Source organism: Petromyzon marinus, chromosome 34, assembly GCF_048934315.1.
Source record: "Petromyzon marinus isolate PM22_M1 ecotype Great Lakes invasive population chromosome 34, UKy_Petmar_22M1.pri1.0, whole genome shotgun sequence".
Classification (NCBI taxonomy): Eukaryota; Metazoa; Chordata; class Hyperoartia; order Petromyzontiformes; family Petromyzontidae; genus Petromyzon; species Petromyzon marinus.
This window is the reverse complement of record NC_133700.1, coordinates 10471966-10589956: the sequence shown is the minus strand read 5'-3', so window position 1 is coordinate 10589956 and position 117991 is coordinate 10471966. Positions and strand designations below refer to the sequence as shown.

At 47.0% G+C, this 117991-nt stretch overlaps 1 protein-coding gene and 1 long non-coding RNA gene across 4 annotated transcripts; one reads left to right on the top strand and one right to left on the bottom strand.

The window, feature by feature from the left end:
• Positions 1-40465: 40465 nt before the first annotated feature.
• On the bottom strand, positions 40466-84973 carry LOC116948702 (speckle-type POZ protein-like). Of its 2 annotated transcripts, none has more exons than XM_032965672.2 (10): positions 84556-84973; positions 80860-80973; positions 69890-70011; positions 68297-68448; positions 60811-60938; positions 54631-54808; positions 53431-53486; positions 52662-52784; positions 51286-51428; positions 40466-47275 (listed from the first exon to the last, which is right to left on the bottom strand). In XM_032965672.2, exons 2-10 carry the CDS (start codon positions 80935-80937, stop codon positions 47131-47133), a joined length of 1125 nt encoding a protein of 374 aa, XP_032821563.1. In that variant the 5' UTR covers positions 80938-80973; positions 84556-84973; the 3' UTR covers positions 40466-47130. The 2 variants fall into 2 exon arrangements, with proteins under 2 accessions (XP_032821563.1, XP_032821564.1); XM_032965673.2 differs by having other exon boundaries at positions 84756-84973.
• A 16678-nt stretch (positions 84974-101651) lies between these two features.
• On the top strand, positions 101652-106899 carry LOC142929780 (uncharacterized). 2 transcript variants are annotated; one of them, XR_012945938.1, is made up of 3 exons: positions 101652-102778; positions 103108-103144; positions 106550-106899. It is a non-coding gene; the product is annotated as an uncharacterized LOC142929780 (long non-coding RNA). The 2 variants fall into 2 exon arrangements; XR_012945939.1 differs by having other exon boundaries at positions 103077-103144.
• The last annotated feature ends 11092 nt before the right edge of the window (positions 106900-117991 follow it).

Below are 117991 nucleotides of genomic sequence, written 5' to 3'. Positions count from 1 at the left end.
TCTGGACAAACAATATCTGCGTACCCCGAACACCACATCCACCGTGCGTGTGGCTGTGGGCTACTGGCTACTCGCCACATGCGGCAGCCACTCCAGTCTACCAGCAGCACTGGAGGATATTCGTTGACAAATGAAGCCCTGGCTCAGGGATTACGTATGGCGAGTTCTACCAACTGTGCGAGTGCTGTGTGTAGAGTGGCGTAGCTATCGCGTGCGCTGGCTGTGCCCCTGCATCGGGGCCCACGGACTGCGGTGGGGCAGGGGGAAGAAGGGGGCAGTCTAAGAAGCGGAGGGGGCTGGGGGTGGAATTGAACATGGGGGGGGGGGGGGTGGCAATTGAATGTCTTGCGCCAGTGCCCGCGCCTGCCACCACGCTAGGCCGCTGCGCGAGCGGTGGCGATCATAACAATTATAGTAACAATTATAGTTATAATTATAGTGTATTATTCAATTCATTAGTATTATAGTTCGCTCTTTGACCGTGCGAGTTGGTGGCGCTATTCATAGCCGCCGTGAAAGTCGCGGGGCTAAATGTAACCGTGCAAGTTGTTCGACAAACCATGAATAGAAATCTGGTGAGTTGAATCAGAGGCAGGTGTGTATATACACACACACATTGCATGGGAGGCCCTGCGGAAGCAATGTGGGAAGTGTACTGGGTATTCGGGCTACGCGCGCGTGGAGAGATTTTCTCAAGGATTTGTTGGCTGTCCTCGCAGACGAAGCGAAACAGAGCCGAGCCCCCAGTCGACATCAAGGACCGCGTCTCGCAGGAGCGGCAGCCAGGCAGACATCCAGCCGGCAGCGCCGTGTGAATCAAGAGAGGGAGAGAGAGAGAGAGTCGCTCAATCAATTTCCTCAAGGCGCTCCAAACGCATGGAGAAAAGCGTAGCACACAGCTTACCGGGCAAGACGCGGTACAACCCAGGTTTGGAAGAATAATTTTCATCCACAATGTGATCTGTATGGCATAGCAAAGTATCGATACAGCCTCAGAACAGTATCATTAACGCTCGCACAGCCAGCCTATGAACTATGCAGAGCTGAGTTTGATCGGGATCTGTCCGGGTCAGAGAACCGGAAAATATTTCCACACCCGGCACACCATATCAAGTATACACATCACTTACATATACCTACTCCAGTCTAAACTAAAAAAACTAAACCATTTGTAGTAATAGGTTTTTACCATTTTATCTGGCACAAAAATTGCAAACATGATCCCTTGTATAAAGGTGTCAGTTTTTGTGCCATATAAAAGGGTAAAAACCTATTATTATATCTTGCTACTGGCAAAGGAGGTCTCATAGTGTAAATGCTTACCCCGAGCTCTCAATACTCTGAGAGTGCGCTGTTTTTGAGTTGTACGCCTTTTGGCGTCTTCTGGTCCAACACCAGTGGAGACTAGGCTCTAAGAAAAGCTGTCACGGGTGTGGACCAATCAATTTCAAGGACAGTGCATATTATTATCAGAGTTGTCTCTTTTTGTTTGCATTTTGACTGCTTGTATTGTGGTTATTGCAAACATGATCCCTTGTATAAAGGTGTCAGTTTTTGTGCCAGATAAAAGGGTAAAACCCTATTACGATATCTTGCTACTGGCAAAGGAGGTCTCATAGTGTAAACCATTTGTATTTTACCAGGTAAGGCAAATTGTACTATATAGCTATTTTTCAGAAGCGACCTGGCCACAAATGTTAGCTCAACGAAGTGGCTTATCACGTGGACATTTCTCGCAGCCAAATACTCGAAACGCATTTTTTCCTAAACGCGTCGGGGAAATTTAAAAAAAAAAACCACCAGAGGAGCCGGAGAAAAATCGACGCGACCACAGGAGGAACATGCAGACTCCAAACATACAGACGTCGGGGTCAGAATCGAACCCACCGCCTTCCCGTATACAAGGCGAGGTAGTTCACATCTTGCTAAAGCGGCCTCGACTGACGACCCGGTATAAATCGAGCCCCGCGCGATACGCATGCGGCGACGACACCGTGCACCCGGCAAGAAGATGACGGCCATTCGTCTCGTAAAGTCGAGGAAAGACTGCACAGTTGGAGACTTCGCGGGAGTCGCCACGGCGCCTGCCGCATAAAGGGGCCGTCCATAAATGACGTCACGCGATTTGGGACGATTTTTGACCCCCCCCCCCCTTCGTCACACAGCGTGACAAAAGTCAGACCCCCCCCCTCAAATATGACGTCACAAAGCTCTGCCCTCCCCCCCCGAACACATGCTTCAAATCGCTTTAAACTATTGTCATTGTAGTGCGTATTTAATGTGGCGCTGCACTATGATGTTGTAAGAGAAAACATTTATTAAAAATTATATTTAATTAAGTAGAACGTGTTGTCTATATTTAAAGTTGCGCATTTTTACGTGACGTCACATTTCTCAACCCCCCCCCTCCTCCTCGTCACGCATCGTCACAAATGTCTGACCCCCCCCCTATGTGCGTGACGTCATTTATGGACGGCCCCTAACCCCGTGCAGCACGGGCGAACAACCTCGCTGCATCCATGCGGGTCCACCACGTGTCCAGCATGAACGACACTGTGCCTATGCTGAATTTCTCTCGAAACCGTACGTAGCCAACCGTGCTAATCGGAGGTGCAGCGTGGTTGACACAGGATCGTCCTCTCCTTGAGATAGCTGCTGTCCTGGGAACTCTGTAAGTCTTCCTGAGACGTTTAAAAGCGCTATTCTTTGTCAGTGAGATAACAACAACAACAACAGTAACACAAATGCCCCACTGAAGACGATGCATGTCCACGTAGTACTCCCCTCTTCTTCCAATATCGTGAGAAATTCTTCTTCCCATATACCTCGGGAGGTTGCAACCCATGCAGCCGTGCAATCACGTGGACCACCCAGAGCTCAAGGCGTATATAATTTCGCGCTGTGGAGACTGCTGCGCGTGTCGGGGGAGGGTGGGGGGGGCACTAACCCCATCGCCTCCCCACGGTGACTCCCCGTGGCCCGTCTGCGATCGTGGACGCGCATTCATTAAACGGGGCCCTCGCTCGGATGCGCGTCTATTGCTTTCATAAGCGCCGGCATTAATGGAATGACGACGATCCCGCATCACCGGCGCAGGTACAACGCCGTTATACGCGTGGAGGGACGCGTGAGACGGTGGCTCCAATGATTGCTCCGGGGAAGAGGGGGGGGGGGTGGGGGTTTAAGGGCTTTTGTTTGTTGATTTCGGGAGCGAAATGACAATATCAAATATTATAAAAAGACGCCACCGTCCGTCGCTGAAAGTGTGGGACGTCGTCGTGGACGGTGTGCACGCGCGACATCACTCGTCAGCAGCAAAAGCAATCGCCGTGCGCCCAGTGCTGCTGAGACCAGATTTGGAAATGTGTCCGCAATTACGGTGATATGGCAGTGGCCCTGACGTGTATGTATCAGTGGCGTAACTAGCATCGTGGGGCAGGCAGGGGGTGCCTTGCCCCCCCCCCCCCCGGTAGTCAAAGCTACAAGTTGGGGCCCCGCCTTGCCAACCACCATGCTACGGAGCTGCAGTGGCATCTTTCGCGAAGACGAAGCCCCCCTACAGCATGAAATGTTCGAGATCGTGAGCGTAACGATTATATTATGCAAGAGAACAAATCAAATACTGGGGCACCCCACCTGACTGATTGCCGCAGCCCCTGAGCTGGTAATGTAGTTACGCCACTGGTAGCTGTGTATGTTGAACTTCTTTCGCACCGCACGTAGCCAACCCTGCTAACCGGAGGTGCGGGGAAAGACAACAAACGAAACACAAAAGGCAATTCGAATTAAATGAGTTTTCAGTACATATTTAAAAGTGCATTGCTCCAGTGGCTTACTAAAATATCGGAAGGAAGAGCGTTCCAGACGGCCGGAGAAGCGCATATGAAAGTGCGCAAAAAAATGAAACGGGTAAGTGATGTGATGTTGATGGAATATCACAAAGATCAAACCTTTGCGGGGTGCTGCGGTGGCCCAGCGAGTTGGAGCTATCGCTTGGTCACGCCGGAGCGATATCTGAACCGGTTTGGGTCCCCTCCTTCCCCCGTTCACCAACCTGCACTGACCGGTGGTGAAATATGGTCAAACTTACCCCCATGACTGAAATCTCATGGTGAGGCCGTCATCCAGCGGTGGATTGATAACGGCTCTAAATTGATATGATTTTACATGTTAATCTGGGGGCACGGATTACATCCATCGAACTAACAAGTGAATATTCTTACCTGTCTGCACATGAGAGAGAAGCACCTCGGATTGCACCTCCGGTTAGCACCCACAGTGCTCCCGATGTTGGCGTAATCTGGGAGGACATTGAGAGTGTCCGGAAAACACCCATCACGCATACAAGAGGGTGACACGCAAAGCGCCGCACAGATGGATTTAAGAATACATTGCCACACTGAAATCCGCTGGTAGACGTCGCAGCTCGGACCGAAAGCGTACAGTAGTCTCATGTGCTCACCAGGCTTCACGCTGATTGGCTTCTCAGAGTTCAGTGGAGGGTCGCTCATTCTCATCTGCTGCACCCACTGTCTGGAAACCCCATCCCCTCCCACTACAATCCGTGCTGCCGACTCCCTGGGCCGTTCTAAAAAAGTATGGATATTCGATATGTACACAAAAGTTAGGAGTGGTTTCCTGGTCAACTGAGCATTAACATGGCACTCATCGCCTGTCTGCAATCCTAAACCAGCGGTTGAAATTCCGCATTCTCATGGCAGGACCGAGTCTTTCCATACGACAGGCATCAATCACTTCCCCACTCGATCACGACACACAGGGGGTGAAGGGCTGAGCCAAATCACGAGCGGGACTTGAACTCAACCTTCCTTGAGCAAGCTACACACTCGAATGACGTGCCACACTCTCCGATTCCGTAAATGAAGAATTCGCATGATTTATATGTTTTAATACACACGCGGTGAGATCCAGTGCTTATGACCAAGTGACACGGAATACGCCCAATCTCTCGGGATCTCGGGAGCTCTGAGCTTCGCTGAGCCTGGATAGCGCTTGCACGGGTGGCTGCACTGGATAACAGGTGCTATAGGCGGCTTCGCACCAAACGTGGCGGGCAGCAGAGGCCCGGTGCAGCAAAATCCACGGCACGTGCTCACACGTCCACGCTCTCCCGCCGTCCGTCAGGAAGGGCTCTGGGCACACTCGCCCTTCCAGCAACCCGCACCACTGACCGGCGTGGTGAAGTATGCTCCAATAACACACCCCATCATGACCTGGTTTGACAAAGGGTGCCGTACCAGAACGTGTACTTAAGGGCGAGATCACTCGTTGTTAGGTCGTGAACAGGGCGATCGCGCTGAGTATAAGATGGCAATGCCATTTGAATTTAAACAAAGCAGATAACCAATGCATTAGACGGTGTGTATCTGATATATGCTCGCTATTTACATGTATCGCAGAATATTCAGGGATGTTCTGCGCTCATGAATCAGTGTCACTTTGTCCTCCTATTTTCATTCATATTTATTGGGCAGCATTACATATACAGTACATGCGACCCCGTCCCGTATCCGTGATGCATTGTCTTGGCTAGTTTGTGTATAAAGTATGAATCTGGAATTGCAAAATAGCAACGAATTTTTGGGGGGGTTTGACAATGAAAAGCAGTGCAGTAGAAGGGTAGAAGGGGAAACTCAGGGACTAAATATTTTAATTGGTTTCAAATCGCAACTAAAATCCTACCACGATTCCTGTCAATAACAATTATAATTATCATCAGACATTGTTTATCCACCGCTGGATGAAGACCTCCCCATGTCATCGCCATCCGTCATGGTCTTGCGATGCCGAAATCCATCTGTCTCATGACCACGAGCTCGTCTCGCTGCTACATTTCCGCAGCAGTCGACCTCTCTGGAGCAGAAGTCAGGACCTCCTTCAGCTGCCATTCTGCTATCAGTCTCGTCCACGCAAACACATAAGTTCAAAATGTCCAAATGACAATTCTCAACTTTCTTTAAAAATATATAATAATGCAAACCCTTTCGCAGGTGCTGGGTGATATTATTACATCACAGGATCGCGAGAGGTGCTGGCGTCTTACGGAGGCCCTTATCCAGCAGTAGATTGACCATGGCTGACGATAATGATGAAAGCCTTTAGATGTTTAGATGCCACCGCCTAATTTTACACGTTTCCAATTGGTCCAAACATGTCGCACGTGTGGGTTTAACCAACCAACGACGACCTTATCGCGTGCAGCCCGCGTATCAACCAGTGGCGTAGTTGTAGAATGTGCAGGCGGTGCAACTGCACTGGGGTCCACGGGCTGGAGGTTCCCAGTCTCCGGCCTTCAGGGGGTCCCCTGTTCAATCCACGGCGCCAGGGAACAATGCCAACCACCCGCGCGACTTCGCGGGCACCGTTCCCACCGATGCCCGTCAACGCTGCGAGGTTCAAAATTGTTACCCGCGCAGAAATATTGAGAAGCCTTTATGGAGATTAAAGGGCCTTTAGGCACAGACTGACGGAACGTTATTTGATGAGCTATGTAGGCAACAGACCTGACGACAGGTCTTTTACCGGGGGTCTTTAGTTTATGTTGCTTAAAACAAATGCTGCTGCTGCTGCATGGACTGAAATATTATTTTATTTTTGCCTGGCGAAAGAGGTTCAATGCCCGTTTATTATTTTTTTTACGACGGTAATAATCCTTTCAAAACATATTTACAGCCGTTTGTCGATCCACTATTGTTGGATGAAGCACTCCCCTTCATGATTAGTGTGGGCAGGACTGATTTAGATGTCAGTCACATGGCTGGGAATCAAACCTAAGTTGTCATATACATGGTGGAGCACGCACTCATCATTGCACCACTGTTCCAACTCGTTATGTATTTTATCTCTCTGATAAAACACACGCATCGGGGATGCGCTATGGGATGGACAGAGACGGGGAATGTCAAGACATCATTCAACTGTTGTTGTTGTTGTTGATGTTTCAACTTCCGCTCTGGGAAAACGACCTGAACGGAGGACGTGCTCCAGATTTTTTCCGAATTAAAAAATCAATGTTTTTCAAAAATCCTGAAATCAGCCATAGGTACGAAATTCCGGACGATCGCAAAAAAAAATGTGGTTTCGGGGTGAACGGAATCCCGTCTTGGAAGTGACCTCCACGCACGATGTCACTTCCGTGCTGTTCTCGTCACTTATGTTTGCACGCAGACACGTAAATATACATCTCTAAAACCACAAATACGCAAACCGAAAATATGTAAGCAAGACCAAACATCGGCTTTGGAAATCCGAAACTTTTAAATACGAAACTCACCCCTATCAAATACGAAGATCCCCCAATGTAGCCTTAAACAGACTGCTGGGGTAAGTGCTGCTAGCGAGCAGCGACGAGAGCCGGTACGGAACCCGATGGGTTGGGGGGTGGTGTGGTCAGCAACACACCACGCCCGGCCGCCTTTGTCTCTCCCAATGCACCACGTGGTCCATACAAGGCGCACGTATAGACATTAGTACGTACGCGCGCCCACACCTATGGCATCTGTATAAACTAAATTATATTTGTTTTCATGTTACCAGGTAAAGCCCAGCTCTATTTAAGAAGCGACCTGGTGACAAATGATCGCTCAACGAAGTGGCTCATCGCCTGGAAATGCACAGCAGCCAATTACTTTCATCGCGTGATGTTGATTCTAAATGTGGAGGGGAAAAACCGGAGGACCCGGAGAAAAACCACGCGACCACGGGGAGAAAAAGACACACAGACTGCGAATATACAGCAGCAGGCGTCAGGATCGGGATCGACCCCACGACCTCCTGCATACCAGGCGAGGAAAATAACATTTCATAGCCACCGTGATGATGATGAGAGAGAGACACGCAAACTCCAAATAGCCAGCAGGCGTCAGGGTCGGGATCGAACCCACGACCTCCTGTAAACCAGGCGAGGTAGTTAACATCTCATAGCCACCGTGCTTATGATGAGAGAGAGACACGCAAACTCCAAATATCCAGCAGGCGTCAGGGTCGGGATCGAACCCACGACCTCCTGTACACCAGGCGAGGTAGTTAACATCTCATAGCCACCGTGCTTATGATGAGAGAGAGACACGCAAACTCCAAATATCCAGCAGGCGTCAGGGTCGGGATCGAACCCACGACCTCCTGTACACCAGGCGAGGTAGTTACACATCTCATAGCCACCGTGGCGTCCCGCCGGAGCGGGAATGGGTTGGGGGTTGGGTGACAAGCGGAGGAAATGGTTTATCGGTCCGGTTTAAACCAAGAAGCAGTAGTCAAGCGGAGGAGACAATTGGGCAATTTTCGCGTGAGAATTGTCGCAAGGCGATTGGCGCCTTTTGTCGTCGAGACGCGCGGGCGGTGCGGGCGGCACCGGGGGGGGGGGGGCGGTGAGGGGGGGGCGGTGGGGGGGTGGTGGGGGGAGCCCAAATTGAAAACATCGCGGCGAGCCCATTACAGCCCACGCGGTGTGACAATGCACACGGGAATTATGAATTCCATGTAAGGGGAATCTAGAGTTGATGATATGTGTGTGTATATATAGTGGGGAGTGGTGGAGGAGTTGTTAGCGCACTGTGCTAAAAACTCGAGTTCGATTCCCGCTCACGGCTGCCAACACCCAGTGACGATTATTATCTGAACCGGTCGTTGTCGACTCGGGAGACAAAAGCGGGCGGGCGTGGTGCTGGCCATCCAACCTCGCACTTGCCCCAACGGTATATTGAGGCTATACGGGGGATCTTTGTCTTTACCTTTTCATATAACGAAGGACGGTACGCGTGCCTGCTGCATACATCAGAGCCAATCCTTGCAGTGCAGTTCACCCCCCCCCCACCTCCGTACACCACTCAAACGAGCGTTTCGCAAAAAAAAAGTGTCACTTCGCCTGCGGCGCAAATTCCGCGTCTCCATCACAGGGACAGCCACCCCGATGTCAATTGTCCAGCCGCGTAATGGAACACGGGATGGAGCGAGCGGTGGCGCAAGTGGTTAGCGCAACCCCCCCCATCCCCCCAATCATTGCACTTATGAACCCGGGTTTCTATTCATCGCCACAGCAAACATCTGCGGCGGGTGATGATGTCCGAACGGGTCATGAATGAAAACAAACCCGCGCTGACCAGCGTGACGTCCGGTAAATACACAGACGGTCACCTCCATCGCTTCTGCGGCCGTCTGGAACGCTCTTCCTTCCTTCCGATTATTTGGAAGCCACTGGAGCTACGCACTTTTGAATCGTCTAGATTGAAAACTCATTTATTTCGAAGTGCTTGGCGTGTTTAGTTTGTCGTCTTCCATCCACACCGCCGATTAGCACGGTTGTCTATGTACGGTGCAAAAAAAGGTTCAACATGCACACATACCACGCTGGTCAGTGTTTGTTGGCGAAGGTGCTGACCATGAGACGTGGGTGCATAGAAAGTCCTGTAGAGTGCAACTGTGGGGTTTGCTGCCAATGTCATCTGCTTAGGGAATTGGAAAGACAATTGCCCCGCCGTGTGATACTCATTCACGACATGAACCGGTGAGCGGTAGTCCCAAAAAAATGAAGCAAAGGTAGGTGGCCTTCTTTTAATTTGTCTTTGCGAATCCGTTTAGCACCCCCCCCCCCCAAACACCGCATTGTCTTCCACACATCTATTGCTTTGCCCTGCTTACGGGTTGTGCGGACAACGTAGCTTCGACTCAACGACGATGTTGGAGGTAAAGGGGGCAGCCCTGCAAGTGCTCACTCACGCCACTGCTAGCGGAAGGGCCTCCACAAAAAGGGAGCTCCAGGGAGCCTCTAGAGGGTATTTGGCCTACTCTTCCACGCTGACCAGACTTCTTGGATGAGGTGGGAGCACCCCACGATGCGCGACAAACCAATCCACGTGTGTATGTTGAACTTCTTTCGTGCCGTACGTGGCCAACCGTGCTCATTGGAGGTGCTTGGGAATGACAGCAAATCGTGGTGTACTACTTATATATAATAATAATAAAAAAGTGTTGTACCCCCTGACACTGCTGGGTGGACAGAAGCGGCGAGGGGGGATTCAATAAATTCTCAGGATTCAATAAATTTTCCCCATCGAAAACCGATCCACCTCTGGGTGGCCAGAAGTCCAGTTGCGCTGACCATCCCCACATCCCCATCGCCGAGGCAGCGTCCTCCTCCCCCGCACGCGGTTCACATCGCGACGAGAACACCGCCCCGCAAAACGTGGCCGTGCGTCTCACGCCGCCGTCTCGCCGTGCCGGGGTCAAAAAGCTCCCACACGGGCCGTTGAGGCATTACGAGCGCGTGGCGCTTGCCTCCAAAGCCGCGGCTCTGAATGAATTCAAACCCCCAAAAAAAGCGAACGAACGAGACGGCGATCATTACGGTGGAGTTCGCCTGGGCTGTATCGCAGATCGCTCCACGAGCATGTCGAGGAAAAAAAAAGTTTGAGTAGGTGACATAAAATTACCAGCGTCTCATTATGCGGTAATGTATTTTCGTCTCCCCGCGCCGGGCAAGGGAAGAGGGAGAAAAGAGCGAGAGTGAGAATGGAGAGAGAGAGAGAGAGAAGGGAGAGGGGAAGGAAGGGGTCAGACGGTAACCGCTCCTGGAAGAGGCGTTTAGTGGCCATGAGCTCGCGTGGCGCCTTAACGGGAATTCAACTCCGCGCGGTGCCAACGCGCCAGCCTCAACCTGCTCACCATTTGTTGCGTTTCTCCCCGGTGCCACGCCACCATGAGGTGGTTGCAATGCGGCCGGACGTAAATGCCTCGCCCATGTTGAAACTTCTGAGAATAAAAGGTTATCGTTGTCGGTTGTAGCGCAATTTTTTTGGTTAAGTGACGGTCACAAAATTAATATAGAGCGGCGTAAATATCGAATGATATTTTAGTTCATCATCCTCTTGCAGGTCACCTGGCCTTCTGAGCCAATAAGTTTTTTTTTTAATCAGAATTTTGTTTACATTTTTTGTTGGACTTCTTTCGCACCGTATGTAGCCAACTGTGCTGAATCGGAGGTGCGACAGCAGTTGGAACTCTGGGCAGGCTTCCACTGTCCGAGTCTCATCATCATCAGCAGCAGCAGCAGCGTCGCTCATTAAATTTAAACGGGACACAGCAAATCGGGTGTTTATAGTGATTTACTGCAACGGAGAAACAACTTTGTTGGTACATTGATGAAGACCCTATCAAGTTAATGTGGTTTGTTAAACAAAGCCAAGGGACTAATGGTTAAGATTAGCAATGCTTAAGATTAGCATGGTTAACTACGTACTGTGCGGAAGAAGTTCAACATACTTATCAGAGTGCTCATAATACAGGTTTTTGGGTTAGATCGCGTTATTTATAAATGTGTCGTAACCCTCCACCACAGGACACGGCCAATCAGCAATAAAGTGTCACGTTGACAAAAGACAAATAGTTCACTACTTTAACCCACCGGTGTGTTGAAGAGTGAATTCACAACATTTACAGTTTGAGTACGACGTTTCGCTAGTAATTACATCCAGCATCATCGGGCAATTCGCCAGAATGGTAAAGCCCTCACTTGCTCCCGGTCTTAAATAGAGCAGCACGGTGATGTCATCAATTAACGCATTCAGGTGCAGTGATTTGAGGCGGAGGGGGGTATTGTAATTATATAATCGATTGGTAATCAGTCAATGGTTATGATTAGTAATGAGTTGTAGATTAGTAATTAGTTGTTATGTGTGTTATTGTGATTATATGCTACGTTAGTAATCCGTTAATTAGGACCTGCACACTTAAAATTCCATATATCTCAGGAGTAACTGACAAATTAGCCCGTGTTTTGCAAAAGCAAAACATTACAGTAAGATTTGGTACAGTACACAAAATTCAAAAACTAGTATCTTGCACTAAAGACGAATTACATAAATTATCAACAGAAGGTGTATATCGGATTAATTATTTATGTGGCAGATGCTATATTGGACAGACGGGACGTAACATCAGCATAAGACTAAAAGGACACCAAAGAAATATTAAATTATCTCAAACACAACTGTCGGCAGTGGCAGAACATGCTTGTCAACAAGGACACTCAATTGATTTTGATAACGTTGAAGTGTTGTGTAAACTAATTATTACTGGCAAAGACTAATTAGAGAATCCATTGAAATTGAGAGAAATAGAAATAATTTTCATCGCTCTGACAGCTACAGGCTTAGTGCGGCTTGGAAGCGTATTATTAACTAATACATATTACAATTCCCTATAGGGGAAACACATACTAATTAACGGATTACTAACGTAGCATATAATCACAATAACACACATTACAACTAATTACTAATCTACAACTCATTACTAATCATAACCATTGACTGATTACCAATCGATTATATAATTACAATACCCCCCCTCCGCCTCAAATCACTGCACCTGAATGAGTTAAATGATGACGTCACCGTGCTGCTCTATTTAAGACTGGGAGCGAATGAGTGCCCGATGTTGCTGGATGTAATTACCAGCGAAACGTCGTACTCAAACTGTAAATGTTGTGGATTCACTCTTCAACACACCGGTGGGCTAAAGTAGTGAACCATTTGTCTTTTGTCAACGTGACACTTTTTTGCTGATTGGCCGTGTCGGGTGGTGGAGGGTTACGACACATTTATAAATAACGCGATCTAACTCAAAACCTTTTATGAATAATATTGGTCGCGAAAGCCTACGTGTTAAACTTATCAGAGTGCTATTATATTTTCAGACCAGTGATTGTTTATGATGTAAAAAAAATCATTGTTACATGAGAGTGTCTCCATCATTAACAATAAATATCAATTTTAATCTCTCCGTTTGTTTACCTAGAAAATCCTCACGGAGTCTTGCGACTCTTTCTTACGAGGGTGCCGGGAGGCTTTCACACAAGGGGAATGGATTGCTATGTAGGTTCCAATTAAGTAATTTGCGGTGTAATTTCTTTTCTCATTTAGTAAATTCGGAACCATGGCGCCGGCACGCAATGGGCCTGCGAATGACGCCACGTGATCTCTCACATCTTCTGTGAAGCAGACCTGCGCGTAGCGGTAGGTGTGGGGGGTTTTTTTGCAGTCATTACACACCGGCAGCATTAATCGGGGCGGCCGCTGGAAATCGAATCGCGAACTTCTGCAACAACGACGCGGCAAACGCAGCGCGACCATCCGCTGGGCCTGCGTCACAGCCCAGAATATGTTGAGGACGTCACGGTGGCTACGAGATGTTAACTACCTCGCCTGGTATACAGGAGGTTCGTGGGTTCGATCCCGACCCTGACGCCTGGTGCGTATTTGGAGTGTGTGTGTGTTTCTCTCCCCGTGGTCGCGTGGATTTATCTCCGGGTCCTCCGGGTTTCCCCTCCACATTTAGAATGAGCATGCCTTTAGAGTATTTGGCTGCTGTAAATGTCCACTTAATATTCCACTTCGTTGAGCTATCATTTGTGGCCAGGTTGCTTCTGTAAAAGAGCTATATGGCTCAGTGGTCCTTACCTGGTAAAATAAATACAAATCTTGCGTATAATTTTACTGATACTGCGTTGGATGTGGTGGTGCACAACACACAAACAACAACAACAACCCGACACAATCGCCAATAGCGCTGCGATTGGCCCTTTCATCGTGGGTGTGTGATCTGTGGACGACAAGTGAGGAGCGGTAGTGTAACGGTCAGCTCGCTGCACTTCAAACCTAGCAAGACCTGTGACGAGTATCTGAACCGGTCATGGGCCTTCTCCAAGGTCGACTCAGCCTCAAAAGCGTACCTGGTGCGGTGTGTGAACATCAACATTCGGGAGACAAAGGCAGCCGAGCGTGGCGCTGGCCACCCACCCCCTCGTGTACCGTGCCGGCCTTCATTAGGTGCTCGCTAACAGCACTTTTCCTGACAGTCTGTTGAAGGCTATAAGGGAGTTCTTTGTTGATCTTCGTCTGTTGACAGGCACGGTCAACACCGTGACGCGACGCGAGTCGGCAATATAAAACAAAACAACACAGGCGCTTGAAATTATTGTTTTTTTATCTCGTCAAGATGGATGGCGTTCAGGAGTCAAAATCATCATTAGTCAAGGATTCAGCCCTGACAGGCCCCTAATCACTTGTGGGCTAATTGAAATTCATAGAGATTACACACACAACAACAACAACAACCCATCGGGCTAAATGCGATAATCGTAACAGCTGAGCGTGGTTTTATAGTTCATATCTCTTTTGTTTAAATTCATCGTTGTGGGGGCCGCTTCACGTTGGGTTTTTTTGTTTTTTCAAATAAGAGAAAATGCCATGCGTTTAAAGAAAATGCAAGATCTTTCATTCCCTGCTGCTGGAAACGCACCCTGTAATTTGTTGTGCGTCTCTTCTCTGCGTAATCTCTCCCCTCTCTCTTCCCCCCCCCCCCCTCTCTCTTTCTCCCCCCTCTCTCTCGTGTGGTGATGAAGGGCGACGTTGAAATTGCACAACGCTCATCATATCCCACCGCAAATCACTCTTGTTCCGTGTGTTACCGAGCCTCAGCTACCGGAAGGTGATCACAATGTAGATTTATTTTGTTCTCTATATAATACGTATATTTTAAATTAGAAAAAAAACTCCATTATCGTGCAATGTTTAAAACAGAAGGTGCAAAGCGTTCTTGTGCATTGAAATAAAAAAAAATAACGGATAGGCTCCGTGAAGAAGCGCTGGGGTTGTTTTTTGGTTGCGATATTATATTATTATTATCTCTTGACTTTGTGTCCCGTTGCATTGAGGGAACAATGCATGACAGAAAAATGTGAATCTTGTTGTACACAGCGTACACACACGCGCGCAACGACAAAGGTCCCCCGTATAGCCTTAAGAGACTGTTGGGGCAAGTGTTGTTAGCGAGCACCTTTGAAGACCGGCACGGTACGCGAGCGGGTGGGTGGCCAACACCAGGCCCGACCGCCTTTGTCTCCCCAGTGGCGATATTTGTACACACCGTACCAGGTACTCATATGAGGCCGAGTCGACCTAGGGGAGGTCCAGGACCGGTTCAGTTAATCGTCACTGGGGTTAGTGGCTGTGAGCGGGAATCCAACTCGTGTTGCCGAGTTCGTAGCGCAGCGCGCTAACCGCTGCTCCCCCTACACACATATAACACACACACACAATCGTGATTATTATAATATAAATGTCCTTTTTCACCCCGTAAAGCCTCACTGAGGCTCAAGAATAATTTTCAGGAGGGCCCTGCTACATAATGAGTGGTTGGCTTCGAGAGGGAGCAACTGGTGACACCTACAACGGGGGTGGAGTAACATTCACAGCTCCACAAAGATGTATTCACGAATCCAATACTCTATTATTATTTCCAGGCTACCTGGCAGCAGCAACGCCTACAACACCCACCTGGTATTCTAAAGTCGTCACCCGTACAAGTACTAACCAGGCTCTACTCTACCGAGCTTCTGAGACATCAGTGCAAGATGCAGATTCTCCTTTGCTGCTCCCACTGTCTGAAACTGCATTACCGCAGTCATCCGTGCCGCCGACCCCCCGCCCCTGTTGAAGGTCAGGCTTAAAGAACCGTCTTTTTTTTTTTTGCTCCCTGCCGATACATTCACACGAAAAACGAATAACAATTCTTATTTATTTTCACAGTACACTTTGTTAGGAGAGTTCTGCATTGAGTTTTTTTTTTCATTTTAAGATGTTTTTCAGCCAATTAAATGACGAGTGTTTATTGTATACCGTGTGAGGAAACCAGATCAACCGGGAGAAAACACACACACGCGCACGTGCGCGCGTGCGCGTGACACTCCGTCCCAGTACAGATGGAAACAGATGTCGACGAGTCCACTCGCCGAACCGTCTTCTCCTGGCGAGCCAGGGAATGGCGACCTCTTCGACGCCCACGGGGGAAGTGATTCTCGCAGCCCGTCTGCGTGTGATCCACCGACCCTCGCTGCTGCCTCCACACAGTGGTCGCTCGCAGGCAGGCCACGTGCAGCAGCGTAGCCACCACCGCCCTGCCGATGACCGACTCCTCGGTCTATAAATTAAATATGCCCACTGCTTCTGTACAGTGTCTTGAGAATGCGGTCACATATATACACCATATATACGGTGTTAGATATACATGCACGTTGTATCAATAGCATGGCAATTGTATTGCATTGACATTATCGTGTTTATTCCTTTGTAGTGTCGTTTAAGGTGCAGCAGGGTAGTGTTTGGCAATGGTCCATTGCATCATAATAACAACAATAAAGGTGCTCATGGAAGGTCTGTGGAAGAATTAACCTGTGACCTCTGACCCTTTGCGTGGGCATCATGAATTACTGGGCAATGCTGCCATGGAGGAATGGTTAGTGCCCTACCGGACTTTCAATCCTGAGTTGCACCGGCTCCATGCGATTTTCCAGTGCGGCAGTTGAAACAAGGGGGGGGTGGGTGGGAGCTAAATTATTCATATGCCAATTTAAAAACCGTTCATCGGGAAACATTTTTTAAACGCAATTCTTACCAGGCCACCACGGTGTCAAGAGCAGTCTCCGACTACGATCATCTACTCCGTCGATCTCTGCACCTTTTAATTGATGTGCTATTAAGAAGGATCATTGCCCGAAACGTCGCCAATTGCATACAACATTTTGTTTCATTTTAAGGCCACGCACAGAGTGTTATTGACGACCGTGGTGAGTTTGTCGTTGACAAAACAAAATGGGCGAGTTTCTTAAATCTTCAACCCAGCCACCTCTGTCCAGTTAGCAGTATAAATTGATTTCTCGCCAGTAGATCTAGCGGGTCGCGTATGGTGGAGTAAAGTGTGGGTACGCCCGCCTCTCCCAAGACGTCTAGCCAGCATGTGAAGGTATAGGCCAAGGGTCGGCAAACCTGCGGCTCTTTAAGGCCACTTCGCAACGTTATTCACGAGGGACCACCGTCTCGTATTCGCACTGCATTGCGCGACTCTTGAAATAGAGTTATTTCTATATACCGAATTCGAAACAAAACATCTTATTCTTGTGGTTGCCGACCACTGCCATGGGCCCAAGATAGCCTCGAGTGGACGCTCTTCCACCAGCGGTGGCGTGGAAGCGAGCGATCTGTCCTGGAGATGTCAGCCAGGCTCGCCGGACCACAGTGACGGACATGGCCGGCAGGCGGGCCCTGCGCGATGCCTCATGGCGTGGCTCCTGTCCCCTTCCCCGCTCGGTGACAGAGCGTTGCGCCTATGGGGGGCTCTCAGGATAATCTGTTTCTGTATCGTAGCCTGGGGGGGGGGGGGCGGAGGGGGGGGGGCGTCCGAGCCCAGTCTCCCGGACGAGACAAACCACCTCGCGCCCTCTCCTCCGTTGCCCTCCCGCCCGCTCATCCATCCATCCACGGGGGCTTCTGCTCGAGCAATTTGTCACTGCACCCCCACCTCTCCTCCACGCCGCCCACACCGACCTCTCCTGTCTGTCTACCTCCAACCCACAATGCAACTACCACCGCAGCTGCTAACACCATCGCAACCACCACCACTCATGCCCACCCCTCCTGCAACCCACAGCAATACCATTACCAACAAAGATTCCCCGTATAGCCTTCGACAGACTGTTCGGGCAAGTGCTGTTGGCGAGTTGCACCTATGAAGGTGTCGGAGCGGCTTCCGAGAGGGTGGGTGGCCAGCACCACGCCCGGCCGTCTTCGTCTCCCCAGTGCCGGTGTTTACACACCGTACCAGGTACTCATTTGAGGTTGAGTCTACTTAGGGGAAGCCGCGGACCGGGTAAGATAATAGTCACTAGGGGATTCGTGACTGTGAACGGGAATCGAACTCGGGTCGCCGGGTTCTAGGCAAAGCGGTACTAACCACTGCATACATCTCACCACCATCACCAACTACCACCACTGCTCATGCCAACACTTCCAACTCACAACACCACCATCAACAACACAACGTAACCACCTCCACACCACCGCCATCAATATGCATCTGTAAGAAGACGGGGGGGAGGAGGCGGACAACGGAGCCCGCCCTCTCCCCTATATCAGATTCTCGGCTTTAAGCCGCGCGTTCCGAGATTATTCCAAACTCGGCGAGAGTACGAACAGAGCACGCCTCTGTTGAGAATATGAATCAGATCAATTGCTCCGTGGCAATGCGTTAAGCTATACGGGCGCGTGGCAATTTCAGATATCCTTTAAAAAAAAAACTATCTTACACATTATAGCCCTGGGTGCTGGCGGAGCGTGCATGCCGATGAGAATTCTAAGCGAGGTGACGCTCACTTGGCTCGATTATATATATTTTTTCCGCGGCCCGACTTTGCGTGGCAACGTCGTCTCCACCGCGGAAGCGCTGGTGTCGGGAATGATTGAAGTTTCACTTTGTCCGCCACGGCGGCATCTCGCCCGGCACAACAGCATTCACAGCCTCGGGAACTTTAATTTATTTGCAAGAACGCTCGCAACAATGCGGTGTTATTAACGCCGGAGAGTGTGTCTGTCTGTGTGTGTGTATCTGAGCGTGTCGGCTCAGCTTCAAGTGAGTACCTGGTGCGATGTGTGAACATCGCAACGAGGGAGACAAAGGCGGCTGGGCGTGGTGGTGGCCACCCACCCCCTCGTGTGCTCTGCCGGTCTTCATTGGTGCTCGCTAACAGCACTCGCCCCAAATGTCTGTTGCAGGCTATACGGGGGATCTTTGTCTTTGTTTGTGTGTGTGTGTGGGGAGCGGTAGTGTAGCGGTTAGCGCGCTGGGCTGCGAACCCGGTGACCCGAGTTCGATTTCTGCTCATGGCTACCAACACCAGTAACGATTATCTGAACCGGTGCCGGACCTCCCCTAGGTCGACTCAGCCTCAATGAGCACCTTTTGAAATATATAAACAGCGTCGCGAGTGAGACAAAGATGGACGGGCGTGGTGTTGGCCACCCACCCCCTGGTGAGCCGTGGCGGCCTTCATAGGTGCTGCTCGGAAACAGCACTTGCCCCTCCAGTCTGTTACAGGCTACACGGGGGATCGTTGTCTTTGTTTCGTCAGATAGCACATCAGCTGGCACGCCAAATCTTTGGTTGCCATCGTTGCTAGCTCGAGGGCCCTAGCCCAGTGGGCTCCGATCTTCATGGAACCCGCGCACTGTCATTGCCAACCATCAACATCTTGTCAGAGACAAATTAGAACGCACTAAGAATAACAAATTACAAATGAAGACCCACTTTAAATCGCTGTGTCTGGACCAGTTCTGGTGACCACGTTCACAAGGCCACTTGTGCCAGTGACACTCATCCTGGTCTCTTTGAGTTCTCGCCTGCAGGTTGATCGGCATCAACCGGAAAAAAATTCCCAGGGCCTTGCGGAACAACCGGGGTCCGTAGACCTCAGGATAGAAAACGACGCTGTTGAGAGAATGCCCAGGCCAGGGAATCGAACCCAGGTTACCAGGAGAGATGCAAGCACAGTGTACGACGCATCACCGTTTTACATATATGTAGAATCTACAAGGTGCCAGATAATGTTTTTTTTTCCAATTCGTGTGTTCCCACAAATGAGGCGACGTTGCTGAATAATGGTTCCCCTTCAAGATATTTTCATCCCACTTTGTTTCTTTGTTTAAATATTTCCCCTGGCGGTGCAAATAATCAGAAAAAAACAAATGTTTGGTTACACCTCTTGTGTATATTTTATAATTTCGTCCAATTATCGTGTTCAATTGTTCATTTTTCACCTCTGTTAATTATTTTGATTAGCTTTAAACTTGAGGGATTTGTTTTCTAAGATTTTGCACGCTCACCCTTTTCCTGTTTTGTAATTGCCTCATTACTTGCATTTTACCGTTGTCAGCCAGGTCTCCCACCCCCCACCCCCCTTGGCAGGGAGACATGTAGCTTCAATGGGCCCTCGGGTAGTGGAAAAAAACATTGCCTCGTCACCTCAATCAGCATCGTCAACGCCGTTCTCATCACGACGATGTGTATAGGGTGTTATTTTGAAGACGAGTTTGCATATACATGAGAGGTTTTTGGAATTAGATCGCGTACATAGAAATGTGTCGTTAAAACCGCCACCACCCGACACAGCCAATTACCAAAAGTTTGTCACGTAAAGAAAACGTGACAATTCGTTACTAGTTCAGCACACCGGTTTGTTGGAGAGTAAACCCACAACGTTTACAATTCGAGTACTCTCTCTCTCTCTCTCTAATCCACCGGTGTGCCGAACGAGGAACCATTGTGTCACGTTTTGTTCACGTGACAAACCTTACTAATTGGTGGTGTCGGGTGGTGGCGGGTTTAACGACACATTTGCGCGATCGAACCCACAAACCTCGATCATGAATAATATTGGCTGCGAACGCCTCCGTGTTATACTGCTACTGCACAGTTGAACAAAACGTGTGGCCGAGGGAATAAGTGAACGGTTTGATACGGTACCCACACGTGGGTTGAATCCACGTGGTCCCGGCGTGGATGATAAACTCAGTTCGTCCAGAGGTCTATCGACACCATGGCGGTGATTAAAGAGAATGTCTCCAAATTGTCGGCAAAAGGTCGATGTTTATTTGCTTGATTTGAAGCTTTCGTGACGGCAGGAATCCATATTCTTTGGTTCTTTCGGTAAAGTCACGTCGATATTTTGTTTTATTTTATACTTACGTGACTTTACCGAAAGAACCAAAGAGTATTTATTTTTCTTTCTTTGAATCGCATCCCTAGGTTGGTTGACAAACTCCACCAAAAGTAAAAAAGCCACTTCATGATTATCCATAATAAAGGTTTTTGGGATAGATCGCGTTATTATAAATGTGTCGCAACCCTCCACCACCCAAAAATGTGTCACGTTAACAAAACGCCAATTAGTTACTTCTTCAGCCCACCGGTGCGTTTGAAGAGTGAATCCACAACATTTAGAATTTGAGTACGACGTTTCGCTGGTTATTACATCCAGAATAGCGAAGCCATCCCCCTGCTTCCGGTCTAAAACAGTGCAGGATGACGTCATCATTGTTGAACCCCATCGGGATTCGATATCAGAGGCGGAGGTGGAGGGTGTATTGTATTTATATGTAGTGGAATAAATAGGCGCATGGGGGAGAGCAGAGACGAAGCAGTTAGCAGTAGAGAGAGCACGGTGATAGCAGAGACGAAGCAGCCAGCAGTGGAGAGAGCACAGAGACATCGGAGCTGACGGGGAAGCGGAGATTGGAGAGACAAAGACGGCGAGCGAGCCGTGACAACAAGGGAACTGTGGAGCATTGAGGACATGTGGAGAACTGTAAATAAAGTGGTGTTGGAAGAAAGACAAAGTTGTCCGAGTTAAATCAACCACTACATATACAATAGATTAGTAATCGGTTAATTAGCATGTGATTCCTCTTTAAGGAATTGTAATATAGTATTGTGTGTTACGTAATAATACGCTTCCAGGCTGCGCTAAGTCTATAGCTATCAGAGCGGTTAAAATTATTTGTATTTTTCTCAATTTCGATGGTTTCTCGAATTCGTCTCGGCCAGCAATAATTAGCTTTGCATAACACGTCAACATTATCAAAATCAATTGAGTGTCCTTGTAGGCAAGCATGTTCTGCCACTGCTGACAGTTGTTTGAGATAATTTAATGTTCCTTTGGTGTTCTTTTAGTCTTACGCTAATGTTACGTCCCGTCTGTCCAATATAGCATTTACATCTTTAAATTGTCTGAATATATTCAACAGAAATCATGCAACTGTCCATAAATATTATAGATCGCCGCCTCTCCCCATATAGCCTTAACAGACTGTAGGGGCAAGTGCTGTTAAGCGAGCACCGATGAAGGCCGGAACAGTACACGAGGGGGTGGGTGGCCAGCACCACGCCCGACCGCCTTTGTCTCCCCAGTGGCGATGTTAACACACCGCAGCAGGTACTAATTTGAGGCTGAGTCGACCTAGGGGAGGCCTAGGACCGGTTCAGATAATCGTCACTGGTGTTGGCCGTGAGCGGGAATCGAACCCGGGTCGCCAGGTTCGTAGCGCAGCGTGCTAAGCGCTCCCCTACATATGTACACACACACAGACACGTTCATACACAGTGGTAGCAATCACTACAAGCAGCAGCGCGTGCACATCAGCTGCACGTCGTGGTGTACAGGGTGGCCCAGATGTCTTGTGACCCCCCCAATTAATTGAGCCCTAATATATTGTTTTTCCTGTGCATATTCATTTCCGTTTCAAATAAACCTTGCTTTAACAATATATATTTTTTAACGTTTTAGAGAATAATATTCGCGAGTCTGTTGGCAGCGATGGGATCTCCCCCTTCCCGGTCTGTGCTTCACCTCTCAGCCGTCGCCTCGCTCACGAGGTGCTCGCTATCCGCTACGAATCTTTAAAAAAAGGTGCATTGGACGAAGCAAGTCACTTTTGCAATGCCGACTCCAAATAATTCTGATTATTATTACACAAAATTAAATCCGTTTACTAAATACATTATCAAAATTGTTTTACGAAGTGGGTGTACATTAAGAAGCACCGATTCGTTCAAATTGTGTATATATTTAAACGATAGCATTCAATTGACTCACATGCAACGTATATTTTCTCCGCAGTAAAAAACAAAAAAAAGCAGAATCCACGATTTTCTCAGTTACCCTAAATCCACAAAGGCAGCAAGACCCTTGTCACCTCTAACCAAACACCTCCGTGTTTAAATATCGCAGCGCCATATTGAACCTGTGCGTTTACATTTGGTCAAGCCACGAGACCCAGACGCGAATTCATCTTTCTCCGTGTGAAACCGGTGCAGCCTGCGCCGTGTACCGCGACGATGAGTGGGGGAGATAATCTGGTCACGTGCCAGAAAAATAAACAATCAAGGAACGACCACACCTTGATCACGTGACACCCGTCTCACCTGCAACGGGGGAGGATGAATCCCCCAGAGCTGTGAACAGGTGTTCATGCACTGTGAAGTTAATCACCGGGTACTCACCTGGCAGACTTCCAGACGTTTCGGTGTCACATTCTACACCTTCGCCGTGACACCGCCAAAAACTCTACACGTTGATGGGTCACACTGCTCTGAAAGGCAACGTTTCGGGCAATGCCCCTTCTCCGCAGCTGAGAGATGCTTTTGCCTATTGCAATCGCATCGCTGCCAACGCAGTGTCACAAACAAACTCTACGCGGTTCGACGCACACGGCCAATGTGTCCAAGCCGTCGCGGTGACTGTGAACCCATAGCGAGTGGGCTGGGGTAGGGCAGACGATGCGACACTTCACTGTGGGATTCGTGCTCTTGTCACGCTGTGGTCTGGGGACTCTTTGTTGCTCTTAACACGTAAGAGGCTTTCGCGACCAATATCATCCAGAATAGAGTCGTTTTTTTTTGGGTTGGATCGCGTAAATATATAAATGTGTCCTTAAAACCCGCCACCACCCGACACAGCCAACTAGTAAGGGTTGTCACGTAAAAATAACGTGCGAATTCGTCACTAGTACAGCACTAGTGTATAGTGTAGCGTATAATGTAGTGTATAGTGCAGTATACTAGTACAGCACACCGGTTGTGTTGGAGAGCCAAGCCAAACAGGTGGACTTCTCCACAAATTTGGCTGTACACTGATGAAGTTGTAATTACTGGTGAAACGTCGTACTCAGTTTGTAAATGTTGTAGCTTGGCTCTCCAACACACCGGTGTGCTGTAATAGTGATGAATTGGCCACGTTCTGTTTACGTGACAACCCTTACTAGTTGGCTGTGTCGGGTGGTGGCGGGTTTTAATGACACATTTATATATTTACGCGATCTAACCAAAAAACACAAATCTATTGTGGCTTCATATTCTTGGTTCTTTCGGTAGAGTTACGTAGAAGGGAAACAATAAAATAATATTTAAAATAATGTTATTAAATAATATTATTAAATAATATTATTTTTTATTGTTATTTTATTGTTTCCCTTCTACGTGACTTTACCGAAAGAACCAAGAATATGAATCCCTGCAGTCACGAAAACTTTAATCAAAATCTATTGTGGCCTGTTGTTGTTTTACTGCCTTGTCCAAGCTTAGATTTAGTGTTGGGAAATCGGCAGGAATTTATGTACATACTTACGCAATTTAATACTTTTATACTTTATTCATTTGTATTTATATATAGATATATTTTAGTGACTTGCTTACCTTTTCTCTATTTTGCACTCCTATCGTTCTGTTGTTGTACTGTTTGTTGTTGTAAGTTGCTTACTGGACATCGGTGAAGAAGCGCTTCATAAGTTCACTGGATTCCTCACCCCGGGATAACATCCGGCGTTCGAGACTCACTGCGGAGTGGCGGGCCAAAGGAGGGAATCACACTGCCGATAGGAGGCGCGTGGTGGATGCGGAGGGGCGACTTCAGCTCGTGTGCACGAGCCAGACGGAGCGTTGCGAGACCACGCGAGATGGAGTCGGCCTGCGGAGGCCTTCATCCAGCGGTGGATAAATCGTGACCGACGACGACGATGATGGTGGTGGTGGTGGTGATAGTGGTGATGAATGTGTCACGAGTTGCAATGTTCATCGAAGGAGTTCAGTCGAGAAACACTGATTTGGAGGCATCACCTCGCTGCGTCTGAAGGGTGGGTTGACTACGGGGGGCTGGGGGGGGGCTGGTGTGTGGAGATCGCGGTGGTCTCACGCCACGCACGCTCCATCTCTGCGCGACCCACCAACCCCTACCCTCACACAGTCACTGGGAGGCCCAGGACCGATTCAGATATTCGTCAGTGTTGGTCGTGAGCGGGAATCGAACCTCGGGAGGCCGGGTTTGTGGCGAGCACGGAGGACAAAGACCACCACCCAACACCACTCACCACCACTCACCCACCACCACCACCACTCACCCACCACCCACCACCACTCACCCACCACCACTCACCCACCACCACTCACCACCACCACTCACCCATCACCACTCGCTCACCACCACTCACCCACCAACCACCACTCACCCACCGCCACTCACCACCACCACTCACCCACCACCACTCGCCCACCACCACTCACCCACCAACCACCACTCACCCACCACCACTCACCCACCAACCACCACTCACCCACCACCACTCACCCACCACTCACCCACCACCACTCACCCACCACCACTACTGACCCACCAACCACCACTCACCCACCACCACTCACCCACCACTCACCCACCACCACTCACTCACCACCACCACTCACCCACCAACCACCAACCACCACTCACCCACCAACCACCACTCACCCACCACCACTCGCCCACCACCACTCACCCACCACCACTCACCCATCACCACTCACCCACCACCACTCACCCACCAACCACCACTCGCCCACCACCACTCGCCCACCACCACTCACCCACCACCACTCACCCACCACCCACCACCCACCACCACTCACCCACCACCACTCACCCACCACCACTCACCCACCACTCACCCACCACCACTCGCCCACCACCACTCACCCACCACCACTCACCCACCAACCACCACTCACCACCACCACTCACCCACCACCACTCGCCCACCACCACCCACCCACCAACCACCACTCACCCACCACCACTCACCCACCAATCACCACTCACCCACCACCACTCACCCACCACTCACCCACCAACCACCACTCACCCACCACTCACCACTCACCCACCACTCACCAACCACCACTCACCCACCACCACTCACCCACCACCACTCACCCACCACCACTCACCCACAAACCACCACTCACCCACCCACCACTCACCCACCAACCACCACTCACCCACCACCGCCACCACCGGTAACGCCTTCGTAGCGAGCAGCAGCAGCAGCGTGTAACGGGGTGGACGATGCCGCTCGCGCGCGCGCCGCGCTTCTGTGGAGGCGCGGAGGAGAAATTCGAAGGGCAGAGGAGATGCGGTCAGCAAGCAGGCGGGCAGCCCCCGGGGTCTGAACGGGCACCTCACATTAACAGCGATACAACAGACAAAGATCCACCCGTGTAACCTTAACAAACTATTGGGGCAAGTGCTGGATGTGGTCGTGTCGGGGTGAGCGCTACGAACTCGGCGGCCGAGTTCGATTCCCGCCCACGGCCACCATCATCAGTGACGATTATCAGTGTGCAAACATCGCCACTAGAGAGACAAAGGCGGCCGAGCGTGGTGCTGCCCACCCACCCCCTCGTGTGCCGTTCCGGGCCTTCATAGGTGCTGCTCGCGAACAGCGCTTGCCCCAACAGTCTGTTACAGGCTACACGGGGGATCTTTTTTGTCTTTGTAGGCCGAAGTGACTCAGTGTCCCCTCCCCCAGTGCTCGTAGCGGAGCTTCTTTCTCCTGGCCGTGTCTAATTGAGACGGACGCGCATTACGGGGCCACGGGGGGAAAGAGGTTTTGGAAGCCGCGTGGACTCCCGCGGAACATATCACGGTCTCTGCTGAAAATCCGTGGAAGGGCATTCGTTGCAGGTAACCTGGTTGAGCTGCAAAGGCGTACAGGGGCCGCGGACACGTGTGCACGAATGCAGAGATTTTGAGCTTCCGCGGATTTCTCATGGATACACGTACAGGTGCGTGCATGCAGAGTCGCGTGCGTGCGTGCGTGCAGGGCCCGTCTCTAATATCAAGGAGTCGTTCACGGGCACGCTCACTTGTCATTATTAATGGATGCCTCGCGTGCCATGAGAACATTTTATATCATTATTTCCTTCTCTACTTTATTCCTCTTTTATATTCACATTTTATTTATATCAACCTCTTTCTCTCTCTCTCTCGACTTAATCACATTTTACATCATTTGGGGCACACCGCAATGACGAGACGCGTGTGGTGGGGTAGAGTGTGGGTGCTTCCACCTCTTCCAAGACGTCTGGCCAGCCTGGAAGAGTAGGCCAAATATATACAAAACTGGACTGGTGCCCGTCCAAGCACAGGGTGTCTGTCAGTAAATCTGAAACTTGCAAGCGAAAAGCAGACCGCGACGTGATATTCACTGCATCAATTCGTGTGCAATTTGTAAGGCCGCGGTGACACAGACTTGTTTCATTTAAAGGTTGCAATCCCTTGTTCATCACGACGTCCTTTTTACTTCGATGTCTCAACAGCGCTACGAGATCACGTGATGACGTGAGGGTTCTGCCTTTGTAGTGAGGGCTGTAAGTTGACGCCGAGGAGGGGGGAGGAGGCGCCTCGCCCCCCCCCCCCCCCCATGTGGGGTGACGTCACCCGCTAATTAATATTAATGGCGGGGTGTCCATTTGGAAGACGTCACCTCTTCATGATTATTAATGTGGGGGGCTGTTCGATGGGGAGTGACGTCACCTGCTCATGATTCTAAATGAGGGGGGCTGGCCGACATGGAGTGACGTCACGCGCGGGACACAGACATTCTTGGCTCATAGTAGTAAATATATACTCTAGAGAGAGGGCGAACTCTCTAGAGAGAGGGCGGACTCTCTAGAGAGAGGGCGGACTCTCAAGAGAGAGGGCGAACTCTCTAGAGAGAGGGCGAACTCTCTAGAGAGAGGGCGGACTCTCAAGAGAGAGGGCGGACTCTCTAGAGAGAGGGCGAAATCTCTAGAGAGAGGGCGAACTCTCTAGAGAGAGGGCGAACTCTCTAGAGAGAGGGCGAACTCTCTAGAGAGAGGGCGAACTCTCTAGAGAGGGCGAACTCTCTAGAGAGAGGGCGGACTCTCTAGCGAGAGGGCGAACTCTCTAGAGAGAGGGCGGACTCTCTAGAGAGAGGGCGGACTCTCTAGAGAGAGGGCGAACTCTCTAGAGAGAGGGCGAACTCTCTAGAGAGAGGGCGGACTCTCTAGAGAGAGGGCGGACTCTCTAGAGAGAGGGCGGACTCTCTAGAGAGAGGGCGAACTCTCTAGAGAGAGGGCGGACTCTCTAGAGAGAGGGCGAACTCTCTAGAGAGAGGGCGGACTCTCAAGAGAGAGGGCGAACTCTCTAGAGAGAGGGCGGACTCTCAAGAGAGAGGGTGAACTCTCTAGAGAGAGGGCGGACTCTCAAGAGAGAGGGCGGACTCTCTAGAGAGAGGGCGGACTCTCTAGAGAGAGGGCGAACTCTCAAGAGAGAGGGCGAACTCTCAAGAGAGAGGGCGGACTCTCTAGAGAGAGAGGGCGGACTCTCTAGAGAGAGGGCGAACTGTCTAGAGAGAGGGCGAACTCTCAAGAGAGAGGGCGGACTCTCTAGAGAGAGAGGGCGGACTCTCTAGAGAGAGGGTGAACTCTCTAGTGAGAGGGCGGACTCTCAAGAGAGAGGGCGAACTCTCAAGAGAGAGGGCGAACTCTCTAGAGAGAGGGCGGACTCTCAAGAGAGAGGGCGGACTCTCTAGAGAGAGGGCGGACTCTCTAGAGAGAGGGCGAACTCTCAAGAGAGAGGGCGAACTCTCAAGAGAGAGGGCGGACTCTCTAGAGAGAGAGGGCGGACTCTCTAGAGAGAGGGCGAACTGTCTAGAGAGAGGGCGAACTCTCAAGAGAGAGGGCGGACTCTCTAGAGAGAGAGGGCGGACTCTCTAGAGAGAGGGCGAACTGTCTAGAGAGAGGGCGGACTCTCTAGAGAGAGGGCGAACTGTCTAGAGAGAGGGCGGACTCTCTAGAGAGAGGGCGGACTCTCTAGAGAGAGGAGAGGGCGGACTCTCTAGAGAGAGGGCGGACTCTCTAGAGGCCTCCCTAGAATGCTGGAAGTGGAGGCCCTTTCATCCAGCAGTGGAGTGAGTAAAATATTGCGGGGGCTGCGATTGGAAGGCTCCGGGGTTTTAACCATGGCTGGAGGTTGACTCAGCCCATCGTCCCTCCCTGCGAATCGCTTGGACTGATTGACACATTTTTAAAAGCCTCCACACGAGCACGTGGGATATAATCGTGCAAGCAAAGCGTTAAACGCACGACCGAGAATGTTGTTATTGTCTATTAACTTATATTTGTGGGGGGGGGGGGGGGGGGGTGGCGGGGGGCGGTTTGGAAAGAAAATGCCGTGACCGATGTCTCGAGTCAGAACTTGGATCAATTTTGTGGCGCAGCTTTTACAATGGCAGGTATTTATCAGGCCGGGTCCCATTGTACAACACCGAGAGCTGTGCGGGAGTTTAAGCGCGGACCAGAGGCCACTTTAGCATCGCTTAATGGCGCGCCGGGATTGATTGACTCCTTGCTCCGCTTGCAGGCAACCGGGTCTCGTCGGAGTGGAAGGCAGAAATGTATTGCCGATCTGACTTGCGAGCGTATTGTCCCGGTCATAAGACGCTTCCGGAAGGTAAGACGCACCCAAAACTTTTTTTTTGCCGGTGTCCATTAAAGCTATACAACTTTGGGCTCACACACACACACAAGCGTAAAGACAAAGACCCCCCTGTACAGATAGCCTGAACAGACTGTTGGGGCAAGTGCTGTTAGATGGTGCCTATGAATGCCGGCAGGGCACACGAGGGGGGGGGGGGGGTGGCCAGCACCACGCCCGGCCACCTTCGTCTCCCGCCTGGGAGGGCGAACTCTCTAGCGAGAGGGCGAAGGTGACCGCACCAGTTCGGTTCAGTTCAGTTATTTGGTATAGCCCTGTGAGCCATGCGGCTCTTGAATCCGGTGCAACCGCAACAAACAAAAACATGAACAAGAAAACATCTTAAAGTGATTACGCGCAACAGAAAATTCCAGGCAAAAACAGCAAAGTCTTCCAGAAAAAAGCACTGTATATCAATGCTGTGTGCAAAAATCCCAGTGGGATGCAATTCAAACAATAACAACCACAAGTCAATTTAGATTAAAGTTAACAGTCTAACTCTGTACCAGAACAAACAAATATGGCTAAACCAAAACGTTTGCGAGATTACCAAAATAAAACTAATTTGAGGCTGAGTCAACCTAAGGGAGGTCCATGACCGGTTCAGATTATATTATCGTCACTGGTGTTGACCGTGAGCCACACGACACACACGCGCGCGCACACCTTATCATTGTGCATATCGCTGTTGTCACCGTTTTATCCGGATTGTAAGATGCTCGGGAAAGTAATACGTGTGCAACCAGCGTCAATGAAGTTGTACAAACTTGATTCGAAGCTTTCGTGACTGCAAGAATTACTCTTTGTTTTTTTCGGTAAAGTCACGTATAAATAAAAAATAATAAAATAACAATATCGTACGACGTTTCGGTTGCAACACAAGCAGCCATCATCAGGTACAGAAGAGCTAAATTTACAAGAGAGAGGAAACACATAACCCCAGATGTATATACAGACACCCAAGTAGGGGGGAACTAACACAGATACAACAGGGTACAACAGAGAGAGAAGCATACCAAACAATCAGGGTTTAGCAAAATTTGTAAATTTAGCTCTTATGTACCTGATGATGGCTGCTTGTGTTGCAACCGAAACGTCGTACGCTATTGTTATTTTATTATTTTTTATTTATATGTGACTTTACCGAAAAAAACAAAGAGTAATTCTTGCAGTCACGAAAGCTTCGAATCTAGTCTGAACCACCTCTACGGGGAGGTATGAGGTCTGTGTCTTTGTGTTGTCTCTGCTTGTGCATCTGCCTTTGTGTCTTGGCTTGGATTTGTGTCTCTGTGCTGTCTCTTCCTGTGTGTGGGCCTTGGTGTTTCCGAGTGTGTGCTGCCGCGCCCCCTTTGCTCCATGCATACCTCATGCTAATTTGTCCCATTGTCTCTCAGCCTCACCTTCTCTGCCTATTTAAGGCGACTTCACTGTGTGCGTGTCTGTGTTGGTTCACTCTACTTGGATGTCTATGTGTGTGTGCGCGGTCTGTATTTTAAATTTCATACTTAACTTGCAATTTAACAATCTTTGAAATAGCGTAATAAACCAGACTATGCGTTAATTGTGTTTTGACCGACCGTCTGTGTTGCTTTATATGGTTTCCAAATTTTGCTAAACCCTGATTGTTTGGTATGCTTCTCTCTCTGTTGTACCCTGTTGTATCTGTGTTAGTTCCCCCCTACTTGGGTGTCTGTATATACATCTGAGGTTATGTGTTTCCTCTCTCTCGTAAATTTAGCTCTTCTGTACCTGATGATGGCTGCTTGTGTTGCAACCGAAACGTCGTACGCTATTGTTATTTTATTATTTTTTATTTATACGTGACTTTACCGAAAAAAACAAAGAGAAGTTGTACAAGTTTTGGTCTCGACGCGCCAACCGGATTTATAAGACGCACCGCCAATCTTTAGCTTTAAAACACCAGCGCTCGTCTCTCAACCAACCAACGCCCCTACAGTCGCCTCTCGTGAGATTATGATGACAATGAATACGCCATACCGACGACTGCTGCTGATGATGATCACCGCAGACGCTATACGACGGCTCGACGGGAGATATTTGTGTCGGTCGTGCTCGCTACAAACCCGTCCATCGGAGTTCAATTCCCGCGTGAGGTCTAGTCAGCCTACACACCGCACCCGGTGCGGTTGTGCGAACCGCAGCACTGGAGAGAGAAAGGCGACCGGGCGTGTTGTGTTGGTCACCCTTCATAGGCGCTTGCAGCAGTCGCGAGCAGCACCTGCTGAAGGGGCATCTTTGTCTTTGTATGCTCGCCGCGCCCTCTCTCTCTCTCTTTCTCTCTCCCCGCGAGAGCTCAACACTCGTCACCGAAACCAGATCCCGACGCAGATTCCGTTTGAGTGAAAAGGTCCACTCCGTGCGAGACATTGCGCCGCGTGCCAACAGCCACGCACGGAGAAGGGTCTCACACGAGCGAGAGAGAGAGAGATGGGGAAGGGAGAGTGTCAGCCGCATGTCACGAGCCCTTTAAAGGACGCCAATTAAAGTGCGAGAGAGAGAGCGAGTCTCAGATTTACTTCACCGATTGCCATGTTGCCTTCATGCTCCGCTCAATAACTCTCCGTGTGTCCGCATGCGGGTGTGTATGTCTTTGTCGGGGAGCGGTGGCGTAGCGGTTAGCGCTACGCTGCACTACGAAACTGGTGACCCGAGTTCGATGCCCGCTCACGGCCAACACAAATGACGGTTATCTGAACCGGTCCTGGGTCTCCCCAAGGTCGACTCAGCCTCAAATGAGTACCTAGGTACGATGTGTAAACATTGCCACTAGGGAGACAAAGGCGGTCGGGCGTTGGAGCTGGCCACCCAACCCCAACAGTCCCAACAGTCTGTTACATGCTAGACGGGAGATCTTTGTCTTGCTTGTCTATGCGCGTGCATAGGGTATATTTGTTAAGACTATTGAGCAAGTGCTGTTAAGTGGCACCTATGAAGGCCGGCACGGCACACAAAGGGGTGGGTGGCCAACACCACGCCCGGCCGCCTTTGTCTCCCCAGTGCTGTTATTTACACACCGCACTAAGGTACTAATTTAAGACTGAGTAGACCGAGCGGAGGCCCAGTATCGATTAAGGTATTCGTCACGAAATGTTGATCGTGAGCTGGAATCGAACTCAGGTTGCCGCATTCGTAGCGAAGTGCGATAACCACTCGGCTGCCGCTCCCCACGTAGACACACACGGGCGCACACACACACGCGTGTGCCACAGGAATATTCAAACACGCGTGCGCACGCTCACACGTGCAGTGGCACGCAGAGCCCGTGGCTCGTGCCCACCGCGCGTGCCGTTGTTGATCGTTGCGCGGCTCTCGTCAGTCCGCGTCTCGCCGGATCGGAGCCGAGAGGAGCCGATCACCGACTCGGCGTGTGATTTGGGCGGGGGGGGGGAGGTGGATTTATTGACCCATTAACATTTCCCAGCCACCACGTGAGCGCCGCGACGACCTTAAGCCAGATCCCGCAGGGCACGCGGGCGCGGCGCGGTGGGGCAACGTGAGAGGGAGATACGGCGGGCGTGTGGAGCCACCAGCCTGGGAGCCACCAACGTGGGGAATACCAGTATGGGAAATACTAGTATGGGAAATACTAGTATGGGAAATAGCAGTATGGGAAATACTAGTATGGGAAATAGCAGTATGGGAAATAGCAGTATGGGAAATAGCAGTATGGGAAATACTAGTATGGGAAATAGCAGTATGGGAAATACTAGTATGGGAAATAGCAGTATGGGAAATAGCAGTATGGGAAATACTAGTATGGGAAATAGCAGTATGGGAAATACTAGTATGGGAAATAGCAGTATGGGAAATAGCAGTATGGGAAATACTAGTATGGGAAATAGCAGTATGGGAAATAGCAGTATGGGAAAAAGCAGCATGGGAAATAGCAGTATGGGAAATCCCAGTATGGGGAATGCCAGTATGGGAAATAGCAGTATGGGAAAAAGCAGTATGGGAAATAGCAGTGCACGGCACACGAGGTACTGGGTGGCCAGCACCACGCCCAACCGCCTTTGTCTCCCCAGTGGCGATGTGTACACATGACACCAGGTAGTCATTTGAGCCTGTGCCGCCCTCGGGGTGGGCCCGGGACCGGTTCAGATAATCGTCACTGGTGTTGGGGGGCACGAGCGAGACATCACAGAATTACATTCCACTGCTCCCGAATCGGTTGTCCGGCTTGAACACTTTCATGCGAGATCACCAGGTGAGGCCCACTGAGCCATGTAGCTCTCTTTCAGAAGCGGCTTGGCCACAAACGATAGCTCGCTGCAGTGGCTCACCATGTGTACATTTATAGCAGCCAAATACTCTGAACGCGTGTTCGTTCAAAATGCGGAGGGGAAAAACCGAAGGAGCCGGAGAAAAATCCACGCGAACGCGGGGAGAGAGACACGCAAACTCGAAATATCTAGCAGGCGTCAGGATCGGGATCGAACCCACAATCTCCTGTACACCAGGCGAGGTAGTTAACATCTCCTAGCCACCGTGATGATGAGAGAGAGAGAGAGAGACGCAAACTCGAAATATACAACAGCAGGCGTCAGGATCGAACCCACGGCCTCCTGTATACCGCGTGAGGTAGTTAACATCTCCTAGCCACCGTGATGATGAGAGAGACGCAAACTCGAAATATACAACAGCAGGCGTCAGGATCGGGATCGAACCCACGATCTCCTGTACACCAGGCGAGGTAGTTAACATCTCCTAGCCACCGTGGCGAGAGCGGCACTCGAACTTGGGTGGCCGGGATTCGTATCGCAGCGCGCAAACCGCGGCGCGAACGCTCCCCGCACATCCTCATGGGCCCTCCTCCACACGCGCAATTAGGGGCTCAGGCGCTTGGCACAGATATCAATGGAGGTGGTGGGGGTGATGCGTCATTAAATGCGCTTCTCCCAGCCTGCCCCCCTCTCCCGATCAATGCGCGCTCCTCGCCAGGCGCTTCACCTGCAGGACGAGAGAGAGAGAGAGAGAGCGAGCGAGCGACGTGCATTTCCCAAGTCGCATAGAACAATAAAATAAAAAATAAAAACGACTTCTGTTCGCGGGCGCTCGACCTCGTCCCCCTCCTTCTTTTGGGGAGAGGGAGGGGGGGGGGGTTCATCGTTTCATCGATTTTGCACAATTGCAATGGGCGCGCGTTTCCCATTAAAGTCGCCGCCGCTAACGCGATGGCGTGCAATATGTATGTGCGCGAATGCAATGCATTCCCCATCGCCGCCCTCTTTAATCATCCACTCATCCTCGCCGCGCGTCGCCCCCACGCTTTGTCGCCTCGCTAAAGCTGCCCCCGTTTCGCTTTAATTAAAAGGGTTTTAGAGAAATGCCAATTCCCCCTGCGGCTGCAAAGCATATTGGGTTCTACATGCGCATTGTATTGACTCTTATAGGTGGAGGGGGGGTGCGGGGAGGTGGGGGGGAGGGGGTTGGGGGGAGGTGGGGGGAGGGGGGAGGTGGGGGGGATGGGTGGCGCAGCGGTTAGCGTGCTGCGCTCGTGTTGTGCGAATGCGGCGACCCCAAACCAGCCGAGTTCGATTCCCGGTCGCGGCACGCGCCACAAGTGCGGCGCGTACCGCGCGCTGCTCCGCACGACGTACGACGCGTCGCTCCCACGTGCCGGGAGCTTCTGCAGGAAGGAGCCGTCGGAAGGTGGAGCGAAACGTCGGACGTCGTGCCGAGCAACACGCGGTAGAAGTCAAAAAACGCATCGCTGGGCCGTACGGCACAACCGCGAATACCGAAGCAGGAGGGTCAGCGGCGAGTGGCGTCTGTACCAACCAGCGCTGGCGAGCGTGGTGGAGTGTGGTCAATCAATCCTCATTCAGCAGTCGATTGCTAACGGGTGTGTACATTAACTTGAATGCTACGTTTGCTCAGCGCAAAGTGAACATCTGGCGAGGTGGTTGGTGGTGTAATGTAGTCAGCCCCCAAAGTGAAGGTGGCTGAGCGTGCTTGGCCCTGTTCCGCATCATCTGTTCCGTCCATACGGGATCGAGTGTTGCCCCCTCGCACGCGTGGGATTTCTCCAGGCGCCCCGGTTTCCTCCCCGCACGTAAACGCGCATTCATTGTCCGATAACATCCGAACACATAGAGAGTCGCAGATCTTGGGCGACTGTTGGTAGCGGCAGATCGTATTATTATTATTGTACCATTATATATGATCAACTTCTCGTGTGCTGCCTCGGCACGCTTGAATGGGTTACTCACCAAGTGATGATTAAAACATTCGTATTACCGACATAAATCGTGTTCCATCGTTTCGAGCTTTTGTTTTTGTTTTGCCCAAGGGGTGCTCCGAGGGGAGTGCTGCACGGCGCCTCTTCATTACCGTCTCGGTCACGGGCAAACTCTCGCAGCACGACGTTCACGCGTGCTGCGTCTGTGTGCTTCGTGAGGAATGGATCTACGTTGAACTTCCATCGCACCGCACGTAGCCAAACGCGCCAATCGGAGGTGCGGGAGAATGACAAACTAAACACAAAAAGCAGTCCTAAAGAAATTCGTTTTCAATCTAGATTTAGAAGTGCATCGCTCCAGCGGCTTCTCGATATTTGAAGGGGGAGAGCGTTAGCTCCCCGAAAGCGTGCGATGCAGTGACCGGTAGTGTGTAGCGGGTAGCACCGCGCTGCGCTACGAACCCGGCCACCCGAGTTCGATTCCCGCTCACAGCCAACACCGCTGAAGCGATCCTGGGCCGTCCTTAGGTCGATTCAGCCTCAAATGAGTACCTGGTGCAGTGTGTAAACATCGCCATTTGAGAGACAAAGGCTACCGGGCGTGGTGCTAACCACCCACCCCCTCGTGTGCCGTGCCGGGCTTTAAAGGTGCTCGCTAACAACACTTGCCCCAACAGTCTGTTAAGTCTATACGAGGGATCTTTGCCTTTGTGGTGAGATGCTACTGTGAGCGAGCCTTCGCGCACTGCTTCACGTGGACTCGGAGTGCACCTGGCCTGGCACAAGCGCCGTGGTGACGCCAACACCGCCACTGAGTTGTCGTGTTGTTGTTGTTGTGACGGTGCCGTGGTGTGACGGCCAGCAGGGGATTTGCAATGCAAAAAGGTTGCCGGTGCCATCTCTCGGCACACGGCAGTTCAATCAACAGCAGCGTGAACTTGTATGGGCGTCACGGTGGCTTTGAGATGTTAACTACCTCGCCTGATGTACAGGAGGTCGTGAGTTCGATCCCGACCCTGACGCCTGCTGTATATTTGGAGTTTGCGTGTCTCTCTCTCCTCGTGGTCGCGTGGAATTTTTTTATATTCGGGCCCTCCGGTTTTCCCCTCTACATTTGTCTGCGATACATCCCACGTGGTGGTGACAAGCCACGCAGTTGAGCTACCATTTGTGGCCAGGTCGCGTCTGAAAAATATCTATACAGATCAGCGGGCCTTACCTGGTGGAAAAACTTTCGTTTCGTTTTTAGTTTAACTGTAGACAACAATTAGTCGATCGGCAGATTGCGTGTAAAGTCTGGCCAGTGTGGACGAGTAGGCCAAATGCTCTCTCTGTCGAGTGAGCTCACTACGCCCCCCCTCCCCAGTGCAGGTCCCTTCTGCCAGCAGTGGCGTAAGCAACCGCGATTTCAGGGCTGCGCCTTTACCCCATGCAATCGTCGTGCAAATCAGCGTTACGATCTGCCTCGTGACCGACGCTTTTCAATAATCCGCGCACGTGGCCCGGCGTGACACGTGGGTTGGAGACGCGAACATTGACAGCGGATGAGAGATAGTGGCAAAAGAAAATTACGAAAGGTTCGCAAATGAAGGCGGAGAGATGCACACCTGGAATTGCATTCGAGAGGCGATGGGACTTTGAACGCGTGTATCGGAGAAACAGACGCAAATTAGAGAGTTCTAGATTTAAAGCTTTCGTGACTGCAAGGATCCATACTCTTTGGTTCTATTCGGTAAAGTCCTCGAGACAGCCTGATCCCTTCACCTGATAAAGGCCGCTTGTGTTGTGGCCAAAACGTCGTGATTTTTGTTGTTTTATTTTTTACCTACGTGACTTTACCGAATAGAACCAAAGAGTATGCAAATTAGAGAGGCCACATTGACTGTCATGACACGGTAAGGGCGGGCTTGGGCAGGAACAGGAGCATAGCTAGCAGCGTGGGGCAGGCTGAGGATGGCTTGACCCCCCCCCCCACCTCCCGTGGTGGCAAAAGCTACGAGTTGGGCACCCCTTGACGACCACCGTAAGATCTGTTTTCAACAACAAGTGTCAACAACAACATATTTTTGCACAGCGTTAAATGCTCGAGACCGTGCGCGAAACGATGATGTGATTAGGCAAGAGGAGCCCCGATGTGTATATATATAATCATAGCCCCTAGGTGCGACCGTGCGCGACAAATCAAATATTGGGGGCCCCACCTGGCCGATCGCCGCATCCCCCCCCCCCCCCCCCCGAGCTGATAACGTCGTCACTACGCCAGTGGGCAGGACGCGTCGCTAGAACGAGGAGGAAGAGGCGGCATGACGGCTGATGGTCAAGAAGGAGATGAACGGAGTGGCAGGGCCAAGGATCGCGAGGAGGAGGAGGAGGAGGACGCGCACCCTCTCGCAGTGCAGCCCCGGCACCGTCCGTCGTCGCCGCGAGGATCGCAAGAAGTGGCGGCGGATTCGGGAGGCCTTCCTTCATCCAGCAGTGGATTGACCACGTCCGACTACTACGTTGATGATGATAGTGACAATATCAATATTAACTGGGCTTGGGCAGTTCTGGATATGCGATTAAACACGCACACACACACACACAAAAGTCCCCGTACAATCAAATAAATAATCATCACCATGATGATGTTGTTGATGAATCATTCCATAACCGATATCCGGCAGCGACATTCCTTGTTCTGCTTCAACGCGCGTGGAGAATGAGCTCGAGGGCCGTGAGCTCAGGGCCCGCTAATTGAATTAAGAGCGGCAGCCGGCGGCGGCGGCGGCACGGTTCCGTTACGACCCCCCACCTGCGCCACCTTCACTGCACGGAGGCGCTAGTCACCAACACCACCGCCGCCGCCACCACCAGCCCTGAGCAACTGGTGGAAATTCCACATTCTCATGGCGGGGTTATGGGGTGGGGGCGGGGGGCTAGTCCATTCATTGGACAACCACTGCAGACTGCAAACTTCACGCAGTGGTACTCATTGACAACAGAGGAATGCACGGGGTGAGTCAACGCCTCCTGCTCCACTTGTACGTATGTTGAACTTCTTTCTCACCGTACGTAGACAACCTTGCGAATCGGACACGGTGGGGGGGTGGGGACAACAAACCAAACACAAAAAAACAGTTCTGAATAAGCTAGTTTTCAATTTAGATCTAAAAGTTAATAGCTCCAGCGGCTTCCAAATATCGGAAGGAAAAGCGTTCCAGACGGCCGCAGCATCGCACCTGAAAGCGCCGTGAGATGCGGTGACCACCGCCTTTGTTCGATGGCTCTCCCAAAAGCCGCTGCTGTGTCCTCCACTCGTCTCGATCATCTGCAATTTTATTTGCGTAGTAACTGCGCGCCGCACTCCCGTACAAAATCTCGCCGCTGCTAAGTGTCTCGTAAATGTTGTTTCGGCGTCAGCCCCCCCCAATGTCCATCCGCAACACTCCCGGGCGGTGCACGAAGCGGCGAATCAATTCGGTGCACCTCGCACCGAGGAGGGCCACGCGTGTGACCTCCAGACACATCCTGTCAGCACCGGCAGCAATTCCTGCAGCTAATAATAGTGTGCGATGTCTCTCCCCCCCCCCCCCCCCCATTTACAGAGAGAACGTGCTGAACTCGCAATTCTGTTTATATGGAGAGGGAAAAAAAGTGTTCCGTATCCCAAAAATTCCGCTGCACTCTGCACCAGTTATTGAGCGCGCGTACGAATCTTACGAGTTTTGACTGAATGATAATAATGATAACGCTGCAAGAGCTATGCGTACCAAAACAGAAGTGTGTGCGTTTTAATACATGCCCTCTCAGAATGATTACGGTTGACTTGCCAATTCATGACGAAGCGAATTGGCCACTCACTGACACACCAAATATTCACGTATTTACCGTATTATAAGATTCACCCACCTCATTCCCAGTGTATTTTAAAGAAAGGTTTTGAGTTCATCTTGTAATCTTGTAGGTGTGTGTGACCTCATTTATACAACCTTACTGGCGTCAGGTATAAGTTGTGTGCAGCTTGTAACTTGGAGAATACGGTAGTCCATAAATGGACTCATACGTTCCCCAAAATCCAAAACATCAGTCGCATAATAGGGTTAATCACGCGAATAGCATGAATACAAGCAATCCGTGGCTGTACACGTCAACAGAAAATACCCGAAAACGCACACCGAGGTTAAATGTTGGTAAACCTTCGTTTGGATCACCGCGTGTCGTATTCCCATTACAGGACGTATATTTCGCCAAATTGTTTTTGGCATTGTCCTTACAAAGTGTCATTTTTGGCCTCAAATTGGGTGAAGAGGGAGGCTGTCACACGAGATGGGATTTAGACCCAGCAGTGCATCCAGAATCAGATTTGTGAGAGGCACGGCACGGGTCGGAAGAAAATCAAAATGACCAATGCTCGCAAGCTCAAGCGAGTGCGTGCACACGCAGACACAAATGTACACAAAGATCCCCCATGGGCCTATAGACTGTTGAGGCAGTGCTGCTGTTCGCGAGCACCCATTAACGGCGGCACGGTGTGTGAGCGGATGGCGTGGTCAGCACTATGATCGGCCGCCTTTGTCTACCCCCAGTGCTGATGTTTACACACAACAGGTGTTGATTGGAGGCCGAGTCGAGCTAGGGGGTGCACGGGAACAGTTCTGATACAACTAATCGCCGATGTTGGGTGCTGCCAAGAATTAAACTCGGGTGACGGGTGAGTTCCTGACGCAACGTATGCACGAGCGCATACAGATAAAGATTCCGGGTACAGCCTTGATACAGACTGTTGGGACAAGTGCGATTCGTGAGCACCTATGAAGGCCAGCATGGCACACGTGAGGGTGTTGGCCAACACCACGCCCGGCCGAGTTTGCCTCTGCATTGCCGATGTTCATTACACACTGCAACAGGTACTCATTGAAAGCTGAGTAGACCTAGGGGAGACCCAGGACCGATCGAGCTATTCGTCACTGGCTGTGAGTGGGGAATCAAAAGGTCATCGGGGTTCATAGCGCAGTGCGCCAACTACCCCACCGTTCCCCACCAAAGACACACGTTTTACACGGAGGGGGTGCAGTTTAAACATTTTAATATACAATTTTACACACATTCTATTATGTATACGCTGAAAGTTATTACAGGCACTGGCATCAGCAAGTGCACCATTGTTTAAGAAACACAGGGAAGCTTTAAAATTAGCCGAACACAATCTGAGAAGCAAACCACGTCTCGCGTCGATACAAATGAAGTTTGTATTAAAAAGAAAAATGTGGACACAAGATCGTAAAAACGTTTATCCCAACAGAGATATTTAAAGAAAAATGCATTTTCACAAGGAAAATGTTACACGCCGCACACATGCACGTTATGTATATGAATTTAGTCTGCACGCCACCCACGCACAAAGCCAATGTGCGCCGATCAGATGGAACAAGCAAATGACACCGTGCGAGCGATTTCCTTTACGTTGTTTTGTTAATGCTCCGCTAAAGTTAAAGCAAAGAAAAGGTTATACAATCGATGCCTGCTTTAAAATGTCTGTTGCTTCGTATTGATTACCATTTCATTAAATTATTATTACTTTTTACCCGCCACACGCTGCCAAAAGTTCGTTTTGTTCAGTGACACGGGTTTCAGAAGGCGCAATTTGAGTCAAAAACCCACCAGCTGGGCCCCTAACCTTTCAAGCTCTTACCGAAATACAAGGCCTTTGTTTTTTTTCTATATATATTTTTTGTTTAAAGGAGCACCGTATGAGTACAGTATAAACGCGCGGAGGAATCTCAACCGTGAACATCGGCGGTGTTGGATCCCCCCCCCCCCCCCCCCATAGGGTGAGAAAGAAAAAACCGGAGTAAATAAGAGGCATCTCTCTTTTAATCCAATATATAATAAATAACAAGTTACAGGTTATAAATAAACTCAACGAGGAAATAAACACGTGAATAAAATGCTACGCGTAATCCATAAAACGTCATGGGGTTATTGGACGTGTTAATAATAGGGGTGTGCGACAGGGCTGTTAGGCAGAAAGATTCGGGATTTTTGTTTTCAATCCGGGAGTACACTTCTTTGCTTGATCATCGTGCCGAGCAATCCGACACACGCAGGTGAGGACCCAAACTAATTCACCACCAGCACCACCACCGTCACTTACAACAGTTTCCATCGAGAGTGAAATGGGCCGATGGTACCAAGCAATTTATCACTGTGGGTTTTCATTAGAAGTGAGTTTCGGTTCCGTGATTTTTTTATTCTCCAGGCTTTACTTTGCGAGCCAAATTATATTAATTTATGCAGCCAATAACCAAAATACTGTCGGAACGCTCCCGATCCCATCAGTTCTCGGAAGCCGAGCAAGCGTTGTGCCCGGATCGTGCTTGGATGAATGACCACCACGCACGAAACAAGTGCTGTAGCCGCTGCCTGGCTACATTGTCAGCAGAGGGCTCAGCTCCAACCTTCACCAACAACCGGCAATGACCAGCGTGGCCAAGTCAAATAAGGCCCACGACCCACACGGCATTGAGGCCACCCTCATCCAGCAGCAGCGGACTGACAAAACGGGCTGTGCATGCACACACGTAAGCGCGCTTGTAGATGAGAACGTTTCCATTTGCATTCGGAACGCGATGTAAATCCAAACTGAAATCTACCGCATTGCTTGGTTTACTTTAAATTGAATAGGAAAACAAGGGGGGCCTACAGACAGACGATTGGGGTGGAGAATGGCGGAAGTGGGTGGTGGGCTTGGGGGAGGAAACAGCGCCGTCCGCTTGTCCGAGGCGAGCGCCGCCGCCCTCTTAATGGGCCTGGGAGTGCCCGTGTTTGGCGACGACCTCCGTAGGGCACACGCATCGATGCGTGAAAGGCAAGTGCCAGTCGGCGTTCGCCGCGAGCGGATCAATTGGCGGCGTTCGACCAAACTCTACGCCGACAGCTCTGTCCACCCCCCTCTCGCTTTGCCGTGCGGCTGGGCTCTTGTCCTTCTGCCTGCGTCTGAGTCGACCGGCCGGCCGGCCGGCCTGCAACTGTCCGTTCGTGTAAACAACACGAGCACTTTTGTCTGTAAGCGCGTGTCGGATCATTGAATGTTTGTACGTCTGTGCGTCTCGCTCGGCCCGTGCGAGATTCTATACTTCGACGACGGTAACGAGCCAACTTTGGCAAACGTCATTCCCATTTTTTTAAACCGAATGATCGTCGGAAGGTATTACAAGTTCAAGAAACAATACACGTTTGTAAGAACATGCATGGCGTTAACCTAATTTCAAGCTTATAACAAAGCAATCAGTGGCTTATTTCTCTTCATTAACTACTTCGCTTCTGATAGAGCTGACATTTCTTGTAAAAACTGTCAATTCAGTACGTGTATCAGTCACTCATGATGAAGCTTCTACACAGCATGGTTTTGTATAAAAGATAAAGATATTTAATTTTTTGTCGATGAAAGAGGCCGAAACTTTGACACTTCCCAGAAATTAACAAGGAAATGTTTTTTTTGTATCATGAAATTGTGTACATTCACAGAAGTGGTAGGTTCCAATATACACTGCATATATACACACACCGTACATAAGAAGAAAGTCTAAACATTGACTAGCCAAACAAAATTATGCAAGCCTAATATGCTAGGCATATTTGCATGAAATTAACATAATTTAAATAATAGCAGAGATGAGCGTTCTGGAAAAGCAAATATAAGCAGGTCTGTGCCGACATTGTATATTCAAATGAAGGCTACCGTCTCATATTGTGTTTTTCAACTAAACGTATTGTATGTATCGCAACACGTCAAATGTGCTCTTGTAAAGCCCTTTCTGTCCCCCATTTAATGACCAAGAAGAGTGGTGCTTGTTGGTGTCAGCTGAGTCCTCTGACGAATCAGGCGAGAGCCCAAAGAAATTCGTAATTTTATTTTACACGACAGACCTCGGTAAACCATCGTCGCGAAGAAGCGATTTTTTTCTCTCTCCTTTAAAATTTACTTAAGGGTCATTTTCAAATGAACGGGCTGGCCATGACAAACCCTGCATTTCATGAAGTAAAAATCGATGGCAAAAAGAGGTTTCACTTTGCTCTTCCACTTGTGTACACACTTCACGGTTCAAATTACCCCCGCATAGCGTTTCGACAGCGCCGACGCACCTCGCAAGCATGCCGCCCGAAGACCATTCAACGCGCCACACTAATCCCCTATCCTCTCGACAAGACCGACGTTCCCAGCCTCATCCACGTGCTACAAAAGCCTTCTCTCTCTTCTCCGCCCCCCCCCCCCGCAAACCGCCAACACAGCCGACGTTTTTTCGTAAATCATGACGGACGCCGCGGCCGTCTTTGCGTCTGCGCCTACTCGCCCAGCGAGAAGCCACGCCGCACCCGCGCGAGCAAGTGATCCCACCGGGCTGCTGCCGTGGTGTGACCCACTGGCAGGGCGCGCTGGAGCTGAAATCAATCTCCCGGCGAGCGGCGAAACGGCACTCGCTCCTTGCGTTGCAAGGATTCAACATCCATTGTGTGCACGCGTGTCTAGAGCAGGCAGCGCTGTATGCTTTCGCCAGGTGTCCTCTTTCAAGTAACCAAAGCATTGCTCTGTGGAACCGAGTCCAAAAAAATCACGGCACTGGAGCGAGTCTCGGCACTGATTTTAGTCCCCAATGCACTTTGCGTTCCGAGTTTGGTTTGCACAACACAAGCAAAAACAACAGAAAATTTCTATGGCACATCTGCAAGCCCATGACGATATGTTCACCGGTGAGTTTTGTTTTGCTGATGTAAAATGCGCCTAGACATGAGCAGTTCACTTTAAGAGAATGTCAGCAAAGCTTGCGTTTCGCTGTACTGCGGGCCAAGAGGCTACTTTTTGTGCTTTAAGACTTTTCATGACCAATGTAGTTGAGTCAATATTGTCATGACGAACATAAACTAAACAAACTCTATCACGGTGGAGCCCACTGCGCCAAAGTGCACGGCGCCTCCACGTCACAAAAGCCTGGCTAAAGCTCATGCCGGCACTGTTATGCTGTGGTTGGACACACCTGCATATCACCATTCATTTGAATGACCACGAAGCAGAAATAACATTAAAAAAAAATCACCTACTTCAAGTGACTCCCAAATTGGTAAGGTGTTTGCAACGTCGCCGCAATAAAACGTGTAACGTTATTAACCCAATTTTCGTTTTCGTTTTATTACGTTAAAAGCCTTCATTGCACCACCGAACGGATTCCGAAAATGTCACTGCCGGCTGACGCACCCCGCAGACAGCAAAGTCCGATTTTTCTCAACGCCCCCGCGCCGACCTACAAGTTCTCCCATCGATGAGCGACACACTGACCCCCGAAGTCGGTGGAGCAAGTGGAACACTGGTGAGCACCGCCACACCTGGCCAAGTGCATGGCTCTTATTAAAGAAAAAAAAACACTACTTTAAAAATCTAATCGCCCCCCAGCCACAACGGTGGACAAATCCAAACCGTTAAATAATGCCCTCAACTGTGCCAGGGTTGCCGAGATGAAGAGGACATTGTGCACTGGAAACAAAAAGTAAAACATTTCTTACATGATTCCTTGTGTTGACGAGGACCCTTGTGTTTGTTCCATCAAGTATACGCCACATCCACGTTTTCCCATTGCATAACAATTCAGTTAGGATGCTGCATCACTTGCTAACCCTAAGTAATCAATAAGTTAAACTTTCAAAGTCTGTTACGCCAGTTATAATTGGACGCAAAATTGATGCAACGGGTTTCCTCTTTTGTCGTAAGCTACCACCGTCACAATGACAAATACATTTTTAAATGTTGTACTTTGTGGCCTATGACCTGACCACTTCAATGGATGCCATCAACAACACGACGTGACCAACAAACATAACAAAATCTGCATACGTTTCATCTCATTTCAAACCTATTCTGCTTCTTTCTGATATAAAAGTGGAAGGCAAGGTTAAAAAAAAAAATCCACTCATCTCACATCTCATTTTTCACTTCAATATGTAATGAGATGTGCAATGTAAATAAATGAGGCTTCCTAGAATTACCAAACGGGTCAATCCAGGATAAATACAAAATAATCGTGAAACAAATGACAAGACTTGTCATTATGATGCTACAAAGGGAGATTGGGGAACCTCATCATAGCAGTGCTCTCCAAAACGGGCCACACCAAAGCCTTGTACACTCCAATCAAAACCCTGAAAGGGAACGACGCCATGCAATCGGAGCTCAGTAAGAATTGTGGAAGATATAGAAGGGGGGAGGGGGGGGGGGTTATCCATCCGGCTGGCCGGCCCAGGAGGAATATCCTAGCTTAACTCTCGCGGGCGGAACGCTGCAGGTTGTAAAAAAAACACACAAAGACGCATGCCATCGACAAGGGCGCAAAACAGGCAGGCAGCGTTCGCTTTTAAATGAAACTACGCGGACATTCGTGACAGATGTGAGCCGATAGCTTCCAATGGAGGGGGAGGGCACGGTGAATATTGAGCAGCAGCAGTGGCATTGATAGCGCTTGACCACTTTGAGTAAATGCAGGGCCCATATCTACCGAGGGGTTCACCACATTTTAAAGCCCTGTTGAGTAAAAATTTTGCACGTTTTCATTTTCGTCAATTTTTTTTTTAAATCATATCCGCCTTCACTCCACGATGGCGGCAATGGAACACATTGTAAAAGTGCAATTTTTATTAACAGCGTCCGGAGTTATAAACAGCGTCCTGTTAGCCCCTCACCTATAACGCAATTCGGATGGGCGGTTTCTCGTCTCTTTTGCCATATTCTTGACTTAATAAGACGTTTTGAACGAGGGCAAAAAAATGTTGCAGTTGCTTCTATTTGTTTTTTCCTCTCTCTGCGGCCGTTTAAACTCCATAATAACCAATGCAGCATGTGTACAAACGCACGCGCAAAGTCAAGGGTCCATTCGAAAAGCAACATCCGACACGCATGCAGAGAGAAGGCGGTGGCGAGCGGTCACGGTGTGAGCCGAGCTGCACGCGGGGCGACAGGTGCCCGTGTCCGGAGATGAAACCGCTTCCCGAGACGTGCTTTGGTGGATGTCGAGCCGGCACAGCAGGGAAGGGCAGACAAACTAAATGGATGGCCACACGTGGAAAAAAAAGGGTGTTCTTGCGATGGCCAAGAACACCTCGCTCTCTCTCGCAACACTTGCAGGATCCAAGAGTTCCCACTTGCTGCACGTTTGGACTTGGTGGTCCCGTTAGTTTTGCAGACTGCTTCGCCCCCCCCCCCCCCGCCCCACTGCTGCTCACGCATGTGTTACAATGAGGCAATCCCGGAGTCAACTTTACCTTCGTTGTGGGTTCCCCGCGTGGATTCGCATTGCTCACTTGTTCCACTGGCCGACAATGACCGCCGAATGCGAGCTCCGCTGCTCTTCCCACCGGACTCCACCATGACCGGATGACCACAACCGTGACGACAGTTCAGAGGGCTCGATGCGAACACGGCCAGGGCCATGAAGCGAAGCATTTGTCCCCAGTTCGACGCGGCTTCCTCTTTTCTCCTTGCTTATCTTCAGCAATGTTAATACATCTTTAAAAAAAAAAAACATACGCTATCGTAGTAATAACAATTTTATGACGAACGAAATTTTAATAACAAAATCCCAGTGAAGCTTTTGTGTGGAGGGGGGGGGGGGGGGGGGGGGAGACGACGGAGACGACGGAGGGAGGAGGAGGAAGGCACGGGCTGAGAGAGCGGGCTCATGCCGCCCTCTCACGACTGCTTTAAGCGCTTGCGAGGGAAGCCGAGCGGCGGGCACTGTGCCGTGGCAAGCGCCCGGAAGGCATCCGCCACCAGGTGCGGGTGGGAGCGGATCATGGCCTTCCAGCCTGGCGTCTCCATCACGTCGGCCGCGTGGCTGCGGGGGGAGGAACAGGCGAGGGAGAGGTGGGGGGGGTCAGGAAAATAAATAACAGCGACCACCTATACGGCCAACTCTTAATGCTTCCTGTGAACGAAGAGGAGCTCATCAAGAACGCAAAAGCGCGTGCAGCAATCATCCAAGTAAGCCAAACCGTAATATTGTCACTTCAACGGTGCACCCTAATCCATGGGCCATGCGATAACTGTCACCTCAAGCGTAATATTACACGCAAAATGTGATCGAGACACCGAAAGTGCAATTGTGACCACCAGATCCGTTCTCCCATAATGCTCTGCATGGCAAGTGACGTCATCGCTATGTGTGTATATAAAAAACACACAGCCTTTTCTTAGGCCACAAAAGTCAAGAGTAAAAAAAAGTTATTATTATGGCTAATACATCGAGACAGTATGGTAATGTCGTGCAACATCAAAGGTACGATGGGAGGACTTATCTTACAGTAACAACTGCTCCTGCAGCTCTCTGGAAATAACCTCTTGCATGTGTTATTATTACTCTTAAAAGGGACAGCTAACACGTGGCACAACTTGGGTAAAGGGACCATGAACCTCCTGATCGGTTCCCCAATAAGTGCTGTTATTTTTCAAGTGAATACGTAACTCACGGTTACCGCTATAATGTGCAACATTTAGTTAAGGGCATCGTGGCTTCTGATCGCGAATTCAGATTACGGACATGGTAAAATCATCGTCACCACCACCACCATCATCATCATCACGAAACCTCTGGTGGGGCAAAAAACAACGATCGCCACCTGCCGATGTTGCTCCACTGCATGGGAAACCAACAGCCGTTAATCCTCGACGCGGCAAAAACATTTTCACCCCGTAATTAATGCACAGCAGCGACGCTCACCAGGCACTAAATGAAGCCGACCGAATGGGGATTAAAGGGTTACTGGCGACGGCGAGAGGCAAATTAAATTGAGACGGCGCGACGCTGAGTGAGCTCGGCACATCGGGGGCCCCAACGACGAAAAAGGGAGGGGGGCGCAAACACTGGGAAATCGGGCTCTCTGGGGAGCGTTCCTCGCGCGACGGCCATCGATCGTGCGTGAGCTATGGACTGCATCCCCGCCGGGCCTCCGCCCGCACATCAATCGGCAGCGCAAGCTCCACAACGCGGGCGGACAAAACGCCGCCGCACTGCTCGCACGCCAAATATAGCCACCGATGCCGGGCACCCTGCGGGTGGAGCAGATGCTGCTCATGAAACAATACAATTACAATGCTGTGGGTTTGTATAGCGTCTCGATGCGACGGTATCTTCAAGATGCCGCCCAGGAACGGGCGTGCATGTTTGCATTGTGAGGTTTCATTATTTACCCAGGAAAGTTTCTCAATGTTAAGAGTTGAGCGAGGGTCTTTGCCCGACATGTTTTGCTAGAAACAGACAGAACAATTATGTTTGACCACGTGACAGCCCATTAATACCCAGGCAAGTGTCTCTGGCACAAATATAGAAATGCCACCGCACAAGGGAAAATGTAACCGAAATTTCAAGTCATAAGCAAATCATGCAATTGTAAAGAATGAAGAGGGGGAAACACGTTCAACATAACACAAATCAAATGTGATAAAAACTATGAGGCCGATTGCGATTGCGGGCATCTGCGTGTGGGAGGAATCTGGGGTGCCTGGAGAAAGCAACGTGAATGAGCGACTAACCACACGGGCACAAGGGTCAGAAACCTTGCTGCTGCTACGCTCGTCCTGGTCGACACCTTGCCAGTGTGCGTCAAATACACAGTGGCGACGGCCCAAAGATCCCCGCGCGATCCACCACCGCGCACCTCAAAGTCACTCTATTACAGGCATGTGCGCCATCGCATGCAGCAAATACATTTACATTTTTGTTATGCACGCAGAGATAATGACGTGACTAATTAGCTGTAACAATTCATTAGCGTGGCTTGCTTAGTGTGGTAACCGCTACAGCCGTTTGCCCTCAAGCATACGCAGCGCATTTATAAAATGTGACGGTATACACTTGTTTGCGGAGGTTTTTTTTGGTTCCCTTGAAACGTGCTCATAACTGCAGTCTAGCGTTTATGTTCGGAAATAAGTTTCGTGACCTATCAAACTTTCCAAGAGTTTAAACTCTTTGCCAACGGGTCAACACGTATGACTTCGAATATCTCTGCATGCCAATTTCGCTTTCATCGCGCATGGAGCGATAGGTCAGCGACATCAACTATCCGCGGCACTTCACTCCGCCCCTTCCCCGCAACCAAATAATAAAAAAGACGGGCACATTACCACACAACAACGTGCTAGACGCGAGCCTCCCACTCACTCTTCATCACCATTGTAATTCGCGATCCCTTTAGCTCAACTGTTTAACAGTTCCAGAGCTGGCACGGAGTCTCTACGCGACAGCGGAGACCGAACAAATTGGCACTGCTGCTCAATGTGCTCCCCCAGCTGGGAAAAAAGAGCGTGGTGGATTTTACAATGAAGCTAATGATATTTGACCGTGCGCTAATTTTTTTTTTTTCACCGACTGCCTTTGAACGATGGAGCTGGGGTGAGCGCGCATTTGTTTTGAGGGGCGTGCGTGAACCGTTTCACGAATGACGCGGACAAAAACTTGGGGCCAAAAAAGCACGTCAAACGAGGGAAACCCCGGCCCGGGGAAATAAAGATTCACGCGTTATTTGTTCACTCAACCGCGCGCGTGAAAGGCGGCCCAGTGGTGACACATGTGCCGGACAAACACAAAGAGTGGCTTTATTAAAACGCCCAGAGGCTACAACTTACACGCACTCTCACCCATGCCCCTCTCGAAAATGCGCACCACTCCCGAGAGTGAGCAATAAGCGCTTTTAATAGACGTCATCATGACACAAATGGCACGGCTTGTTTGCGCAGTGTCATCAAGTTCGCCGCCAATATGCCTCGTCGGCAGATTCCAGTCACTAAACAGGGCACACGTTTTGCTGGTCTTCACTGCGGCTCATTAACAAGTAACACCTTCACCACGTCGCTGCATAGAAAGGCGCCTTTTGTTAGACTCCTGTTATTTTTAAAGGATGCAACTCAAAGAACAAATAGGTCTCTTGGATATGTACTCAGGCTCTATGTCCTGGGCTGTCCATCCCAAGTGAGACAAAAAAAATACTTATAAAATCACAGAAATTAACGATCGTATGCCAGACAAGTCAACGATGTCGCTCCCATGCGTTTTAATACGACCATGCAGTGATGTTACTAGAATGCTACAATGAAGCGCACGATCGCCATTTAAAATCTTCACATTCGTATTCTATTGGGCAGCCTTTATAACAGACAGTCAAGGTAGGAATCCACCGAATAAGTGCTATTTATTTTTTGCGTTGCGACTCCCTTTGCATCATCGTACCCCCTGTACGAAAACGCTGAAAGGCAACACTTAACAGACTGTGATGGCAACAAACGCATTTCAAACCCTTACGGCAAAATAAAGCCAAGCTGCCCAAGTCCATCTTTTAGTTATAGAGCGGCAATATCCTTAATTGCCTGGAATGGGCCCGATCTTATCAGATCTTGGAAGCTAAGCAGGGCAGAGCGCGGATATGGATTGGATGGGTGACCAACACCTGCACGAAACAGGTGTTTGCAGGCCCACATTATCAGAATTCTGACAAATGTGAAGGGGCCACATTGTCAGAATTCAGCGCGTCAAAATCCATTGTTTTACTGTACTACGCTCCCAAGTCTACAATCCCCGCGACTTCGCCAATCTGCACAAACCAACGCGGTGAAGTGCGGTCAAACAAAACCTCACGACCGGCACGGCATGGGGAGGACCCCCTCCCCCACCCTATCCAGCATTGGATCGCTGCATCGTTACCCGTAAAGGCCACCACTGTCAAATTTCTGCTCCCAAAGTTGACAAAACGCCGAACAAAATGACGCGAGCGTCTCGGTTTTTTTTCCGGGGACGCCGCAGCCTCGTCACCCGTGGGGGTTTTAGCGAGCGCGTCAACGACGTCGCTGCTTCACCTGTTGATGAACTCGATGGCCTGGGCCTTGAGTTGCTCGGCGCTGTGCAGGTCGGCGAGGATCAGCGTGTCGGCCACGTTGTCCACCGACAGGTTCAAGCACAGCGCCTCCTCGCACATCACCTTCAGGCGCTCCAGCGCGTACTGCCGTCGGGAGGGTGGGGGGGGGGGGGAACATAAAAAAGGGGCGAGCGCACGCAGGCGGGCTCGGCGTCAGGGACGAGGCGGCGACGTTAAGGACGACGCAATGATTGAGCGATGTTCGTAAATTGGGCAAGGGCTTTCATCACAACACCACTCATTCTCCCCGCTTCACTTATTCCCCCTCCACCCCCCACTGACTCATCATCATCGTCACCACCATCATGAATTATTACTTTGAATGTGCTTCACATGCCATTACAATTTGAAGCGCATGCAAAAACGCTGTGTCATTATCAGATGCAAATAAGCACGATATAAACATTCAGTTTCCGTCTATTTCATCGCACCATGCTCAAAAGTCATTGTTCATAGCTTATTTAACAAGAACTGGTCTTGAGGATCTTTCAGAACATATCAGAACTGATCCATGCTGGGGTATGGTAAGGCAGACTGCCTGATAACTTCAGCATGGTCAAAGCAGAGGCCTTGTGCTTCACAGTTCTCATTCAAGCAACTGTCACCATTCGGAGTCACAATTCAACTCAAAGAGATATATATTTTTTCATCTCATAAGCATCAACTCACTCGTATCTACGTTGTTTTTGCTGTCTCGTTCGTTGCGTCGTGTGTTCTAACAAGTCACATTTGAAGAGATATTAACTACCTCGCCTGGTATACAGGAGGTCGTGGGTTCCATCCTGATCCTGACTCCTGCTGTAAATTTGGAGTTTGCACATTCTCCCTGTGGTTGCATGAATTTTTCTCCGGGTCCTCCGGTTTTTCCCCTCCACGTTTAGAAACATGCCTTTTAGAATATTTGGCTGCTGTAAATTTTCACGCGATAAGCCACTTTGCTGAGCTATCATTTGTGGCCAGGTCGCGTCTGAAAAAAAGGTAAATAGTTCAATGGACCTTACTTGGTAAAATAAAAAATAATGGTATTGTTAATAACTGCACACATCGAAAGTAACTGACGTATTCCTACAACCACGAATCGATTCACATATCGCAAGTATACGATTCGATTTTAACCATGAAAATTGTTGCATGCTATACCAAATTGTCCACGCTCCCCCCCAACCCTCCCCCTCTACCCTAATCCCCACAGCACAGCACATCATTGGACCAACACTCACGCCCCGCAAGTTGGGAGTTTGATAGCTTCGCTCGAGTTCGGGTCCATTCATTGAGCACCTATCGGAGAGAGAAGTTGGTGGGGATGAAACACCACACCTTGTCTGCTGCCGCCAAGAGGTCGTCGGCCATCTTGGTGAGGTTTGGGGCCTTGCCCGTGTAGACGAAGCGCATCATCTCAATGAACACCTCAGGTTCCACGTCGTGAATCTCCACGCGGTTCTAAATGTGAAAGCAAGCCGAGCAAAAGCAGAAAAAAATGTTTTCAATAAAATGAAGTCAAAGCAATACAAGCTTTTGGAAAACTGTTATTCAGGCTTGGGCGGCAGAGGGATTTACAGTAACGTATGATATAGTGAACATTTGTGAAATATCTACAAAGCAAACTGAATGAAGATATCAATAACAAACCCATCCGGAGATGATAATGAGGTTCCCTAGTTCCATGGAAAAACGGAAATTTGTCAACATGCGCCATGACCTAATTATTTTTTTTCATCATTCAATGACCACTACCAGTCACTATCCACTGCTGGATGAAGGCTACCTGACACCAAAGTCATTATTCTTAGTTCTGTGTACATTCCTTCGGAAATTTTTTAATGAAATATCTAGAGATAAGCGGGTGAAAAAAAATGTGAACTGGACCCCGACGAGCAAAGCTCAAGCTAGAAACGTGAAAGTGTTTAAGCAAATATAAGCAATGATTTTTGTGTACTCAACTCGTGAAATGTGAGAATCCAGAATTCCACGGTTATGGGAACAAAAGAATGACCCGCAGACTGACGAGCTTGATATCTCCGCCCAAAAAAAAGTCTCAAAAACGGCCCACGTATCGTTGTGTTGGTGCATGAGAGTGGCTTCTTACCAGCTTGCTTTCCTCCATTTCGTGTTCAAACATGGCATTGAAGACCGGAGATCGGGCTGTAAAACAGCATTCAGAAAAATGTATAATTGCGTGTGGGTGGGTTATCCATATCTGGATGGAGGTCAATTTTGTCAAAAGAAACCACCACCCCCCCTTCCCACACCCCCACCCCCACCACGCCAACACCTTGCTGGGTACAGAATTGAATCTCGCAAGCACACGAGCCCTGAAAGCTTTAAGTTTGTAGAACTGATCTGCATTGCATGCAGTCAAATTGCAAAATGGATATTTTGATTAATATTAATGAAAGCCATAATTCATGTCACTGCATCTTTGGAGTATATTTCATACTTTTCACCTATGAAACACTTTAGGTGCGACCAACTTTGCAAAGGGAACCGAACCCAGATTAGGCCATGCAGTTTCGCCGCATGGCAGAGAGCAAGAAAACTGGAGATGATTCGAACTGGGAAGAGTGTCTTGCTTGCAGAAACCGCTGCGAGGTCCTTCCCCACGTACAGCCATACAGACCAATGGGGCAAGCGCTGTTAGTGAGCTCCTATGAAGGCCACCAAGGCACACCAGGTAGTGGCGTTGCAACCATGAATGCCCGGCTGTCTTTGAAACCCTCGTGTCGAGGTTAACACACCTCACCAAGCGCCCATTTAAAGCTGCGCACCTGTACGACGCCCTATTTCTATCCAGTTCATTGCATGAAACACCTTAACATGTAATTTTCCAACAATCTGGCAAGCCTGTACTGATATAATGGTGCTTGACTCACACTTGGTTACAGGTTCAAATCTCAGTCAGAGTACATCTCAATTTAGCTTTATTCCAGGGGTCAGTAAAACGAGTACAGCTCATTGTGAGAGCTGAACGATGCTCGAGACTGGCCACTGCTTGAGGAATCTGGACTTTCCACTACTGGTTGAGGCACGTGAATAGATGCGAGCTCTAACCTATGCTATCTTGAGCAAACAGTGAGCATTGTTCGTCAGTCAGTCGTCAGTTTATTTCGTAACTCACCGAGCTGAGAAATTAGGATTCATCATCCAAAAATAAACCACTTTCAAAATATCATTGAGAAAATAGTGCCTCTGATATGGCTGCAGGAGGCACATAAATCAATTACGTGCGACATTTCGTAACGGGCCTCTCCGATGACCATCAAAGCTCAGCCCAACAGCCGAAACTCACCTGCAAGGATGGCCTTGTGACCCTTGAACTCTCGCCCGCTCACGCAGAGCGAGCAGTCGGTGAAACGGGACGCCTCCCACAGCAGGCCGATGTCCTCGCCCAGCTGGCACTCGGGCACCTTGAGCATGGTGCTGCTTGCGTGGCCCGAGATGTTCACCGAGTCCTGCACCACGCTCACCTGCGGCGGCGGGCGGACACGCGCACCCATGGCTTTGTCACAGCAGGCCAAGAGGCCCCGGGGGTGGCTTCTCCCGTCAGCCTTTAAAAGATAACTCTTGCCCTTTTCTGGCCACCGAGTTTATTGCTCATTGACAAAGGCTATCCAATACTTTCTGTCATATATCAGAATCAGGATCTTTTATTTATCCTGGTGAAATCCGATGAGCTATGAAGCTCTTTTTCACGGATGTCTGGTGTATGTGCTGCAGCTGACCTATTGTCTACCATGCGCCTCTTATTTCCATTGCCTGCTACTGAAGCCTTTGATCCGTCTTTCTCTAGGCCTTTCCTGCAATCGATTTCCCTATATCATAGTAGCCATAAGTGCTGGAAGTCTTTGATGGTGCGTGCATTCATCGTACGATGGACAAGTTGGGAAAAATCACGCATATACATGGATTATGCAATGCTTTTCCATCAAGCGTTTTACAGAAAACAAATAAGTGCCTGCATGAAAAATAGTCTCCTTGGATCTGGTTTTGGGAATTCAGATTATGGCCAACCTTTTGGATCAATCTGGCCAGTTTTCAATTCGGCAAATCTGTAAAAGCAACACAATTTTATGCAGCGTAGTGAATCATCTCTACGTGAGTCAGTGCCCTGCAAACCCCTCCATTGCGGACGAACAGACAGAGCTTATGCATGAAGGCTTTCAACCTGAGTTGGCAAACATTGGAGAGTCAGGAGGCGGAATTACCACTCTGTTGATCAAGGTCCACTGTGGGCTAAATTTTGGAAAAACTTTGCTGATGTGTTCATTACCAATAGTGGAGTAAAATGCTGAGTCCATGTATTTTGGCTTTTTCATCGAGTAGTCAATCAATCCTGAGGCGTTACCTCGCTCATATGAGCTTGGGATGGTGCTCATTAATAGCCCCGAGCCAGTGGTGCCAATTCCACATTCCTATGGGAGATGGATAGATAACCACTGTTTAACTTCCTACAACACGATTCCCATTTTATCACCCTCAAAAATGATGCAATGTCATGACAACGACAATGCTGCTTCAATTATGTGAGTACATGCATCTTTTAAATATAATAAAACGGCCAGATATATTCTGCTCAACTCTGGGATGACAGACCTTTAAAGAAGGTCATCAGGCAGCACTGGGAGAAACATACGAGTTTTGTATTCATAAGATATCATCTGCATGCCAACCCCATCTGTAGACAACATTAGTTCCCCTGATTCCCCAAAACCAGACAATACTGTTACATTATACTTATCATTCATCCCTAATGACCAGCATTATCATTTTTGATCTAAAGTTTTCGTGACTGCAGGGATTCATATTCTTGGTTCTTTCGGTAAAGTCACGTAGAAGGGAAACAAATAATAAAAATATTAAACAATAAAATTCTCATCTATGTTCGAACATTGATGGACTCGTCCATCTGAACAAACTGTCAAATCTGTCTCCGTGGTGCTAACGTTAAAAATAACCGCCATTTTTTCCAAATTTTCTTGTTGTGGTTTTCACACCTGATGATAATTGCTCGTGTTGCAGTCGAAACGTCGTGAGAATGTTATTGTTTTATATATTTTATTATTTTATTGTTTCCCTTCTACGTGACTTTACCGAAAGAACCAAGAATATATAGCATTATCATTATTAGCCACTGTCAATCCACTGCTGGATGAAGGCCTACCCACCCCACTTCCAACGCTCATGGTTCTCTGGTGCCACAATTCATCTCACTGCTGCACAGGAATTTATAGCGTCGCTATAGCTAAACGGAACTATTTTTTGTTTATTTGACCAGGTAAGGCCCACCGAGCTATAGAGCTCTTTTTCAGAAGCAACCTGGCCACACATGATAGCTCAACGAAGTGGCTTATCATGTGGAACGTTACAGCAGCCGAATGCTCTTAAAGCATGTTTCTTGTGGAGGGTAAAACCAGAGGACCGAGAGAAAAATCCACGCGACCACCGGGAGAACATGCAAACTCAAAATATACAACAGGCGTCAGGATCGAGAAAGAACCCACGACCTCCTGCATACCAGGCGAGGTAGTTAACATCTCGCCACTGTGGTGCCCGTCATGCTCTCAGGCTCGTTTGCTCCTTTGGATGCCCCTTCCACCATCGCCAGCCTTGACCATCGGCCATCATCTCACCAAGCGATGTCCTGCCCGATCCCACAACTTTTCTTAGTGGTCAATATGACGGTCCTGAGGAGCGTCCGTTTCCAGATAATAATTGACTTTCATCAAGAAATAAACAAGACAATAGTTTTCTATTTACTTAATGCTATAGCCACAGGATTTAATACCCATAAAAAAAAATCCACCAACGTATCTATCACTCATGCATCCAGGCTCTTTACATGTACAGACAGGGCAGACACATAAATGTATCTACCGAACAATTCAAAGACCCAAAGGAGTGTGGAAAAAAATCAAGTCGAGTACAGAATCGTTTAGCACATGCTCCTTGTAAGAGCGTGTTTACAGAAAAAGCACTCGCACACAGGACTCACGGTGCTTTTAAAAAAATGTACCGAGTAGGTGCCAAAATGTGCCCTTTGCCAGTAACATCCAGCTCGCTGCCAGTGATCAACCAATGTGCACAAAAAAGACGTAGGCTATTCAACAAAAATAAAATAGTACTAACATTCTCCAAAAGCTTAGTTTCACAGCACGTCACAACGCTTTGGCAATGCAATTTCAAGAGTGTGCTTGTAACTTTTAAACGAACATGTTCCAATGGGCAAAGCAAAAAAAATTACAGCATGTTATACTTTTCCACATTTGCGCATGAGGATTTTTTAATTATAACTATGACTATGAAATATAAATTCTAAACTAAGTTTTCAGGATAAAGCTTAAGGCATACTTTCAAAATGTAATCCTATCTGAACATTTTTTTGCCCGCAGCCATACGCACTTCACAGCTTAATTGCATCAGACTACAGATACTCAATAATTCTGGGCCTGGTCACTATTCGGATGGGCGCCCACCAACGGACACATTCCAGAAATACGTGGCGCCTATGGCTCCACCGGCAATGCATTTCCCAATGGATGCCATCAGTGCGAGAGGTGGAGGCATCTCTGTGGTTTTCGGTATACACATCAATTTAACTTCCTTTTATGTGATGGTCCATAGAGGCTCATTATCTCGTTGGCAAGAAAGGCTTTGCTAAACATATCTACAGAGGCATATCTTTTTTTCTTTAAGCAATTTAATCGTGGGTCATTTGTCAAATATAGTGCTTAGGCTATGACCTGAGTAAATAATAGCACGCTGCTACCAAATGATATGTCAGGGTCTTTAACATCTGCTTTACACCAGACGACACACTTTGGTGATTTTTTGAGTAAATTGGCTTGACTCAAATATCTTCTAAAAACAGATCGCGCTGCGTGGTTAAACAGAACGGTGAACGGTCCACAAGATGAAACCTGGCTTATCTACTATGTGCACACGCTCAAAAACGGAAGGCTCTAAAAACGTATCACAACCCCAGCACTCGTGTCAATGCATGAGATCCAGTGCATGGTGCTTCGTTGACTTGATTTTACTCGGTACAAGATGATGAAATAAAGGCAGATAAACATGATACAGAAACACAGGTGCAAAGAGTGCCATGCAAAAAAAAACCAATTGTGGGAGTCGCAATCGCACGCATTCGTTACTTGCGCTGGCGTGTACCATCTGCGCCGTGGAAACAAGATCTCTCCCGGGACCAGCTTCCGTCGCTTGCACGCCAACCGCGGTGCTTTATTAGAGCGCTACGGTTTTAAAAATCAAACGGCAATAATAATGTCCCCTTTAATGTAAAGACTCAAAGCACAGGCAGGTACTAAGCCACTGCGCCTGTGGAGGCCAAAATATATATTTATGGTCAAGAGACAAAGCGAACGAGCGATAACCTGATTAATGTTCCACTTCCGTCAAACGAAAACACATGGCGGCCTTGATAGCTTCATTGCAATGTGCAATTAAAGCCAAACATTTGTAAAAAAAAAAATGTTCGCTAAACAATTATATTATTTGAAACGACGTACGTACAAAGTTAAAGTAATCTGTAATTCAGTGCCCTACGCTTTCATCATACACATGCTGACACGTCTGTGTATTTGTCAGCCTGAGTGAAGGGTCAGACGCAAGTAAGGTGTATTTCCTCTCATGATCTCACTCAGACTGCTCATTATTGAGTCACTACAAATAGATGTACGCATTCTATTGAATCTCCAAAAATAAAGGGCACTTATTAAATTCATGGCAAGGAAAAACACTGCCACAGTATGGATGTGAAAATGCATTGGGACTTGTTCAAATGAATAGGGCCTGTAATAAAATGTTGGTCAAGTGCATTTGCTCAACCCAGAGTGCCTTTTTAGTAACAAGATAAAGCAAATGCAGCGCTTGCTAACCGTCGCAAATTACAACATCATTACGGCAGAGAGTCACGCACATTGTTCGCATTAGTACTGCGAGTAGGTGCTCAAACTTTTTGTTATCGGCTTGGCAGAAGGTTTGCAATGGTAATTATTTTGACGAGTTACTAGACGGTGTATTTATGTGAAATTTACTTTCACTGATCAAACATCGATGTAAATTAAAAGCGGCCTAAAAAATCAAGCAGGTTTCAGTAGAGGCATAAAGAAACGTGTAACTAGTGAGTATAGTTTTCATTTATAGTTTTTATTTAAAAGTAAACCTTTACACTGGAAGGCATTTTCCCATGTGCAAAAAATCTCAAATTAACAGCAATAATTGCTCCGACAATAATTAAATGTGAATGCTCAAAGCAAAGAGTAAAGATTTAATATGAATGGATAGAGTAAAGTCTGAAGGAAATACGGCCAAAATGTATATATCAACTAAAAATTCTGAAGCTTGGCAACATTTCAGACAATTTAAATATATATGGTACCTTGTAAATAAAAGCAGTAGTGATTAAAAACTAAGTCCTTTCATGGCAATTTAAACAAACACAAAATTGGTTTTAAAATGTATGCCTTGTTTTGCAATATATTTACATTTCAAACGTTTGGCACTTTAATGAACATATTTATGATCTCTTATTGAAATAAAACACCAAAAAAGGATTCCATTGCACACAATGAATCAAAGGAATTCAATTAAACCCTGGCAAGTGTTATGTGATACCCATTGTAACGGGGAAATATTTTTCTTGCGTCAAAACTAATTTTCCCCGTTCCTCCGAACAGCAGCCACGTAATCAACGAGCAATTAAGGGCCCTCCTTCTAATTCTACCACAGCTGCCAAAGGAAGCCAAATCAATCAGGTGCCCCCAATGGCCAATATTTACCAATTAGCAATGACAAGAGCACAGTCATCCATCGTTAGAAACTTACAACCCACGCACGCAAACTCGGTTACAGACGCCGCTCACATCGGCGCACGGACCACGGCGAGCGCTGCGAACAGCACACGTGCTCGTTTCAAAACCCTCGCGAAAAAGTACACCCCAAAGAAATGAGCTGTTGACAGCTTAGGTGTGCTCCTTTAAAAAAAAAAATCATCAAGAGTTCAGGGAATGCAGAAGGAATGGTTGCTCGCTTTCTTAAACCTCTATTTACAGCAACTTGCCACGTGTCTGCGATGCTACATGCGTCGCAGGGACTTCAAACCGATGCGGCCAAATTCGGAAAACTAATTTGACAGATTCACACCCAGGCACACATCCCACAAACTGCCAGTCCGAGCGAGCGCCGGGAGGAACACAAAAAAAACATGCGCGTGACTTTGGACGATTTTCTCCCACTCCAGAGGCCCACATTTGCTCAGAGTAAACCCTGGCTGGAACATGAAGTGTAACTCTTGATCACATCGCAGTCCATAAATGCATCTGTTCACGACAGGGCCAATGCTACGCGATGCACAAAGCGGGAGAAACTAAATCCCGAAGGCTTGGCAGCTGTAACACTGTGCTGCACTTTGTGCAGCAAGCAAGGCAGGATGGTGCGGAGGGGCACGACTCACCTCGCAGAAGAGTGTCAGCTTGTCGTCCGGGAGCAGCCCATTGGCCTCGTCCAATAGGAAGTCGCGCCGAATGAACTTCTTGAAGCCCCAGTCTTTGCCCTGAACAAACCGATATGCCCTCTGGCTCTCTGCGTCCACAAGACGGAGAAGTGACAGGCGGAGAGGGAGGAGGAGAATGAGGCTTGGACATGGCACGGTCGCAATATGTGCCACTAAATTTGCACTCTGCTGGGATGTGTTTTTTTAAGTGACCGGGCCGTAGGTGGCCTGGCTGTTGCGTGAGCTTTGGCAAAGCAATTCAAGAATCAATGAACAATTTGGTACACAGTCAGCCATGAGCAAAAGAGGTAAAAATAGGGCAGCTATTTTGTAAATAAAAAAAACACAAACACGCACAGTGAGGAAAGGTGGGGAAGAGAGGTGAGTCACGATGCACTTGCACCTGAATGTCAATTCTATTAAAACAGAATAAGTTTTCTACCGACGTTGTTGGCATGCTATGCATGTGGCATGTGCTCCAAAACAAAATTGCAACCAACATCCACTTGTTTAGTTGCAGTTACTCATTCCTCACCACCCCCTCCCCCCACGGATGCATGCATACATTAGAGGTAGTTGAAAAAGTGCCTGAAAATGAAATATCGCTCAAACTATTTTGAAAATGCCAATATTGCAGTAAAGTTTTTTTTTTAAACAAAATGTTACATTAAAATAGCAAAAGCGGAACAGCACGACTGAGCCGCCAAATTAAATAACCATCATCGATTTTCTGTACCAAATTATTTATTTCTAAAGTGTCACGGAGTCGAAACACATGGGCAGTCACAAATCTCAAAGTGTCAAATGGCTTAGGTTAAAAAAAAATGACAGAGTTATCTCGGGTCATAAAACCACCCCAGGCATGAACCAAGGAATGTCACATCATGAAATAATGGAAGCCTACAAGCTGTTTTTTTATACTGTTTTTTCTTCCTGGCCAATTGAATGACTGGAGGAAGAAAGACGGATTCCTAACTGCCAACGTTGGCAGGGCAGTTTTGACAAAGGGGCATTAAGCTTCGCCATAAGCAATGGCAAAAAAACTCTACATTCACTTACTCGACGATGAAATTGTTTTAACGCTCTTCCCCTTTCAGCATGTATTGCATTTATGTATTTTCAAACAGATCCAGTGGCATCTCAATTGAATGCCTGTCCATGGCTGTTATTGTTCACTGTGATTTGCATTGTACTCTAAAGCATAGAATTATCTACATACGTTGTAAGTGGTGGGATGTGCTCCCATCTTCAAGTAAGCCACATGGCAATAATTGAGACCTCGACCAATAGCTGGCTTGGAAAAAAAATATCTACTGTCAATGATTAACATAAAGTAGCCCATCATTATCATCAGAAGCAGCAGAGGCACAGTGGCTAGCACACTGCAGGATGAACCTGGCGATCTGAGTTAGACAGCCGACCATGACTAACATCAGTGGTGGGTGATCCAAAACAGTCTTAAATGCCTCCAAGCTCTCACTTCACAAACACCGACTGACCATCAAGTAATATGGCCAAACAAGCTCTCATGACCGACATGGCTTGGAGAGGCCTTCATCCAACATTGGATTTTCAAAAGGCTGTCAATTATTATGAATGTAATTTACTCCGATCAACACCCTCGTCTTGTCTGTAACGAGGACATGTGTGGTGACAGCCCCCCACGCCACAGAGGAGTCAAAAATCCCAAACCTTTCATCAGGCTACAAGCCTCTGTGCTTCACTCAACAATCCATTAACCCCAAATAATTAGCATCCAAATCTTGACTTAAAGCTTTCGTGATTACAGGAATTCATATTTAGCATCCAATTTGAGATGTGAGCATTGCATTACTTAATTAACATACTTCTTTCCCCAACGGTTACTGATGCCTAACAGATTTATTTTGCATGCAATCTCATAAATATGAGGGTAATTTCTGTTCTTTAAGTTTCCACTAACAGAGCAGGCCTCTCTCTCTCTCACTTTGCATGGGCTCCAGGTCATAGAAGCACATTAGATAAAACCATTGGAGACCTGACACTCAATTAGATCCCAGACTTGTACCTATCCAGATCACAACCTTCACCCGACTTCGTCGCAGCCCATCAGGGAGCTGCGAGCCACAACCGTTAGAAGCGGCAAAGCCCGAAGGCAGCAGTGTACTTGTATGACAGAGCAAGAGAGACTGGGAGAGCGAGAGAGTGGCGTGATAAAGGATGTGAACAAAGGTGGGAAGGCATAAAAAGGGGCATATCAGCGAGAGATCTTGATCTAAGGCAAGTTGAGATGACACTAGACTTGTCATGATTAAATTTCACGCCAATGCACGAGGGCTTTGATGGCAAGAAGAGTTTTCAAGATAAAAGAACGCAGCCAAGGGTTTTCGTTTACTAAGCTTGAGTGGCATTGTTCTATGGTGCTGGAGACAATGAAAAACACCCCAGTGAGAACACAGTTGGCTCTGCAGAGATGCAACATTTTAACGTGCATATATTTACCTTATTAATTCTGACATTAACTTATGAAACTGAGCAAAGTGCTCTTCCTATTTTACCATTTGCTCTGGATAGACACTCGTAAATCTGTGCACCAATGCCCAAATTTGTATGCATGTACGTGCTTGACTTTGCACTACAAAATGCCTCATTATGCAACATGATGGCAGCTCATCGATGATTGCAAATCTGATTACGTGTAAGTTAACATTGGCAGTATTTTCATTTCTGCTTGTGCATGCAAATGCAATGGTGTGTATGTGCGTGTTTTGCATGCAACGCACACCGACTAAGGCATTCTAAAACTCCCGGAAAATGAACTGTAAATGAGAACTTGTGTGTGGTGTAACATCAACACGAGGTAGACAAATGCCGTTTTGGTGTGGCCGTAACCCCACCACCTTCTCTCATGCAATAGCATCCTTAAGGTCCAAATACACTGCAATTTCAATGCAATCAATGGGGGGTAGGAACAGATGCACTAGATTGCAAGGAATCGGAGGCAAACACTACCACATACACTTACACACACCTACATAAGCAAACACATAACCCATGCATAACTGACACAGACTATCAGAGCAAGTGCTATAAGCGACCACCAGTTAAGTCCGCCACAGAACACGAGGAGGCAATGTGGCCAGCGACACGTAAGGCCACCTTTGTCTCACCAGTGCTAATGTTTACACACTATCAAGGTGCATTATTGGTGGAGTCGGCCTGTATAGGCCCAGCTCTGGTTAAGATATTAATTTGCACTGACGGTAATCGTGGCTGGGACTCGAGCTCAGGTCATTAGGATTCGTAGAGCAGTGCGCACTAACCGCCACCACCAAGCAATTTGATATGCCTACATTCATATACACAAATAGACACACGCGCCATGTGCACGTACATACTCTCTGCGTAGTCACGTGACTCTCACTTGCTCACTAAATAGGTGAATGTTGGATTGCGATCGCGTCCGATCTAAAAAATTACAACGCAGATCAATCAAGCGCGACAGTCTGCGACTGCATCACAACCGAGAGCATGGCGCAAGAGTAACGCAATAGTGCGTCGAGTCGTGCAATCGGCCGCTCGTGATAGGATCGTACCCCACCGATTGCACCAAAATGACATTGTGCATCTAAACCTTTTATAGATTATTGCCAACACCATGTGCATTTAGTCTGCCAGTGCTGAACTAGGGTTAATAGGGCACTCACTACCTGAGTGTATACAGTGCTGCAAATGCAGTTTTCTAAAATTGGTATTGGCAGTTGAAATGCAGCTAATTCTACGTACGCTTTGGTATGCTGCAAAGTAACTCCTGTAAAAAAAAAAAACCCATCTTCAGTGACTTCAGAGATATTCTCATTGGGTAACTTTCTAACTCGCAAGTGTCACGTAGCCAATTCAGTAAAATTGAAAATGACACGCGAAAACTTCGTCACCAGTTCAAAGATGCACTCTGTAAGGACGCTACCAGCGGTCATGTGTGTTCTTGAAACGCAGCATCACTAGTTCACTATTCTAGGGGGAAACACTCTCAATGAGTCCGAGTTTCCATACACACACACACATTTACATTGACTCCATTGCAGCTAATGTGAAGAAACCTTAGTATACAAGTCGAATTCATCTTATTAAAGTACTCTACTTCAAACAAAGATAACTGCATGAACCAGATTAGTTCCACAGTGCATATATCAAATGCACAGGGGCGACGTCGCAATTAAAGAACACTTGTTGTAGCCCGATTTCAGATTAATGGGGGCGGGACATTTAGCCATTTTTGTTGGTGTCGTTAGGGGAAAATACTAAAAAGCTATTGTTTGAACGCGCAGCTTTTTGAAATGCAAATATTCGGTTGGAATACAGTCGGCTGCAGCTCAGCTTCTGTGCCAAATACAGTAAGTGCACCTCTTAACAGGCACTATTCCCCGCGCGCCCGCAAGCGCACCAAAGCTGCTAATTAGATCTGAACAAGTGAGCAGCATGCGGCCGAGAGCGGAGTGCTATATCGCAGGAGTGTGCTGTGCCAGGGGAGATGGGGGTCGGGGGTGCGCAGGGTGGTGGTGGAGGATGGGAGGGATGGTGCCAAGGTTTGAGGTGGGGAGAAGAAGTAGAGAGGTGGGGAGGCAGGGGGATGTGAGCAAGGGAGGCGTGGGCTCACGACAAGAAGAACTGCAGCCGACTAAATCAACATCCCAGTTGCTTGATTAAGTGCGCATGACGGTGTGAAATCCCGAGAGCATGCTTTTCCAAGAGACGCCTTATTACACAAGCTCTAGCGAGGATAACGGCAGTGTAAACCCTTCCTTTAACTCCCTGCAACCCCCACCTCATCGCCCTTTCACTAATAAATGCGCCCCCGCCGGAATCCCCGTGGAAATAACTTACGTTATTGTAAAATTGTTTAACATCTCAAATCCTAGCTCCCTCTCCCCCCATCTATTGCCACTAATGGCCATAATGTGAGCCTAATTACGATGAGGGATTTGTCGCGCGCTATGCAGAGCACTTGTTTGTCAGCAGCTCGTCACGATGGCTGAGCAACTCTGACATGACTAAATCTGGCAGCGGGAAGCGCTGTACGGAGCTAAGGTTGTAGGCGATTTGCTTGTGCAAAATATGCCATATACAGTAAAACCTTGGATTGCGAGTAACTTGGTCTGCGAGTGTTTTGCAAGACGAGCGAAAATGTAAAATAAATATGAATTTGATAAACGAGTAAGTACGTATACGCTTTGTCTGCAGAGCGTCACGTGCTCACAACTTATATACGAGTGCTTTGATATGCGAGTGCTTTGGATTACAAACACGTTTCCGAAACGAATTATGCTCGCAATCCAAGGTTTTACTGTATATGAAAAAAATCTGGCTTCGATTGATTAAGGAAGTGTACATACGACGGGGAAAAGCTTGTAGAAAAATAATTTGCAATGTAATGATCCAAGCTGGCAAGATTTGCTGGAATCATCGGACACTGCTTTCAGTCTAGTTAAGTGGAAGAGTAACGAGTTTGAATGCAGTTCAATTTGGCCTATCTGTCTTGAGAAAAGCCAAAAACAATACATGTTATGAGTGTACAAATACACCCCTTTGTCAATCCACTGCTGGAATAGAGCTACCCCATGCCATGTGGGTGGTGTGGTTGTACTTCACGAATGTATCCCCACCGCAGCCTATAACCTGTTATATGCAGAGTGGTCACCCAATGAAGCATTATCCAGGCTCAAATCCCACTTAGCTTCCGAGATCAGACAAGTCTGCGTGCACTTCAGGTGATATGGTTATAATGATGGGTCTAATTTATGTTAATCATTGACGGTAGAGCATTTTTTGCCAAGCCAGCTATTGCTAAAGGTCTCAATTAATGCCATGTGGCTTGTTTGAGGATGGGAGCACAGAGGAAAACGTTTGGTTCAAGGATGATTCGTGAATAACTAATTTAATGAAAATATACTTTCAAAATTTTCATGTCGGTATCACAGTCATTATGCTGCTTGTGGCAACAGCTGCGTATGTGGAATTTATTACGGTCTTTAGAAAATGTGACAGGTAAGATTTCCTGTGGATTGGGTGCACGGAATTCCCTTTCCATACGCCGCGTGTGGGGAGACAGAGTCGGCACAACGTCGTTACGCGAGCAGGTGGTGCCCGTCTGTGGGTGGTCGATCGTGGGCGTGTGCTCGCTTGCATTGTGTACAACGAACGGTGGAACAGCGGTAAGCACACTGCTTTAACAAACCCAGCGGCCCGATGTTAATTTCCGGGCAACGGCTAACATCAGTGTAGAGTGACATCTGAACCAGTCCTGGGTATCTACGTTCACCAACCGGCACTGGTCAACATGATCAAGTGTGGTCGAACAAACCCCCGTCACTCTCGTGATGTGGGGATACCTTCTTCCACCTCGGTCTTAGGCCTCCCCTAGGTTGACTCAGCTTTACACGAGTACATGATTGCAGCGTGTATCCTGGAGCACTGGGGGAAAGGCAAAAATGACCGGGAGCAATGCTGGTGACCCACCCCCTCGTGTGACGTGCCAGACTTAATAGGTGCTCGCTAATAGCACTTGCCCCGACAGTCTGTTAAAGACTATATAGGGGATCTTTGACTTTGTGTGTAGATATGCTGCAAAGGGCGCTTGCCTCAATAGTCTAAGAGCTATAGGTGGAGGGCGGTCTTTATATCTGCGTACCATGAACATGCATTGCACACGTGTATTCATGTACATGTATGTGTGCAAAGAGCACATCGTGTGTACTCGGTGTTGTGTATTGCGTGTTTCGTGTGTGCCGTGAGTGGTGCAGGACATGCAGGACATTCCCGTGTGCATCGTACCCCAGGTACGGTGACGCGTGCACATAATACAGCGCTCTGGAGGCAAGAGTTTGTGGGTCGTGCAGATCCTTGAGATTCCCAAACCCTCTGGGGGTGCTCGACGCCAAGGAGTTGGACGTAGGGCAAATGCGTTTGTGAAACCGTCTACGTTCTGGTCATTCTCCAGGTACTCAAGTTTCCTCCCACAGCCAAAACGCTCCTTAAAATAAAACTGGCTAAACGTCCCTATCGCCCGGACTGCAGCTGATCTCGTTAGATCTCAGAGGCTAGGTACGGTTGAGCCTGCTCCAAAATGGTGAGCCCCAAGCAAAAACAAGTTGCCATAGGTGGCTGCGAGGTTACACTGTGAGCGGTGGAGGGCAGCGTCGCAAACCCCGTCGTTAAACTAAATTATACTGCATTCACCAAGACGCATTGACCAGCATGTTGAAGTATGGTCGTTTAACTTCCATGACACGAATGGCATCGTGAAAAACCTCGTGCAGCCGTGGAATGAGTAAAACACTTGTACATCTCAAAGTACGACCATGGAAAAAAAGTCTTGAGTGTCTAAGAATATGTGTGTGCGCATCAGCATACGCACACGGGCATGCGCGCGCACGCAAGCAAGCACGCAAGCACCCGACGCCATCCTCACCCATTGCCTTGGTCTCCTCTCCCTTCGCGTTTAGAATGGAGAACTTGAACTTAGCCCGGACCTCCGACTTAGGGCAGCTGACGAGCAGCAGGTAAAGCGAGAGGTAGTCTTTGCTCTCCTCATCCAGGCCTTTGGGGTTCACGCGCAGGCACCTGTGCGGAGATGACAGCATCGATCGTCACGCTAGCCCTGCAATCCGTCCCCGCCCCCTTGCCCCGACCAAACTCCCCTGAACGCCCGTGACGTCGACGAGGATTCAAGAGAACAGAAAGCTTTTTATTGACGGATGGATTGATTGATTGGCCGGACATGGGGAATTCCATTAACCTTGGCAGCAAAGCTCACCGTGGGCGCTCTGCGAACAGAACTGCCGGAGTTTGTTAGCAAAACAAACGGAGCTTTCCACACACCCGATGAATTTTCAATGAAACCGCGCAGGTTCATCACATCAGCGGCAACGTATTAGGAAGGATGCTTGCTTTTATTTACGCTCTTAGGCTGTCGGCTACATCAATGCATAGTCTCTTAATCTGAATGGCTTCACCAGCAGCTGTTTAAAAAGCAACAGAACAAAACATATGGCACCTTATATACCTCCAACGAAGTACACAGTTCATAAATTCAGTGGAAAGATGGTTTAGTGCCTGAAATTAAGTGTTAAAGTCAGGTAACCTAATTAAACAAATCTGAACATGAAGAAGGAATTTTTCTGTCATTTTATTATATAAATGTCAATTGGGACATTCCTGGCTCGCTGGTGGGAAAAAAAAAGCTATGGGCAAGAGATGAAATCCTAGAACAACATGCAACCTACACTGTGATATTTACACAGTGAAACCCACACGTGCCAATTCCAGCTAAAGTTTAAACTCACAATACGCGGCAAGAAAGTATCATAGATGTAATCCGGAAAAGGAGGTTGTGATGGGTGGGGCATGTGTGCATGAAGGGAGGAGGGCCGGGTTACCACTGGAGGTTGGGAACAAAGGGCAAGTCCAACAGCCAGATAGGGACATACTGTAAGAGCAGGTCTGGGAAGTCGGGTGTCGATTTTACAACTACGACATCTGCAGACAAAGTGCTTACCACAAATGAACCGCAATACCTTGCTGATCTCGTCAGGGGGCAAAAACCACCATGCGAACTCCGGCCTTCCTCGCAGTGGCTTTTGGATAGCCATCGAACAAAGACGATCACTGCATCGCGTGCTTTCAGATGTGCTTCTGCGACCGTCTGGAACGCTCTTCCTTCAGATATTAGGAAGCCACTGGCGCTATTGCGCTCTTAAATCTTGATTGAAAATAATTTCTTTACAACTGATTTTTGTGTTTAGTTTGTTGTCATTCCCACGTACCTCTGATGAGCACGGGTGGCTATGTATGGTGCAAAAGAAGATCAACACACATAAATACATGGCGATGTGTGGTGGTATCAACGGTATTAATCGTGATGACCTCTTGATCTAGACCACGAGTACGAACATATTAAGGAATTCCAAAGTGTCACTGTGGACGCTCGCTACTTTATCTCCATGAGATTATAATCGCAGAATATTGCAATGAGCGATTTGCTGCCCCGCGTATGTCGACCTACCATTTCAGCTTGTCGTTGGCTCCCGACGAGAAGGTCGAGCTTTTGAGCACCTCGCCCATCTCCTCCCGCGAGAAGCTGAAGTTGTTGATGGTCCACATGTAGGAGAACTTGACCACTTTCACCTGCGGCGACGCGCAGCAACGCACAAGGTCACGCCGACTCCGTCACCCCCCCCCTCATGCATTTGATGACACAGCCGCGCGTTGCATCACTCCCCGCAGATCAACGCGGCCAAAAGAACACTACTATCTCCAAATGGAAATTCGAGATTATTTTTAAACCGTTTTTCGAGAAGGCTGCTAATGGAAGACATTCTATAGTACATGGAGTTTGCTCTGGATATTCTGAGCCGGCATGCATGTTCTTCATTGTTCAGCTTGTGTCATAAAGTTATTAGAACAACAGAATAATGTGCTGCCATTGTGTGGAATTGTATTTAATTACTTTACAAATATAAAGATGAGTCCTTAATTTATACACGAATTCCTGAGGGGCCTGCTGAGGTTGTTTGACCAATTCCTTAAGACAACATTTATTTTAAATAACATAACAATATAGTAATTAGAACAACTCTAGCCAGTGGATTGTAGTTAGGCAGTGGATTGTGATGAAATGTAGTCTTTCGAACGAACAGAAATATACCTCTAAACGAAAGACATGTCATTTGTTGACATACAAAAGTACATATCACACGGTCAAGTGTTTGTAACCAAAAAGACTTGCTGTGTAAATGTGCAGACCACACTGCACACACACACACACTTACACACATACGAGTTGGCTCAGCTCCGCCATACACATGACCTTTTGCATTGAGCCCTGCGCTGAGATTCATGAAACACTGGGTCAACGAAGCCCAAAATGCATCCACTGTACAACAACCCAATTCGCAAAACGACACCGTGAAGAACCAATAATGAAAAAGCAACAAACGAGTGAAAGGAGGGCTTGGTTATACACAAGAGGTGGGGGCAATCAGAATGCGGTTCACGGTGTACAGGGCTCGTGCAAGGGGGCTGGTTGGTTAGTTTGTTGGAGTGAAAGGTAGGGTTAGTGTTTTGGTTCACTAGGGTCTTCTGCCCCTCAACAGTTTGCCCTTCACACCCTGCCCCCTCACCCACGCCCAAGCGTGGCCTTTTCACGTTTGTTTGATATTCACTGCCGATGTTCACGGCGGCACAAACTATATTTTTATTTTATTTTACCAGGTAAGGCCGACTGGGCCATGAAGCTCTTTTTCAGAAGTGACCTGGCCACAAACGATAGCTCAACGAAGCGGCTCATCATGTGGAAATGTATAACACCCAAATACTCGAAACGCACGTTTCTAAATTTGGAGAGAAAACCGGTAGTACCCGGACAAATATCCACGTGAACACGAAGACAACATGCAAACTCGAAATATACAGCAGTCATCAGGATCCAGATGGAAACCACAACCTCCTGTATACCACGCAAGGGAGTTAACATCTCGTAACAGTGGCACCCTCAAGAGTTGCAAATGCGGCCGCTGCTCGCTCACCGACTGCATTTGGAAACTGGCGCATGGAAGCGCGAACTACCAAGCACCCGATGCAGCACCGCTTCCAACATCCAGTGCATGTTCACTCACCACTGCTGCAAAAGCTACCGTTAAAAAAATGCATGTTTGGGCGTAATAAGCTCTTAACATTACACACTTCCAATTAACACCACAGTACAACAGCAAAGGAAAACAAATAACACTGATGGGGGGGGAAAGTGGGGGAACCTGCACAAAATGCATTATTATTGTCGATAACATAGCTGCTGCATCGTGTTTAGGCATGCTGTTAGCAAGTGTTAATAATGCTGATGTTAATAAGTAACAGGATAAAAAACACATCAGATGGCATAAATTGAATGTTCTGTTGGAAATGCGCACACCATTCAGTGCTGTTGTAGGAATGCGTGAGGAACAAGGGCTCTGGGCAATTTCTCTGACCTCAATGCAAAGTCATCTTGACACTATAAAACAAATGGGGAATTTGTATCTTTGCAATGGGTATAAAAGCTTGTGCAAAATTTAAGTCTGGAAATGTTTTAAATCTGGCAAGTTTAGAAAGTCCTCTCAGGATTAATAGAGACATCTTAGCAAAAAGCACACGTGTTATTATGCTTATTACCTTTTTTTTTGCAAACAAAAAAAATACTTGCTGCAATGAATTCACGATGTCACCTCTGCCGGCCACCGTTTGGCATTATATATTTTAATCACGGTAGGGCTCTCTGTATATTCGTGCTTGTATGAACTTTCAAAAGAAATCGTTCAAAATTATTGTCAAAACATATTGGAGTGTACAACTGAAAGATTACAATGTAAATAAATGCCATAATGCCATGTAAATAAAGAAATTCTGAACTTTTATTTTTGGGGGGGGGGGGGGGGGGCTATTGAGTTTCGTACATTGTTAAGATGTTGTTTCCCCAATTGTGGAGAGGTTTTAAGATTCCATAACTATATGAAAGGTGAAATCATATATTTTTGAACAAATTACATTTCTAAACTGATTTTCACTTCCTAAAATTAACTGCATGAAGAGATCAATGGAGCAGGGATTTTTTAGGGGTTTTTTTCACATTTGCAAAGAACGATGAAAACGGTTTGGATTTATGGCGCTTCTTCATTCAACCGCATCTCGAGAACATGTGAAATAATCGACTACAGGTTTCCCTCGCTCTACGCAGGTGCGGTTTGTGCAATATCTCGTAAATGCAGCGAACCTATTCTTACCAAAAAATTTGCTATCGGCAATTTGAACTCGCTCATATGCGGTTGGACGTGGGACAACGCTGTGTGTACTGGCTGTGTACTGCGTCTACTGTGCGTGTACTGTGTGTGCTACTCGGCAAGCAGCTGTCTCGTGCAGTTTCGCTTTTGTTGGAACGCATCTACCGCGCAAAGTGAAGAAACCTACATCTCCATTAGACAGAAATACAAAATGTGTAAATGCATCATAGATGTGCTCACAAATTTTGGGATTAAAACCAAAATCGGACATACACATGAAATGTTGCATCCGAAACACGTTTTTGTTGCAGACCGACCTGGAAACTGGAATTGGTGTTACGAACTCGACCTCACTTGCACTACTTTCCCACAAAAAGTGGTGTTACTATTGTTAGCAAAAAAAAATATTACATTAGCACTAAATGTAATTACATGAACATCTGAAATATTAAAAAGAATCTGTTTTCATGTGTAACTAATCCCCTAGATACATATACATCTAAAGAAAAGAAACAGTCGTAGGCAAAAGAGGAAGTGATTCATCTTGAGGCAGGTTGGGACAGGGAGTCGAAAGCATGAATGGCTGGGGAAGTGTTCAGTGATTTTGAGGCAGGATTATTCTCCCTGGATCATCAAGCAGGCTTTGCAGGCTGCCTGCATCAGGTGTCACTGATTAATGCACAACGTAGGCAGATAGTACTCACCACGCTCCATTCCTGGAGTTGAACAGGAATGGCGTATTCTGTGAACCTGGCAGCTACTGACAATGAACTTTCAACAGAGCTCAACCTTCGATCAAGAGGTGCACTGGAGGATAAGAGGCTTGGCTCCAGAAATAAAGTCTTACTGAACTGCTACGCAGCAACCATTCATATGCTTATGAATAAGACTTAAAATACTAACAGATCTTTGTTTATCCAGGGAAGCGTCATTAAATAAAGGATTTTTAAATCAAGAAATTACTTGGGATATTCAGGCAAAATACTTTATTTTCATTCTGTGTGTATAGCGTCCAGCGAAAAACCATGCATAGCAGGGCTCATATTAACATACCAGATCTGTATGAATAGGTCAACAACCTATTCTCTATCAACTGCAGACTGATGTCTCGCAAACATATCGAAAAAAATCGACCAACCCCTCCTGCAAAGCACCCGGTTAAACACCCGCATCACCAAGATGTCATCTTTTGCCTCGTCACATAAACGACAACAACAACAAAAACTCACATTCGTCAACAACACTGCCCCCAAAATCAAAAGGATACAACAGGTGACATCTCAGGACAATGGCCACTCATGTTGTGCTTTATATGGAATGTATGGTGGTTGACTTCAAAGACTTGAGGACAATATACAGTGTACATTTGTTGTCCGTCCACATGCACGATATGGCATTAACTCGTGGGCACCGGGGGACGTTATCATGTCCCATTTCTCTTCGGGGCATCAGTAATAGGGGACAATCAGTCGGCAGATGCTGGTAATGTTATCGAAAACAACGGTCGTGCTGTTTGCAGCGTACATCCTTCTGGATTTCTTTTGTTGAGTTTAATATTTATTTATATGCAGTAAATGGAAATGCAATATCAATTTTACCCGCAGGGTCAGAAAATGAAATAAAAGACAAATCAGGCAATAAAAGCTATTATGGGCAGGATAAAAAAGGACCATGGTTTTTTTTTTTAATAGAGCGCATTTATGATGACATTTGATTAGGCCAAAATGCTGTGTTTTTAGCAAAAAATACAAAAAAGCAAGCAACGTTTTGTATATTTTGTTTGATCTTTTTGTTCCCCAAGGCTATATTTTCATCTATCAAAAAAAAGCATTCTGGAAGGTAACCATTCCCACCGTATTATTACCAGCAATGCCTGAGCTCAGCACGCATTTACTGCAAATTACAACGTGCGTACTTAACACATTATGCTAAGCGCAACCCTGTGTGCCCTCTGGTTGTCAAATGCTGAAAAATCCAATAGCAGATTTGCTTCGCAAACATTACAAGTTGAATTTTAAACGACTTCAATAGCTGCCGAAATACAAGCTCTAAGGAAAAGGAATAATAACGTCAGACATCAAGCACCAACATTACCAAAACCCTACCGACACTTAGCAGACAAACACTGCCGTTTTCGCTAGCGGGTCTTAATGAGAAATATAAAGTGCCATTGGCCACAAAGTCAATTTCCTACCAAGGAATGTTTTTTTTTTAAACTATAATTCTACACTATCACTGTAGTGGTTTTGTAAGGGTTAGCCATTCACAATGTCTGACACTGCAAGCTTTATTCATATTGCTTTCAAATGCCTCATTTCCGAACGAGCAGTATGCATTGCACACTGGGAGACATTTAGTAACGGGGGTGCAATTTTGTAGACACGGCACAAGCACAAGATGCCATCGTATTGCAAATAACATCATGGAATATTTTGCCAGTCACAGGACATCCTCTGCAGGGAATGGTATGCGTTATGGATCGTTTGCACACAACTGTTAAAAACAGTGGCTCGAACCAGGTGAAAGTGCATGCGAGGCTTGAAGCTGGGCGAGCAGAGCACAATATAACTGACACCACATTAATCGTCTGAATATCAGAAGTTTACATGTGCACCGCACACCACCCGCCACATCCAACATTACTGGAATCCACCAACGATCCTCATTGCGCATCTGTTTCTCCTTTGATCGCATAACCACTTGGATGAGGAACCACAATCACCTTCAGCTGGCATATCATGCATGCCAGGGCACCGCACTCATTCCGGCAAAGCGAGGCAGGACTGTTAGTACGGGATCTCTCAATGGTTAGAGCGCTGGAGAAAACAAAACTGCATAATTACAATGCATTAGTTGCTGGGAGGGCATATCCTCTTGCTGTTTGTTTGCAGTGAGTGCGCATTAATAATGAATGGCGAAACAAACCCTGGTTCTAGACTTTACATTGGGTCATTGAGATCGTGTTCAAATGCCCAGTGTTGTAATCAGCTGTTGGCGGGCGTGCTGAATAGGGCGAGAGGAAAAGATAAATGTGCCTCACTCCATTGGAGCACCCTGAATTGTCTTGTTTTTTCGTTATTGTAACGGCATTGTAAGGTCTGACATTTGACGCCATTATTTTAACACTTGAGTGCAGCTGAGCTGTAAATTAAAACCAGCATGCAGAGGGTGGAGTCGGAGAGAGGGGGGTAGCTTTCCCTACTTAAGTGTAACCGATGCTTGGTGCCAGTGCCAATCACAAACGTGAACACGAAATTAAATGGGGCTGCTGCACGGTGTAATCAGCTTAGTTTTGCCATGCGGCAGCTCGCAAAGGCCTCATTCTCATGGTGTCCCTAAGCTGATATAGGCCCGTGATTGCCTTCACGCAGGTGGATTTGCTGACGAGGCAAAGTTGTGTTTGCTTGCTGCAGTAAGTACGTGTGCTGAACCAGGATTAAAGGGAGGCCCAAGTGGTGTTAAAGGCCATTACGAGCAATAATATGTACAAAGCGTAGACCTGAATAATGTCCTCTCTTCAAAGCTACAGTGAGGGAAAAAAGTATTTGATCCCCTGCTGATTTTGTACGTTTGCCCACTGACAAAGAAATGATCAGTCTATAATTTTAATGGTAGGTTTATTTGAACAGTGAGAGACAGAATAACAAAAAAATCCAGAAAAACGCATGTCAAAAATGTTATAAATTGATTTGAATTTTAATGAGGGAAATAAGTATTTGAACCCCTCTCAATCAAAAAGATTTCTGGCTCCCAGGTGTCTTTAATACAGGTAACGAGCTGAGATTAGGAGCACACTCTTAAAAAGAGTGCTCCTAAGATTAGGAGCACACTCTTAAAAAGAGTGCTCCTAATCTCAGCTTGTTACCTGTATAAAAGACACCTATCCACAGAAGCAATCAATCAGATTCCAAACTCTCCAACATGGCCAAGACCAAAGAGCTCTCCAAGCATGTCAGGGACAAGATTGTAGACCTACACAAGGCTGGAATGGGCTACAAGACCATTGCCAAGCAGCTTGGTGAGAAGGTGACAACAGTTGGTGCGATTATTCGCAAATGGAAAAAAACACAAAAGAACTGTCAATCTCCCTCGGCCTGGGGCTCCATGCAAGATCTCACCTCGTCGAGTTGCAATGATCATGAGAACGGTGAGGAATCAGCCCAGAACTACACGTGAGGATGTTGTCAATGATCTCAAGGCAGCTGGGACCATAGTCACCAAGAAAACAATTGGAAACACACTACGCCGTTAAGGACTGAAATCCTGCAGCGCCCGCAAGGTCCCCCTGCTCAAGAAAGCACATATACATGCCCGCCTGAAGTTTGCCAATGAACATCTGAATGATTCAGAGGACAACTGGGTGAAAGTGTTTTGGTCAGATGAGACCAAAATGGAGCTCTTTGGCATCAACTCAACTCGCCGTGTTTGGAGGAGGAGGAATGCTGCCTATGACTCCAAGAACACCATCCCCACCGTCAAACATGGAGGTGGAAACGTTATGCTTTGGGGGTGTTTTTCTGCTAAGGGGACAGGACAACTTCACCGCATCAAAGGGACGATGGACGGGGCCATGTACCGTCAAATCTTGGGTGAGAACCTCCTTCCCTCAGCCAGGGCATTGAAAATGGGTCGTGGATGGGTATTCCAGCATGACAATGACCCAAAACACATGGCCAAGGCAACAAAGGAGTGGCTCAAGAAGAAGCACATTAAGGTCCTGGAGTGGCCTAGCCAGTCTCCAGACCTTAATCCCATAGAAAATCTGTGGATGGAGCTGAAGGTTTGAGTTGCCAAACGTCAGCCTCGAAACCTTAATGACTTGGAGAAGATCTGCAAAGAGGAGTGGGACAAAATCCCTCCCGAGATGTGTGCAAACCTGGTGGCCAACTACAGAAACGTCTGACCTCTGTGATTGTCAGCAAGGGTTTTGCCACCAAGTACTAAGTCATGTTTTGCAGAGGGGTCAAATACTTCTTTCCCTCATTAAAATGCAAATCAATTCATAACATTTTTGACATGCGTTTTTCTGGATTTTTTTGTTGTTATTCTGTCTGTCACTGTTCAAATAAAGCTACCATTAAAATTATAGACTGATCATTTCTTTGTCAGTGGGCAAACATACAAAATCAGCAGGGGATCAAATACTTTTTTCCCTCACTGTATGTCGTGATGGCATAACTATCAAAATATTTGGCTCTTCATGCAGGTTGTCTCAGGGCACAATACACAGTACAGGCAACTTATGCCTAAGGTAACATAAACACATTCTAGATAACCAATGTTTGAATAAGATGAGACATGGCTTGTGAAAGTGATTTATCTAAACGAATTATTTCACTGTCAGGCAGGTATATACAACCTCATGACATGTTGCAGGCCACCACCAACCCAGCCAACACAAATGACGTCTGTCTTATAACCAACTTGCCCCGACAGATTTCTGGTTTGTTAGTAGATGAAGTCATATTTCAGCAGTTAGTTTTTGTAACTACATTTTCCACCTCCTGTTATATTCCCGTGTATTTGAAATGGTGTCCTCAATTTTTAGGCTTATGCATTCATGTAAAAAAATATTTAAATGTAAGCTCAGAATATTGGTACATCTCTGGTGCAATGTAAGCTATGCTTTACTCTGGTTACATTGCGGTTTAATATGAAATATTTCTCTCGTGATCATATCCAGAGAATAATTTTAAAAAGGCATTTGACAAATGCTTTATATGTAAAAGAGGTACTCGGAGGACACGGGTCAGATATTTAGGGTAGATTTAGGTACACTTTCATCCATATGAAATCCAAAAGGGGATATTGGATTCATAAAGTGATAAAAGACAAGAGGCTTAATAACGTTTTCTCTCTCTCCAACAACTGCACTCAGCTCTTATCCTGCAAATTATTTCTTACACTCGAATATTCTACACCAGCTGCAGATTTTAAAATAAGGAGCAATCTTCTCACGTGTTCTACATATAAATACAGTGAGGGAAAAAAGTATTTGATCCCCTGCTGATTGTACGTTTGCCCACTGACAAAGAAATGATCAGTCTATCATTTAAATGGTATGTTTATTTGAACAGTGAGACAAAATAACAACAAAAAAATACAGAAAACGCATGTCAAAAATGTTATAAATTGATTTGCATTTTAATGAGGGAAAAGTATTTGACCCCTCTGCAAAACATGACTAAGTACTTGGTGGCAAAACCCTTGTTGGCAATCACAGAGGTTAGACGTTTCTTGTAGTTGGCCACCAGGTTTGCACACATCTCAGGAGGGATTTTGTCCCACTCCTCTTTGCAGATCTTCTCCAAGTCATTAAGGTTTCGAGGCTGACGTTTGGCAACTCAAACCTTCAGCTCCCTCCACAGATTTTCTATGGGATTAAGGTCTGGAGTCTAGCTAGGCCACTCCAGGACCTTAATGTGCTTCTTCTTGAGCCACTCCTTTGTTGCCTTGGCCGTGTGTTTTGGGTCATTGTCATGCTGGAATACCAATCCACGACCCATTTTCAATACCCTGGCTGAGGGAAGGTTCTCACCCAAGATTTTACGGTACATGGCCCTGTCCATCGTCCCTTTGATGCGGTGAAGTTGTCCTGTCCCCTTAGCAGAAAAACACCCCCAAAGCATGTTTCCACCTCCATGTTTGACGGTGGGGATGGTGTTCTTGGGGTCATGGGCAGCATTCTTCCTCCTCCTCCTAACACGGCGAGTTGAGTTGATGCCAAAGAGCTCCATTTTGGTCTCATCTGACCACAACACTATCACCCAGTTGTCCTCTGAATCATTCAGATGTTCATTGGCAAACTTCAGACGGGCATGTATATGTGCTTTGTTGAGCAGGGGGACCTTGCGGGCGCTGCAAGATTTCAGTCCTTCACGGCGTAGTGTTACCAATTGTTTTCTTGGTGACTATGGTCCCAGCTGCCTTGAGATCATTGACAAGATCCTCCCGTGTAGTTCTGGGCTGATTCCTCACCGTTCTCATGATCATTGCACCTCCACGAGGTGAGATCTTGCATGGAGCCCCAGGCCGAGGGAGATTGACAGTTCTTTTGTGTTTCTTCCATTTGCGAATAATCGCACCAACTATTGTCACCTTCTCACAAAGCTGCTTGGCAATGGTCTTGTAGCCCATTCCAGCCTTGTGTAGGTCTACAATCTTGTCCCTGACATCCTTGGAGAGCTCTTTGGTCTTGGCCATGGTGGAGAGTTTGGAATCTGATTGATTGATTGCTTCTGTGGACAGGTGTCTTTTATACAGGTAACAAGCTGAGATTATGAGCACTCCCTTTAAGAGTGTGCTCCTAATCTCAGCTCGTTACCTGTATAAAAGACACCTGGGAGCCAGAAATCTTTCTGATTGAGAGGGGGTCAAATACTTATTTCCCTCATTAAAATGCAAATTAAAATTATAGACTGATCATTTCTTTGTCAGTGGGAAAACGTACAAAATCAGCAGGGGATCAAATACTTGTTTCCCTCACTGTAGCAGTTACTGCACACTCATTCTCAAGAATTCCGCTCACCCTATCCGACCTTAAACTCCAAAAGGTGACCACCAACTCAAAGATGGACAGGCACCCATGCAGCTTGTGTCTTGGGATCAGTGCTAGCAGTGTCACGATAGTATTGAAGCTTGACCCAATAGCAATAGTAAGTCCATTATTTATCCAGGAAAGCCAAATGAGTATTAAGACTCTTTCAGGAGTGTATTGCATGGGACGTCTAGTCAAATCCACATTGAGCATTTAACATGGTGTGAGAGGAAATCAGAGGGCTCAGGAGAAGTTTTTAACATGAAGGGATAACACAGGAAAATCTGTTTCACAGATAACATAACAAACAAACAAAGATGGATTCTTACCAGCAAAACAATGTGCCAGACAATATTACAGCCTCTCAGCCAATGGGTCAGGCAGTACAATTTTTCTATCAGGGTTCGATTAAGCAAGGAAACTCTGGACCAGTCCCCCCACTTGCTGTACTGATTCCTCCTGGCCACCTTGTGGCCCCGCAGCTTTGAGTTCTACACACATGAGAAGGCCCACATGATTTACCCATCCCACCTACACACAAGCGTGGGTTTACAGGCGTGCGCCACCACGCCCGGCGCGTCGGCGGTAAATAATCGCGCAAGGACTGCCTGCCTGCCCCCCTCCCTTGTGTGTGCCGTGTGCTGTGCGTGTGCTGGTGGTGCCCCGGGGGCCGCGGTGCCGCACCTGCGTGTAGCACCAGCTCTCGGCAACGGGGCCACTCGACATGTCCGCCGGCGGGGAGGGGCTCGAAGCTCGAGACATCACGGTCGCCGAGGTGTGGGTACCGATTCACACCGTCTGGAAACGTCGGCGCATGAGAGACACACAAACAGATAAAAAAAAAACAGTATGTAAAAAGTGGTATAGATCCAGCTCTGCAATGGTTTACTCATGCCACTGCTGCTGGAAGGGCCTACACTAGAGGCAGCTCTAGGCTACATCTCTGGTGGGTCTTCGGTTTATTCTTCCATGCTGGCCATAGGTCTTGGAAGAGGTGGGAGTACACACACTCTACCAGACGACACGTGACCTGCCAATTGGCTAAATATACACAGGTAACAGCAAAAAAGAATTAAATGCAACATTGTTGTGTTTAACATAAAAAATGATGTCCTTTGTACAGCCTCTTGTCAATGCACTGTGGGATGGGGGGACTACCCAGCATGTGCGGGTCATGGGAGTTATTTGAGAAAACGTCACCACACTGGTCAGTGCACGGTTGGCTACGTACGGTGCGTAAGAAGTGCAACATACATACATGTTGAGTACAGTACAAAAAAATAATGTGCTGCAACTGTCCCCTGCTGACACTGTAGCCCTGTAAAAGCCTGCAACACATGTTTATGTGCATGGTGATCACCCGTACAAGCACTATCCAGGCTCAACCCTGCTCAGCTTATAAGACCAGGTGCATGTCATGTGACTTTGTCACAGGCAAATCCTAATTATTTATAATAATAAAAACTGCACAAGTCAACAATTTCTAAAGGGTTCTGCTAAGGATACTTGGCAAATTCATGATTGAATATTTAAATACACTATACCAAAAAGATTTCTGCATGGCAATTCATTAATTTGGCTTATTCTTTAACAGTCGCATACAAGTAATGTATTATTTATAGCAGTTTGTTTAAAAAATCCCAAATGTCTCAAAATGTATGGATACATTGTATTTAATGTTAGTTTACATTAATAAAAAAAACAAATTTAGAACTTTGGATTTAAAATTAACACTGGCTGGTATGCAAAGCGAAGACATTCTTTCTGTTTACTGTACCAGTGATCATGTTTCCAGATGGCAACATGCCTTCAAAATCAAGCTGAGAACACACCCGTCAACGTCATCTGGGCCAGAAAAACATCCCCGGTTCAGTCTTTTTACTTTCAAGTCATTGGCAGATCAGACGGTTTTGCTGTGCCTCATATTTCAAACACAATCAACATGATGAGGTTAGGCTGTTTTTAAAAGTATTGCATATTAAAGGCTTTCAAACAGATTTGGAGATCGGCTGGCAGTGATGTATTAATCTGAGTCTGCATCTGTCCATCAAGAAACGCAAATCCGGCTGCAGGGCAACTTTAACACAAGGATAAACATGATTAACAAACCACAGGAATAAATTATGGTTCGGGTTCATGCAAGCCGCCAGCCGCATGCAAATTCACCTACCGACCCGAGGCTGTAGCAATAATTTAAAATTTCCTAAATGTAGATCTGTAAATTAATCTGAATGATCCCTCCATGGCTGAAATATCCCTCACCAAGAGAAAAAGCCCCCCTGGCTGCAATCAGAAACTTGACATTTTTTCCACCACATCTGAAAGGAGAAAACATTTCTGTTGTGCCTTTATTTGCTCTATATCTGAAAGGCCTTGAAAAAGTACACTTTCAGCTTCACTAGCATAGCAACAGAATGGCAATCGTGCACAACGTGACACAATGGGCTGTTTTCCCTACAAGTGACCACAGCTGCTCTGTTTAGGCACGCTGACAATTTTACTGACGTCACATAAATGCTGTTTTATTTAGCAGTTTGAGTAACGTGCAATTATACTGCAAAGACATGCGGCCACTTGTCCACTTACGTGGCTATATTAAACCTAACAGCTAACAACTGCACTGGTTGTTAAAGTCGCTCTGGACTGCGGTGTCATATTCCGGGTGAAAAGTCACACACGTTCAACATTTCGCTTTTATTTCACATTCCTGCTCGAGCTCCATATCATTAACAAGTCTGTGTTCATATTCTTAGTTCTTTCGGTAAAGTCACGTTGACTTTACCGAAACAACTAAGAATATGAATTACTGCAGTCACGAAAGCTTTAAGTCAAAATTTAAGTCTGTGTTCATTTCCGATCAAATGTAGTCAAACGTGGTGAATGCGTTCCATGCATTTAATGTTATTTAAACATGCAACCAACCCGTACGTATCATTCGAGCATTCAAAAAGAAATAATTGTGTGTACATTTTAAGCAGATAATAACTAGTGTGCCATAAATTATATACACACTGTATATAAAAACTTCAAAATCCAAGTTTTGCTTGTCGACAAATATTGCTCAAGCATTTGGCCGATATGCCTTTTCAGAAAGACATAAGCAGTGTCTGCGGCATGTCAGAACAGTGTAGTCACTACAGTTAATCATCGCACAAAAGGGAGTCTAACCACCGGATTAGTCTCTCAACTGTCCTTTTTACACGATTTGCATTGCGTTCTGCTGTCGAAGCATTATGGAGCTATATGCCAACCATCATAACCTCTCACACCCAGCTTAAAAGTAATATTAGAAAACTCTACTCTTCTTAATCGTATCAATACTAGAAGCCCGTATCGTGAATCTACGTGCTCCCGTTTTATTCGTTGCGCGTATTTTCCCATAAAACGTGCTGCGTCTCGGTTCTGTCCTGTTACAAGAGCCGTATGTTGTCTCTCTTGACCCTTAAGTGACGCTTATTGAACCTTTATAATCTCAGCTAAAAAGGGCATTTACAGCCATTTGTCAATTCGCTTTTGGATGAATGCCTCCGCACAGTGTGTCGGCAGTGGCAGCCGATTGACCAGACGAGCAGAGTACTTCACTACACGCTGGTCAGTGACCCTTGCTGGGCGGGGGTGGGGAAATAATCAGAATCCGTTCAAATGTCAGTCGCCACTCACGTTAACCGTGGCCGTGAATCGAACGAACTCCGGTCAACCAGGTTCAGTCACCGCTCCCCCCCAAAAGGACATTACAGATTAATAATAATTCAGTAAATATCTCACCAATTACATTCCTCCCCACGTTCCGAGCGAATGCGTTGAACAAAACCCACAAAAGCACAAAGCCCTGTTTTGCGTATTCATAAACTGCTTTAGTGTAATCGATTGAACTAATTAAAATCAGGTCAAACATGACTTACTGCTGAAAACGTAAAAAAAATGTATAACCCGTTTAACACGTAGGCTTTCGCGACCATCCGAAGCAAGGAGCTTAAGCTCATGAAACAGTTTAGTTTAAATTAAACAAAATACATTTCGTTATGCTGCACTGCGTTGGCAATAATTACAATGGCCATTCATCTCCCTTAAAGGGCCATTGCCCGAAACGTCGCCTCTTATGTATCCCCCCTCACCTCAGCCACCACCTTTAAGCGGCGTTATTGACGAATGTGTTGAGCTTATGTGAAATGAGCTGCATTAGAGACCACTTAACATTAAACCTGACGGACGAAGCGCAACACTCGTGGCTTACTCGGCACAATAGTCAATTCCGACTCCCCCCTTTCACTCACACTAGCCGACCAGGGCCTCAGCAAACTTTACCAGACGCGACCAACGACGTCGGCATGATATTTGTACTCGCTCGGCGTCTTCCAAAAGCCTCCAAACATTTCTTACTTTGTGTTTCTACGTTAACGGCGGCGCTTGTCCAGAAAAGCGAAAAGACCGAGTAGGCCGCCGCGCCTACGGCCTTGCCTGCGTCGTTCTGCCGGCCTCGCTGCGCCCGGGTCCCGCGGGAAGCCGCCGCCGCGGCCGGCGTTGTGGGGGGAGGGAGGTGGGGGGGGTTAGGGATGGGAGTCGAGACGCGATCACCTCACCGCCACAAAGCTCTTTAAAGCGCCGGCTGACTGCTGCGATTGTGTCGCGGGCGGCTGTTTGCGCGTGGTTTGGGTGCAGCCGTAGTAATTGTAGCCGCTGCGATATGAAGAGTATTGAACACTTATTTTCTATTCCACAGATGCGGGCACTTTGAGCCGAGCGAGCTCGATTCCGGTACCTACGTCACGCGCGGCGGTGACGTCACGTCGCATGAGCTTTGAAAATGACGTCACGCGCGTGAATTGGAAGGTGACGTCACCGTGTTGTTTGTGTCTGGGTTTTTGGCTTGGAGCGGTATTCCTGGGTATTTTTCTGTTTTTGGTTTCGTCTATTAGGTATAACCCTGTGAGCCATGCGGCTCTTGACTCGGGTGCAACCGCAACAAACAAAAACATGAACAAGAAACATCTTAAAGTGACTACACGCAACAGAAAAATCCAGGAAAAAGCAGCAAAATCTTCCAGAAAAACACCGTATTTCAACGCTGTGTGCAAAAATCATAGTGGGATGCAAGTCAAACAGTAACAACCATAAGACAATTTAGATTAAAGTTATCAAGCTAACTCTGTACTACAACAAACAAACATAGCTGAACCAAAACGTTTTCAAAATCACCAAAATAAAGCTATAAAAAACAATGTAACAGTGATCATAGGAACTGTGATTCAAATTTTACAATAAACGATATACATAACATGTACGACCAAACTTTGCAGCCGTAGCTCGAGTCCCATTGCCCTCAAAGCTTCCGTTGTGCACGAGAGTGCTGCACCGCACATAGTTTTGCGTTCCGAGAATGTAACAAAATAATTCACCATCACGGTCGAGCAAGTCTGCCTGCTTGATGACACGCTGAATGGGGGTCACGTTTAAAACATTATCACCGTGTGGCCGTCATCAACGCGTCCACGCGTGTGGAGGTGATGGTGAACCCCTCCCGTGTAACGACCTCTACCGCCGCAAAGCTTCTTGTCCGTCAGCCCCCATGCATCATCTGAACGCCGAAACCGACATCAATTCCCCTGCCCCCTATGTGCCCACGGATATTTCGCGGATGTCCCAAGTATTTATTTATAAGTATTCATTTGTAAGAATGCACGCAAAAGCGACAGGCGTGCAACGTAGGGAAGAGGTAAGCAAGTCATGAAAAATAAATATTTAAAAAGTATAGAAGTACACATTGCATAATCAGCACCGGAAATATAATATATTGTTGATACTGGAGGAATCCGATGAGCTATAAAGCTCCATTTTTCGCAGATGTCCAGTATGGCTACGGTTAACCAATTCATAACAATACACACACACAAACAACAGGAGTGAAAAGTAGAGAAAAGGTAAGCAAATCACGAAAAACATGTTTAAACAGTCTAGAAGTACACTTTGCTTCATTAATCAGCCTCAGAAATATAGTATTCATTTATACTGGAGGATTCCGATCAACTATAAAGGTCTTTTTCACAGATATCCAGACTCACCCCTCCCTGCGTGACAGCTTCTATTCCTCAATTTCTTGGATGTCGCTACCGGTTTCCCGGCTTGCTGTCTCAGTTCCGTTGCTGGTGTCCCCCAATGTTTGTCAGTCGGAGTCTCGCTGATTTGCACCCCCTGGTCGGGGTTGACACGGTTATGCTACCCAATCACGCTCTTCTCTCCCCCAAACCAACTTGGCTTTTAGTTGCCAAGCCTCACTCTGGGGGGGGGGGGGGGGGGACAAACAAACCTCAACAAACAAACAAAAACCCTTCAGCACTGCCTTTTAAAACAAGCCCAAGTGTCCAGAGGAAGGGATTCGGAGCGTGAAGGGAAAATAGAAATAAGAGGCTTCCAATTAAAACAGGAACCAAATGCCACACAAACCATCTTCTTCGGCAGTGTCCATTCTGATCCACGTGCCAGATCGATGTGCCATAGTAGGTAATACGCATTGATTAAAATCCAGCACTCATTTGAACAAAAAAAATAGCATTTGTACTGTCATGCCTTTTCAAAGTTTATTTCAATTATAAATTAAATCCCAATGGACAGGGTCTGTGTAATGCATAAAGTCGATTGCGTGGTTAAAGTGATGCAATCAATAACGTTGCTTGGTTAGAGCACAAGAAATGGAAACCTCATTACCAAGTAGAATGTCAAAAATACTTTATGTTATCCCCCCCCCCCCCTTTGCTGCATGCATTCTGTCGAATGCCTTTCGGTGTTACGGCATTAATGTGAAACGGAAAATACAGTGCAAATATAAACACACATCGCCAGTTAAGGTAGCGAGGGCGCTTTACGTCCAGAACTGTCGCGGGGTTAAAATTGGTCAATGGCCAATTGTGGCAAAAATGAAACTAAGTTAAAAGCAACCAGAATACACCACTCAAGACCAACGAGATAACATTGCGCGATGCAATTGTGCCAGATTTTTATTCCAAAATGTCGTTCTGAGCCCGCGGTCTGATCTGACCCAGGATTGACCCGGTACGCAGCACAGTACCGCATAATCTACCTTTATTACTTAGTAATAAAGCGACGTGCTTTTTAACCACTTCCTGATGCAGAAAGAGTTATTTTAGCATTCGATGGCAATGGATGTCGCACGCAGCTCACTGCCAGCACCTGTGGCGTTCTATGAATAATATTTTGCTCAGATGTCATTTCAAAGCTCAGGAATCGATGCGCATATTCTTCACGCACACGTGCTTGCTGCTGGCGAACGTCTGGTGACGTTGCCAGCGCTTTGGCAACTGGTTTTGTTTTCAATATTTATTTATTTACAGCCGGAAGGGTGGTGGTGCAGTGTATGTGGTGAACTCGCTGACCTGATTTTAGATTCCAGACCACGGCTAACATAAGTGCTGAGTGATATCTGAACTCCTACAAACCGACACGGCCTGGGGGAGGCCTTTACCCATCTGTGGGATTGGCAAAGGGCTGCCAATGATTAATTGATAATCTCATTATTTGGTAAATGCTGCTGCGTTGGCAGTGGCACACAAGCACGAAGAACAAATATAACCTCAAGGCATTCGCCAATCGCACTGCCTTTAAGGGCAATGGCTCTTCTTCGTAGCACATCAAATCTAGATGATAGCCATGATAGACAGAAATACATTTCTATGCGAGCTTTGACCAAAATTCACAAAACCCATTTGTTTGTAATGAGAAATGGCTTAGTGTCTCTGCTCTGCGTTACAGGCCAACAGAGCTCTGTCTGGACTGGTTGTTTCTGGAAAACTGCCAATTTCCATTCCATCATTTAAAAAAAATCACACAACTACAAGTAAAAATGAGTGTAGCACACAAGGAATGTATTGTGTCTTGCAAAAAAACCACACAAATGTGTTCATTCATTCTGAGCAGCAGCTTTCAGCCAAGTAATTCAACAATCCGTCGTTTTATGTATCAGCTGGACAGAGAGAAAAACATCATTCGGTAGTAAAATTATATAGCATTTTAAAACGTTGTTTAACAAGCTTTGCCATCCATGCAGGGACGCGATCATGCAGAGCAAAATGTAGCATGGTGGTCTTTGTATACTGCACTGCTAACCCAGTGGCCGAAGTTTGATTCTCGGCTATGGCTAAATCAGTGGTGAGTTCTATTAGAACCAGTTCTGGATCTTCCCAAACCCCCCTCCCCCCCTTCACCAACCTAACCAGTGTGGTGAAGTATAGATAAAAATATAATACCGTATAATCTGCATGGCTTAGGGAGTCCTTCATCCAGCAGTAGATTGACAAATAATTTGCTATTACATTGGTAGTGTATGATGATTATGAACGGGAAGAGTACCCACACTTCACCGCACCGCACGTGACCTGCTAACGGACGAACTTTGGTGTACACAGTACATGTATACGTCAAAGCACCCTCTGAAGAGCCTCTCGAGAGTTCCCTCTACCGGAGGACTTTTCTGCCAGCAGTGGCGTGAGAAAGTAATTGCAGGGCGCCACCTTTACCGCACGATATTAGAATAATAAGAAAGGTACAATAAAATAATAATTATTTTATTGTTTCCCTTCTACGTGAAAGAACCAAGAATATGAATCCCTGCAGTCACGAAAGCTTTAAATAAATACAAAGTTTTGCTGGCTGGTGCGCGGTCCGGCAGATGCGCGTGCCCGGCGGTTATGTCACCACGCACATCCGCGCGATGACGTCACCCACAGCGTCGGGGCCAGGTTCGTTCGCGCTGACGTCACGGCTCGCCCCCACACGCGGGTCGTGTGTCCCGAGCAATTGCGCGGGCAGTGTTAGTTCTTACAAACGAATAGCAGTACAATAGGGGCCGTCCATAAATGACGTCACGCACCTAGGGGGGAGAGGGGGGTCAGACATTTGTGACGATGTGTGACGAGGGGAGGAGGGGGGGTTTGAGAAATGTAACGTCATATCAAAATGCGCAACTTTAAATAAATATAAACAACACGTTCCACTTAATTAAATATAACTGTTAAAACAACACTAATTTTAATTAATTTTCATTATTAACTATTTTATTATTTTAATTTACTAAGATCACCTTTTATTTATTCCATGAAGGAGCATTTTGCTTCTCCATGATTCTACCAGGGCTTTTCATTCTGTGGAATTAATATGTGATTGTTATAATTGTACTCTCCATTTTGCTTCGTTCTTCTACAAAGTTTCAAGTGTAATTTTTTTTATAATTATAAGAGAATTTAAATATAATATTCTGAACATCTGCAGTTTTAGTTAGACGTTGAATATTTTCAAGTGAATTTTATGCAAAATGTCAGCTTTCCAACGCCTTTTTAATAAATGTTTTCTCCTACAACATCAGAGTGCAGCGCCACATTAAATACGCACTGCAATGACAATAGTTTAAAGTTATTTGAAGCATGTTTTATTTTCAAAATGGAAATATGGTTTTGGAGGGGGGGGGGGCAGAGCTTTGTGACGTCAAATTTGAGGGGGGTCTGACTTTTTGTGACGCCGTGTGACGAGGGGGGGAGGGGGGGTCAAAATCGCGTGACGTCATTTATGAACGGCCCCCATAGAGCTCAGCATAAACCCGTATTCAGTACTGTAGTAACGTCAAGACATATCTTCCTGTCATTAAACGTAAGTGGATGGTTTAAAGGGCAAAGTACTTGACTTATTTTTGCGTATTGCGTTAGCTTTAATAAGGTCAAGCACCCAGGCCCCCGTCGTCCAGAGGAGTGCGTCTGACTTGAGGTCAAGGCAGTCGAGACTTTTTGTCAACATCGTTGTTTTCCCACTGGCAGCAGTGAGCCACTCAGCGGATCGTGTGCGGTGGTGAGGCAAAGTGTGGGTATCCTCCACGCTCCAATCCAATTTTGTCTTGCCCATTGCGAGGGCATTGATCGCGCAAGGTAATAAGTGGAAAGATAAAACCAGCAGGTGCAGAAACCGCTGCGTGCGGCATTGATAAAACCACAAGCGGGTGGATTGATCGACGGGGATGGTACCAAACGAGAATAATCACTTTACCGAACCTAATTTGAGTAAATATATTAACAATATAGACAAACATATAAACAAACAAATGCGCACAGCAGAAGCGAAATTGATTTAGCAATCAACTGCAAAGAGCGTAATGGATTTGTGTTCAGGCAATTCCATGCTCTGCCAACATTTTACTGCCGCAAAGTGCCAGAGACATTTTTTTTTACAAAGCGATTCCAGGGAACTTTTTTTTGAAACATTTCAAAACAAGGGCAATTGGCTTGGAAAACTGCCGCCATTACCCGGCCCAAACGTTCGCAACCGTTCATCTCTGTACGTCGCACTCATCATCAGTCGTAATTTATCCACTGCTGGATGAAGGTCTGCGCATGGGCATGAAGGCCATGACATCGGGTCCTCGTGTGCGGGGTGGCTTGACGGATTGTCACATCCGGCGAGAGATGTACTGCACTGGGATTTCAATGCGACAATGTCGTCTAATGTGAGTGAGGTTGCTTTGTTTTCGTGACACAATATACGTCTCCCACGCCCCCAACCCCACCTCGAATTTATTTCAATATATGCCACATCACCATTCATGCGTTGGTGTACGGTGCTTTTTCAGGAATAGTTTGCTGTTTTTTCCTGGATTTTCTGTTTGCACAGTCACATAGTCACTTTAAGATGTTATCTTGTTCATGTTTTTGTTTTTTGTCTGTTGCGGTTGCACCCGATTCAAGAGCCGAATGGCTCACAGGGCTCTACCAAATAGATGAAACTGAAAAACTGAGATGAAGAATCCATTTAATCCATTTGGTAATCTTGGAGGGCAGCGGGCCGCGGTGGTTCACTGAACAACTGTGTAAAACACGTTTTACTTCTCCTGAACAACTGTGTAAAACACGTTTTACTTCTCCTGAACAACTGTGTAAAACACGTTTTACTTCTCCTGAACAACTGTGTTAAACACGTTTTACTTCTCCTGAACAACTGTGTTAAACACGTTTTACTTCTCCTGAACAACTGTGTAAAACACGTTTTACTTCTCCTGAACAACTATGTAAAACACGTTTTACTTCTCCTGAACAACTGTGTAAAACACGTTTTACTTCTCCTGAACAGCTGTGTAAAACACGTTTTACCTCTCCTGAACAATTGTGTAAAACACGTTTTACCTCTCCTGAACAACTGTGTAAAACACGTTTTACTTCTCCTGAACAGCTGTGTAAAACACGTTTTACCTCTCCTGAACAATTGTGTAAAACACGTTTTACTTCTCCTAAACAACTATGTGAAACACGTTTTACTTCTCCTGAACAACTGTGTAAAACACGTTTTATTTCTCCTGAACAACTGTGTAAAACACGTCTAATTTCTCCTAAACAACGTTTTACTTCTCCTGAACAACTGTGTAAAACACGATTTACTTCTCCTGAACAACTATGTAAAACACGTTTTACTTCTCCTGAATAACTGTGTAAAACACGTTTTACTTCTCCTGAACAACTGTGTAAAACACGTTTTACTTCTCCTGAACAACTGTGTAAAACACGTTTTACTTCTCCTGAACAACTGTGTAAAACACGTTTTATTTCTCCTGAACAACTGTGTAAAACACGTCTAATTTCTCCTAAACAACGTTTTACTTCTCCTGAACAACTGTGTAAAACACGTTTTACTTCCCCTGAACAACTATGTAAAACACGTTTTACTTCTCCTGAACAACTGTGTAAAACACGTTTTTCTTCTCCTGAACAACTGTGTAAAAAACGTTTTAGGTCTCCTGAACAACTGTGTAAAACGCGTTTTACTTCTCCTGAACAACTGTGTTAAACACGTTTTACCTCTCCTGAACAACTGTGTTAAACACGTTTTACCTCTCCTGAACAACTGTGTTAAACACGTTTTACCTCTCCTGAACAACTGTGTAAAACACTTTTTACTTCTCCTAAACAACTGTGTTAAACACGTTTTACTGCTCCTGAACAACTATGTAAAACACGTTTTACTTCTCCTGAACAACTGTGTTAAACACGTTTTACTTCTCCTGAACAACTGTGTAAAACACGTTTTACTTCTCCTGAACAACTATGTAAAACACGTTTTACTTCTCCTGAACAACTGTGTAAAACACGTTTTACTTCTTCTGAACAACCGTGCAAAACACGTTTTACCTCTCCTGAATAACTGTGTAAAACACGTTTTACTTCTCCTGAACAACTGTGTAAAACACGTTTTACTTCTCCTGAACAACTGTGTAAAACACGTTTTACTTCTCCTGAACAACTGTGTAAAACACGTTTTACTTCTCCTGAACAACTGTATAAAACACGTTTTACTTCTCCTGAACAACGGTGTAAAACACGTTTTACTTCTCCTGAACAACTGTGTAAAACACGTTTTTACTTCTCCTGAACAACTGTGTAAAACACGTTTTACTTCTCCTGAACAACTGTGTAAAACACGTTCCACTTCTCCTAAACAACTGTGTAAAACACGTTTTACTTCTCCTGAACAACTGTGTAAAACACGTTTTACTTCTCCTGAACAACTGTATAAAACACGTTTTACTTCTCCTGAACAACTGTGTAAAACACGTTTTACTTCTCCTGAACAACTGTGTAAAACACGTTTTACTTCTCCTGAACAACTGTGTAAAACACGTTTTACTTCTCCTGAACAACTGTGTAAAACACGTTTTACTTCTCCTATACAACTGTGTAAAACACGTTTTACCTCTCCTGAACAACTGTGTAAAACACGTTTCACTTCTCATGAAAAACTGTGTAAAACACGTTTTACTTCTCCTGAACAACTGTGTTAAACACGTTTTACTTCTCCTAAACAACTGTGTAAAACACGTCTAATTTCTCCTAAACAACGTTTTACTTCTCCTGAACAACTGTGTAAAACACGTTTTACTTCTCCTGAGCAACTATGTAAAACACGTTTTACTTCTCCTGAATAACTGTGTAAAACACGTTTTACTTCTCCTGAACAACTGTGTAAAACACGTTTTACTTCTCCTGAACAACTGTGTAAAACACGTTTTACTTCTCCTGAACAACTGTGTAAAACACGTTTTATTTCTCCTGAACAACTGTGTAAAACACGTCTAATTTCTCCTAAACAACGTTTTACTTCTCCTGAACAACTGTGTAAAACACGTTTTACTTCCCCTGAACAACTATGTAAAACACGTTTTACTTCTCCTGAACAACTGTGTAAAACACGTTTTTCTTCTCCTGAACAACTGTGTAAAAAACGTTTTAGGTCTCCTGAACAACTGTGTAAAACACGTTTTACTTCTCCTGAACAACTGTGTTAAACACGTTTTACCTCTCCTGAACAACTGTGTTAAACACGTTTTACCTCTCCTGAACAACTGTGTTAAACACGTTTTACCTCTCCTGAACAACTGTGTAAAACACTTTTTACTTCTCCTAAACAACTGTGTTAAACACGTTTGACTTCTCCTGAACAACTGTGTAAAACACGTTTTACTGCTCCTGAACAACTATGTAAAACACGTTTTACTTCTCCTGAACAACTGTGTTAAACACGTTTTACTTCTCCTGAACAACTGTGTAAAACACGTTTTACTTCTCCTGAACAACTATGTAAAACACGTTTTACTTCTCCTGAACAACTGTGTAAAACACGTTTTACTTCTTCTGAACAACCGTGCAAAACACGTTTTACCTCTCCTGAATAACTGTGTAAAACACGTTTTACTTCTCCTGAACAACTATGTAAAACACTTTTTATTTCTCCTGAACAACTGTGTAAAACACGTTTTACTTCTCCTGAACAACTGTGTAAAACACGTTTTACTTCTCCTGAACAACTGTGTAAAACACGTTTTACTTCTCCTGAACAACTGTATAAAACACGTTTTACTTCTCCTGAACAACTGTGTAAAACACGTTTTACTTCTCCTGAACAACTGTGTAAAACACGTTTTACTTCTCCTGAACAACTGTGTAAAACACGTTTTACTTCTCCTGAACAACTGTATAAAACACGTTTTACTTCTCCTGAACAACTGTGTAAAACACGTTTTACTTCTCCTGAACAACTGTGTAAAACACGTTTTACTTCTCCTGAACAACTGTATAAAACACGTTTTACTTCTCCTGAACAACTGTGTAAAACACGTTTTACTTCTCCTGAACAACTGTGTAAAACACGTTTTACTTCTCCTGAACAACTGTGTAAAACACGTTTTACTTCTCCTGAACAACTGTGTAAAACACGTTTTACTTCTCCTATACAACTGTGTAAAACAAATTTTACCTCTCCTGAACAACTGTGTAAAACACGTTTCACTTCTCATGAAAAACTGTGTAAAACACGTTTTACTTCTCCTGAACAACTGTGTTAAACACGTTTTACTTCTCCTAAACAACTGTGTAAAACACGTTTTACTTATCCTAAACAACTGTGTAAAACACGTTTTACTTCTCCTGAACAACTGTGTAAAAGACGTTTTACTTCTCCTGAACGACTGTGTAAAACACGTTTTACCTCTCCTGAACAACTGTGTAAAACACGTTTTACTTCTCCTGAACAACTGTGTAAAACACGTTTTACTTCTCCTGAACAACTGTGTAAAACACGTTTTACTTCTCCTGAACAACTGTGTAAAACACGTTTTACTTCTCCTGAACAACTGTATAAAACACGTTTTACTTCTCCTGAACAACTGTGTAAAACACGTTTTACTTCTCCTGAACAACTGTGTAAAACACGTTTTACTTCTCCGGAACAACTGTGTAAACACGTTTTACTTCTCCTGAACAACTGTGTAAAACACGTTTTACTTCTCCTAAACAACTGTGTAAAACACGTTTTACTTCTCCTGAACAACTGTGTAAAACACGTTTTACTTCTCCTGAACAACTGTATAAAACACGTTTTACTTCTCCTGAACAACTGTGTAAAACACGTTTTACTTCTCCTGAACAACTCTGTAAAACACGTTTTACTTCTCCTGAACAACTGTGTAAAACACGTTTTACCTCTGCTGAACAATTGTGTAAAACACGTTTTACTTCTCCTGAACAACTGTGTAAAACACGTTTTACTTCTCCTGAACAACTGTGTAAAACACGTTTTACTTCTCCTATACAACTGTGTAAAACACGTTTTACCTCTCCTGAACAACTGTGTAAAACACGTTTCACTTCTCATAAAAAACTGTGTAAAACACGTTTTACTTCTCCTGAACAACTGTGTTAAAGACGTTTTACTTCTCCTAAACAACTGTGTAAAACACGTTTTACTTCTCCTAAACAACTGTGTAAAACACGTTTTACTTCTCCTGAACAACTGTGTAAAAGACGTTTTACTTCTCCTGAACGACTGTGTAAAACACGTTTTACCTCTCCTGAACAACTGTGTAAAACACGTTTTACTTCTCCTGAACAACTGTGTAAAACACGTTTTATCTCTCCTGAACAACTATGTAAAACACGTTTAACCTCTCCTGAACAACTGTGTAAAACACGTTTTACTTCTCCTGAACAACTGTGTAAAACACGTTTTACTTCTCCTGAACAACTGTGTAAAACACGTTTTACTTCTCCTAAACAACTGTGTAAAACACGTTTTACCTCTCCTGAACAACTGTGTAAAACACGTTTTACTTCTCCTAAACAACTGTGTAAAACACGTTTAACCTCTCCTGAACAACTGTGTAAAACACGTTTTACCTCTCCTGAACAACTGTGTAAAACACGTTTTTCTTCTCCTATACAATTGTGTAAAACACGTTTTACTTCTCCTAAACAACTGTGTAAAACACGTTTTACTTCTCCTGAACAACTGTGTAAAACACGTTTTACTTCTCCTGAACAACTGTGTAAAACACGTTTTACTTCTCCTGAACAACTGTGTAAAGCACGTTTTACTTCTCCTGAACAACTGTGTAAAACACGTTTTACTTCTCCTGAACAACTGTGTAAAACACGTTTTACTTCTCCTAAACAACTGTCGAAAACACGTTTTACTTCTCCTGAACAACTGTGTAAAACACGTTTTACTTCTCCTGAACAACTGTGTAAAACACGTTTTACTTCTCCTGAACAACTGTGTAAAACACGTTTTACTTCTCCTAAACAACTGTGTAAAACACGTTTTACTTCTCCTAAACAACTGTGTAAAATACGTTTTACTTCTCCTGAACAACTGTGTAAAACACGTTTTACTTCTCCTGAACAACTGTGTAAAACACGTTTTACTTCTCCTGAACAACTGTGTAAAACACGTTTTACTTCTCCTGAACAACTGTGTAAAACACTTTTTACTTCTCCTGAACAACTGTGTAAAACACGTTGTACTCCTAAACAACTGTCGAAAACACGTTTTACTTCTCCTGAACAACTGTGTAAAACACGTTTTACTTCTCCTGAACAACTGTGTTAAACACGTTTTACCTCTCCTAAACAACTGTGGAAAACACGTTTTAATTCTCCTGAACAACTGTGTAAAACACGTTTTACTTCTCCTGAACAACTGTGTAAAACACGGTTTACTTCTCCTGAACAACTGTGTAAAACACGTTTTACTTCTCCTGAACAACTGTGTTAAACACGTTTTACCTCTCCTAAACAACTGTGGATAACACGTTTTACTTCTCCTGAACAATTGTGTAAAACACGTTTTACCTCTCCTAAACAACTGTGTAAAACACGTTTTACTTCTCCTGAACAACTGTGTAAAACACGTTATACTTCTAAACAACTGTGGAAAACACGTTTTACTTCTCCTGAACAAATGTGTAAAACACGTTTTACTTCTCCTGAACAACTGTGTTAAACACGTTTTACATCTCCTAAACAACTGTGGAAAACGCGTTTTAATTCTCCTGAACAACTGTGTAAAACACGTTTTACTTCTCCTGAACAACTGTGTAAAACACGGCTTACTTCTCCTGAACAACTGTGTAAAACATGTGTTACTTCTCCTGAACAACTGTGTTAAACACGTTTTACCTCTCCTAAACAACTGTGGAAAACACGTTTTAATTCTCCTCAACACCGCCCCCCTTCCATTTGAATGTTCATCCTTCACACAGTAGGGGGTAGACTTTCCCATACACCCTACTGTGGGTTTGTTTGCAGCATGACAATCAAACCAAATGTTTAATTCCCAGAGTTGTAATGTAGCCAAATTCACTGAGAAAAAAAATGTATGTTATGGGGTTTTTTTTGTGCTGTCACTGGTGATAAAGCTGAGGACCACCAACTCTGCACTTGAGACCCAGTTTAACCCGCACCTCTGATTAGCACGCTTGGTTACGTAGGGTGCGAAAAAGGTTCAACGTACACACATACATCATCGCTGGTTGCTGAATTTGAAACCCAGGATCTGAGAGCGGTGCATGCTCGGTTCTGTGACCCCTGAGCCACCCTGTAGCTTCATGTGATGTTGCTTTTAAAGTCCATCTATGAACACATACGACAGCTCATACTGCGTTACAATACAGATTGGATTGTCACTAATGGCACATTAACACAGCGCACGTGGTGTTTTTCTTTGTAGGCTTAATAGGCATTTCTGAGGAAAGTAGGCAATACCTAGGACCGTATCCCGGCAAATATGATCTCGGGAAGCAAATAAATCAGGTTATGCCGCCAACAGAAGTATTGCAGGAGGTGTAAACAGATAGCGCTGTATCGAGTTGGACACGCGTGCCGTACGACAGCTGCCGCGCTACACACGCGCACGATAGGATACCCCGCGGTGCAATTCGTGGGCTATATAACTGTCTGATTCGCCGGCTTTTAGCATGCAAATGACAACTAATTGCACTTTCGCCAGTTCCTGCCTTTAAAAAAATCCTCCGGCGTTGGCGGCCTTCGCTGAGGCTCCGGAAGGGCCCACGCTCGCCGCTCGCCGGAGGGGGAATTTCGACACGCTGGCCGTGTTTCCTGGGACAGAGCCTTCACTGGGGTGGTGTCGTGGGGACCCCTGGGCACAGGCGTCTAAACTCGTGTTACTGGAAACGTTATTTAACTCGCGAGCGATGTATATTCGTGTAGAAATTTTAGATGTATCCGGTAACGCAGTTGTTCCACTGTGATTTTGTTACATTTTCTGAACTAAAATTTGTTTTTAAATGTCATTTTGTGTTGTTGACGATTGTGTTAAGTGTTTTGCTATTTGTGCTTGTACACCACTGTATAACACAATAATTAATTTAATCTTGCAAATGAGACGATCTTGCCTTCTCACCTGGTTAAATAAAATAAAGTATTTTTTGTTTACTGCGTTGAAATGCAACAAATCGGTCTTGTATATTTACTTTGAGGTTGCTTTTAATTCTCAACTTAATTACAATGGTGTTGTAGGCATTCAGGTAATGAGATCATGAATCCATTCGGCAATCTCGAAGAGCGGTGCCACCATCCATGTAGCACAGAACGTCCGCAGAAAAGACTTCTGAAATAAACCCTTCAAGTTTCCTTTTTACCATCAACGCCGGCGAGATGCAATTCGTGAGCTATAGAGCTGCCTTCTTTGCCTTATTTTAGCATGCAAATGACAGATAATCACACTCTCGACAGTTTTTTTTCCTTTTAAAATCCTCCAGTGTTTGGCGGCTTCGCTGCAATCCGTCCATCCTGCGCCCTCCGTGCCGGAGGGGCAACTGGCAGGGATTTGAAACTCTGGCCGTGTTTCTTTGGACGAGGCCATTAATGCGGGGTAACGAGAGCGGCGCTGTGGGATTCTGGGGCTGGGTGGAACAGAGGGCAGGGGGGAGTGGGGAGAGGGAGGCGGTATGGGTTGCTTTGTTGGCAGGGCTTCATAACAGCCAGGTCTGCTCGGATTCGGCGACCAGGAATATATTTCTGCACCATATTCAGTAATATGTCTTGCTGTGTCCATGGCTAATATTAGTCATGCGTCACCAAATCCAGTCTACCAGGGGGTCCGAAGACAAACTTTCCACATCCGGCACACCACGTCCAGTCTGCCTCTAACTATGGCTGTGGATACGAGTGACGTGCACCACCTTCTCCAGTTGACCAGCGACACAGGAAATATTCCGTGAGAGACACCAAGGCCTGGCTGTTGCAAAAAAAGGGCGCTCGCCCACCTATAAACGGGTGAACCCCTCGAAGGGACCCAGGTCAATCCCACCTTTTTCCTGCTCAACTCGTAAATCCCCTTCTCTCACTTGCTTTGAAAGCCTCTTAATCCAGGCACCTTGAATGTTTAATACGGGCCAAGTGCTATTGACCAGAGCGTGGGCTGCCACGCAAATAGCTATCTGCTTAATGCAAGTTAAGTAAGTATGTTTTTCATTCATTTATATCTTTCACAAGCAGGATTCTGCGCAGTGTTTTTGTAACACAGCATCGCCTCTGCTCGCTTTCTCGCTCTCTCTACTCTCCGTGAACATTTCCACCGTGAAAATATCCCTCTGCTGTGTGTGTGTAGTAGATCATACCAGAGGCCGACCTTAATGTACATAACTCCCCTGGTTTGCGTTTCACCGTTATGACCCCGCTGTACGTTTCCCCTTCCCGATCACCCTTTCGTCTAAGTAATGCCTCCCCCGTTGTACACCATCACGAGATACAAATGTATTTAGATGCTTTATAAATCCAAATTATACAGTGTAATTGTAACCAGACATCTGGCCCCATTTGCATTTTTATCAAATGCGTTGCATGATTTATTTATTATTTCTTGAACTGTGTTTTGTGGGGTTTTTTTGGGGACTTCTATCAACACATTCCAACGATGTCGTTGGTATGACCAGGAATATATTTCTCACTCGACATTCTCCCAAATACTGCTACATTGACTTGACTTTGGGTTACGATTTATCTGCATAAGGCACTAACTACTAGAGTACAAGGTATACCCATTCATAATAATCCTATATTGTTGTGCCCTACATTTATATGACCGAACATGGATTATTGTTTTTTTTTTACGGCAAAAACACAGCAACGAAAATTGTTTATTGTCAAAATAAGTCTTGTAAGAGCGCTCCGGACAGTTCCGGCCGAAATGTCAATGCTGGGTAAGACAACAACAAGCCCCGCCAGTTCTCGAGGCGTGCTGTCGAGAGGGTCCCTTGCTTAGAGATGTGCGGCGAATTCTGTGCCTTTGTGCATCGTCACATGCGGGAGGAGACCAGAGCCTTCCAGCACGGATCTATCGTGCGTCTTCATCGTAAAGAACACGGCTGTATTTTCTGCCGCCGTACAGCTGACATTCCCCCCCCCCCCCCCCAAAAAAAAACCCTGTTGCTGTAATTTGGAATGCGCCAGGCCAGGCTTCGTCATTCACTCGTTCATCCATTCACTTAATTATTCATGCACTCATTCTCAGGGGCTTCCTTTTGTTATAAAGGAGGGGATTTTGAAGCTTGCGGATGCAAAGCAAAAAAAAATGACGTGGAGGAAAAAAAGGTACTGTCGTGACCTCCGACCTTCGAGTGGTTACAAGAGATGACCCTTAGGCTTTATCTCCTTGAGCCAGCTGACCCACTGGACAAAAGGGTCCGTGATGGCCTTCGCCAACCTGCGGCAATTGTCAGGCGTGTGGCACAACCTTCATCATTGTTTGTCGTCCCTACCACCCAGCAAAGGCAAATAAAATGGTGCTAATAATAATTTGCAGGTAAAAATGTATTTAGATGCTTTATAAATCCAAATGTAAAGTGTAATTGTAACTAGACATCTGGCTCCATTTGCAGTGTCATCAAAAGCGTTGTCTGCTTTATTTATTCGTGAACTGTGTTTTGTTTTGGGACTTCTATCAACACAATCCAACGATGCTGTTGGTATGACCAGGGATACATTTCTCACTCGATATTCTCCAAAATACTGCTACATTGACTTTACTTTTGGTTACGATTTATCGGCATAAGGCACTAACTAGTAGAGTACAAGGTATGCATACTCTTTGTTTTTTTTTCGGTAAAGTCACGTATAAATAAAAAATAATAAAATAACAATAGCGTACGACGTTTCGGTTGCAACACAAGCAGCCATCATCAGGTACAGAAGAGCTAAATTTACGAGAGAGAGGAAAAACATAACCCCAGAGGTATGAGGTCTGTGTCTTTGTGTTGTCTCTGCTTGTGCATCTGCCTTTGTGTCTTGGCTTGGATTTGTGTCTCTGTGCTGTCTCTGCCTGTGTGTGGGCCTTGGTGTTTCCGAGTGGGTGCTGCCGCGCCCCCTTTGCTCCATGCATACCTCATGCTAATTTGTCCCATTGTCTCTCAGCCTCACCTTCTCTGCCTATTTAAGGCGACTTCACTGTGTGCGTGTCTGTGCTGGTTCACTCTACTTGGATGTCTATGTGTGTGTGCGCGGTCTGTATTTTAAATTTCATACTTAACTTGCAATTTAACAATCTTTGAAATAGCGTAATCAACCAGACTATGCGTTAATTGTGTTTTGACCGACCGTCTGTGTTGCTTTATATGGTTTCCAAATTTTGCTAAACCCTGTTTGTTTGGTGTGCTTCTCTGTCTGTGTCCCCTGTTGTATCTGTGTTAGTTCCCCCTACTTGGGTGTCTGTATATACATCTGGGGTTATGTGTTTCCTCTCTCTCGTAAATGTAGCTCTTCTGTACCTGATGATGGCTGCTTGTGTTGCAACCGAAACGTCGTACGCTATTGTTATTTTATTATTTTTTATTTATACGTGACTTTACCGAAAAAAACAAAGAGTAATTCTTGCAGTCACGAAAGCTTCGAATCAAGTCTGAAGGTATGCATAATTTATAATAATGCTATATTGTTGTGCCCAACATTTATAAGATGGATGCATTTTTTTCACGGCAAAAAAAAACCGGCAACAAAAATAGTTTATTGTCAAAATAACTCTTGGACGAATAAGAAGAAAAATAATAAGAAGAAGAATAATAAGAATTTACATCCCTTGGACAATCCACTGCCGGATGAAGGCCTCCCCTTACTATGTGGGTCGTGGGGAGTGTCGAGCAATGCGAGAGTTACAAATGGAGACAGTTATTAATCTCACGGCATGGCGCATCACCATCATCATCATCCTCAGCCACGATCGATCCACTGCTGGATGAAGGCATTCTCGAACTGTCGCCATCTCTCGCTCCGTCTTCGCTCTGCGCGGTGCCCAGTCCAATTCCACTTTCCACATGCGCTCTGTACCATTGCCACGTGATCACATATAAGTATGTATGGTGAGCTTGTTTTGGACCGTACATAGCCAACAGTTCTAGTCGAAGGTGCAGTGGAAGGACAATAAACTAAACCCAAAAAAATCAGTTCCAAAAAAAATGAAATTTCAATCACATGACGCTGATGGTATAATTGAAATAAAATTTTCAGAACAAACAAAAACAATTAAGCAAAAAAAAACCTAGAACATTCTACTACCGACGATTTTTTTCGGGTGACAGTCCTTTTCTAGGGTTGAGAGGGTAGGGCTGGCAGTACAATTATTGCTACTCAAACCGTCAAGAGCTTCCCAGATCGGTTGGACCGATGCTGACAGTTGGAGATTCAACTCGCTGCCACGGGATTTTTCTAGCCTGAATCTGCAAATGGCAGTGGGCTACATTCCATCATGAAATACTCTGTTTTGCCAAAAAAAGGTATTGTTGATTGAGCTTGGTCATTACGGCGACATAGTGTAATGGAGTGTTCTGGGCGACACATTTTCATTGTGATAAGAATAATACTAATAATCCCCACTTGGGTGGGGCAGTGGGCCCTATTTCACCGCTCCTATGAATGTTCTCGACGCGCCGATGAGAAATTTCCGCAGATTTTATTTGTACCTCTTCTATTGAACACCGACGCGTTGTACTCGGCCCACGTTTTTGTTGCAATAACAACACTATATATATTTCTTGTTAATACTAATAATATTACGTGACCAACGTGGTGAAGTATGCTCAAATAACCCCGACGACCCGCACAGGCATGAGGAAGCCCTCACCCAGCAGTGGAAGATAAAGGTACGGCCTTGAAATTTTCTCGCCACGCCACTGCTAGCAGGTCTTGACAAAAGGGTTATAAAATACCCTCGTTGGATGTTAGTTGTCTCTTTAACTGTCGTTTTTAACGGTTTAGTATATGTTATGAGAACAAACAAAAAAACATTCCATAATGAAATGTAGTTCTAAACATACCGACTTATGCATGAACGAATGAATGAATGAGAGAAAAATCGCACTATCATCCTGTAATGTTATTTTCATTAGCAAAACTGTCTACAGAGAGATACACACACACACAACAAAATCAATGCAGTCTTGGCTCAAGGACACGAGATAAAAGCGCGTGTGGGAATGGTCAAGTATGGCTCAAGCTGTTTGGGGCATTGGGCAGTGGGAGTAGGCGGTGGTGGTTGGGTAGTGTGGGGGTGGAGGTCGTGAGGAGATGAGTCTGAGAGATGGGGTGAGAGAGAGGGAGAAAGGGAAAGAGAGGAAAGGGAGGAAGGGGTTGGTGGTGATGGGGGGGGGAGGACACTGAGAAGTTTGGTGCCAGAGGCAAGCGGCCCAGCCTACTGAAGCTTCCGTGGCAGATGCATCCTCGCCTTGCCTCCACGCATCAATTATTCAGAGCACTGCTATCCATCCTGGGCCAGCCTCCCTGCCGCGGAGCAAACTGCAGCCACCTCCAGTGGCGAAAACTCTTAACACGAGGCCCCATTTTTCACGGTTTAAAATGTTAAAAAATCTCTCCGATGCCCCTGTGTTGTTGTTCAATTACGTTTATGAAGACGTTCCCAGCACATGGAACGAAACGTCGGATATCGTTGCCAAACAACACGTGGGACAACCAGACAAACAGCAGCGCAACTGGCAACAATTACGCGTTGTAAAACGAGTTTACAGCCGTGTGTCGGTGGTCTTCTCTTTTGTTTTTAATTGTTTACACCATGTCTATTATTAAGCAATATAATAATAATAATCATTGACAGCCCTTTGTCAACCCATGTGATATCGGTCACAGGGGTTGCTACACCAAACTTCACCGCGTTGGTCAATTCTGGCTGGTGACGCTCGAGCTGGAGAGCACAGGGCCGGTTCAGGCACGCTTCATAGTCCAGTGCGTTAACCACTGCACCACCGCTCCCTTTATCGAACAACACTGCACACATTTACCAACTTGGAAAATGACTCGAAAAAGACTATTCCCCCAGGGCATTCTTGCACATTATACTATCCTGGTCTCTTGGATTATCACCTGGTTAAACAATTTTTTTTTTACAATTTTAAATTGTTTCTCACATGTTTAAACAAATAGTTGTAATTTTATGCTGTTTTATAGGGTTTTCTCTTATGTTATGGGGTAGATTGGTGGCACAGCGTTTAACATACTGCAGCTTATCGCCAGAGCGAGTGATTTATGACTTGGGCTTGGATGCCACTTTTCACCAAATTGCATTGACCACTGTGGTAAAGTATGGTCAAAATCATTTTTATTACACATCATACAAAGTTATATATTTCATTCTTGCAGTCTCAGAGCTGAAATAAGCCAAATTAAGTGACAAACAAAATTTAATATCATGGGGTTTTTTTTACAGTCATTGGTGACAAGGCTGAGCCCATCACTACATTTGAGTTTAATCACTCGTGGCTGAAGCTTAGATTCAGATTTTGCCCACTCAGTATTTTTGACCGCTGTTCCACTCATTCAGTCACATCTCTGACCTGATCACGATATGAGGGTCTCGCTTCAGGCTTTATACCATTATTGGCGAATGTGTGCGGTGGATTTTTACACCACAAGGTCGTGGGAAATTGTCGTGGCTTGGGTAAGCTTTGTTAAAGCAGTGGATTGACGATGGCTGATTTATGCTGCTCATGATGATGTATCTGTAGCCAACCGTGCTAATCGGAGGTGATGACGACGATGATGTTCTAGCCTGCATGTCCACGTGGTGCGTTGTCACAATGACACTTTACGTGATTGATGTAGTGCCACATATCATCACAAAGGGGCAGATCGAGTCCGTATATATATCAAACAAAAATAAGCACAATAAACAAAGGGAAGTTATATTTGTCGGGAAGATGGCCATTTCAGATGTCCCTGAGTGTATTTAATGAGTATTTTTTTGTTTCTATGAAACAAAGTCTCTTTTGGCCTTCATTCAACACATCGTGCAAGTGCACCACATTTACATTCAACTTTGGGCCAAACTTTTTTTCATATATATATCACGCACTCATTTTGGAATATATATTTTTTAATACAGAGCAATATTGTTTTTAAAATAATTTTCAATTAACTGTTAGATTTTAACAGGCTTTTTGTTGTCGTCATCTAATATTCACTGATTGAGAAGGAGAGTCCCTAACCCCGTGTCCAATTAAAATTTTCGTGAAAAAATTCCAAGTGGTGTAGTGGCGGCGCAGTGCTCAGCACACTGCGCGTTGAGCCCGGCGACCTGAGTTCGGTCAACATCAGTGGCGAGTGACATCTGAACGAGTCCTGGACATCTCCTTCACTAGCGTGCGTTGACTAGCGTGGTGAAGGATGGTCAAACAAACCCCCATGACGGGAGGGCATTGAGAGGCCTACGACCAGCAGTAAACCGACTCAGCGGTAGAGCGAGCGGCTCGCAATCGGAAGGTTGAGAGGGCAAATGCTGTTTGGGTGTTGACTCAGTCCATCATCCCTATGGGGTTCAATAAATGAGTACCACTCTGTGAGGAAGTCAACAGTGATTGGTCTATAACAAAATTCGCCCTCGCCATAGGAAGGAGGAATTTCCTCCACTGTCTCGGGATTGCAAACAAAAAACGAGCATTGCCTCACTGCTCATTTGAGCAGGAAACCACTGACGCTGACGACTTATTGACACAGGGAAGAACGTTTTCTCAGGAACAGATTGCCTGTTGGATTGTTTGGCCGATTCCGATGTGTAAAAAAAGTTAAAAGTCAATGTGGTTCCACTCAATTAGGCATGCATAGCGTGGTGCTTGCACCAGGGCCCATTCCAACCGTGGTGCACCACTGACTTATACAGGTGTATTGTTGTACTCACACTGACACTCGTAACTTTTCACCTGGCACTTTATTTACCTTGCATCCAATGTGGAAGCTCCTCACGTACACTCACACACACACCCTTGCTCCGAACTCCCCGACTTTCCCCTACTCACATCCGCGCACCTCGTGCACGGTAACCACTCTATCTCCCCCTCTCTCTCTCTCCGTCTCTCTTTCTCTCTGTCTCGTTCTCCCCCCGTCTCCCCCTCTCCCTGTCTCGTTCTTACCTGGCTAACAAGCGCCATGACCTCGCCAACTTCGCCTGTGCTCAGGCGAAGATGGCGGTGTTACAGAACGAGGAATAAGATGCTGCAAGGTGACACTGACGGCTGCTCTGTGCTGCTTCCAGTGTTCAGGGGCCTGCTCAAGGCGCGGCTCCGGCTGGAGCACGCCACGTACCACTCACATGTCGGTGATGTGCAGCGCGTCTTCTTCGAACGCTGGGGAGCCGGACAAGCCCCTCTCTGTACCAGCGTGGACGGCACCCCACGTGTTCACCTTCTGAAGCGCTCGCTTCTTTCGTGTTGTGCGCGCTGCATTTAGCGCCACAGCGCGTGGATTTATAGCGTTTATTTGTATGCTGGTGACTTTGTGTATTTCATATCGGAATCGCTTCCAGTGCTGTTACTGCTGGCGGCAATAAAAGTTGTTTAAAAGTCAAAAAGTCTCTCTTTCTCACTCTACACTCCTCTATCCTGCCCTGCTTCCCTCACACCTCCGCCCTCGTCCCTGCCCCCAGCAGGGGATCAACCAACACTGCTGGGGCAGGACGAGGTGAGGAGGGCGAGGTCCCAGGCGTCTTCTCCACGACTCTTGTGTCCTTCATCCCCTTTGAGCACCAACCCCGTCTTGCTCGGCACACCCCCTTAAAAATCTCTCCTCATTTGGAGTCCTCGATTACCTCCCTAATTAAGCTACCGCCTCCACGGCGTCTCCCGCACGGGCTATCTCCCAATCATCCCTCCCAATCTCCCGCCTCTCCGGCGCCTGCCCGGTGCCCCGACGCTCACACCTGCTCGTCCCCAGATGCACCCGCTCAGTCGATGCGTCGCCCCCTCCGGCGCCTAATCCGTGTCCCCACGCTTTCACCCGCGCGACCTCAGTCGCAGTCCCTCCATCCCTGCCTCGCCCCCCCCCCCCCCCCAATTTCTGCCACGCCACTCCAGTGTCACCTCACATCACCCTTTGCTAACCACGCGCGTTACGACACTACATCGGAAACCCTTACACCTATATAGAGACTCGCGGAATTACATCGAGACACATGTGCGAAAGCAGACTTGCACCAGGGGTCGTGCCACAAACCAGACTACACCACCGCCTTACATAAAAAAAACAAAACAAAGACAAACACCCCCCGTGTAGCTTTAACAGGCTGTAGGGGCAAGTGCTGTTAGCGAGCACCTATGAAGGTCGGAACGGTACACGAGGGGGGTGGGTGGCCAGCACCACGCCCGACCGCCTTTGTCTCCCCAGTGACGATGTTTACACACCGCACCGCGTACTCATTTGAGGCTGAGTCGACCTAGGGGAGGCCCAACACCGGTTCAGATAATCGTCGCTGGTGTTGACCGTGAGCGGGAATTGAACCCGGGTCGCCGGGTTCATAGCGCAGCGCGCTAACCGCTGCACCACCGCTCCCCTCATAGACACCCATAGACCTACATAGAGACCCGGTACACATACATAGAGACTCGCAGACCTCGCATAAAGACGCATAGGGCAATGCAAGCTTGCAGCAGGGCGCGTGCCGCCAAACAGGCTTACTACACCACCACTGAGTTGCGCAGAGACCCACAGACTGCGGCAAGGAGTTGCCACTCGGGCTTCGTGCCACAAAAAAATCACGCTTTGCCAACCGTGGCCTAAATATGAAATTCAACCCACGTCAGCAAGCAGCGGGAGGGAGGGAAGGGGGGGTTGGGGTGGGGGGTGCGGGTGGTGAGTCCCATCTCGCGGCCGCCGGGGAGATTATGAGGGACTAATGGGCTGAGTGGGAGCCTCTCCAGCCGGTCCGTGTCCCCGCATTCCGAGAAAGTCACGACGTCGAGGCCTCCAAACAATTTACGCGATCGTACGGTCGGGCCGAGCCCGAGGAAGCCACACGGGGGGCTGGGGGCCGCGTCACATTAATGGCGTGTCAAATTAGAAACCTCTTCATCTGTCAAACCACCTTTTCACCTAAGCCAGCGGTAATGCGCTCACATTTTTCATTGCCAGATATGCTAATTGGCCGGCATCCAGCGCCGTCCTCGGAGGTTAAACTGACAGTTGAGTTAAGGAATTTTGCGGAGCGGCGCGTTAACCGCTTGTCATCGTTCGCGATGACGACAATCTATTTCCATCACGTTGTTTGCGCTCTAAAGTGTAAACGATCTCGTTCGCTCTCCATCTCTTTTGCTCTCCCCTCCCTCTCTCTCTCTCCCGCTCTTTATCTCTCTCGCGCGCACGCCGTAACGAGCAGATGCGGCAATTACAGTCGCGGTCCTTTTTCACCTTGCCAGCGCGACGTTTGGCTGATGTCGTCGTGATTCGGGTGTCATCGCTGACAGAGTAGTCGGGGCGATTCAGGCAAGGGATAAGATTAGGATCATAATCGGCAATACGGGCAGGGGCAATGATTGAGCCCGAGCTAACATTAGGGTCCGCATTGGCGTTAGGGTCACGGCCGTTGTTAATGTCGGGGTCAGTGTTAGGTCAGCGTGATTTGCTGCTCGATTGAGTCTTGAGATGGCTGCTCACGTCCCGTTTACAGCATCTGAGCCAGCGGTGGAAGTTTCGCATTTCTACGGCCGGGGGGAACGCCTATCCATAGGACAGCCGCTGCAGATTTCTCCACAAAGTAGTACTTATATTTTAATGGCATCCAGATGAATGATGGACCGAGTCGAGCCCCAACCAGGGTTTATTGTTTTACTCGAAAACTTCCGATTGCAGACCGTTTGCTGAGCCGCGTGGCCAGGTCGGCCGTCGTTAGAATCCACATTTAGAATGGACATCGCGCGTTTAGAGTATTTGACTGCTGTTATACATTTCCAGACGATGATGATAAGCCACTTCGTTGAGCTATCATTTGTGGCCAGGTCGCTTCTGTAAGAAGAGGTACATAGCTCATTGGGCCTTACCTGGCAAAATAAAAATAGCATAGCATCGAATGTTTGCTGTTGCTGATGTCAGCACCAGCAAATAGTGTTGAAGCACGGGCTCAGGTTACGTGTAATGGCACAAAATACAAAAACATACCAGGTCAGGCCCACTGAGCTATATAGCTCTTTTTCAGGAGCGACCTGTCCACAAATTATAGCTCAACGAAGTGGCTTATCATGTGGAAATGTATAGCGGCCAAATATTCTTAAATCAAGTTTCTAAATGTGGAGGGAAAACCCGGAGGACCCGGAGACAAATCCCGCAACCATGGAAAGAACGTGCAATCTCCAAATATACAGGCGTCCGGGTCGGGGTCGGGATCGAACCTACGACCTCCTGTATACCAGGTGAGGGAGTTAACATCGGAGTTAACATCTCGCCACCGTGGCGCCCTAGATAATTGTTAGACTTCGAGCTACAATCAAGAGTTAAGGTCAGAGTGTGTAGTAGGATTAGTGATGGTGTTGTCAATTCATAAAACCCTCCGGCTATCTATTCATCTACCTAATTGACACAAAGCCAAGGACAAAGATCCCCTGTAGAGCTATATAGACTGTTGAGGCAAGTGCTGTTAGTGAGCACTCATTTGAGCTGGCACGGCGTACGAGGTGATGCATTGCCTGCGCGATGCCTACCGCCTTTGATGATGTTGAAACACCGTATCAGGTACAAATGTAATGTTGAGTCTGCCTAGGGGAGGCGCCAGGATATTTTCGGACAACGCTTTCCACTTATGTCACCTGGGTTTGTAGCTGAGTGTGGAAACTATTGCGTTGCAGTTCCCCACACAACAACTGACATTCGCCACGAATGACGGTGACATCACAACAGCTATTGTGCCAGGCCAAGTGCACTTTAAGGCCACGTGAAGTGTGGAAGGTTCGCTGTCAGGAGGTCACAAAACAGACTCAGTTGTTATGGGTCAACTGAGTGAGATGACTGACAGATTTAACACCTGTGCTCCCCAATTATGCCATCTTGGTATGATTTTACCCACATATACGCCAAATAAAAAGATCCCCCGTTTAGCCTTAACAGACTGTTGGGACAAGTGCTGCTCGAGGGGGTGCATGGAGAGCACCACGCTCGGCCGCCTTTGTCTCCCGAGTGGCGATGTTTGCACACTGTACCAGGTGTCCATTCGATGCTGAGTCGACCTAGGAGAGGCCCAGGACCGGTTCAAATACACTTCACTGATGTCGCTCGTGACCAGCGACAAACACCGACACACACGTGCATTATGCCCCGAAAGGAGAAACACTCCCTTTGGGGAATGGAGCCCTGTTGACGCATGTCCCTTGCAGATTGAACAATTTGTGAAAAGTATATGAAGGGGCAGCCCTACAATTCCTGGCTCTCGCCTCTGCTGGTGGAAAGGTCCCCCACTAGAGGGTGCTCTAGATAACCCGTATAGAGAGAGAGGACAGTTCGAGTACCCACAATTCACTCCACTAAAACACGACCCTGCCTTTCGACTAACTCTGGTGCACACATGTAAACTCCTGTGTGGACAGGGACAGACGGAGGTATTTAAGAAACTTGCCCCATTGTTTACAACTGCCATGCTGGGGGGGGTGGGGGTGGGATTGAATCGAGAAACTTCGACTCGCACACATATATAAATCCCAATCCCAGTGTGCGCTAACCGCTAATTTAAACGCACTGCACTCTGGATGTGCGGGGGCACGTCGCGTTGTACGAGCGAGAGCGCGCGGTCGCTGCTGGGTCTCGCTTTGCCAAATCGTTACCCACTTAGCTCTGTTCGAGGCGATTAGTCCATCCACTCCGCACTCCTCTATCACCGGCACGGCTCGCAAATTAAAAATTGCAAATTCCTCTCCGCTCGTCCCGGTGGAGCGGTTGCGCATTGTCAGCCCCGCGTGCGCACCAAAGCCACGGGATGAGTTAGGGGTCCCGCACATCGCAATAGTTTTGGAGTGCACCCGTGTTTAAAAACGCATTTCAAAGCAGTTCGACGTGTTAGCGTGGCTCCCATGGGATCCCGTTTGCTCCTACCGTTGCTGTTAAGTTTTTGATGTTGTTGATTTTTTTTGCTTTTTACTGTTGCCTGTGTGTGGTCTCTCATGCCAGCGTAAATTAAATTAATCGGTGCGGAGAGTGCTTTGAAATGCACGGACTGCAGCGTGTGAGAGCAGTGGCGGTGACAACGAACCAGCGGCGGCACCGTGTTCAGCCGCTCGTCGCAGAGGTTCGCGGTTCGACTCCAGCGGCCGCCCTCGTTAATCCTGCGGTGTGCACGATAACCGTACACGTACGGCGACTGCAACTACTGACCTCATGCCGCGAGAGGAGACCATCGCATGCCAGGCGTCGGCCTCCGAAATTTGACAATCCGTCAAATGATCCAATTGAGATAATGCAGAGCAATTATCGCCCCATAGTGTGGAAACTTGGCAGAACTCTGCTCAGAGAGAGAGAGAGTTATGACACTCAGTGAGGCTTTCCTGCAGACAAGCGTCTTGTCTTAGACATTAAGTGGTGCTATTGCTGATGCTGATATACATCATATTTTTTTTTAACTCTTTTCAGGTAAGGCCCACTGAGCTATATGGATCTTCATTAGAAGCGACCTGGCCACATACGAGGTGGCTTATCGTGGGGAACTTTATAGCAGCCAAATACTCTGGACGCGTGATGTTGACTTTAAATGTGGAGGGAAAAACTGGAGAACCAGGAGAAAATCCACGCAACCACGGGGAGAGAGACACGCGAACTCCTAATTTACAGGCATCATAGTCTGGATGAAACACACGACCTCCTGTATACCGCACGAGGTAGTTAACATCTCGGCACGGTCACGAGATGCTAACTAATCATCATCAATGAGTGCTGATCATCATCAATGATTGCTGATCATTGGTGATAATGATTAATAACAATGATGCAGATTATAATAATGATTATGATGCTCATAATCATGACGGCAATGATTGATGCTGACTGATTCTGATGATGTAGATGATGATTACTGATAAGGCTGTTCAATGTAAACTGGTAAACGGTTAATCTTTTTCAACCACACAACCGGTAACCGTTTCTCGTGGGATTTTAATCGTGAACGCACTGCTGGGCACACACGAACTGACACATCGCGCAACGGTAAATGTGTAGCCCTGCAATTTCTAGCGAGAGCTCTAGATTGGGCATCAGGCCTATACTCTTCCACGCTGACCAGACGTCTTGTGAACGGTAAGATTACCCACACTTTACTCCACCACATGCGAACGCCCGATCGACTGCCTGGGGTGCACTAGCTACCCATTTCCACTGCTGGGTGGAAAGAGGCGGTGGATATTCTAGAAACTTTCCCCATCGCTTCGACTGCCGCGCCGGGATGATGAATCGAACCGGCGACCTCTGGATCGCAAGTCCACGTGACACTTGCAGGACAGCGCTTTGCCCCCCCCCCCCTCACTGCCCCCCCCTGCTACCTCTGTGAATGTGTCCCCAGCTCTCACAGCGGCACGAAAATTGACCGTGAAACCACGCGCGGCTTGCGAGCCGCCGTTCAATTCTCCGGAGACTGAGAGGGCTCTGTGAAAATGAGGCCTGGGCCCACACGCGGACACGTGCGCGCCAGGCTCGGCGTTCACTCACTTAATGAGTTCACGTGGGCACGCATCGGCACGGTCACCCGTATCGCTGTCCTCGCGGCAGCCAAGACCCCAGCCCACCGAGGCCACCGCGCCGATACGCTAACGAGCGCCGGTAAATACGCGTTGCCCGCGCGTATTGATATAGGGTAGGCGGCTGTGATGTGGAATGCAGGAGCGAGGGGAGAGGAAGAGTTTCTCAGAGAGCGGAGTTTGTAGGGTCAGCTCGGAGGTCAGAGCGCTCAGCTGGCACCGCGGAAAAGTCTGGGTTCTAATGAACGTGGAATTCAGCCGCCAGTGAATAAAACCGAGTTCTCAAGCGCAGTGAGCTGATGGTGCCAGCCAGGTCACCGAATTACTGACAACACACACGCGCCCGCACGTAAAATAACGTGTCATTTAGTTTTTAGCTTGATTTGCCAAAGCCTCAACTGTGAGAATTACAAAACTTCGATTTGACAAACGGTATGTGACAATGTCATAGTAGAGTGTGTGGCAAAGGGGGGGGGGTGGAATGCCACTCCGGGAAACATCTCTGCCGCAACCGTTCTCTGACACGGGGAGAGTGGAGGAGGGGATGGAGAACAAAGAGAGTGGAGCTTGGGAACTGTGGCCCAAGGATAATGGGAAAAAATCATGCGGTGAAAATATTGTATCCCAGCTGCCTTTTAATTAAATAACAGATTTAGTCCTATATTAATTTCCGTGGTCATGTGGTGATAATTAGCAGGGCGAAAGTAAAATAAAACGTCAAAACACAATTCAGGAACATAGTCAAATACGACTGCAGAGACTCCATTAGTGGTGGTGTACTAGAAGACTGCAAATATTTGCAATGTAATTCGTGAAGTTGCGTGACCATACTGCACCATGCTTATCAGTGAGATTTGGTGAAGTGAGGTGGACCCAAGACCGGTTCAGATATCACTCACCACCGATATTCGAAGTGGCTGGAAATTGAAGTCTGGGAGCACGTTCCATTATGTACATACAAATTATACGCCAAATGCCTCTTAAGGGCTCAGAGAACAAACTCATAACAAACAGGAGAGCATAAATGAGAGAGATACCAGACGGACAAGTCAGTAAAAGCGAAATGACTCAATTCTTGAATCAAATCGTGACCCTGGGTCACGGTAATTCATTCAATCGCTGGAGGGAGGTAAAGAATGAATAAAACATAATCATGAATTAAACGAGAGACTTCCTTTCTTATTGCATGCTTGGGCTAGATATCCACGATCTCAACTTTGCATTGTATATCCACCACATTGCGACTAGGTAATGTGGAGTATGGCTGATGATGTTCAAGATTGTTAAAACCATGATGATGATGATGACGATGATGACAATTAAAGGTGTAACAATTCACTCCCCTGGAGATATTCCGTTCGTTCGTCCGTTTCTCGGTGGGCTTGTCCTGGTGAGGGTCGCGGCGGCAGCGTGTTGAGTAGTGGCGGTCCATACCTCCCTACTCAGTCTGTTTTTACATTGCGGTGAATGATAGTGCCTCTAGTGGCTATAGGAGTCACGTAAACCGCATTTCAAACAACATTTGCGAACTGACCTATTCTTGCAAATACGATTCAATGTTAGTCTGTGGGCAGTGTTAGTCTGTGGGCAGTATTGGTCTATCGGCAGTGTTAGTCTGTGAGCAGTGTTAGTCTGTGGGCAGTGTTGGTCTATCGGCAGTGTTAGTCTGTGGGCAGTGTTAGTATATGGTCAGTGTTAGTCTGTGGGTAGTGTTAGTTTGTGGGCAGTGTTAGTCTATGGGCAGTGTTAGTCTGTGGGCAGTGTTAGTCTGTGGGTAGTGTTAATCTGTGGGCAGTGTTAGTCTGTTGGCAGTATTAGTCTGTGGGCAGTGTTAGTCTGTGAGCAGTGTTAGTCGGTGGGCAGTGTTAGTCTGTGGGCAGTGTTAGTCTGTGGGGAGTGTTAGTCTGTGGACAGTGTTAGTCTGTGGGCAGTGTTAGTCTGTGGACAGTGTTAGTCTGTGGGCAGTGTTAGTCTGTGGATAGTGTTAGTCTGTGGACAGTGTTAGTCTGTGGATAGTGTTAGTCTGTGGGCAGTGTTAGTCTGTGGACAGTGTTAGTCTGTTGGCAGTATTAGTCTGTGGGCAGTGTTAGTCTGTGAGCAGTGTTAGTCTGTGGATAGTGTTAGTTTGTGGGCAGTGTTAATCTGTGGGCAGTGTTAGTCTGTGAGCAGTATTAGTCTGTGGGTAGTGTTAGTCTGTGGGCAGTGTTAGTCTGTGGGCAGTGTTAGTCTGTGGACAGTGTTAGTCTGTGGGCAGTGTTAGTATATGGTCAGTGTTAGTCTGTGGGTAGTGTTAGTCTGTGGTCAGTGTTGAGTCTATGGGCAGTGTTAGTCGGTGGGCAGTGTTAGTCTGTGGGTAGTGTTAGTCTGTGGACAGTGTTAGTCTGTGGGCAGTGTTAGTCTGTGGGGAGTGTTAGTCTGTGGACAGTGTTAGTTAGTGGGCAGTGTTAGTCTGTGGGCAGTGTTAGTCTGTGGGCAGTGTTAGTCTGTGGACAGTGTTAGTTAGTGGGCAGTGTTAGTCTGTGGACAGTGTTAGTCTGTGGACAGTGTTAGTTAGTGGGCAGTGTTAGTCTGTGGGCAGTGTTAGTCTGTGGGTAGTGTTAGTCTGTGGACAGTGTTAGTCTGTGGACAGTGTTAGTCTGTGGGTAGTGTTAGTCTGTGGGCAGTGTTAGTCTGTGGGCAGTGTTAGTCGGTGGGCAGTGTTAGTCTGTGGGTAGTGTTAGTCTGTGGACAGTGTTAGTCTGTGGGTAGTGTTAGTCTGTGGACAGTGTTAGTCTGTGGGCAGTGTTAGTCTGTGGGCAGTGTTAGTCTGTGGCCAGTGTTAGTCTGTGGACAGTGTTAGTTGGTAGGCAGTGTTAGTCAATGTATAACATCCGTAACGTCGTAGGACGCCCATGACATTGAGCCAAACAGCTTATTGGGCCCTTCCTGCTGAACTGAAAAAATTGTGAAATCTGAAGTGCATTGACCGACGTGACGTGGCCATCATTTGGGTCATAGCTTGACCTGTAAATCTCCATATATATAAAAGGAAAAGTTGTGAATATGTGTGTCTGTTCAAAATGTCTAGCCTATTTCCCGACATGCAACAAACTGGAAATTTGCCATGTGGGTACTTTCCAGACTGTACACCATGCACAAATTATGAAAATACACTTTTGTTTTTTTTAGGAGGGGGAGCTCAATAATGCATATTTTTTTGCACGGCAAGTGAGCTGTGACGTCAAATCTGTCACGTGACCCGCGCATGTGGAAGCGTAACGCATTGTAGTGTAGTGGTTAGCGCGACGCGTTACGAACCCGGCGACCCGAGTTCGATTCCGGTCTTGGGCCTCCCCTAGGTCGACTCAGCCTCAAACGAGTAACTGTTGTGGTGTGAACATCGCCACTGGGGAGACAAAGGCGGCCGGGTGTGGTGAATCCAAGTCCCGGGCGAAGCCGGGTAGTACAGCTAGTTAAATGATAACTTACAATAACAACAAATACAGCAGTGCACGCGTGCGTGCTAACGCACGCACACACTCTAAAAAAAAACCCAAATCCAGTTGGTGACCAAATGTGTCGTTTTACCGTCCTCGGCAGCATCAACAGCAACAACAACGTCTGATCAATTAATTATCAGCCCCGGTGCCGGTGGGGAATACGGTGGATGAGACGGATCCATTAATGGGCGAGGAGGACGTCCGCTTGCGATCCGCTCAGCCCCAAAACGCCACCGCCGCTCGCTGCCGAGGATTTGCAGGAGCAGAATTAGCATGTCCCGAGGTGCGACGTTTCTGAATTTCAGATTAGGGTCACGTGACGCTGTCTGGAAAGCCCAACTGAAGCTAATTTATGTGGATTATGAGATGGCCGGAGGGATTAAAAGGAGACAAAGAGAACGAGAGAGGGGTGGTGGTGGTGGTGGGGCGGGAATCGCGTTCCGGGAATGCATGCCGTACGTGTAAAATTGTATTTCTCAGCCACGGAGGAGAGGATCTGAGGGTGCGATTCGCGTGCAGCAACAGCAGCAGCGGCCTCCACCCGAGGTATATTCAGCCGGGTGTTTCTGTCCCCTAAAATATGGACTGCAATTTCCTGGAGAGGAATCTTTGCTCCCGACGCTCGTGAAAATTGTATTTTTTTTTAGGGCGCACAGATAATGCAACATGACCTCGAGGGGAGGTAAATGCTGTGCGGCCCTTGTGGCTGATGGAACAAGGCACAACCTCGATTTTTTTTTCCCCCCAGGTGTGGTGGTGGCAGCGGGCGATACAACTGCGTTTCTTTAGAACTGCCTCTTGTGTTTAGATCCTTCTCTTTCCCCTCACCTCCGGTTGGCACGGTTGGCTACGTACGGTGCGAATGAAGTCCAACGTACATACGCACGCGTAAATACGATTGGTGGACCGCATTGCGGCGGACAATCCACCCTTGCGGGGCTCTGCGGTGGTGACAGCAGGTGGGTTTCTGACCATGATCGATGCACCGCTGGACGAAGGCCCTCCCCACGCAGTGTCGGTCACGGGGGCGTGTTGGGCGCGGCGAGAGTTCAAAATGGACGCTTCGCCACGTGGCATGACACCAATAATCATCATCGTCGTCGTCGTCAAACATGATCGATCTACTGCTGGATGAGGGCCCTCTCCACCCAAGCTGTCGCCATCTCTCACGTCGCTGCGATGTTAATAACACAACGATAGCGCCTGCACGCCAGCTGATTTCATCATTCAATTTCCGTGGTGGAAAGCGTTGTCACCTTGTCTGATGCCCCCTTTTAATATTCATCTCAGCGCTGTCTTCATGCACTCGAGTGACGCTAAAAGCACGGACGACGTCAACATTTGAAGAGAGAAAGAGTGAGAGAGGGAGGGGGGGGGAAATACCTAAAATATGTTAATGAACAAAAAATAAAGGAGATTTAACTACAATCTAACGTGCTCTGAGATCTGTAGTGTGGTGAGTGGGTGGGGAATGACGCAGTTTCTCATGAACTGTGATTAACCCATCTGATAATTTGTACTGCAT

Coding starts and splice junctions, on each gene's coding strand:
- LOC116948702 (XM_032965672.2), bottom strand. CDS start 80,937: ATGTCTCGAGCTTCGAGCCCCTCCCCGCCGGCGGACATGTCGAGTGGC. Junction 52,785..53,430: donor AAATGGAGGAAAGCAAGCTG/GTAAGAAGCCAC, acceptor TTTCACATTTAG/AACCGCGTGGAGATTCACGA. Junction 51,429..52,661: donor TCTTGGCGGCAGCAGACAAG/GTGTGGTGTTTC, acceptor TCCCGACGGCAG/TACGCGCTGGAGCGCCTGAA.